General features: G+C 38.3%; 1 protein-coding gene across 4 annotated transcripts; it reads right to left on the bottom strand.

Annotated features, from left to right (window-relative positions):
* Window positions 1-8,264: 8,264 nt before the first annotated feature.
* Window positions 8,265-96,733, bottom strand: LOC139150913 (CUB and sushi domain-containing protein 3-like). 4 transcript variants are annotated; one of them, XM_070723376.1, is made up of 24 exons: window positions 96,175-96,733; window positions 77,487-77,603; window positions 73,352-73,493; window positions 73,021-73,142; window positions 72,231-72,410; window positions 71,629-71,808; window positions 70,396-70,572; window positions 69,778-69,960; window positions 67,785-67,961; window positions 66,706-66,882; window positions 66,037-66,240; window positions 64,972-65,157; window positions 64,188-64,385; window positions 62,362-62,559; window positions 61,485-61,682; window positions 52,846-53,043; window positions 51,451-51,648; window positions 43,970-44,155; window positions 41,833-42,030; window positions 20,286-20,486; window positions 19,905-20,099; window positions 19,181-19,360; window positions 10,983-11,162; window positions 8,265-10,469 (listed from the first exon to the last, which is right to left on the bottom strand). In XM_070723376.1, exons 1-24 carry the CDS (start codon window positions 96,248-96,250, stop codon window positions 10,360-10,362), a joined length of 4,161 nt encoding a protein of 1,386 aa, XP_070579477.1. In that variant the 5' UTR covers window positions 96,251-96,733; the 3' UTR covers window positions 8,265-10,359. The 4 variants fall into 4 exon arrangements, with proteins under 4 accessions (XP_070579477.1, XP_070579478.1, XP_070579479.1 ...); XM_070723377.1 differs by lacking the exon at window positions 61,485-61,682; XM_070723378.1 differs by lacking the exons at window positions 51,451-51,648; window positions 52,846-53,043; window positions 61,485-61,682; window positions 62,362-62,559.
* Between the last annotated feature and the right edge of the window lie 11,080 nt (window positions 96,734-107,813).

Raw genomic sequence — 107,813 nt, 5'->3', positions numbered from 1 at the left:
ATAAAAATATTTGGACACAAAGGTCTTAAAAGCAGTACTAGGTAAAAACATATCTACAGAAATGTCATTACACAGTGTAATAAACCTTGGGATAAAAGCAGATTGTCTAAGATTCAACCTGCAACGTAGAACTTGAAATAAAGACGGGGCCCTGAGGCGTCTGAGTGGTGCATAAAATGGCAATTGATATAAAAGGTAGGGACAAGAAAATTTCCAGAAACTATTCCGTTAAAAAAGTCAGATCTAAAACCTCCCGCCGAAGCGGGAGAGAAGGGAGATTAAAATGCATGCAGGACTGTTTGTAATCACTACTATAGTACCCAATAAACTTCAGACACATATATTTAAGGAAACTTTTTTGGACTTTCTCTACATGATCAATAAAATATTGACAATTTTGAGACCATACCACAGAGCAGTACTCTAATGTGCTTCTTACTAAAGATACATACAAGGATGTCAAAGCTCTCGGAGAAGAAAATGTACTACTGGATCTCGTTATCAAACAGAGAAGTATGAAAGTACGTTTACACAATTCTTCAATATGCCTTATAAATGACAGATCAGAAATTAAGATAACACCTAAGTCTCTGATCTCACACACTCTACAAGCATCGATAGAATAATCGTACAAAATGTGCAACTTTTACAACTGTAATGTGATTCAAAATAAGGACACCCTCAATAAGTTACCCATCAAATTGAAAGCTCTTGGAGCAACAGTAGGCCTATCAGAGAAATCCAAAAGTGAGAATGATAGCTCCCCTCCTCATAATCATTAGGACTTATTACGAATGCAAGGATATTTTCCATCCAGGGGTCAGTTCCGTAGTAAAATATAAAGTGACAGAGGACAGTAGACCACAAGTTAGGCGTCGCTTATTTTGGAGCTAAACACCAAAGAGACATTGTCATTGCTAGGGTAAAAAATGAGCAAAGACAAAACAAGTTGCACAAAGAATTAAAGATACTGCTGCCGGAACATATTACCTTGTTCCTCATTACTGTTATTACTGACATAAGCATAAGCTTACATAAAAAAATGTGGCACCACATTTTGCGCTGAAAATTAAGCATTCACTGCATATTGATATTCAAAATGCTTGAAAGGGACTACAGGTAACCAATGTCCGTTACTTGAGTCCTGGGTCAGACAAACTAGATCCAGAAACGTCCGACCACAGTGTTGTCGATCAAACAATTTGTGACCACGAATTGAACGATTTGAATATGCTACCCCTAACATTTATGTACTATGGAGCATCGCAAAATGATTAATCGAGTCATCCAAAGGAAGTTTTTTTCTATACTATCACAATGCCAGATTGAAATATCCTGCATTTCATATATTTCTGGTGCAGGAGTGGGCATTTGTTTGTCGTAATTAAATTTAAACGTCATTGCAATCGCGAACAAACGAAATATTTGGAAAGAAAGCTTGTATGTTCTGGCGGACAAAAAACATTGACTCTACTGTGGCTGTACTTAAGTTGAGCAAAACGATTTCGTACATTGATTCAATACTCAATAAATCATGGCTTTAAAACGTTTAAAAATATTTCCATTTTTAAAATGCCATAGGTGTGCTGATAGGAGTATGTTAGACTGTCAATCGAGAATTGAAGAATACAGAAATGTATAGAGTCTGTGTGAATGGAAGACTAAAATCCCTGCAGAGAAAATGACAAATGTTTTTTGTGAAAGTCAGATGTCATCTTCTGTGTAAAAATTTCAAATAGCAAATGGTCTCTTTCATTTTTCGAAGAAAATTTGAATAAACGTGCGCCCCATAAGTTCTCTAAGGTAGTGAAGTGTCATTTACTCTGAGTAACAGTCTGATGATGTTGTCAGAGATGTATAACGTCGAAAGCTGTCAAACTGCTGAAGTACAGCAATGGTGGTATAGCTTTGTAATGCCATAGACTCCTGAAAACATATGGAAAGCTAGATCGCCACTTGATTTAGATTACTCTCGTCATTCTTGATACAGATAATGTCGGAAACTAAAGGACTATTGTGGCGTTAAATTGCCATTTTGCGAATAGCAGAACCCTTTCACATCAAAGAGTACAAATCAGATAAGCATACGAAGGTGCACAAAGGAGGCCGTATTTTCAAATTTGGGCCTGAAGAGCATCTAGAATGGGCAACATATGGCGAGACTGCTGTGTCGGAATGTCATTCAAATCGGTTAATAATTTATTTAATCAAGTGGCAAATGATTTCATCTCTTCTTCATTTAGAGACAGAGTGGTTAACTTCTATGGTTACTCGTGAACCCATCTCTAATCTGCATCAGACGGTAGCAATCAGGGTCCGTTCTGACCAGGGTGACTTAGCTTTCATTTGCTTCACAGTCAGGCTTGGTGGTTTGCTGGTCCATGTAAAGCAGTGTGCAACATACAATTATTACTATCTTGAACGATCTGATGAAAATCTTAAACCTCGACGAAGTTGATATTAAATCAAAAGTGTATTAGATTTCACTGTCTTTATAGTTTTATCGAACAAATGCATTGTAACTTTAAATTTGTGAACAAAATCTCCAGCATTTAGCTTACATGATTGAAGAAATTTTTAAGCAAACTTTCGAGTGTTGTTCTCTAATCATGAACGATCAACTATACGAATCAAAACTTTTCGCGCCGCATGTCACCCGCAGCTGCACTATGATGATGTCACTTTGACGTCATAAGCCAAAGTTTTAGCGACCGTACACGAGATAAGTCAACAGTGGCTGCCATCAAGCGTGCACGACCCTTTATAAAAGCCACATTTCTAAGTTAATGTGAGCCGGCATAGGAAGACAGCACGGTATATATTGTCGCCAAAGGAAAATAATTTCCCCTCCTTATTCACAGGAGTTATTGTAATTGTTGGCAGAGACGGAGGAATAGAGTTTTACACAAGCGCTAACCATGCCAAGGCTTCTCGACGTAACTGTTGTAATATTAGTCGTTATGACAGCAAGTGCAATGGGCCAAGAAGATCTGTGTGATGGTCAGTGTATGAATTTACGAGTTTTTTTATTCGATTTTCGTCTATTAATTATTGGACTATTCGATTGCTAGCATTTTGCTTCTATACTACTTTTGCAATTACTTTGTAACTGTGTAAAAGCCTTATCGATATGGCACCATGGTAAAGGCATATTTGTAAAGACAGGCATATGGCGTCCAAGCAGTCTGGGGATTATAGTTTTTGTAATCCAAGGTATGCGCCTCAAGAACAGATATTTCAATTTGGACTCTCAAACTTTTGAAACACTGTTTTGGTCTACAGCCTGTGGGGGTTAAGTTTTGACATGCAGTAACTAAAGTTTTTGGCTATTTTCTTTTGTGAATATAGAAAATTTAATTTTTACCTAGCGAGTTATTTTTATCATACACAGGGATGGCAGCCAATTTATATTTTAAGAGCCGGTCAATTCTGTATAGTTTGTTTCATTCGCACTAAATTGTGCACAGTGACCCCTTATTTTTAGTTTCCTTGAAAGTTGGAGGGGAGAGACGCATCCAATTGTGAGGGTAATCATTAAAATACAATGTAGTTTTGGGCAGCTATTGTACTTTATTGTATTTTAAAAATGGGCAGAATTTTCTGTCTCCTTGCCTTGTTCAGTCGGTCTTTCCTACTTGAACGCTTATAATGTCCGACCCTTCCACGTCACGGTGGACTTGAAATGAATTTTATGTCGCCGTATGATTACTCCAATAAACGAGCTGTGTTCTTGCCAAAATTTGAGTGAAAGTTTAAGTCACTCTATTTCGAGGCGCACACTATGTACGTAAGTAAGTCAAACTGAAAGGGAAGCGAGGATTCTAAAACGAGATGGGTGTTTGCAATCATCGCATTTAAAACACGTTCACACGAGCTAGCATAATTTGGAATTTCTACGTGCGTTCGTTTCTATAAATATCTTGTAAACGCAATGTAACAAATCAACGATCACAGACACCTTTCAAGGTGAGCTGGGGAATAATTGAAAATAATATTTTGTAGATTTTTTCTGTGCACCCCAAAATGTTGAGTGACCCCCTTTCAACTTATAATGTTGTAAAAAATCTCCTCCGGCGCGATATCGTTGTATTTATTGCGCCCTGTGCACTTAAACCTTGCCTATAATGGTCAAGAAATGTTATTGATTTACTTTTAAAGTGCTGTAATTTGACCCAAGTCTTATAAATCTAAGTTTGCCAAAAGTATTGTCAAAATCAAAAACAATCAAAATCTATTTTGGCAAGTGTTTCCTAATATATTCTAGAGGATTGATATGTGTGCTACCATTTTCATTGTCGGGTGATTGCGGCGCCACGGGCTTGGGGTTCAGTGCCGATGGCAGGGAAAACTATTTAAATTTTAATTCTTTCTGGTAGGTAAGCTTATATCAAGATATTTGTTCAATTCCATATTCATAAAGAGCACTCATCAGGCACAAATTTTCACAAAAGTGAAGAGGAAAATTCGCATGAGTTCTAACTAAGCAAGAGCGCTGAAATTTCTTTGAAAGTTCTTGAAAGTACACTTTTTAAGGAATAAGTTAGACTGGCCCCTAGTCGCCTGGCTTTGCTCGGCAGCTGAGTTACTGGCTGGCTAAGCGACTCTACGGGCCAAGGCGTTCACCCCGCGATCTACGTAGCAGCCTTCTGTTGGTTAGTTCTTCAATTTATTGTATGTTTTAACACTTATATGCTAACAAACTTGGAGCAAATCTTTGAATAAGTATAATGATCAATATTATACGACAAAGACTTCTATGTTATTCTTTAATAGCAAGTTATGACAAACTAAATTTACAAGATTTTTGCCATTCAAAATAGAGAACATACAAGACACGGTAATTTCTGTTCCTTTCATCCTTCCATCGCCAGACCAGCAGCTAGGCATCTGCCCCGAGCCGGACGGTTTATTCTCGGACCCAGAGGACTGCAACTCATACTACCACTGTACAGGGGGCGTAGCCGAACACAAGACTTGCGAAAACCCAGTTCACATCTTCGACCCGAGAACCGGAACTTGTAAACACCCTATCCTCGTGCCGCAGTCCATCAAAGATCAGTGTCAGGACTGAGCAGCTCACAAATTAAGCACTTTGGAAGAATCAAAAGGCACATTTAATCTGCATAATATGTAGTTACATCTGGTATTAGTAAACATCAAATGCTGGATATCACCCTCCACGGAACCAGAAGGACGGATACTACAGACATATTTAATTGAATAAAATGTTTGTGCCAGAAAGTGATGATGTACTTCAATATGTCTTATGTATCGAATGAATATTTTCTATTAGCATATTTTTTATAAGTTTCTCTTATTCAACCTATATTATTGGCTTTTTCTCTACTATTTTACTTCAATCTTCAGTACGTTCTCCGATTCGATACGCACGACTTCAACAGCATTTAAATCGCATAACACGGCAACCTTGCCTGCGTTCAACTCAATATTGCAACAGGAAAACCAAGCGACCGGTGCGGCGCGTGCACACCTGTTACCCTACAAGGAATGATGGGCGATCCAATCAAAGGCCAGAATGGTGTATCAAAATATTGCAACCGCTGTGTTGAAGGGGACACACTTCTGCTTTGAAATTGTGTAACCACAGCGTCAGTTTAGGAGAGTTGCCTATGCTATCTCAGCAATGTAAAGAATATCTGACACAACAAAGGAAAGTGCGGCCAGGTAGACCGAGACGACGGTGTTTTCCGACTGGTTCAATTCTCGGGTCTACTTAGAGTTTGGTTCGTGTGCACGTCAATCGCCCGTTTGCTCCAATTCCGCCCTGAGACTGCGCCTACGCGTCACATAGACGTGTGCACATTCACGGAATGGCCCTGTCACACCTTAACGATTTAGCCAGCGTATCCCACAGGGACGCGTTATCTTCGAATGACGAATGTTGGTACTATGATACCGATTTTCGAACATTATGACTCGATCTTTTTCAACATTTGTTTTCCGTGTTGCTTGTTCACAATAACATATCAATTATTAATGAATATTTATATTTCCGTCTGATTATAAAAATAGTATTTTCAAGATTAAGTGCTTTGCCACTGTTCTTATATAAAACACCAAGGGTGGACACAAACCGGACACCTGAAAGAAAACTGCTCTGTACGTCAATCATTTCAAACGGAAACTGTCATTGGACAGGTGGCGCGTGGTTCATCGGAACGCGTACGGTCTGTACGTTACCATGTACGACTCGCGCTCGAACCTTAGTAAAAATCACTGAAATATGAAAAAAATGACCCAAAAGATATTCCACACTTCACATATTGTTAGACAGGCACTAGGTTTAATAAGTTGTACGCATATGTCTTACTTTAATGCCATGAAACAGTCGAAAACTGTGCGAGATCCATACTTCCGGGTTGAAACACTGGGACGTCGTTTGCAATGTTTGTGTTTGCACATACTTACGTCATGGGAAAGCCGGCACTTCATAGCCAATCAGCACTCGAGAAATCTATTGTGACATCGCGACCTGTAATTTGCATACAGAGCAGTTTTCCCTTCGTTCAAGCAGCGAAATTACACTCCGTTTCAAATGACAAACGCACTATTTGGTAATGTTACCGGAAAAATTATTTATTTGACGTAAGAAAGGGCGATAACTATTGGTTTTGTTGGCATATAACCTGTTACAATGTAGATTTTCCCAAACGGTCTAGTTCGGTGTCCACCCTTTGATTTCTTAGAGTAAGAGTGCGTGTACAACTATTCAAAGTACCCAAATTCGCAAGAGGTTGCAGCGTGCGCATGACACAGCTGGGGAAAATAACGCGTCCCTGTGGCGTATCCCAACATATGAAAACTTTGGCGAATACGCTGGGCGTACGTCGCAGTTGAAATGCGTCGAGATAATTGTCCAGCCAAAACGTATTTTTAACCTATGAGTACGTTATGAATACGCTATGTATACGCCCAAAATTTAAAATACATCGTTAGTTCAGCAAGCCAGCGTTTTAGAGAAATTTTGGTAGGTCGGTATGAACCTCTGCAATCAATATTACTCAAATCTCAACTGCACTCGCATATAGCCGCTCGTTTGCTCCAATTCCGCTCTGCGCCTACGCGCTCTGTCACACCTTGCGATTTAGCCAACGTATATATACGCCACAGGGACGCGTTATTTTCCCAGCTGTGTCATGCGCACGCTGCAACCTCTTGCGAATTTGGGTACTTTGAATAGTTGTACACGCACTCTTACTCTAAGAAATCAAAGGGTGGACACCGAACTAGACCGTTTGGGAAAATCTACATTGTAACAGGTTATATGCCAACAAAACCAATAGTTATCGCCCTTTCTTACGTCAAATAAATAATTTTTTCAGGTAACATTACCAAATAGTGCGCTTGTCATTTGAAACGGAGTGTAATTTCGCTGCTTGAACGAAGGGAAAACTGCTCTGTATGCAAATTACAGGTCGCGATGTCACAATAGATTTCTCGAGTGCTGATTGGCTATGAAGTGCCGGCTTTCCCATGACGTAAGTATGTGCAAACACAAACATTGCAAACGACGTCCCAGTGTTTCAACCCGGAAGTATGGATCTCGCACAGTTTTCGACTGTTTCATGGCATTAAAGTAAGACATGCGTACAACTTATTAAACCTAGTGCCTGTCTAACAATATGTGAAGTGTGGAATATCTTTTGGGTCATTTTTTCATATTTCAGTGATTTTTACTAAGGTTCGAGCGCGAGTCGTACATGGTAACGTACAGACCGTACGCGTTCCGATGAACCACGCGCCACCTGTCCAATGACAGTTTCCGTTTGAAATGATTGACGTACAGAGCAGTTTTCTTTCAGGTGTCCGGTTTGTGTCCACCCTTGGTGTTTTATATAAGAACAGTGGCAAAGCACTTAATCTTGAAAATACTATTTTTATAATCAGACGGAAATATAAATATTCATTAATAATTGATATGTTATTGTGAACAAGCAAACACGGAAAACAAATGTTGAAAAAGATCGAGTCATAATGTTCGAAAATGGGTACTCATAGTACCAACATTCGTCATTCGAAAGATAACGCGTCCCTGTGATATACGCTGGCTAAATCGTCAAGGTGTGACAGGGCGCGTAGGGGCGCGTAGGCGCAGAGCGGAATTGGAGCAAACGAGCGACAATGTGCGAGTGCAGTTGAGATCTGAGTAATATTGATTGCAGAGGTTCATCATTCAGTCCTGTTACACTCAGACTAACTCACAGAAGAGGAAGTAGATAAAAAAAACCATGATTCCATAGAACTGCATCATCACTTCTTTTATTCGATAAGGCTAAATAAGAATTGCAAATATCCTACATGTGGCAATATATGAAAAATACAACTGAACAACGATTTATGTAATCATTGGTAATAATTATTTTGAGTTATTGATGTAAAATAAATGTATCAAAATATTTCAAAATGTTTATCGTAAACTTAGCAAATAGCGTAGTTTGGGCCATTAGTCCATATTCACTGATCATGAATTTGAATGTGAACTTTCCGATCGCGATCCAAAATCGTCAATACTGACGTAACTTCAATTCAAATACAAGTATGCTGTTTGTCCAGATCGTATGAGGGCATTTAGTGCAGAGGGCGCTGTGCGATCGTGCTGGTCTTTGATTCATCGATGTCTTGTTCAACCACGTTGAAGGACCGGTAGCTGCGACATTTTTACAGATTTTTCACAACTTTTTTATGCCAATTAGCTGGTTCTTGCTCTACTCCGAAAAGCATGTTGAAACACTTACCAGCTTATTCACACAGCATCTGTACGTGTAGAGTGCGCTGTTATCGATATTCATATTAGAACTCTAGTCAGGACGAGAATTCACTGTCAACAATAGTGCAGTCTACACATGCGCAGAGTGACTCAACAAGCTGAATACTGCTGTGTATCTCAACGCGTCTGGAAGCAGAAACCGAAGTTAATAGTAAAGGAAAAAAATTGCAAAAAGTCATCAACAGTTACAGTTCCTGGCCCTTTAAATGTAACATGCTGAAACAGGAGTGCGAACATCGGTTGTCTGTCATCGTCTATTCATGACAGTATAAAACTACAAATCGATATGCAAGTATGTCTCTTCAAACGTTACATTTTACTTGAAAATTGTCCAAACTCACTTGCGTTTCGTTGACTTGCGATGCTACAACACACGCCTGATATGAATAACAATATTAATAGCAAACTATACTCAACGTGCAGACATGATATATGCAAAACATGTGAAATTACAAAAAGATAAAACACTGGACAAAATAGTTATTGGGTGTTTACAATACACTGGAAGCACCAGGTTTTTACATCAAAAGAAAAAAAAATGAACTTATCTTTATTGATTGCGTCAAAATTAATTTCATAGGTGTAAAATGATAGGTTTTGTCAAGTTACTTTTAATGAATATGTGCAAATTTAGTGTCCAAAACGTTAAAATGCCTAAGTCAATAAAAATGTCCCGAGCTGTCACTAAGGCTGATTTCTAAACAAAAGAAATGGTCAATATTTCGCTTTCCTCTAACAAAAGTATTCAAGTAAAAATATAATGTTATCTATATGTATATCTGTAACCGGCCAAGAATACACTCTAAGCTACAGAAATGGTTTAGGCATAAAAGAAACTGGCTGTTCATTATCGTAGCATTGTATGAAGTATTTCGTGCGTGGACTTACACAGAAATTTGCTTCACAATTGTCTCATCGTCACAACTGTATTTTCAGAACGTCAAAAGCATTATTTCTGACGCGGAAAAAACACGTTCTCTTTCTGACGATAGCGCATTTTTTGACCCGTCAACAAACATTTCAAAACAGTGAACGCTTTTTTCGCCGATTCTGCCACAATATGATAGATTACTCTTCGTTCTTGTACGCATGATAAAATACTTCTGATATATATCATTATTTCTTACAACGGCGTATCCCTTTATTACGAAACTGTTTTTAAGTTCTAGTTCACTGAAAACATTTCGACCGTATCTAGTGTTTACCTATAATCATCGCTTAATATAGGCTTGAACTTATCCAAATACCCAATAAATGCTTTTTCATCAGAAGATAAAACTGATTTATTTTATATGATGGAGAGTCTTAACCAAATAAAGTGATTGAAGTGGAGTTGTTAGTTACAAATATTTAGGGAAAACTACCTAAGATACTTGAATCTTTATTACTCTTATTCGTTGACCTACTTATAATATAAACTGAATCATCTACAAAAAACAAACAAGACACAAATCAGCCGGGAATATTTGTCGGGTACGAAGAAACCTTCAACGATGTGTGGGCATTGTCGAAAGAGAGGAAACACTCATTTGCGCATCTTCAGATCGACGATACCATTCCACGACGGGGGTTTAATCGGATTCGAGACTGATGTCCTTTCTCCGTCGTAAGTGGCGGGGTGAGCAAGGGCGATATCCACACCTATTTGAGCAGCTGTTCTGGGTGCACCGAACTTGAATGCCTAATATGGGTCAAGGAGAGAAAATTATATATGGTAAGGAAGCAGATCTGTTGGTATGTGCAAGCTTATATATTTCAACGCTAACAAAATGCTGTTTATCGGGGTAGATAAAGAGCTAAGAGGGCACACAGTGGACCCTCCAGGACTCTGGTCGGAACAAGCTTTGGCGCATTCTATAAAGGTGCATTCTTAAACCCTTAGTACAATAATTGGCTGTGAAATCAGCGTGTTCTTGCGCAAATCCAGGATCTGTCGACCAATTAAAGAGACACTTGGGGGAAAAAATGAAGTCTCGTGTATGATAATCTCCATTGTCATCGAACAGTAAACAATGCAAATCGTTTTTTATTCACCAATATACATTTATCATGAACGGTGTAAAGTACCTATTTGTGAATGTATGATGCAGACACAAATGAAGAGAGAGAGAGAGAGAGAGAGAGAGAGAGAGAGAGAGAGAGAGAGAGAGATATGTAGGGCAGACCACAGGGCAGACAGACATAATTCACGTACGTCTACAGGTACAAGGTCTACCAGTCCACTGGCCAGATCCACTACATTGTCGGCTGTAGCTTCCCCCGGTGGCATAATATCCGGCGTTACAGTAGTAATCGCATTTGCAGCCATATTTAAAATTGTTAGAGCACACCACCTGTCCGTTATGTGGGGGTGGTAGGGGGTCGCATGTCACTTCTGTTGGTAAAATAATCAAAAGTATAAATTATTAACTTGCAACTCCAGAGATTCGTAAATCTTGTCCAAAGATGTATGTTCAATGTTTACTGTGTTACTATGAAAGGTCGACGAGGTATTGTATAGTTTGAATGCGCCCAGGGGACAGATATTCCGACTCTAAAACTTGTATTCCGACTCTAACACTTTTACAAAACCTTTTTTTCCTCAGTTACATTTGGGAGCTAATTTCAAAGCTTGTAGAACAGTAAAATCTTTCACCGGCTCAATCATAAAGGGACGGCAGCCAAATTACCATGCCCTGCCCGTCGCATTTTGATGGTCGAGCTGAACCACGTGACTGACCACAAATACACAGTAATGTTTGTTTTCATGCCCGTGAATATGAATTTATATAATAAGATTAACAACTCAAGTTTTCGTAACTTTACAGCTCAAACGCAAATCATAATCAATCACTAAATAAAATGGAGCACTTGTGGGCCAAGTTTGAGATACTTTTTTTCTGAAAACATCTCCAAATTTTTAAAGCGCGCGTGCCAGTGCGTCGCGTATTGCTCAGTTCTGGGACCAAGTTGTCGTTCGCTCCTGAAATTTTCGTAAATTTTGACGGTTTTCTTGGGTTCGTTGATAATATAATGGAAATAACAGTCTCCACACTGACCATTAAAGTTTATATATGGGCGCGGGCTCGAGGAAAGCCAAAATTAACGGGCCAGGCTTGATTTTTGGCTTTCCTCTCGCCCTTGCCCCATAAATAAACGTTAATGGTCAGCGCGTCGCCCGTTATTTCTATAGTATTGATATAAATTGGGTAATTTGTTTTTCTATCACCAAATTTTGCACAGTGACCTCTGCTTTTTATCCTTGTTTTTGAGAAGGAATGAGTTGAAGTTTCCTTACGGAAAGTTTGAACCAAAGTTCAAGGTTTTCAATTTCTAGCCAATTTAATAAAATCTGCATAACGCCATCCCCAAGAAGGTGTACTAGCATTTCAAATTTGAAAGTAATTGGATGGGTGGTATCAAAGGAGAACAGGTTCGACAAAGAAGTGAGAAAATGCCCTTAAAGGGCGGGTGTCGTCGGGACTCTGCTCAAAGGCTGCCGGGGACCCCTACGACCGATGTAAACACTGTATACTGAGAGTACGTTGTCGCTTGATGAAAGTTAAAACACGTTTGTTAACAATGACTATGGTAAAACTTGAATGTTGCAGCTATGCTGACGTGATGCATCTAGATATCTTGCATGAAATACATTGTAAACAAGAAAGTTGCACCTGCGCACTTCTGACGACACCCCTCTTTGAACATTTGGATATGCAAATTTCATTATTATTTGCACAAGACTAAGTAAGGTCATCCATTGGAACCACACTAAATTTCATGGATATTATATGAGGCTTCCTAATCTAGAACATTTTCAAAGAAAAATGAACAAAAAGCAAGCAAAATCTCAAGTAAACCAAATGTGAAGGATTTCTGACAAGAGCTTTAAGAAAAGAAGACTGTAAAATTGACAGACGATGGCAACTGGACGACAGGCGATGATGAGCAATCAACATAAACGATAAGCTCTGCATAGTTGAACTAATAAAACTGTCCGACTTCCAGTTTTTGGTGAAGCCTACTTGTTTTACCAAAAAGAAGAAAAGTGTTTGAAAATTAAATGAAAATCAATGCTAGTAATCCCGGTAGGAATAACTAAACCTGTACGACGTGTGCTTTATATTGTTATGTAGGTCATTTACCCCACACTCATCATGACCTGAGTTCAATTAGTCTAGAACATTCTCAAGGTCACTGCCCTTGATGACCTAACAACCTGAATTCAATTAGTCATGTTTGGAATGTTCTGGAAAGTTGATTAGTTGTGTAAGGGAGATAATTTTAGAACAGTAATTAGCATGTCAATAAAAGTTCTAGATTGTTCTTATATGCCTTTATAAAAGGGACGTGCTCAGCTTCCAGTCAGACTTTTGGGATCGTGTCTCTTGTGTGTTACTAAACTCCAGCAGTAGTCATTCTCAAGACTTTTCAAGACCTTCACTGTCAACGCTGGATTTATACTGTGGACTTTATGCAGCTTCAAGCCTGCAAGGACTGTTCATTCATCCGACTGACTGTTACAACTCTGAGACTGGAGCTTTGCCGTCCCAGCTGAGATAAGTAATCTGTACACTTTTAAAGCTTGTACTCTATCCCTGACTTAGCAATTAGTTTTATTTTTGTAATAAATTTTGTTTAAACGTTAACTGCTGAGTTCACCCTTTTGTTCGTTTTCTCTAGCACGTAACAAATTGGGGGCTCGTCCGGGAGACGAATATTTTGAGCCGTTTGACAACATTTGACAGCCTTTTCAAAACTACTGTATACTGTGAACTCAGCGAAATTCAATCATGGCGGAATTCAAGCCAGACGAATTATGGATGACCTTGATCAGGACACATTTAATTCCCTCAGAAAAGACAACCTCATAGCACTGGCAAATTTCCTTAAAGTAGATGTCAAAAGATCTATGCGCAAGCGAGAAATTCAGTTCAAGATTGCAAAACATTTAGTTAATTCTGGCCATTTTGAAGAGTCTGCCTTAAAAGATTATGAGCCTGAGTCTTCCTTCGAACTCAAAAAATTAGAATTAGAAATACAGGCAGATTGGAGCTTAAGAAATTGGAATTAGAAAAGGAAAAATTGCAAATGGAAGAAAGGGAAAGGCAGGAAAAATTACAAATGAAAGACAAAGAATTACAAATGGAAGAAAGACAGAGAGAAAAAGAGAGAGAATTGGAAGAACATCGACTACAGTTAGAAATGAGACGTTTAGAGCTTGGACAGTCAGGAAAATTCTTCCCTTCAGACAAGTTTGACATCACTAAGCATTTCAGGTTAGTTCCCCCTTTCCAAGAAAAGGATGTTGATAAATATTTCCTCCATTTTGAGAAAATTGCTCAGAGTCTGAATTGGCCTAAGGAGTCCTGGTCTATGCTTTTGCAGAGTGCTTTGGTGGGTAAAGCCAGAGAAATTTACATTCAGTTGTCAGTAGAGCAGGCTTCAGATTATGATTCTGTGAAGGAATTAATTCTCAAGGGCTATGAGTTGGTGCCTGAAGCTTACCGTCAGAAATTTAGGGATTGTGAGAAGGTGAAGGATCAAACTTATGTTGAATTTGCTCGAACAAAAGAACAACTGTTTGATCGTTGGTGTTCTTCGGAAAAGGTCAGTCAGAATTATGACAAATTACGACAGCTTGTTTGATTGAGGAATTTAAAAGGTGCATCCGGAGTGACATCAAGACATTTATCAATGAACAAAAGGCAGATACATTGGAGGTTGCTGCACGTTTGGCCGATGATTATTCATTGACCCACAAATCTTCCTTTCTCAGCAAACCATCCCAGTCCTTTTCATACAGAAACAATGCAGGTAAATTTAACTCCTCCTTTTCATCCAAGAATTTCTCAAAGGACAGTAGAAAATCAAATGACAACAGTTCACAAAATTCAAGTAACACTCCCACATCATCAGATCCCAAGTCTCAATCTCCTTCTGACAAACAGTTCGGTACACTTTCTTGTAATTATTGTAGAAAGACGGCCATTTAATGTCAGATTGTTTCAAATTGAAAAGAAAACGTGAAGGTCAAAGTAGTCAAAGTGGATCTAAGCCCACCGGCTTTATTTCTTCATCAACTCAATTAGAGTCTAATAATGTGTGCAACACATTTTCTGAGGTTAAATCCCTCTCATCCCCAATTAGTGAGGTCAAGGTCAATTCTTCTCAAGATAGCATTATGGGTATTTTCGAACCATTTATTCACGATGGTTTTATATCACTTTCTAGTGATTTTTCTTCCGCTACCCCTGTCAAAATTTTAAGAGATACCGGGGCTTCCCAGTCTCTTTTGTTGGCAGATACCCTGCCGTTTTCTGAAAAGTCATTTTCAGGTTCTAAAGTTCTTATTAAGGGGGTAGATTGCAATGACTACATTCCTGTTCCTCTCCATAATGTCTATTTGTCTTCGGACTTTGTTTCTGGACCTGTGACTTTAGGTATTAGGCCTTTTTTGCCTTTTGAAGGGATTCACCTTCTTCTCGGAAACGACCTTGCTGGGGACAAGGTCATTACTAATCCACTTGTGACTGATAATCCTAGTTTAGATCAGGATCCAGAGCCAATTGAACAAGAGATACCCGATTTATTCCTTCATGTGCTATTACTCGAGCCATGTCAAAGAAAACTTCCGAGAATCAAAATACTCTCAAAAATAATGTCACAGATGTTGACTTAAATGACACCTTTCTCAGTCAGGTGTTTGACACGGATCATTCCGTTATCCCTCGTGGATTTGAAACTTCCAGTAAAACTTCTGCTGACCAAAGTCAGACATTTTCTAGATCAAATCTCATTGCAGAACAACACAAAGACCCAGATATTTTGTCTTTGTTTGACAGGGTAGATGATGAAGGTAAAACTTCAGATAGCTCTGTTTCCTATTATACAAAATCTGGTATTCTCATGCGTAAATGGAGACCTCCAGATGTTTTGGTTGATGACGATTGGGCTATAAAACATCAAATTGTGGTTCCAAAGCCTATCGTGCTGAAATATTGCGCCTGGCCCATGAAACCCCTGGGCTGGTCACTTAGGAGTCAGGAAAACTTATCATAAAATTCTCAGTCACTTTTATGGCCTAATCTCAGGCAGGATGTAGCACATTTCTGTAAAACTTGTCACACATGTCAAATGGTAGGAAAGCCAAATCAGACCATTCCAAAGGCCCCTTTACAGCCAATTCCTGCATTTCAAGAACCATTTAGTAGGATACTAATAGACTGTGTTGGGCCCCTACCAAAAACAAGATCAGGAAATGAGTACATGTTGACAATTATGTGTACATCAACTCGGTTCCCCGAAGCCATACCACTGAGAAATATAAAGACAAAGACTATAGTGAGAGCTTTAGTCAAATTTTTCACTTTATTCGGCCTCCCTAAATGTGTCCAGTCCGATCAAGGCTCCAACTTTATGTCTGGAATTTTTCAACAAGTAATGGATCAGCTAGGCATTAAACAGTATAGGTCATCCGCCTATCATCAGAAAGTCAGGGTGCTCTTGAGCGATTTCATCAAACTTTGAAAAACATGATTAGGACCTACTGTTTTGACACAGAGAAGCAGTGGGATGAAGGAATTCATTTTCTGCTCTTTGCTGTTAGAGAGTCAATTCAAGAGTCTCTTGGTTTTAGCCCATTTGAGCTTGTATTTGGACATACAGTCCGTGGCCCACTTAAGCTCGTTAAAGAGAAATTCCTATCAGACGATGATGATTGTCTGAATATTTTGCAATATGTGTCAGATTTTCGTACAAAGCTCTCTAAAGCATGTGAATTAGCCAGAGAAAATCTTGAGTCATCTCAGCAGTCAATGAAACCAAATATGATAAAAACACCTCAAAACGGAAGTTTGAACCAGGTCAAAAGTTCTTGTTCTACTTCCAATTCCTGGCAAACCACTCCATGCTCGTTACTTTGGGCCATACCTAATTGATAAGAAATTGAGTGATTTAAATTACATCATAATAACACCTGACAGGCGAAAACAAAAACAGCTATGTCACATAAATATGCTTAAGCCATATTTGGATAGGGATAATCCTACTAAAACAAAGCCTGTCAGTACCGTCAGTTCTGGCCATTATGAAGATAGTGATACTGAAACTGACTTGAGTGAAAATACTCTAACTCAAAGCTGGGCTCGGTCAAGCTTCAGAACTCAGAAATCCTGGAGAAGCTGGAGTCTACAAAGTTGGCACACCTCCAGCCAGAACAACAACAACAGGTGAAAGAACTGCTCCATGAATATAAACACCTGTTTCAAGATGTTCCAACGAGGACGAACGTCATCTATCACGACGTTGATGTTGGGGACAGTAAGCCTGTAAAACAACATCCATACAGACTGAATCCAACAAAAGCGAAATATCTCCAGGAAGAAGTCAAATACCTGCTGGACAATGACTTTATTGAACCCAGTAAAAGTAACTGGAGTTCGCCGTGCATACTTGTTCCCAAATCAGATCACAGTTATCGTATGTGCACGGACTTTAGGAAGGTCAACACTTTAACAAAGACAGACACTTTCCCAATCCCGAGGATTGATGACTGCATCGACCGAGTGGGAAAAGCCAAGTATGTGACAAAATTTGACCTACTGAAGGGATTTTGGCAAGTCCCTCTGACGGATCGTGCTCGTGAAATATCCGCCTTTGTACACCAGACGGATTGTTTCAGTACAAGGTGATGCCATTCGGAATGAAGAACTCTCCGGCAACGTTCCAACGGATGATCAACGACGTCATATCCGGGCTAGACGGGTGTGCAGCTTACGTTGACGACGTCGTCCTGTATAGTGACACCTGGGAGGAACACATCAAGCTCATGCGGAAGTTCTTTGAGAGACTGAGTAAAGCAATGTTGACTGTCAACCTTGCCAAATCGAGTTTGGTTGGGCGAGGGTAACTTACCTCGGACATACTGTAGGACAGGGTGAGGTAAAACCTGTTGATGCCAAAATCAGTGCCATTTCAAGTTTTCCCATACCAAACTGCAAACGACAACTGATGCGCTTTCTCGGTATGGCTGGTTACTACAGAAAATTCTGTCCAAATTTCTCCACAATTACTGAGCCTTTGACTAACTTACTTAAAAAGAAAGTAAAGTTTGTTGGTCAGAGCAATGCCAACAGGCATTTGATACACTTAAAGCCATACTGCAAAGTGCTTCAGTGTTGTCTGCACCAGATTTCACTTTGCCATTCAAATTAGCTGTGGATGCTAGTGATACGGCTGCTGGTGCTGTTTTATTGCAAGAGGATAGTCATGGTGTAGATCATCCTGTTTGCTATTTTTCACGCAAATTTAACAAATCCCAGAGAAACTACTCTACAATTGAAAAAGAGTGTTTATCTTTGATATTAGCTTTACAGCATTTTGAAGTTTATGTTACTTCTTCAAATCAGCCAATAGTGGTTTATATTGATCACAACCCTCTTGTTTTTCTGCAGAAATTTAAAGGCAAAAATCAGAGATTGCTAAGATGGAGTTTAATGTTACAGGAGTTTAATCTTGATATTAGACATATCAAAGGCAGAGACAATTTAATTGCAGACTGTCTCTCTCGTATTTAGAGTTTATTGTTGTTCACTTTCAAGAAATTTTACTTTAGAGTAAAAAAATTTTGAGTACTTAAATCTTTTTCAAGATTACATTTGTAAAAGAAAGATTTTTCTTTGAAAATTTTCTTTTTTGAAGAGGGGGTGTGTTATGTAGGTCATTTACCCCACACTCATCATGACCTGAGTTCAATTAGTCTAGAACATTCTCAAGGTCACTGCCCTTGATGACCTCACAACCTTGAATTCAATTAGTCATGTTTGGAATGTTCTGGAAAGTTGATTAGTTGTGTAAGGGAGATAATTTTAGAACAGTAATTAGCATGTCAATAAAAGTTCTAGATTGTTCTTATATGCCTTTATAAAAGGGACGTGCTCAGCTTCCAGTCAGACTTTTGGGATCGTGTCTCTTGTGTGTTACTAAACTCCAGCAGTAGTCATTCTCAAGACTTTTCAAGACCTTCACTGTCAACGCTGGATTTATACTGTGGACTTTATGCAGCTTCAAGCCTGCAAGGACTGTTCATTCATCCGACTGACTGTTACAACTCTGAGACTGGAGCTTTGCCGTCCCAGCTGAGATAAGTAATCTGTACACTTTTAAAGCTTGTACTCTATCCCTGACTTAGCAATTAGTTTTATTTTTGTAATAAATTTTGTTTAAACGTTAACTGCTGAGTTCACCCTTTTGTTCGTTTTCTCTAGCACGTAAGATTTATATGAAGAATTTCATACGACCACAAATGAAAAAAAAAATGGCAAAAAATGTATGCTTGAAGCCAGGCGAGTACGCAAGTTCCCCGGACGTACACAATCAAACTTATGACTATTCACTGTATGGAAAGCTTACCTTTGCAAACAACTTCGGCTCCACTCCATTTTCTGTTTGCTTGGCACTCTCTTAGTTTTGTGCCTGACAACATAGTGTATCCCTCAAGGCATCTGTATTGACAGCGATCGCCGACTGACTGTCCCTCGCAGTAGATTTCACCGTTTTCCGGACTACCCAGCTTATTACATCCAGCTTCCTCTGAAAATTCAAGAAGCGGTGGAATCGAGTATACGTACCTGACATGACATCTTTGGTGTTTTTGGAAATTCCAGATAAATTTTTATCCTAATGAAAGCTAACTGCCCCCTTATTTTTGGAAGAAACTGGAAACTTTTATAGAAAAGTAAAGCAGGGGTTACTTATGACAAACCATATATATCCTTATCAATTCCGTACAAACCCATTTCCCAAGTGTGAAGGTGTGGAGTTGATAGCATAATAGCAGTTTTGGCCACGTTTCCGGATCCACGATGGCCATGTTCTTGAATCGTGAAAGACGCCGCTGTTAAAATGCGTTTCCTCCCCGGTTTGGGAGTTGACATGTACAAAACCGTGCCTTTCACTGATGCTCGTGTTAGCTTATTGCTGGAACTGACCAGCCATATATATGCTGCTCTCAAATAAATTTATTCTTCAAATGGCACATTTATGAACTACATACAATGCGGATATAGTGCTGCAATATATTCATCTCATGATAACTGCTACAGATAGACAGTGGAAGGTAGGTTTACTGCCATACCTTCACAAACTGGTTTCGATCCAGTCCAGGTGCTATCCCTTTTACACAGTCGCATATAAGTCCCCTGAAGTTTGTAACCGTTATTGCAGGAGTAGGTACAGACCGAGAAAAGTTTGTTTTCGTCTTTACAAACTACCCTGCCGTTATCCGGGCTCCTCAAACGACTGCAGGGTCGCCCAGTAATATTGGATGGATCTAAGGGAATTAAAGAACGAAACGAAAAGAAAAGTAAATAATTTCAAATGTATTAGCCAACTTCATAACAAAAAACGGCGCTGGCTGACTCCACAACTCCATGCAACGTTGATGTTTTGACCAAACGTATCGTGACCCCTAGTGTTTATGTAATGCAAATATTTTATTGTGATGGATGATACTCACGGCAAGCACCAGCTTCTCCATCCCAAACGCCACCGGATCGACATATCCTGACCGTTTTTGAAGGGCTAGGTCTCACTTCGTAATCGCCGTGGCATCTGTACTCGCACCGAGTGCTTATTGGATAGGCTCCGTGTTTAGCATTTGAGTTGCACATTAGCTCACCATTTGGTACCACTGAATTCAAGGCAACGCACACTTCCTCTGTGAAGGGAAAAAGGGGGAAATATTAAAAACTGTTCAATGACTTTGTTTTAAAGGGTTTGTAAATCGTTGTAATGTTCTCAGTGGCTGCCCTGAACGATAGCTGAACTCAGTTCAATTTGTCTGTGAAACAAATCGGCATGAGATTTCCTGCCTTTTTCATTTGCTTCTTTAAAAACGTTTTCGTTTGCTCTGCTGTTAGTAGATTTCTTATCAGTACTCAACTTCCTTTCGTACAGAGCTCGTCAGAAACTATCGATGGGTAGATTACAAGTCCCAACGGATAACATGATCTGGATTCAAAATTTGGAAATTATTTTTTGCCCAGTTGTATTTATATTAGATTTTTAGTATTATGCACGAATTGAGTGTTTTTGTCATTGTTATGTAGGTCTTTTCCCCCCACACTCATCATGACCTGAGTTCAATTAGTCTAGAACATTCTCAAGGTCACTGCCCTTAATGACCTCACAACCTTGAATTCAATTAGTCATGTTTGGAATGTTCTAGAAAGTTAATTAGTTCTGTAAAAGAGATAATTTTAGAACAGTAATTAGCATGTCAATAAAAGTTCTAGATTGTTCTTATATGCCTTTATGTAAGTATAAAAGGGACGTGCACAGCTTCCAGTCAGACTTTTGGGATCGTGTCTCTTGTGTGTTACCAAACTCCAGCAGTAGTCATTCTCAAGACTTTTCAAGACCTTCACTGCCAACGCTTGATTTATACTGTGGACTTTGCGCAACTTCAAGCCTGCAAGCCAAAGGACTGTTCATTCATCCGACAGACTGTTACAACTCTGAGACTGGAGCTTTGCCGTCCCAGCTGAGATAAGTAGTCTGTACACTTTTAAAGCTTGTACTCTATCCCTGACTTAGCAAGTCGTTTTATTTTCGTAATAAATTTTGTTTAAACGTTAACTGCTGAGTTTACCCTTTTGTTCGTTTTCTCTGCACGTAACAAAATTGGGGCTCGTCCGGGAGACGAATATTTTGAGCCGTTTGACAACATTTTGACAGCCTTTTCAAAACTACAGTATACTGTGAACTCAGCGAAATTTAATCATGGCAGAATTTAAACCAGACGAATTTATGGATGACCTTGATCAGGACGCATTTGATTCCCTCAAAAAAGACAACCTCATTGCACTGGCCAATTTCCTTAAAGTAGATATCAAAAGATCTATGCGCAAGCGGGAAATACAGTACCACATTGCAAAACATTTAATTAATTTAGGCCAATTTGAGGAATCCACCTTGAAAGATTATGAGCCTGAGTCTTTCCTTGAACTAAGAAATTTAGAATTAGAAATACAGGCAGATTTGGAGCTTAAAAAATTGGCATTAGAAAAAGAAAAAATACAAATGCAATTACAAATGGAAGAAAGACAGAGAGAGAAAGATAGGCAGGAAAGATTAGAAATGGAAGAAAGACAGAAAGAGAGGGAATTGGAAATGAAAGCAAAAGAATTGCAAATGGAAGAAAGACAAAGGGAGAAAGAAAGAGAGGAAAAAGAAAAGGAAAGAGAATTAGCAGAACACTGACTGCAGTTAGAAATGAGACGTTTAGAGCTTGGAAAGTCAGGAAAATTCTTCCCTTCAGACAATTTTGACATCACTAAGCATTTCAGGTTAGTTCCCCCTTTCCAAGAAAAGGATGTTGATAAATATTTCCTTCATTTTGAGAAAATTGCTCAGAGTCTGGATTGGCCTAAGGAGTCCTGGTCCATGCTTTTGCAGAGTGCTATGGTGGGTAAAGCCAGAGAAATTTACATTCAGTTGTCAGTAGAGCAGGCTTCAAATTATGATTCTGTGAAGGAATTAATTCTCAAGGGCTATGAGTTGGTGCCTGAAGCTTACCGTCAGAAATTTAGGGATTGTGAGAAGGTGAAGGATCAAACTTATGTTGAATTCGCTCGGACAAAAGAACAACTGTTCGATCGTTGGTGTTCTTCTGAAAAAGTCAGGGTGCTCTTGAGCGATCTCATCAAACTTTGAAAAACATGATTAGCACCTACTGTTTTGACACAGAGAAGCAGTGGGATGAAGGAATTCATTTTCTGCTCTTTGCTGTTAGAGAGTCAATTCAAGAGTCTCTTGGTTTTAGCCCATTTGAGCTTGTATTTGGACATACAGTCCGTGGTCCACTTAAGCTCGTTAAAGAGAAATTCCTATCAGACGATGATGATTGTCTGAATATTTTGCAATATGTGTCAGATTTTCGTAAAAAACTCTCTGAAGCATGTGAATTAGCCAGAGAAAATCTTGAGTCATCTCAGCAGTCAATGAAAAGCAAATACGATAAATACACCTCAAAACGGAAGTTTGAACCAGGTCAAAAAGTTCTTGTTCTACTTCCAATTCCTGGCAAACCACTCCATGCTCGTTACTTTGGGCCATACCTAATTGATAAGAAATTGAGTGATTTAAATTACATCATAATAACACCTGACAGGCGAAAACAAAAACAGCTATGACACATAAATATGCTTAAGCCATATTTGGATAGGGATAATCCTACTAAAACAAAGCCTGTCAGTGCAGTCAGTTCAAACCATTATGAAGATAGTGATACTGAAACTGACTTGAGTGAAAATACTCTAAACTCAAGGCTGGGCTCGGTCAAGCTTCAGAACTCAGAAATCCTGGAGAAGCTGGAGTCTACAAAGTTGGCACACCTCCAGCCAAAACAACAACAACAGGTGAAAGAACTGCTCCACGAATATAAACACCTGTTTCAAGATGTTCCAACGAGGACAAACGTCATCTATCACGACGTTGATGTTTGGGACAGTAAGCCTGTAAAACAACATCCATACAGACTGAATCCAACAAAAGCGAAATATCTCCAGGAAGAAGTCAAATACCTGCTTGACAATGACTTTATTGAACCAGTAAAGGTAACTGGAGTTCGCCGTGCATACTTGTTCCCAAATCAGATCACAGTTATCGTATGTGCACGGACTTTAGGAAAGTCAACACTTTAACAAAGACAGACACTTTCCCAATCCCGAGGATTGATGACTGCATCGACCGAGTGGGAAAAGCCAAGTATGTGACGAAATTTGACCTACTGAAGGGATTTTGGCAAGTCCCCCTGACGGATCGTGCTCGTGAAATCTCCGCCTTTGTTACACCAGACGGATTGTTCCAGTACAAGGTGATGCCATTCGGAATGAAGAACTCTCCGGCAACGTTCCAACGGATGATCAAAGACGTCATATCCGGGCTAGACGGATGTGCAGCTTACGTTGACGACGTCGTCCTGTATAGTGACACCTGGGAGGAACACATCAAGCTCATGCGGAAGTTCTTTGAGAGACTGAGTAAAGCAATGTTGACTGTCAACCTTGCCAAATCTGAGTTTGGTTGGGCGAGGGTGACTTACCTCGGACATACTGTAGGACAGGGTGAGGTAAAACCTGTTGATGCCAAAATCAGTGCCATTTCAAGTTTTCCCATACCAAACTGCAAACGACAACTGATGCGCTTTCTTGGTATGGCTGGTTACTACAGAAAATTCTGTCCAAATTTCTCCACAATTACTGAGCCTTTGACTAACTTACTTAAAAAGAAAGTAAAGTTTGTTTGGTCAGAGCAATGCCAACAGGCATTTGATACACTTAAAGCCATACTGCAAAGTGCTCCAGTATTGTCTGCACCAGATTTCACTTTGCCATTCAAATTAGCTGTAGATGCTAGTGATACGGCTGCTGGTGTTGTTTTATTGCAAGAGGATAGTCATGGTATAGTCTGATCATCCTGTTTGCTATTTTTCACGCAAATTTAACAAATCCCAGAGAAACTACTCTACAATTGAAAAAGAGTGTTTATCTTTGATATTAGCTTTACAGCATTTTGAAGTTTATGTTACTTCTTCAAATCAGCCAATAGTGGTTTGTATTGATCACAACCCTCTTGTTTTTCTGCAGAAATTTAAAGGCAAAAATCAGAGATTGCTAAGATGGAGTTTAATGTTACAGGAGTTTAATCTTGATATTAGACATATCAAAGGCAGAGACAATTTAATTGCAGACTGTTTCTCTCGTATTTAGAGTTTATTGTTGTTCACTTTCAAGAAATTTTACTTTAGAGTAAAAAAAATTTGAGTACTTATATCCTTTTCAAGATTACATTTGCAAAAGAAAGATTTTTCTTTGAAAAAAATTCTTTTTTGAAGAGGGGGTGTGTTATGTAGGTCTTTTCCCCCCACACTCATCATGACCTGAGTTCAATTAGTCTAGAACATTCTCAAGGTCACTGCCCTTAATGACCTCACAACCTTGAATTCAATTAGTCATGTTTGGAATGTTCTAGAAAGTTAATTAGTTGTGTAAGAGAGATAATTTTAGAACAGTAATTAGCATGTCAATAAAAGTTCTAGATTGTTCTTATATGCCTTTATGTAAGCACATGGGTATAAAAGGGACGTGCACAGCTTCCAGTCAGACTTTTGGGATCGTGTCTCTTGTGTGTTACTAAACTCCAGCAGTAGTCATTCTCAAGACTTTTCAAGACCTTCACTGCCAACGCTGGATTTATACTGTGGACTTTGTGCAACTTCAAGCCTGCAAGCCAAAGGACTGTTCATTCATCCGACAGACTGTTACAACTCTGAGACTGGAGCTTTGCCGTCCCAGCTGAGATAAGTAGTCTGTACACTTTTAAAGCTTGTACTCTATCCCTGACTTAGCAAGTCGTTTTATTTTCGTAATAAATTTTGTTTAAACGTTAACTGCTGAGTTCAAACTTTTGTTCGTTTTCTCTGCAAGTAACAGTCATATTACTACAAAATAGTACACTTTTTGTTCTATTTCTGTTTATATACTTCACGCTGCATGTATAATACTGTCTACCGTAGATTGAACTGAATATCTAAATGAACTATAATAATAATAATAATAATAATAATTAATATAAGTATTATATAGAAATAATAATGTGAATATTAATAGGTTCAATTTCCGTGAAAATTTCACCATAAGGGTATTTTGGGTAGAAAAGACCAAATATGATATCGATTTCACTGCCCCATGTTTCCATGGTAACCATTTTAGGGGTTGAAAATTTCAGTTTTTCTAACATCCCATGAAAAGTTACTTTGATTGATATGAAAATTACCTAGTGGGGGAGTTCGGGTCAGAGAACACAAAAATTAGACTTATCTTAATGTTTTGAGTTAACATGGTAACTATTTTGGGATTGAAAATGTTACTTTTTCCCTAATTCCTATTAAAGAACTATTGACTGATGTAAAAATTTGATAATAAGGGTTTTTCTTGTTAGCACACCAAAAATATCACACTCATTTTAATGTGAGATGTTTCCATGGTAACCATTCAGGAGTAAAAATTACCAGTTTTTCAAAGATTCCAACTAAAATCCAGTAACCAACTGAATATGTTATATCAAAGGGATATTTTGGGTTAGAAAGATCAAATATCCAGTGTAAAAATCCAGTAATCAACAGAAATATTATATCAAAGGGTTATTTTGGGTTAGAAAGACAAAACATGATATCCATTTTTACTGCCCTGTTTCCATAGTAACCTATTTGCATTTTAAAATTTCAAAGTTTTTCCAAATTCCATTAAAAGTAATCCCAGTTACTATGCAAATGCTCTCCTAAGTGTATTTATCACAGCATGAACTCCATGTTCATTTTTGTTTCATGTTGCCATGGTAACCATTTAGGTAACCACAGTTTTTTTTATTTAAAACCATGCATATTTTAGATCAGGGGTATCTTTTTTCGTTAACCAGACAAGAAAAGGCTATTTTACGAGATTCTGCCCATGAAAAGAATTTTCTAGTCTTTTGATGTGTATACTTGCACACCTTTAATACCCGAGGAAACAGATATAATGGACGACAGTGGGACTCAAAAGTTTTGTGACGTATTAACAACCCGTTTCACTCTCAGAGTTGTATGCAAATTTTAAATGTCGCCATGACAACCTGAGAACAACATGGCCTTTTCAGCACTGAGACATACTGTAGCAGGGCTAAAAATTGGCCATGGTCCTTCTGTTGGGAGGAGGCATAATTTCTGTATCATTGTGATTGATACCGTACATTATTATCAAAATGCAACGAGAATGCATTTTTATTGACCATCGTTTCCTGTGCCTGTCATTCAAGTACGTCAGTTCAGATATTGAAACTTTGTTGCAAAGTTCCACCCACGGCCGGTCGTCTTTGTAATTTCCAGAACAAAGTCGCATTATGTGCCCAGCTGGGTTTGACTGCATTTATCTACCGCGTCCAAAAGTGACGGACGGATCTTTCAACCTTTCAGCTTGGTGAAAAATGCATTTATTGATTCGCCAAAGGCCTGTGGATTCGCTTATTTTTGCACAAGTGCCACATGGACATAGCAAAAAGTTCGACTCACCCTAGCCCTCTCGATTGTTGAATACAACCACGGTCCATGATGAGAGTTCTCGAATCAAAAACTGTAGCCGTGCTCGAATACTAATGTCTTCTCATTAAATTACGTCATTCTTGATATACAAGAGTTAGCATTCCAAATCTGTCACCCTGTTTTTTTCAAAGTTAGGAGAAGGGCGGCATTTCCATCTGAATGATTGAATGACGTGAAACGCAAAATTCCATCGCATATTATCCGGCAATATGTACACTGTACTGTGTACAGTAGAAATACTGTATTCGCTCCAGGTACGTATAACTGTAAGCTTATAGGCCACAAAATGGCCACAGGCGGCGTGAACTTTCTGAAAGGATTTCCTAAATGTCCTACTTGTTACCTTAGAGACTCACATGTGATGTCCTGAAAAGTATTCTCTGCAGTAATTCCAGTTTCTGTCAACAGCAAAGCTGAACGACATGATTATAGCACGAGACATAGTGTACAGACTACACATTCACGCGCTCGTTCACTCAATTGCGCATGCTCATATTGGCAGACTAAACTGGCAAGTGTGCGCATGCGTAAAGTTATATTTGTAGGACAGATCTCACGGAAACTCATGCCTTTACTCTATTTCCATCCCAAAACTTCCTTGATTGCTTACATTTAATGCACATGAACAAAATAAAACCAACAACGTCAGCATATGGGTTTCGCCACAACTACAAATACGTTTACAAGGCCTATTACACTGGCATAGACTCTCCACAGTCGCTGTGCCTTGTTTTGTGCACGCCCACGACTGCCACGATGGGCCTGCATTCGATGGCTACGCTGGGCAGCTCAGCAGCTGTGAGCACGCGCTGTCAGACACAGCGACTGTCAGTTTTTGCAAGTATATGAATATTCATAAGGGTAGTGATGTCAAAAGGAACACCTAATTGGGCGGAGAGAATATACTTACGACAACCCCTATTGACAAAATTAATATAAACAACACCTCTTTTTCAGAATTCCCACAGCTTCAATGAACTGTTATTAGATTTCTATATAATACTTATAGCCCCTAAACTTGTAATAATAATAATAATAATAATAATAATAATAATAATAATAATAATAATAATAATAATTATTATTATTATTATTATTATTATTATTACAAGTTTAGGGGCTATAAGTATTATATAGAAATGTAATAACACTAGTTCATTGAAGCTCTGGGAATTCTGAAAAAGAGGTGTTGTTTATTTTAATTTTGTCAAAAGGGGTGACTTCTAATTGTTGTACGTGCAGCGCAGAATTATGCATCATACTGTACGGAGAGAGGGATATCATTAGGCCAAGGAGTAATTAATTAGATGCTTGTCGGAAAAGTGACTCTAAGCAGTTTAAAGCGATACCAGCAGGCCCAGACTTTTAACTTGTGTGCGAACTTACGGATACACATTCATTCGGAAGCCACAGAACAGCGCCACAAACGGCAAAAATTAGAGAGGCACCTTTTTCATCATATAGGCAAAAATCAATGTATTATTGCCTTATTTGTATTGTATGGTGATTTTTTTAAAAGCACAATGGCAAATTAACTGTAATGTTATTAAAAATTACTTCAAACCATAACATAAATGATCAAAACAGGCACGTGCATATAGAATAAAACATTTTTTTTATTTCTCAGAAGTGACAAGACTCAAATAAATTACTGTACCGGTAACAAAGTTTCGGGCAAACATCTTTTACAAACTCTCTGAATATCAAAAGTAACTTATCCCACAAAGTTGCATTTAAAAAAAGGGAGAAATAAAGAGCTAAACAAAAAAATATAGGAAACGAAAAGGAAAGGTACACAGAAACTGAAAAAATACAAATGACATTGTTAAAGCAACGTAAGCTTAACATCTGTACCAAGTTTCATGAAATCTGATGCAATATTTCTCGACATATCAGTCTAATTATGAAACTTAGGTAATTGACATGATACTGCTACATGCCGTTCAACAAATCGATGTGCATATGTATGACATAGTCAATGTCCTTATACCAACTTTGAATGATACTGGTGGAAAGATGTCTGAGTTATGGCTCTGTACATGAAAAGATCGTAACAAAATGGCCGCCATGCAGCCATATTTAATCTTACTGTCTAAAAAATCTATATGCATATGTATGACATAAGTCAATGTCCATGTACCAACTTTGAATAAAATCGGTTGAGACTTGCCAGAGTTATGGCTTTCAACATGAAAAAAAAAACATAACAAAATGGCTGCCATGTGGTCATATTGGATCATATCGTGAAACAAATCGACATACATATGTATAACATGAGTCAATGTCCTTGTAACAACTTTGAATAAAATCGGTTGAGATATGATTGAGTAATTGCTCCGTACATGAAAAAATTGTAACAAAATGGTGGCATGGTAGCCATATCGTGTTCATATGTATGACATAGGTCAAAGTCCTTGTACAAAGTTTGAATAAAATCCATTTAGACGGGCCTGAGTTATGGCTAAGGACATGAAAAAATTGTAACAAAATGGCTGCCATGCGGCCATATTGGATCATATCATGAAACAAATTGACATGCATATGTATGACATAGGTCAATGTCCTTGTACCACTTTGAATAAAATCGGTTGAGATATGTCTGAGTTATGGCTCGTACATGACAAAATTGTAATAAGATTGCCGCATGGCAGCCATATTGGATCATGTTGTGAAACAAATTGATGTGCATATGTATGATGAAGGTCAATGTCCTTGTACCAACTTTCAATAAAATCGGTTGAAACATGTCCGAGTTATGGCTCTGTACATAAAAAAATTGTAATAAAATGGCCGCATGGCGGCCACATTGGATCATATCACAAAACAAAGCAACGTGCATATGTATGACATATCAAGTAATCCTTGTACCAAGTTTGAATGAAATCGCTCCATGTATCTCTGAGATATCTGCGTGAACAGACGGATGCATGGACAGACAAACGCACACACTGACACACGCTCGGACATGACCAAACCTATAAGTCCCCCCGGACGGTATCTTGGGGACTAAAAATACAAGCATCAATTTAGTAAAAATATGATTCATAGAAAGAACCAGATTTCAATGTTTTTATTTACATATTGGTTTGTTATTGACTTAATTAATTTGTTCTTTACATGTTTATTTTATCATGATTTATCTTTACTTTTATCACTATGGCCATCATTATTTCACGTTGCTTATTTGGTTCTGTATGAACCCCTTTGTGTTTTTGGCACTTTCACATGACTGGGATTGGTCATCACATGATGCTCCCTTACCATAAGTTCTAATTTCTTTAAACCATTATGGCCAGGTACTTTACTATACCGGTCCATTCCCTTCCTAATCTCATGATGGACACTCTACACCGTTCTGTGAGGAAATCAAAGCCAAACCCCGTGTTTTCAATCTGAGGGATGACATGATCTTCTAACAAATGCATTTTGGGGGTACACTTTCATAAGGAAAAGTGTTCTCTGTAATATGCCATTAAATGTGATATGTTTGAACTGAGAATGCTAATATATTCATCTGACATTCTATTGCTTGTACTCTAAAGATTATGGCAGGCTGCAAATTTTGAAAATATTGGCTTATACAGACCACAAATGTGTGCAGCCTGTTCATTCAGCTATGGGCATATTCTTGCTGTGGTCCTGATGACGCTCTTGCACAACGTTTGAATGTTTTCTTCCTGAAACACAAAAAATAAAAAAAGGATATGATAACTTTCTTTCAAAGAAGCAAACAGAGTTGTTTCACTGAAAGTAGGTCAAAATAATGTAGACGAAATACATCTTCTGTAGTATATATATAACACACAATAAATCTGACACTGAAAGCTTGAAAATCATGACAAGCAGAATACTGAACCTTTTAATGACTTTAGCAACAAAACAGTGTACAGTTGTAAAACACATACTTTACAGCACTTGTTCACATGATTTCTCATGAATGCCTGCCCGTGGTAAGAATGACGTCCAACACCAAATGACTGCAGAGCTTGGTCAATACCGCAGACTACAAAACCACATTTTTTGGCAGTTTCGCTTTTACGTCTGTAGCTTCGGATATCTAAGAAAACAAAGATAAACACTGTGTTGTCTGGAAATGACTGCACTACAAATGTGCACAAGCCAAAATTCTGAAAATGCAGCATAGACATGACTGTGCACTTGAGATTTACAATGTTATTGCTTATCATCACAAAAATGATCTTACTTCTGGTATCAATATGCCATTTTCAAAGATGAAGGAGACCCTCTGAGATCTCAGGTTGCTAGACAGGTTATCTGTGGGTGTTCTCACATGATACAGGAAATTTCACACCATGCTAAACAAACATTACATGTTTATTTAACATGGCAACTATTCCAGTTTGATAAAAAGTTTGACTTGGCTAGCAACTTACTGCCACTGAAATTAATTGTGTCTCACAAGATTTCAAAATTAGCACAAAATCATGTATTTTTATTTTGTTAATGTAGTATGCACTTTCTCCTGGGTTTTTTAACTTTGCCCAAGGTCATTAGTGGCGGTCTGCCATCATCTTCACTGTCGTCATCATCACCATCATCGTCACAGTCATCATCAGCAAGGAGAGCCCTTTTCAACACTATCAGCCAAGGTCTTAGCATCTTCTTGGAGTTCTTTCGCTTCACACTGTAATGTCTCGACTTGTTCAACATGGCCACATATGTGTCAAATCCAGCAGGCTTCAGCACGGGTTCATCAATGTCATCATCTCTCTCCAGAGTCGTGATGATCTTGATATCCAGTACTGCACAGCTAGCTTCCATCATGGTGAAAAACTTGTTAAAACAAGCCAGGACTGATGTGCAACCCTGGGACTGCAACCTGTGATAAAATATAAGGGTTAGCACATGTATCTTTTACTTTAATGTATGACAATATCTTGTAACGTTCATACCTACCTATTTATGAAGAAAACACTACATACAAATATACAACAACTAGATCGATCACAAATGCTGACATGTGCTGGCTTCATTGTCAACTTGTTTCGCATATAGCTTCACTAATAAACTTCTATTTGTGCACACCGTTATGGACATAGTGGCATGCATGCATGTAGATAGGTCACAGTGTGGTCTGTTGAACTGTTCAGAGAAGGCTTACACTAATTTGCGGAATGGAATGAGCGGAACGGGACGGAATAGCCACACCAAATAAAAAATCAGTTTCTCTTAATTAGAGTCCATTTTTCGCCCACTGGATTTTTGAGCGGAAAAGAATGGAATTAAGACAGACATTTTGATTTAAATAAAATAGATCATTTATTCAACTCTACAAGTAAGGCAAATGAAAATTATGTCAAATACCACAGGAAACGAGGTTGTAACTTCAATTTGAAGCTACATCTAAATTTAAATCTAACCCCGAGAATCACGCCTTATAGAGGCCACTACCATAGTATGGAGGGGTGGTCAACCCAAAAGAGGGCGTGTATATGGCCAACATGTAATTGTGCACTCTGTTTTGTTACGTACGATCGCAATGTTTTAAGATATCACTGCCACACAAGCATCTGTATATTTTTTCGAAAAACAAGAGGATTTAGAGTACAGGATCTGAATGTCTTTACTTTCGTAAGTTTGGACAATTTAGATGAATTAATCCAGGAACTCACCATGACGCACTGTCAGTAAAACTTATAAATTGCTGCGGGTGTACCTGGCCCTGCCACTCCGCGCCCTGCCTGTTTGTGGGACTCTCATCACGCTAGTCAGGGGTTGCATCCGCGCCAATGAACACACAGTCAGCAATGCATTTACAATGTATCAGAAGTTAGAATCCGTCACCACCTCCCTTGTTTTTCACCTCCGCGCCAAATGTAATCTGGCGCCATGCCATCGAGGTGAATATTTCATACACAGACTAGACCGCCACCTCACGGTAGCCATAGCATCCTCCAGCAGATGCGATATCCAGGGTGAGGTTTGGATTCAGGTGTAGTTTCAGAGCGTCAGTCCAGTAGTCTTATTCATTCCCAGCAGCAGTCGACGGAGCAGTCTTGCCTGATTATATGTGTGATGTTTGATTTATTGTACTTGCTCTACCAAGCTTCCCAAAGTGTGTTTCTATGGAATAAAATTCTTATTAGTAGTCTTATTCACGATTTTCATCACGGCAAGAAAAACTTCGAAAAACAGATGTATTACTTTAGGCCTAAGGGTTGAAAAAATGATATTTTATTTAAATCCAAATTTCTGTTTTAGATCCGAAATTCCATGCTGTTCCGCTCCAAAATTCGGTGGACGAAAAAAATGGACTCTAATTAAGAGAAACTATTTTTCTTTTTGGTGTGGCTATTCCGTTCCGTTCCGTTCCGTTCCGCTCATTCCGTTCCGCAAATCAGTGTAAGCCTTCAGAGAAAGGTAAAGTGAACTGATTGAAACAGAACAGAGCTATATGTTTAGTTGGTCAATGGAAGCAAACAACATAGTGGATTGAATTGATTAGTACATACTCTGTGCAGTGGTACATTGAAAAGTGGCTTTCTGACACTATTGTAGTGCTGCATGGCATGCCTTAGGTTTCACCAGTTGAAAGAAATTCACTGTGACATTTTCTGATATCATCAAGGGTTCTCTTCTTCATTGATGACATGGTTGTTCTCCTTCGGCAACTGTGCTTGTTCCTTGCTGATCACACAGCATACGCAAAAATATTTCCCTAAAATATTTCAATGTGAGGAAGACAAGGAACAAAACTGACATAATTACTTAAAAACCTTAGTGGGTATAGACATGACTGGTGTGCATGAAGTCAATTTGATGTGCATGTGTGAACTCTTGGAGAGGATGTACCTGTAATATGCAAACTTATCAATTTAAATATTTATTTCAAAGAAATTCATGGTTACTACATTTTGCATTGCCAGTATACATATTAATACTATGTGTAAGAATTAAATTGAGAAATAAACACAAGAATTTCTACCGAGCAAAACAATCATTTGTCAATAGCTTGCAAATACATGTATTTATCAAGATCTGACCCACTGTGTACCCCTTCCTTTAAATTTATCTGACTAATCAATGTTAGCTGTAAATGTCTTAAGTCAACGAAAAACTACAACAAATTATCATAATTGTGTTCTACAGCATATCATACACAATGCATGCTGATTATTAACAGTCGCACATATTGCAAACTGATAGGTCAAGGATGTACACATGTAAATCATAGGTAAAACTGAAGTGTACACAATAAACTGCCTGTCCTGTCAGTGCCTCAACTTTTCTCATGTATAAATCATAGCATGCAAGTATACATTTCATACCATTTGGTCCAGACATTCCATAACTCTCGGCCAGATACTCAAAATCTCCCATCATCCGTGCTAATAGTGTCTTGTCCCTGAAATAAATCAGAGTGGAATGTAAGACAATTGTCCACACCATTCTAAATTAATGCCCATGTTTCTACACATCAATGCATTTTGTACATGCAAGAAAACAACTTTGCCTTTTGTACTTTTTAATGTAGGTATCATATTTATGTTGCATAAGTTTGGTCAGATTTGCACATTGTTTTTCAGATTTTTGGATCAGCAGTATAATGCATGTATTAAACTTGGATAACCAATATGTATGTATCTGAAGTTCCAAATATTGTACCAAAATAGATATATGGTACAATCTGTTCATTGTTTAGTAAAACATAGTATGCATGTTTAGACTTACTTCCACTTTGTGCCATCCAGTTGTCTACCTGACCTCTGTTAACAGCTAAAGCTATTTCTAAATTGTAATAGGAATCAGGTGCTGCAAGTGTTCTCCAAATCACTGTATTATCTGCTACATTTGGATTACTGATGTTAGCAACTTGGTAAACCATTCTCATGGTTCCCTGACCCTTGTCCCCACCTAACTTTATCCAGATTTCACTGGTAGGTATTGTACCATGCCAGGTAAGTTTGCTAGACCTGAAGACAAATATGAACAAGATGCAAAAACAACAGTAACACATATATTCAGTAATATGTGATAACAAGATTACTTATCCACAGTCTTTCTGTACATGATCATAATAGAGTTTGCACACAATCCCAAAAGTCTGACTGCAAGCCTGCTGTCCCAATATTAATACTCATGTGCTTATATAAGAGCATATAAGAACAATCTAGAACTTTTATTGACATGCTAATTACTGTTCTAAAATTCTCTCTCTTACACAACTATTAAATTTCCAGAAAATTCCAAACACGACTTATTAAATTCATGGTTGTGAGGTCAAGAAGGACAGTGACTTTGATGAGTGTGGGGGAAAATGACCTGCATAACATACCTCACTTCCAATATTCACATGCCATGCCTTGAAGTAACGCCGTAATTTCCTCTTGGCAGCCCATGTTGTTCCCATAGCAACTTTCAAGTGAAGGCCAGCACCTGGAGGTATGTCAGGAGTGAGTCCCAAGATCTGGAGGATTTTCCCTCTTGTCCTTTTGTTGGTGTCTCACCTCCTCTCACTCAGCTGCAGCATCACCACCACTGACAATGTCTCTCCTCTGACTTAACTGCAACACCCTCTGACGTCTTGTCCTAGTGCTAGCTTCTGAGGTTGTTTTTCGTGGCTTTGGTGTATATGTTAAACACAATGGCTGAAAAAAATCACACCAAAAATTGAAAAACCAAATTTATCTTTCAAAAGTATATGTGGGTGATAAATTCATGAAATTGGACTAGCTCATTACTTGATGAAATTAATTTGTTGAACCACTACCAGGTCACACATGTACTACAAAACCAAATAAATGTTATTACAAATACAAATTTACAAATTATCATATTCCATGATAGCTTTATCAGAAGAATTTACTCCAAAATCTAACTGTATATTGATATGTGGGTATAGATCAGCAAGAGTAATGCTGGTAAAAAACTCACCTGGCCCTTGGTTTTAACCTTTATCAAACTATCATCACTTCTGTTTGCTTCTATTTTTTTCTTGACAAGTGTTGTTGCCATTTCTTCATACTGTAGCAGCATATGCACCGCTGATACATTCTGCAACACAATTTCTGCGGCCTTCACTGCACATATATTGTTCTGCCTATCCCTTGATGTTTCATCATTTGATGTCTCGGTATTGATTGTGTCAGGAATGGGGACTGGAGTAGGGTGGCTTCTGAAGGGAAATGGGCTCACTGACGAGTAGCAGTGGTCTCCAGCAATGGACTGGTAAACACACCGTTCCGTGTTGTGTTGCAGATCTTGCAGTGGCACAACTGACTTACAACCGACATTCCCATAATCACATGTGACTGTGGCATTTGATAGCATGTTTGCAAAGGCAATGGGGGACTTACAATAGATTCACACATAATAGAAGACGGCACACAGGACAGGATGAAGAAACTTGCAACCACTGACTCAAACATTCAGCACAAAACACATGTGGTCCATCACACAAAAGTTGTATTGGTCCATCTATTATGTCTTTGCAAATGGGACACTCCATTTCTTCAATGAGATCATTGAACCTCTGTCTCTGCAAGGGAATGAATCTTCTCATCTTTTTTCCTGCCCTCTGTTTTACAGCTGCTGTTAGATTTGTACTGCCATGAGTTTCACTCTGTAGTTTCCCCGTCTTTCCTGTCTTCCTTGCCAGTGATACCAGAAATGTCACTGCCTTGGTATTGACTTGGTCTGCCCCGTTTTTACTCTTTCTTTTTCTTTCCTGCCTTACTCAATGACATCACACACCGCAAATCCTCGTACTCTACAGTGTCTGGACCATTTCACTACGTGTGTCCCTGGCCGATAGGTTTTGTTATTGCTTTCTGCCTGCTGCCATGAAGCAATGACTCTCTTACAGAGACAACAAAAATTGGACGGGTGAACATCAGAATGTCTTCACTAAAACTGTACTCTGAAACATTCTTTAACTCCATGATAAAATTGGAGCATGGATAACTTGTGCCATTTATTTTCCGTGCACAAATACGACACCGTTTTTTTAACACACGAGCATGAAATTCGAATGACATTTCACAGTCTAGGCCAACAGACGATTGAAAAAGGCACCAGAAAATATGCCAGTGTGTAAACAAACCCGTTACCAGGGAGACATGCGTGATGGTCCGAAAAACTATGCTCAACTGCAACGCACATATGGACGTAAATAAAAAACCCACACGCATAAAAAATAACCCATGACAAATCACGCCATAAAATGTACAGATTAATCACTGCGGACACGGTTAAATCGGTTTCAATCTTAGTTAAAATTGATTTACTTAAAATCTGAACCTCTTAAATTACACAACACATTAATGAAAATACTTACAGACCGCCATGCTTTATGTTATCGAGTTGTCCGTGCTAAGAAACTTCTCCTGCAAATATCGCGAGGTCAAAGGCAAACTAGCGATAAACATCCAGCTATGCTGAGTATGCCACCTTGTTAATTGAGAACAGCTTTCACTATCACATTTGAATGCATTTTTTAAATGTTATGGGTCAGAATTCGAGGAACAACACGCGCACGGCTGAGCGATCATCTCGGTATGCATACAATACGATGGCCGCCATCACTGAGAGTGCGTTCGGCTGTTCGTTATTTGTTTGCTCAACCTAAGTTGCCAAGTCGGCCGCGCCGGAAGCAAAACACAGGTGACGAATCCAGGTGACGTAGTCTGCCAGTATGAGCATGCGCAATTGAGCCTGCGAGCGTCGAGAATGTGTATAGTACTGTAGAACTGTCTCGTGCTATCATGTCGTTGAGCTATAAAATGTGTGCTTGTTGACAGAAACTGGAATTACTGCAGAGAATACTTTCCAGGACATCACATGTAAGTCTCTAAGATACCAAGGAGGACGTTTAGGAAATCCTTTCAGAAAGTTCACGCCGCCTGTGGCCATTTTGTGGAGTATAAGCTTGTACCGTAAAATACGTGGCTGCAGCGTATACAGTATTTCTACTGTACAGTGCACATATTGGGAACTGGTCAATTGGACCCAACGCCGTATTGGACCCATGATAGAGCACAGTCCCTCTATAGAGGGACTGTGGATAGAGATAGAGATTATTTAATCATTTTCACATTTTGTTTGTCACCTAACGTCCGGTATACCTGATCGGCATTAAAAACACTGTGACTAAGACTTGTATACATAGTTTGTTATTCCAGTCTCAGGTCTTTATATAATTGTGCAACGAAATTCACTTCGACAGCACTTGCACGCGGAGACGGAACCCAGCCCGCCCGCAGCGCTAAACAGTGAAGTACAGTAATATGTACGGTACATTTGCGTGGCGAGCTTTGGGAGCCAAGGCCGGTTCACGGTCGTGAATTGCTAGCGAACTCCAAACATAAAACCATGTATGCTAAATCAAAACGATGCTCGAATAGATTGTATGAGTTCATGATTTGGTAAAACTTCGCGATCAATCACGGGGTCCAATTGACTTGGGTCCAATCGGCATAGGGTCCAATTGACTAGAAACCCACATATTGCCGGATAATATGCGATGGAATTTTGCGTTTCACGTCGTTCAATCATTCAGATGGAAATACCACCCTTCTCCAAACTTTGGAAAAAAAAAGGGTGACAGGTTTGGAATGCTAACTCTTGTATATCAAGAATGACGTAATTTAATGAGAAGACATTTGCATTCGAGCACGGCTACAGTTTTTGATTCGAGAATTCTCATCATGGCGGATTCACTGAAACAGTGAGTATTCAACAACTTTTTCTTATGTCCATGTAGCACTTGTGCAAAATAAGCGAGTCGACAGTCCTTTGGCGAATCAATAAATGCGTTTTTCACCAAGCTGAAAGGTTGAAAGATCAGTCCGTCACTTTGGGACGAAGTAGATAATGCAGTCAAACCAAGCTGGGTACATAATTATCTTGTTCACATTGGCAACCAACTGAAATTTGGGCCGACGCAAAATAATTGTCCTTTTGGGATTAAATTTGGTCTGTGTCCACACCTACCGGTACCAGAATTAGGGCCGACGTAACTTTACCTTCCTTTGTGACCTCTGACCTGTCAAAGTTCAAAATGGCGCATTTGAATAATGGCACGCTGTTTCTACTGTTCATGATTTTCCTGTGTTTTTACGCACAAGAAGGGCAAATATGACTACCACTCACCCTTTTAATCATCGGAGAGATCTTCGCCATTTATTGGATGAGCATATGGTATATATAAGACCGCGATGGAGAAATAGCCAGTGCGCGGCATTTTTGACATGCCTCTCTAGTCTATTACGTGCACTGTGGAATCGAATGACATAGTCTCGTTTGCGGAACAAAGGTTGGTGGGAAGTTCAGCTACATGGGATGATATTAAAATATAAAGACTGGATTGAAAACTTTCGATAGGTGTAAACTTTAGTTTCAAACGTCGTTTGTTTTGTGCGAATAGGGTAACTAGTTCAACTTCGATCCATGGCGGAGGCCTGGTCAACTGGGACCAGGGCCGACGCAACGTGTCCACACTGGCGATTTGCGTCGGACCAAATTTTGCGTCGGCCCTGAACCCCCCCCCCCCCCCCCCCCCTTCTAACCGGGACCAAACTGAGTCGGCCAGGGCCGACTCAGCGTGTCCACATTGGTTTTTTTACGTCGGCCCCGGCCCTGGTCGGGACCTGGGCCGATGCAAAGTCGTCAATCTGAACGTACCAAATGTGACTTTGTTCTGGAAATTACGAAGACGACCTGTCGTGCGGTGGAACTTTGCAACAAAGTTTCAATATCTGAACTGACTACTTGAATGACCGGCACAGGAAACGATGGCCAATAAAACGCATTCTCGTTGCATTTTGATAATAATGTATCAATCACAATGACACAGAAATAATGCCTCCTCCGGCAGAAGGGCCGAGGCCAATTTTTAGCCTTGCTACAGTATGTCTCAGTGCTGAAAAGGCCATGTTGTTGCCAGGTTGTCATGGCGACTTTTAAAATTTGCATACAACTCTGAGAGTGAAACGGGTTGTTAATAGGTCACAAAACTTTTGAGTCCCACTATCGTCCATTATGTTTCCTTGGGTATTAAAGGTGTACAAGTATACACATCAAAAGACTAGAAAATTCACCTTATGGGCAGAATCTCGTAAAATAGCCTTTTCTTGTCTGGTTAACGAAAAAGATACCCCTGGTCTAAAATATGCATGGTTTTAAATAAAAAAACCTGTGGTTACCTAAATGGTTACCATGGCAACATGAAACAAAATGAACATGGAGTTCATGCTGTGATAAATACACTTAGGAGAGTATTTGCATAGTAACTGGGATTACTTTCAATGGAATTTGGAAAAACTTTGAAATAGGTTACTATGGAAACACAGGGCAGTAAAATGGATATCATGTTCTGTGTTTCTAAGCCAAAATAACCCTTTGGTATAATATTTCTGTTGATTACTGGATTTTTACACTGGATATTTGGTCTTTCTAACCCAAAATATCCCTTTGATATAACATATTTTGTTGGTTACTGGATTTTAGGTGTAATCTTTGAAAAACTGGTAATTTTTACTCCTGAATGGTTACCATGGAAACATCTCACATTAAAATGAGTGTGATTTTTTTGGTGTGCTAACAAGAAAAACCCTTATTATCAATTTTTTAACATCAATCAATAGTTCTTTGATAGGAATTAGGGAAAAAGTAACATTTTCAATCCAAAAATGGTTACCATGGCAACTCGAAACATGAAAATAAGTCTGGTTTTTGTGTTCTCTGACCCGAACTCCCCCACTAGGTAATTTTCATATCAATCAAAGTAACTTTTCAGGGATATTAGAAAAACTGAAATTTTGAACCCCTAAAATGGTTACCATTGAAACATAGGGCAGTGAAATCGATATCATATTTGGCCTTTTCGACCCAAAATACCTTTATTGTGAAATTTTCACGGAAATGTAACCTATTATTATTCGCGTTATTATTTCTATATATTACTTATATTATTATTATTATTCCCCCCTAAACATGGTCTGAGCTTTATTAATCTGCTGTTAAATTCAAAATTTATAGGAAAACCAAAATTGTGACCCGCACCACTGTAAATAGCTCTGATGAATTGCGCATTATTGGCTTTAATTCTGATTTGTATTATATCTTATCATTTTATATGATAAGATCTATCATCTTCTAACAGGAAATACAGCAGGAAGAGCATGAGTCATGTGGTGCCAGGTTTTGCCAAAAGATTGTTCGCTAGCTATGGCAAAGAAAAACTGAAAACTGCTGATTTTTTGACCTCATCTACAGTATAAGGTACACCATGGATAAGGATCATCGAATACGACATCAACAAGTTCGTCTAGGCCAATTTTTTAATTTTATGTTTTGTGATTTTCGGCAATGGTACAGAAGATGAAGCTAATTTCAGCATTTCCGCATATTGGGAGAAGTATTTTATCGGTCGGCAAGTGTAACATGAAGGAGAAAGTATTCTCACAGATAACGAAGATACACATTGATTGATATTAAGTAATAATAGGTCTGTGGATTTCACTCATAATAGATTTAAATAATAAGATGACGACAACAACAACAACGTTGATGATGATGATAAATAGCTATTGTTCTCATAACATTGATAATTACTTATTCGTTTTACGCCAACTAAAAACCATGAGACCCCTATGCTCTTTCTTCCAATTAAAATGTGACCACCAATGAAGACACATTTCATGTGACCGACTCATTTAACTTAATTGCGTTTTGGCGTGAGTAGCTTAAAGGTAAACTGTCACCTGTACCAATTTTGCCACTGTCACCATTGAGAGAGAAAATCTAACCAATCACAGATTTTAAGCGGGTGGCTGCTTTTTAAAAACAGCGCCCTCACATGGACATTTTGAAGCCTCTTTGACCATATATAGGCATATTTAGATTACAGGTGACTGTATACCTTTAAAGTGAACATCTCAGGGTACATGACGCGAAGAATTACCTTTGCAAATATGTTTTGCATAGTCTTCGCTCCATCGCCCATTTCTTTCACAAAAAATCCGTTTTGGTCCCATTACATAAAGGTAACCAGGTTTGCACACCAAGTCGCAATAGGTGCCAGGTCCTAGGTCTCTGGTGTTGCATTGTACCACCATATTTGCCACAATTGCCAATGTCGGACAATAGCCTCCTCCGCTATCTGAGAACAGCAAACGAAAAAGTCAATGAATAAACATAATTGGCACTTTCGATAACACTCTTCTGTCTCTCTTTTTTACCTGTATGTATGTATGTATGTATGTATGTATGTATGTATGTATGTATGAATTGATATATGTACATTTATATGTGTAGAGGTGTGCATGTATTATGTATGAACGTATGTATAGACGAATGGTGTAATGTTTGAACGTATGTACATGAATGTCTCTAAGCAAAACACGTGTCTACTGATGGTCTGTTATGTATAGTTGAAGGACCATGACTGGCTGAATTGATATGTATTCAAGCATTATTGATCAGTATACAGCAATGTAATCGATGTGAAGTAAACTATTGCAATGATTTACTGGAGGGCTGTCCATTCTAAAAGTGACCACAGTTAGGTTTGTCATGGTAATTCTTCAGAGTGAGCCATTTTACCATATTCGCAGAGTATTACAGCTCTAGTCTGTTTACCTTATTTAAAGGGCCAGTAATGCTAACTTTTGATGACTTTTCACCGTTTTTGTTTTTAAAATCAACCATAATTTCTCGTTCTACTCCCTAAAGTGTGCTGATATACATTATTCAGTTTGAGAACGCAGCCTGTATATGCGTTAACCACATTGTTATTGTTAACAAGTACATTATGGTCCGAACTAGAACTCAAATGTAAACAATAACAGTGCATTTTACACATATAGACATACTGTTGCCATGCTAGATAGTGAGAGTTCCAAAACTTGATGGGAGCAGAACAAGAACCTGCAATCGATAAACAAAATAAAAATGATGAAATAGTCATCAAAAGTTAGCATTTCTGGCCCTTTAATGTCTGTTTTGATATTCAATAGTAAATGTTAGTCCTTTTTGTAGTAGGCCTACTGATGACAAAAAAACTTTAACCCTGATTTCATTGAGGAGTTTGAGCTACCTTCACTGTACCAGTGTTAGCGTTAGCAGCAGGTAATCAGCGGAGCTTAACATACATTTTCTGCTAAAATGGTGCTAGCTAACGTGCGTTCTATTGTTATATATCGGACGGTCCGACGGGTATCCGTTCAGTCCATATGGTCTGCAGTGGCTAGGGAGCACACTTTTTCACAGAGAAATAGGGTAATTTAATTGTCAATGTTCTTTGAATTCATCATCCTTGCTTCGATATGGAGACAAATATCATTATAAACACAAATGTTTTTTTTCCATTTTATTCTGTTTCTAAAGTCATTTCGCAGTGGTCTCATTTTGCCTTATCAAGTCCAAAATGGCTGGATTCATACTTCAGAAAGCGGTACAGAACTTTGGCAAAGACAGGTTCCTATCATAACTAAAGGTATGGCAAGTCACATGTGTTCAGGAAAACATATTTTTCACCAATTATTATTTTCAATTTTTTGTGTACAACTGAAGGTGAAATATACAGACATGTGCATCAGATACGTGTCAAGCAATGTTCATAAATTTAAGTCAAGTAGACTACACATATGTAAAGCATACTTCATTCATATGTCATTTAACCCTTTGAGTGCTGTAATTTTTCCCATCAAAATTTTACTGCCACATTTTACCAATTTTTATATTTTTTTCTGAAATTGTTTGATAATTTTAGACCAAATTGACATATTTTATTGACTACGGTTTTTTATCAAAATGTTTGCAAAAATCTCAGAAAAATTGACTAGAGTATATTTCATAAAGGCGACAAAAATTGACGTTGGCACTCCAAGGGTTAATGCCTTTTGTCGCCTATCAATTTTGCTTTTTGGACCCTCGGCATCTTCTCTTTCATATGGGTCACTTTCTTCATGAATGGAAAATTATAGTAAGACATACAAGACATCTAAGTAAGACATTAGTACTCGGAATTGTCCAGCCCAGCGTTAGCAATCATAAATAATCGCTCACTCATGGTATCATACTTTAAACAGAATTCTTACATTTGCATGTCAGTTCTCTTCCCGACCAGACCAGCCTGTTTCCTTGTGAGATGCATTCACGACTCCCTAATACTACGATGTCGAAACCTTCGTTGCAGTAGTACGTACACATTGTTCCAAGTTCATTGTTGCCATTGCATCTGATATTAACGTTGTGAAATTCACGCAGGCGCTCACACAATTCTCCTGCATGGCGAAGAGAAAATAGAAAACGTTCAAACTAACAAACAGAAATTTCACAGGGGGAGGTTTCTCGGCGGAGCATGAATCAACATCTCATGGGGGAAGATATGTTTTCAAGGTTTCATTTTCTTGAGAAAAATGTTTCATATCTGGACCTCTTTATCCAAATGAGACAAATAGGCCTACTATATGCACAATACTATATGACAAGCGGGATGATTTTGATTTTCTTTCCATGCATCTGCTTGTCCACCAATTTTTTTAAGTCTCTTATAGAAGATGAATTTCATTATATCATTGACTGAAGTAAATGTGTTGTACATAGAAATGTCCTTTTCTCATCTATGGAGTCACATTTTCAGAATTTTGAACATTTGACTGATAGAGAGAAATTCCTTTATATTATGAATTTTGAAGATAAGGTACCTCTTGTAATATATATTTCAAACACTACCAATAATCCCTAGCAGCGGCAGCCTTACCGATTATGTGTGTAATATTTGATTTTTCTTCCCGAAGTGTGTTGTTACGCAAATTACAGTTATACCAACATTCCATCTGCTCCAGCTTATGATGCATATGTTCCACAACTCCTTAGAAACCGTAGAACATGTAGTTCGTAAGAGGACGTTCGAATATAAGACATACTTCATCGGCGCCTAAGCTGGTGAGGCGGGACTTCTTAGAAAGTAGACTTGTAAGATCGTTTATGTAGGTATGGATTCTTAATTTCAGAATATGACACTCGGTTAGACAAATGATGCGTGTCAGCATCCCTATCTTTGACTTTATAAAGTGATTCAGCAGCTACCATTGATCTTGAAACTTTGGACCATTCTTAACGGGTGTAGCATGCCAGCAGGGTACGCTTACCCATTCCTAACACCTTATACCACCAATCATCAATTTTATTTATGCTTCAAGATGGTCCTTCCATATATTGTAAACGTTTTGGCTGTATAGGGCCTGGTGATTTTATTACCTTGTATCAATTGGATTATTGGTTTTGTTTTGATGCCACAATCATATTCATGTTCACTGTCAAGACGATAGATTTCACAATGTCTCATTGGACGCAGACAAGTTTGAGTAAATCCCTGTATGGTTCAAAATAACCTCAGTACCATAAGACTCTACTAGACTGCAATGGGTATATGTGCTTTTATCGAGGACAAGGCCCTTTGAAATTAAACATAACTCGAATAAAACACAGACAAGGAGAAACAATTTTCTCTTTGTTTGTGGCTAGGCAACTCGCTGCCATATGTTGTGAGTTCGAACCAGATTGAAAACACCGTGTTGTTTATCAGAAAAAATGATATAAGTGACCATAGAGAAGCTGTTACATACACAGGCATTCTTCGAATCCGTCAGAATGAAAACACGTCTGCATCTTTTAAGATTCAATATTCTTGAACCATTTGCTAACATGTACAGAATCAGATATTGTCACCTTTAGTCAAAGCACTGGAAATTTCTTGTGCATTGCTGCTGCGGGCGTCAACGACACACGTGAACAGAGTGCTTCGAGATGTTTAACGCGAGTGAACTCATCGGGTCAGTAGTGCATGAGTACTACTTCCTCATATTCTAGTCAACGCAACTTATTGATTGAAAGAGATTATCTGACGTGCATGTGCGCTCCACCTTTCCGACACCACTCGGGAGGTCGACAATGTTATCAGTATGTTACATGATATGACCATTTCTTCATGAAAGCAAATGTTTATTATTAGACGTGGTTGCAGAAATATATTGAGATTGCTATACAGGTTTCAGCAGTTAGAAAACCAAAGCCAAGCGCTGTCGCACACAGTCCGCCAAACTTGAGATTCACAAACGCTCGATGACAATGCATAGGGCAACCAATAGGTGGGTTAACCATTGTCCAAAATTTATGAACTTGTCTGAATCAGTCGGACAGTAACTAATGACCAAAATCTGTGTTGATGTGCACTCTTTCAAGTTGCGCCCGGAATATGAAAGTCATCTTCTAATGACACTATGCTCCCATTGTGATCACAACCGATGAAGATATGAATGTATCTATATCAAGCATATCAAGTCCCATGCTGGTCAGTATGTTCAACAGAACGTATGTCATCAGGTTAGACAAGTTTTTCAATATCTTTTATAGGCTTTCAAAGTTTAGGACAATGGATATGAAGAAAAATCTTGTCGCAGGTGTTCAAAAAAATATAGACCCCCCTGCATTTTTCGTGAAAAAAAGATGACCCCCCCCCCCCCTTGTCAGACGAAAAAATTTGTTTAGGACAATGATAAATAAAATCATGGTTCTCCCCAAACGTCTAGCGCAATAAATCCCACCAGCAATGACATTGTTAGAGCAACACATGTATCACCAGCAAACAGTGTAAAAAATATTGCATTGTAAAAGTAGTCATCAATTTTCAATTTAGTTCCATGGCTTGAAACTTTCATTTTTTTTCTGACACATTGTCATATCTTAGCCAAGCATTCTATCGTAGACCTTGTGAGGTTAGAGATAAATCAAATAGCATCAGACAAAAATAAAATGTTATTCAGCTTTGTACTTAGGGAGCGTTCAGTTTTTTCGGCCGGGGGGGGGGCGGCAAAATCTTGTCGCAGGTGTTCAAAAAAATATAGACCCCCCTGCATTTTTCGTGAAAAAAGATGACCCCCCCTTTTGTCAGACGAAAAAATTTGATGACACCCCCCCCCCCCCCCCCCCCCCCCCCCGCTGAAAAATAACCAAAACCCATATGTCAAATTTACCCGCATGGTTTGGATTTGAACTACGGTACGCGGCGCACTTTATTCGTGTAGCAGAGATGCCAGTACACAAACTTCTCAGCCACATCCATTGAAACGTCTGTTAATTAGGACGACTGTAAGGCAATTTTTAACTTCATATCCATAGACAACTTATGTCCATGGACATTGTATAAAGTAAACTTTATTGGAGTGGTTCGCCAAAGGCAGCCCTCCGGTTAAGAGGGTCATGGGCCATAACGTAAAGTCAACTTTATTCTAGTGGGCCACCAAAGGTGGCCCGCCGGTAAAGAGGGTCGATCATGGCTATTGCATAAAGTAAACTTTACTGGACAGGGCTGCTGAAGGCGTGCGGCCATTAAGATTGCCATGGGGTATTACATTAAGTCAATTTATTGTAGTGGGCCGCCGCAGGCGGCCCGCCGGTAAAGAGGGTCGATCATGGCCATCGCATGAAGTAAACCTAATTGGAGTGGGCCGCCAAAGGCGTCTGCCCATTAAGAGGGTCATGGGTAATACATAATGTATATTTATTGTAGTGGGCCGCCGAAGGCGGCCCGCCGGTAAAGAGGGTCGATCATGACCATGGCAAAAAGGGAACTTTATTGTTGGTATTATGTTTTTGAAAATGTGGTGACCCCCCTTTCCTACCAGTGAAAAAGCGATGACCCCCCTTTGCGGATTCCAAAATTATGATGACCCCCCTCTGGATTTTGCCGCCCCCCCGGCCGTAAAAACTGAACGGTCCCTTATTGAGCTTACTGTGGATACGCGTTTAATGCTCTGTGTTCACTGCTACTTCTTCCTATGCCCCTCATTAGACAATTGTTAGTTCTGTTTATTTCTTCTATCCACTTCCAGCAAAAAACGAGATGGATGAACAGTCTCATATACATAACGTTTACTTTTTTGTACAAAACATACAAGTTTCTGTAGATAACATCGTAGATAAAAAGAACCGACTCATTTAAGTGCCTGGATAGACCACACAAGGGAATGCTAAATTACTTGTCGTGTTGATTGTAGAGACCAAAGTTAATTAGGACAGGACTATGGCACTCTGACTAACCATAAGACGTACTGATGCCAAGCTGTTTTTATAGACACACAAGAATAAACAGTGGAGTAAAGTGTCACTTCGACGTCTGTCAAGATTGGCATAGTCTAAAACATGGACTGGACTCATGTACTCATGTACTGGACTATGGACTATGGACTATGAACTTTGGACTATGGACTATGGACTTTGGACTGGGTCCATGAACTAACAAGAATTTTTATTTTCCATGTAATAACGTGTATCAGAAATGCATTCTGAAAAGAATTTTAAAAAAGACTCTTTATTCCATATACTACCATTGTTATCCTAGCAATCTCAGGGATCCTACGCATAGTTGAATTAACATATTAAATGAAAGGATAGCACTGTGCACCTTAATTTAGTATTAAAAATCAATAGGGCTGAATAAGTTATCAATTTCACCACGGCAAAATGTCCGCCATTCCATTTCTTCAAATATCCCAAATTTTACTTAATGTAATGTAATGCGTTTATTGCGTTTAAAGGCCTCCGGCCCATATGCAAGTGGAGAACCACACTAACATATATATACAGAGCATTCCTAAATTTTGAGTCGTAAATACTAAAATTACAAAAATATAACAGTAACCATCTCTTACGATAAATTCGCAAGAGTTGCATTTCTCAGTGCCATTGCTTTGTGGACAAATTTGCACAGATTTGTTAGAATTTCTGTATCTGATGAATCCATAACTCTTTTGAATTTATAAAGGTTCGGGACAACATAACTCTCAGATGGTAAATATTCAATCCTCAATCGTGCGTAAAGTGGACATATTAGTAGAAAATGGTATTCATCTTCAATATCTTGTGTTTTACAAATACTGCATCGTCTATGCATGGGGTCAAATCCCAGATGTCGCCCTTCCTCAATTGCTAAAGAATGTCATTAACTTCTAAGTCTAACAAATGACTGAATATATTTACAGTGGCAGCTTAAAAGAAGATATTTCTCTGGTTCTAACAGACTCTTAAAGGTGTTATAAGTGCGTAACTTTGGTTTATTTGTTACGTTGGTAGACCAACTTTGTTTGCAAACATCTGTTACTCTAACTGTAAAATTTGACAGAAACACTTTCTTTATTACTGTCTGTTAGAGATTAGCGGTAGGCGATTAGTTTTGAACGTACATTTCTAATTCTCTTTGAAAAATCTTCACCGATACTGATATCTGTGCCACGTAGTTTATGAGCACTTTTCAGGACTTTACCTTTGTCTTTGAATTTGGACAGCATTGCAATAATTGGCAAGGGTCCTCTGGTAGCACGTGCATTCTTGAGTCGGTGGCATCTTTCAAATTCAATGTCTTCTGTCATATTCAGCTCATTTTCTAGAAGAGATTTTGTCTTTTTTCTGACTCTTCCCATGTCTCGTTTGGACTATCCTGTTTCACTCCGTAGAATACAAGGTTGTTTCTCCGACTCTAATTGTTTTTTAAATCGTCCTTATCTCTGCGAAGTTTCTCATTTTCTCGTTTCAACTGTTTTATGGAGTCTTGAATATCGCCGAGACATTTCTGTTTCTCTTTCAATGAATTTAGTTTGTCCCTGTTCTGGTTTGCAAACTCTTTGAGTTCATGCATTTCGTCCTCAATATTGTTCATTCTAGTTTGCACACAGTCTAGTTTAACATTTATGGCTTGAGTGTCACGGATCAGCAAATTCAATTTTTCCAGAATGCCTGCCACGTCTTCTTTCGTTGCCGCCTCCTGTGTCTCTGAGCGTAGCTTTGGTGGGCCTGGATTCCTTTCAACATTCCCACCTAGCACAAGTAAACTCAATAAGCATAGCCTTACTGTGAGTAACACCTTGCAGTTGAACAATGGAATTCGCAGGGTGGCCATCTTTGGTAACTTCCGTTGGCGGGCTGGGTATATATAAGAACACAAGCTATAAAAAGCAGCAATGTGCGAAAACTGGGAACACATAGACAAGGACGAAACACTAAGCCTGAATGAAATATTTCCACAACAACCGATCATCGCATACAAAAGAAATCCAAACATTAGTGATATACAGGCCAAAGTCCACGGCATTTTTGTATTAGGAACAAGTCAATGAATGAATGAACACATGACCATCCAAACATAAATATTCTGCCTTCATTGCTAGAAGAACAGGAGATCAACAATATCAATGTGACATAAAACAAAAACAGATATACATATATCTTAGGCGACTGAGGAAGAGACCGCTCTGGTTTCGAAACATGGGGATAAAAAAAGAGTCAAGGTTGTCAAAGACACATCTGACTACACCCACGTCTCACCATGGCTTATTTTAAAATTAATGATTCGCTTGTTAATTTTCACACTAACAGCCAAAACATTTCAGACACTAAACACACCAAAGCACATACAAGACGAGATGAGTGATGTGTAAAGCCACTTTCCCTTTATTACACTATAAGCCCTTGAAAGCTGCAAGTACATTAAGTAAAATTTGGGATATTTGAAGAAATGGAATGGCAGACATTTTGCCTTGGTGAGATTGATAACTTATTGAGCCCTATTGATTTTTAATACTAAATTAAGGTGCACAGTGCTATCTTTCATTTAATATGTTAATTCAACTATGCACAGGATCCCTGAGATTGTTAGGATAACAATGTTAGTATATGGAATAAAGAGTCTTTTTAAAATTCTTTTCCCAGATCCCTGAGACACCAGCGTTATTACATGGAAAATAAAAATTCTTGTTAGTTCATGGATCCAGTCCATACTTCAGTTCATGGACCCAGTCCAAAGTCCATAGTCCATAGTCCAAAGTCCATAGTCCATAGTCCATAGTCCAAAGTCCAGTACATGAGTCCAGTCCATGTTTTAGACTATGCCGTCAAGATTTACTTCTTAGAAAATGCATGCCCTTCAACTCAATACATGAAAGCCAATATGTTGTGTGGTATCCATGGCTCGGTGTTTTCATTAAAAGTCTTTTTATTAAAACTTACATATGACAGAATAAAAATCAGTATTCAAAAGACATTTCTGTCTGACATGTGGTAATCGCTGCTTCATTCATTCCTCTCAGAGTCTCGCTATGTATCCATGTGTCTCGCAAAAAATCCTAATCAGCATTTGTCTGCATTCATTGTATCATGTTTCATCTACCTAGAGTGTTGACATAGACCGACATCAAACTGTTCAGATATCATCAACATGATAAGTATTTCGGCACCTCTGTATCATAACACTCAAATGAGTCGGTTCTTTGTATCTACAATGTTATCTACAGAACTTGTGCGGGACGTACAAAAAATTAAACGTTATGTATATGAGACTGTTCATCCATCTCGTTTTTTGCTGTATTTGCTGAATTGGCAAAAGCTTACGAGCACTGTGTCTACCCTATTTATTTTTTTTCTGGAGTTATTAGTTTAATCTATTTTACTTTAGTTATACTATAATTAAGATTTAGTTCTGTCAGATATTTGACCAATGTTCACAGAAATATTCAAATCTTACGTTCACATGTCGGTTCAGAACCCGACCAGCTGAATCTGTTGCCATGGTAACGGCATATACGTTGACTCGTTCCCCCTTCCAGTGTATATCCATCATTGCAGTTGTAAGTACATCTTGTACGATCCTCATTGTAACCAACGCAACGGACATACCCGTTGGCAGGATCTCGAAGCGTGGTGCATCCTCTCCCAGTGTACGCTTTACAAAATGCCAAGCATCAAGACAATACATTTTATCCAGGAATATTTTATGTTCAAGGTAAAGCACTAGTATAATTCCAATGAACAGCTTCCTATTAGTCTTTAAAATGTTCTGTCATTAAAAGAGATTGTACTTTTTATAATTATTCTCGTTTAAGTCGTTATATTACGCACAATAGATATCATGGTTGTTTGTGTCAGCAGTGACGTCTAGAAATATTATTTTTACTGTTGTTGTAGAAAATATGTGATTTCGTGTATTTTGCTTGCCTCTAAAGCCGTCATGACTTGGTGTGAAAACATGCACGCATATTGTTCACATTTCGTTCTCAATGATTAAAATACACTGCTTTTCCAACATTAGTTCAAGTCATTTATCATGATAATGGCCCAATAGTCCTAACAATATTCTACATCTTTAAGAAAGGATATATGCTCACACATAATGGAATTTGGTCATGTGTTTTCAGACACCACTTTCAGTTGACCATATCCCAAAAGAAATGGGAATGTTGCAGACAGCAACTCGACACTAAGTCACTTGTTACAGGAAAACAAGTGTACAAACTTTTGCAGTGAAGTAACGATGGTATATCATCGGCTTAGTTTTTGACTAAAAGAAGAATATTAAAGGGCGGCGGTCGTCGGAACGGCACTCAAAGGTCTCTAGGGACCCCTACGACCGATATAAACACAGTATCCAAGCCTCGTTGGCAATTTAAGAAAGTTAAAACATGTTTATCTTAATGTACATTGTAAAATTTAAATATTACAGCTATTTTGACATGATGCTTCTATATATAGTGTATGAAATGCAATGTCTTTAAACAAGAAAGTTGCACATGCGCAGTTCCGACGACCACTTCCCTTTAATATTTCTCTGACTTGAAACTTTTGTTTTTTCCAGGCAAACATATTACCAATGACCTTGTGGGATAACAAATACACCAAACAGCATTAAATACAAGTTGTTACTGGCCTTTTTACCGTGTACCCAATTTAATGTATATGTTAAAAGTTACTTTGCATAAGTCCTCTATTACAACATTGTTAGCTCTCCCTATTGCTGTCTTCAATGCACTTTGTTGCTGAATGGTTAAAAACTAACGAACACTGTGGGTTTAATGTATTTTACTACAGCTATTTAGTCATGTTAATAATTTAATCAATATTCACAGAAATATTCAAATCTTACGTTCACATGTCGGTTCAGAACCCGACCAGCTGAATCTGTTGCCATGGTAACGGCATGTGCGTTGACTTGTCCCCCCTTCCAGTGTATGTCCATCATCGCAGTGGTAAGTACATCTTGAACCATCCTCATTGTTACCATCGCAACGGACATACCCGTTGGCGGGACCTCGAAGAGGGGTGCATCCTCTCCCAGTGTACACTTTACAAAATGCCAAGCATCAAGACAATAAATTGTATTTCGGAATTATTTGTAAGACAAAGCACTAGAATGTTTCTGATTTATAGCTTTTATAGTTTAACATAATTGTTAAGTTGCTCTTTGTTTTCTTCCATCATACGCCACGCTAAAGACATCATTTCTGCAACCAGCCCGAAAAATACTAGTATTATTCCTATGCAACCTATGCGCAACCAAGAGGAAAAATACTAGTATTATTCCTCTTTGGTTGCGCATAGGTTGCTCGTTGCTGAAGCCGCGATGTCATAAGCTAATTGTTACAAAACCATGAAATCTGAGTAATTACATCAATTACATAAATTGTTTGAATTTTCCGGCTTATTTTTCAGCAATTGTTTATTACTTTAAAGGCTCGGTAGTAGTTTCTAATGATATTCTACGAATTCGCCAAAGGAAACATGCGAATCGAAAACGAGAGTTTTCAAGCATATTTTCCAATGGCCTCTTGTGGTCATTCAGCAAAGGAAATGTGAAAATGTTTTGCAGATACCAATATGCGCAGCGTCAATCATGACAGAAAGTTATTTTACAAATTTTAGCAGTACGATATCATTACTTTAGTTTCGATAGTTTTTCAAATAAAATATGACGTTCATCGTCTTGGGGATGGTTCAGTTATTATCACTATAGGGAAAAAGTGCGTGACTAGAGCGAGAAACTGACGCTTTCTCGCAATCGGTGAGAATCTGTCTTATTCTCACCGCTGTCGGTGAGAAAATTTTAATCTCCACTGGAGATTGGTGAGAAATGCACTCCTTGGCGAGAGTCAAGTGTGAGAATAAATTCTCACCGGTGAAAATGGAAATTCTCACTAAGTACAGTGAGAATTGAAATTCACTGGCGAGAATCATCAAGAGTCACCGTTCATTGGCGAGAATCATAAAGACTCCGAACGGCGAGTCTTGATGATTCTCGCCAGTGATTTTCAATTCTCGCTGTACTTAGTGGGAATTTCCATTCTCACCTGTGAGAATTTGTTATCACACTTGATTCTCGCCAAGGACTGCATTTCTCACCAGTCTCCAGTGGAGATTAAAATTTTCTCACCAACAGCGGTGAGAATAAGAACAGATTCTCACCGATTGCGAGAAAGCGTCAGTTTCTCGCTCTAGTCACGCACTTTTTCCCTATAGTGTATGGCCAGGTTGGGCCGGCAAAATCCAGGGGATCACCTTAAATTTGAAATCTACAAATGGGGGGGGGGGGGCAGGGGGGTAATGTATTTTTCAAATAGCACAGAGGGGGAGGGCTCACTTAATTTTCATAAGTATCAGTCCCGTCAAAAAGCAATTTCCGTGTTCAAAAATATTCTGGGAAATAAAAATGATTCGCTGCATGATTTCATTCTCTGACACCATAAAATGTAAATCTGGATAGCAAGTTATTTCAGGTAAAATATTTAATAGTTACCTGTAGACTACAATGAAAAGTGAAATACTTTTAGGTGAAATTCTAATATCATAATTCTTGTCCACATCTGAACTTTCAAACACCCTATTTGAAGCAAATACATTTGTATAAACTGTCAAACACCTATAAAAGCATAGATTTAGTTAGTTAAGCATTATAAAAAAATGTATTTCTTAGTTTTCTCATAGACTACCATGTATAGTGAATCAACATTTCAGTGAAATTCCAAAATCAAATCTCTTGCACAAACATCTATTTGTACCCACATCAATAATCAGGCGTATATAATACAGAAATTTACCTAGTTTTGTATGGAAAAAATTATTCATAGTTTCCTCATAGTCTACCATGCATAGTGAATCTACATTTTCAGTGAAATTACAAACTCAAATTCCTTGTACAAACTTCCATTTGTAACCACCCTAGTCTAATCAAGTTCATTAACATCAATAATCAAGCGTACATGAATTCACAGATTTAGCTAGTTTTGTATTGAAAAAATCATTCATAGTTTCCTCATTGACTACCATGTATAGTGAATCAACATTTCAATGAAATTCCAAAATCAAATTTCTTGCACACACATCCACTTGCAATCACCCTAGTTTAATCAAGTACATTAAAAATTAATTATCAAACGCCTATAAATTCACAGATTTATCTAGTTTCATAGTTGAAAAAATATTCATAGATTCCTCATAGAGTCTCATGTATAGTGGATGAACTTTTTTGGTGACTTCCAAACTCAAATTTCTTGTAAACATAATATGCACTAGTAACCATCATATTCTATACCAGTACAATCATGTTAATTATGAAACGTCTATATATGCACAAGTAAAGCAAGTTTTTCATTGAAAAAAATTATTCACAGTTTTATCATAGATTCCCATGTATGTTGGATGAATATTCCAAAATCTAATTTTTTGTACAAATAGGATTTGTAACCGCCCTATTCCAATCAAATGCATTTATGTCAATTATCAAACCTATAAATGCATAGATATTGCTAGAATAGAATAGAATAGGATAGGATAGAATAGAATAGAATAGAATAGAATAGAATAGAATAGAATAGAATAGAATAGAATAGAATAGAATAGAAACACACACTGTGCACATGCATAGCATTTAAAGTCCTCCGGCCCATAAGCAAGGGGGTACAGTTCAAGTTCAATGGTTACAATCTACATAACAGAAAACAATCTTACAAATATGAAGTAAGTCTTCATTCTTAGTGTGAAGGCTTTGAAAAAAACCTGGCAAGTTTTAAATATTATTTCTGAATCTGATGTGCTCATGATATTGTTGAACTTACCAAAGTCGGTTCATTAATTGCTTGAGAGGGTAAGTATTCTTTTCATAGCTATAGATATTGCTAGTTTTGTATTGAAAATGTATTACATAGTTTTCTCATAGACTACCATGTATAGTGAAGCAACATTAACTGAAAATGCTCACGTGTTTCATTATATATTGAAGTTATGTGTAAATTTGAACCTTTGCCACATGTTTGCAACTTCATTGAAATTATTATGATCAACATAATGAACAATAATCACTGCCTATTAATTCTAAAAGGTCATGAAGTATACAAATATGTCATTAGCTGAAATAAAAATATTAAAGTTATATGACTGCTCTTATTGTATCACCACTTTATATAGCAAGTGTAATTACCGTTGGCCAAGTCCTTCAAGCCATATATGCCGAGCTGTGAAAGCTCATTAGATATGCAAATTATAAATTAGCTGACATGAAAATGTGAAATGACTTTCGATATTGTTTTAACCTAGTACCTGGTATAATCATCAATGTACATAGCATGTTTTGCCAACTTTGATCAAGTAAATCCCAGTATATATCCCTAATAAGCAAAGTTCATTAAATATGTAAATTAGGAATTGGCGTGAGTAAAAATGCTTAATGATTGTCAATAATGTTGTATCATTGTATCTGCAATATGTGTAGCAAATTTTGTCAACTTTGGTCAAGTCAATTCAGATATATATCTCTAATTAGGAAAGATCATTAAAAATGCAAATTAGGAATTGGCTGAAGAGAAAATGCTTAATGACTTTCAGTAATATTGTATTATAGAGTCTTTAATGTACATAGTAATTTTCATAAATTTTGATCAAGTCAATTCAGATAAATATCCCTAATTATGAAAATTCATTTAATATTCAAATTAGGTTTTGGCTGAAGTAAAAATGTCTTTTGATTTTCAATAATGTTATATCACAGTATCTTTGATGTATATTGCAAGTTTCAACAACTACAATCAAGTTAATTTTGATATAATATCCCTAATTGGGAAAGTTCATTAAATATGCAAATTCGGAATTGGCTCAAGTAAAAATGCTTAATGACTTTCAAAAATGTTGTATCATAGTGGCTTCAATACATGTGTCAAGTTTCATAAACTTTGGTCCAGTCATTTCAAATATATATCCCTAATGAACAAAGTTCATGAAATATGCAAATTAGGAATTGGCTGAAGTTAAAACGCTTAATGACTTTCAATAATGTTAAATCATAGTATCTTTAATATACATACCAAGTTTGGTTAATTTTGATAGAATCAAATCAGACATATATCCCTAGTTAGGAAAGTTCATTAAATATGCAAATTAGCATTTATCTTTCATGTCACCCCTTAATGGTTCCCACTGCTGATATATCTTGGTGTGATCAACATTTGTAGCAAATCTCATCAAATTGTGTGTAGTCGTTTTTAATATATATCCGTTTTTTCTAAAATCATTAATTATGCAAATGAGCAAAAAGTATGCAAGCCACACCCACCAAAAACTAATCAGTTCTTGCCATTCACTTACTGAATATATGTACGAGGTTTGATTCTGATCTGATCAGCTGTTTTTGAGATATTGGACCAACAGACAGACAGACACACACACACACAGATGGACATACAGACAGACAGACAGACAGACAGACAGACAGACATCGCTGCGACATATGCTCACGTGTGTAAACACGCGAGCAAAAAATGTTGGGACATTCTTGAAGTTGACTTTTCTGAAATAATCTTTATGTGTACATTGCAAAGATATGAAAAAAATATGGGGTACCCATGCAAAATTTTTGAAAAAACACATACCAAAATCGACAGACCAGATATGAACTGAAAATGCTCACGTGTTTCATAATATATTGAAGTTATGTGTAAATTTGAACCTTTGCCACATGTTTGTGACTTCATTGAAATTATTACGATCAGCATAATGAACAATAATCACCGCCGATTAATTCTAAAAGGTCATGAAATATACAAATATGTAATTACCTGAAATAAAAATATTAAAGTTATATGACTGCTCTTATTGTATCACCACTTTATATAGCAAGTGTAATTACCGTTGGCAAAGTCCTTCAAGCCATATATGCCGAGCTGTGAGAAGCTCATTAGATATGCAAATTATAAATTAGCTGACATGAAAATGTGAAATGACTTTGGATATTGTTTTAACCTAGTACCTGGTATAATCATCAATGTACATAGCATGTTTTGCCAACTTTGATCAAGGAAATCCCAGTATATATCCCTAATAAGCAAAGTTCATTCATTAAATATGTAAATTAGGAATTGGCTTAAGTAAAAATGCTTAATGATTGTCAATAATGTTGTATCATGGTATCTGCAATATGTGTAGCAAATTTTGTCAACTTTGGTCAAGTCAATTCAGATATATATCTCTAATTAGGAAAGATCATTAAATATGCAAATTAGGAATTGACTGAAGAGAAAATGCTAAACGACTTTCAATAATATTGTATTATAGTGTCTTTAATGTACATAGAAAGTTTCATCAATTTTGATCAAGTCAATTCAGATAAATATCCCTAATTATGAAAATTCATTTAATATTCAAATTAGGTTTTGACTGAAGTAAAATGTCTTTTGACTTTCAATAATGTTATATCACAGTATCTTTGATGTATATAGCAAGTTTCAACAACTACAATCAAGTTAACTTTGATATAATATCCCTAATTGGGAAAGTTCATTAAATATGCAAATTAGGAATTGGCTGAAGTTAAAACGTTTAACGACTTTCAATAATGTTAAATCATAGTATCTTTAATATACATACCAAGTTTGGTTAATTTTGATAGAATCAAATCAGACATATATCCCTAGTTAGGAAAGTTCATTAAATATGCAAATTAGCATTTATCTTTCATGTCACCCCTTAATGGTTCCCACTGCTGATATATCTTGGTGTGATCAACATTTGTAGCAAATCTCATCAAATTGTGTGTAGTCGTTTTTAATATATATCCGTTTTTTTCTAAAATCATTAATTATGCAAATGAGCACAACGTATGCCAGCCACATCCACCAAAAACTAATCAGTTCTTGCCATTCACTAACTGAATATATGTACCAGATTTGATTCTGATCTGATAAGCCGTTTTTGAGATATCGGACCAACAGACAGACAGACAGACAGACAGACGGACAGACAGACAGACGGACAGACGGACAGACAGACAGACAGACAGACAGACAGACATCGCTGCGACATATGCTCACGTGTATAAACACGTGAGCAAAAAACCACTAAATCTCCCATTTTGCGAAATTTGCACTTACCAGCTGAATCTTTATTTTATCGTAAACGATTAACAGATCCCAGTGTGCATATCACATTTTTGCATCCCCAGGACAGCTGAATTAGGACAGTCAACTAAAATATGTGACGTCTTGTCTTGAAAATTAAATATTAGACCCTAAATTTATCATTTAACTGTAAAATTAGTCTTTTTTAAAAATATAAACTTCATATAAATGCACAAAATAATTTTCAAAATGTTAAAAAGTACAGCAATTTCTGTCAAAGAGACAGTGTTCTTTGATTTAGAAGCAAAAAAAGTTGGGGTCACCACGCAAATTTTCTTACTAAACAGCAAAATGTGACGAAAAAAGATGAATTTTGTTAGACCTGAGATTTGACCCTCTAGCTTACTAATATTATGTCAGAGCTACAATTGTTAATTATTCTCTACTGATCTTTCAAAATAAAAATAACTGTCGATTTTTCAGTACAAAAACATAATTTCGGTTCTTTTGATTCATAAAAACTTCTGAAAGAAATATTATAAGGTCACCAGTATGATTTCTTTGCCATTTTGTCCTGTTATTCACGCTCACCAGGTTAGGTAGTCTAAAAGGAACATGTACATCTTCTGGAATAGAATGGTAGCGTACTACCTTAAAACCAAATTTCAAATTTTTGTAAACAAATGCACTTTTTACCTGCCATTGCAAGCAAAGTACACTTATATGAACCTTAAAACATATGTAAGTCTACAGATATAGATGTTTTTTTACGGGAAATCTTAACATAATAATTTGTTCAATACACTCAAATGTATTATTATTTGACATTTCAGGGCGAAGCACATCAGCCACATTTTGCCTGCTAATAGTTGAGAAAAACTGATGGCGCTCCCCAAAAGGCATGCATGAAATTTCATGACCTTTCAAAATGTTTGCGCCAAAAAATTACGAACCACCTGTAATTTCTGTCCAATCTCTTTGAGGGGCATTTCAAAATTATAGCAAGTCAGAAGGGAAGATTAACGTTAACACATTGCGACTTTGTTAGTTGGGTAATTTGAAAAATTCTTAGAATCTTTATTTAGGAGTCTATCTCACCCCCAGAGGTATTTGTGACTCAAGCAATTTTTTATTGGGGGGGGGGGTCATGAAATTTTTGTCATCTTAACAGGGGTCATCAATTTTTTGGTGCAATGGGTAGGGGGTCACTTATTTTGACTGATGCACAGGAAGAATTTGCCGGCCACCCCCGGCCATAATAACTGAACGCTCCCTTATGACTGTGAACTTCTGTTTTCCGAGGAATTGTCCAACCTTAGCAAAGCATATAGTCTTATACCTTATCAGATTACATCTATAATAAATTACCGGTATAAGGTAACATATATCATTGAGCTTTTGGCTAGTACGTGTTCAAATAATTTGTGTTAAATGTTACTTTGTATGAGCACATTATAAGGCAACTGTTAGCTCCTTTTTTCAGTTTTCTATCCACTTTTTACCTTCTTAAGGTGAAGTACTACGAATTACGTCAAAATTAAGTTGTGGTGTCATTTTCTTGAAACTTTGCACAAATATTCTTGGAAGTTGTGCAAGTGCAAAAATGAAATAAAAAATGGGGTCACCACGCTTGTTTCCATGGAAACGGACGTTAAAATGGCGTCGTTAGAAATAAATAAAAATGATATAATTCACTTAAACTAAAGAAAGCAATTATAAAACGCTTAGCAAATGAGTTAATTTTAATAAATACCAAGACTTAAGATCCATATTTATTGAATGTATAGTTTTCATGATGTTTGTGAAGAAATTTTAACATAAGTATCGATTACAAAATGACGATATCGAAATAATATCACTATATATTTTTCGAACTTTCTTCCTGTCGCTTTGAATGGTGTCATTTTGACCAAACTTGGCGAATAAACTCCTGACACAATACCATTTAGTTTACACTTTTAATAAAAGGGTGTCACCACGCTACTTTTTACAATATCTCCAGGTGAATGGGTAATTTGCGCCATATAAATGGGAGAAATGTTAATTTTTCGCTCATATTGAATAAAAACCAGCTTCCTAGGGGGTCAAAATATGACAAGGTTATAGGTCACATGCATTTCTAAGACACTGGGTCAAAAAATTAGGTAAACGCGCAATTTCAACAATGACAGGTGATGTTAAATACATGCGCTACAAAATAACCCATTTGCGGCAGGCTGGAGTTATATCTGCGCAGAAACGTTCTAAAGCGTGTGCGCGTCCGAATTCGTCGTCCTTCACCTTAACTTATTTAGTTTCTCTACTGTTTTTATTGGTTTAATGTGTTTTATTACAGCTACTGCCTTATTAGAATTTAGTCACGTTAATAATGTAATTAATGTTCTCAGAAATATTCACGGCTTACGTTCACATATAGGTTCGGAACCTGACCATCTGAATCTGTTGCCACGGTAACGGCATGTACGTTGACTTGTTCCCCCTTCCAGTGTATATCCATCATCGCATTGGTAAGTACATCTTGCGCCATCCTCATTGTTACCATCGCAACGGACATATCCGTTAGCAGGATCGCGAAGCGAGCTGCATTTCCTCCCAGTCAACGCTTTATAAATTCCAAGCATCAAGACAATAAGTTGTATCTGAGAACATTTTATGTTCAAGGTAAGCACTAATATTTTTCTCAAGAACAGCTTCCTTATATATTTTTTTAAAGTTCTCTTTCAATCCATCAAAGTAACTGTTACTTGAATGGATGTTAAAATTCATCAATGATAATATGATAATGTAGAAATATCTTGCAGAGGGCGACGCACGTACCTACTGAGGTACCTCTAACCAAAATAAGTTTTTTTTTCTGCTCAAAAAATAATTACTTCTCTTTTGAAATAAAGCAAACTATTCACTATTTCATGATCTGGAACTTTTTGTCTGAGAAATCGTCCAATCACAGATTTAAGCGGGTGACCGCTTTTAAAAAAACAGCGCCCACACATGGGCATTTTGAATACCAAGGAACGCCCCTTTAACCATATATGGGCATATTTAGATAACATGTGACTGTATACCTTAAAATGTTGCTTCGCATGAGCTCTTCATGGGGCAGTTGTTAGATTCTTATTTCTGACTCCTATCCATTAGTACTTTTTGCTTAATACTTTGTTTCACCATGTTTAGTTTCTCTACAGCACTTTATTAGTTTAAAGTATTTAACTATGTTTACTACATTAGAAGATTTAGTCATATTAATATGACCAATATTCACAGAAATATTCAAATCTTACGTTCACATGTCGGTTCAGAACCCAACCAGCTGAATGTGTTGTCACGGTAACGGCATGTGCGTTGACTCGTTCCCCCTTTCAATGTATATCCATCATCGCAGCGGTAAGTACATCTTGCGCCATCGTCATTGTTACCATCGCAACGGACATATCCGTCGGCGGGATCTCGAAGAGGGGTGCATCCTCTCCCAGTGTACACTTTACAAAATGCCAAGCATCAAGACAATAAATTGTATGTAGGAATATTTTATGTGTAAAGCAAAGCACTGGTGTTTCTTTCTGAGTTATATCTTTGTTTTATATTTTTAAATATTCTGCTTTCAAAACAGATTGTATATATTTAAAGTAGCTCTAGTTTTATTCCATTCTATCGTGCGCTACGGACATCACCGTCGTTCGTTGCTGAACTGACATAAAAAATACTAGCTGTATGTGTTGTTACTCACAGTTTGCTTACCTCAAAAGCCGCCGTAAATGCTGTAAAAACGTGCAGGCATATTGCATATTGAGGTTATTTATGGTTCGATTTCTGAAGTCATCGTGAATTAATTTATCTTAAAACCATGCGAGCACAGGTGGTTACATCCCGTTCCTCTAATCATTAAACTACATTGCCTTTTTCCGTACAAGGTAAGGCATCATTATGTGAGATAGAACGCGGACGGGCGGACGGGACAGATACTCTAAATTTTTTACCATACTTTTTCTGATTTACTTCTTATGTGGGCTGATTTTAATGCTCTTGGAGTAAATAACATTTTCGCTGGCGTATATTCCGTGAAAATCATAAATGTATTTTCCCCTTACATTTAACACAGGATATCGGCCATCTTGAATTTTGAATATTGGTAAATTTACGGTAATTTGTTACTGTAGTGCCAACATTTGCACACTGACCCCTAACTCTTCTTCCCGATTTTGAAAGAGAACGGTTGCAAGTTTTCTGGAGGAAAGTTCGGGCAGTTTTTCTAAGTTTAATATGTTTTACTTCAGTTATAGTTCTGTCAGATATTTGACCAATATTTACAGAAATATTCAAACCTTACGTTCACATGTCGGTTGAGAACCTTACCAGGTGAATTTGTTGCCATTTATAATTTTCACATTTCGTTCTTAATGATTAATTTATTGCTTTTCTTACATTATTTTAAGGCATCTAACTATCATGCTAGTAGCCCTAATCATTTTCCTAATCATATTTAACATCTTCAAGGTAGGAAATATGCTCGTAGGAGATGGAATTTGGCCATGTGTTTTCAAACACCACTTTCAGTCAACCAAATCCCAAATGAAATGGTAATGTTAAAAAAAACATTTTGCAGACAGCAACACATACACTGAGTCACTTGTTACAGGAAAATAAGTGTACAGATTTTTGCAGTGAAGTAATGATGGTATATCGTCGGCTTAGTTTTTGACTGGAAGAAAAAAAATAACATTTCTCTTACTGGAAACCGTCATTTTTTCCAGGCAAACTATCCCATTTTAGCTAAAAGCATATTATCATTGGCCTCGTGGGACTAGAAATACAACAAACAGCATTAGATATAAGTTGTTACTGAGCTGTTTACCGTGTGCACATTCTAATGTATATGTTAAAAGTTACTTTGCATAAGTCCTCATTTAAAACATTGTTAGCTCTCCCTATTGCTGTCTTCTGTCCACTTCTTGTTGAATGGTTAAAGGCTATCGAACACCCTATTTTACCATATTTAGTTTCTCTACAGTTTCTTGTGGGTTTATGTATTTTACTATAGCTACTGCCTTAGTAGAATTTAGTCTTGTTAATAATTTAATCAATATTCACAGAAATATTTAAATCTTACGTTCACATATCGGTTCGGAACCTGACCAGCTGAATCTGTTGCCATGGTAACGGCATGTGCGTTGACTTGTTCCCCCTTCCAGTGTATATCCATCATTGCAGTGGTAAGTACATCTTGAACCATCCTCATTGTTACCATCGCAACGGATGCGACCGTTGGCGGGAGTTCTAAGAGGAGTACATCCTCCCCCGCCATTCACTTTACAAGACGTAAGTATGAAAGAAATCATATGTCCAGTAATTTATGCAAAACAAGGGTTTGCTCTATTGCTGACTGATAGCAGTTACGTTTTCTTTTCCATATATCTAAAGTAACCTTTGAGTATTTAAGTTTTCTTTCTAAGTGTCAGTATCTATTTCGGTTGTGTCAGACTATAGATATCGTTACAACAAGGAATTGGATGACGAAAACATTCGCTAGAGAGCATAAATTTGTTATCACGTGAGAAAAATAATTTTCTGAAATTCACGAGAGAAAAGAAAATAATCTAATCTATACTTACTGGTATTCTACATATACATGTAATAGTAACGTGCAGTCTGTACATGTACTAGTGTTCTAACTGGTGTGTACATGCACTACCTGTACGGTGTACCAGTGTTCTAACAGGTCTATATAGGCACTACAAGTGCTCTAACCAGTCTATAGGCCTACATGTAATTTCACGGGAAAGATCAACTACATGAGGGTTTAAATTTTTCGTGAAACACTGACCCGACTCGAATAATCACATGGAATTAAATTAATGATGTACTTATTGTTGCAGGAATTAAACAAGTCTTACTTGTACATCTTGGCTCATGACCTGACCAGCTCAGACCGTTGCCATTGCGACGACATCTGCGTTGACTTGATCCTTCCAGGGTGTATCCTCGGTTACAGTGGTACGTACATCTGGTGCCCTCTTCCAAACGACCATCACAATCGACATAACCGTTGTCGGGGTCGGTTAGCGGTGTGCATTGCCTCACTGTGGCCCGCAAGAAAAAATGTTCACAAGATTATTTATTTCTGAATCGTTATGGGGAAATTACGTTGTTTTCAATCGGGTTCGAACTCACAACCTAAGGTATCTAGTCACCTAGGAGAGAAGCATATTTTCGCACGAACACTCTATCCTGTACTTTTGCTTATGTTCGAAAAGATGATCAAACGTTGATTGACGACTTGCCCCTGCATTCCATAAACCTGAAAAGTTAAATTTATGATACGATCCAAGTAATTAAAAATCATGAATTGTGACAGTTCTCTTCTCTGCAAAGGAGAATATAATAAGAGATATAATCAGTGATTTAGGAAATGTAACGCAATGCAGAAAAAACGGGCATCCTAGTCACTTTCTTACTATATTTGAATTACACGTGTTTCTGCTGTTACGGATGGAAAAGGCCTAGTACGAAACTGCAGTGTATATATCCCATACTAATCGATATCTTACATGTCAAAATGAGGATCGAGTAATCCTCCAACCTTTTTTGGAAAACACCGCACCGTTTGTAAGGGAAGGAAAAAACGATTTTTGATAAATTATGCAAATTGACTGTCACCTGATCCCTATGTAACCAATGACTGAATAATACAAATCACAACATTCACCAATATCTAGGCTTTCATAAGATATACACTTTGATGGGATTACAAGCTCGGGTGTTGCAGCGAATTCATTGTTTGGAAGGGCCCAATACTTGTCTTGGAAGCTTAACGGCAATGAAATAAATCAGGTTAGCCATTGATCGACGCACATCTAAAGGTAATGCAAGACGACGATATGGTGGAGTCGACAGCACATATTCTTGAATTGACTTTTTTATCTCTAGAAGCATAATATTACTATAAGTAGATGTCTTACTTTGACACTGGGGTTCCTGTCCCGACCAACTGGGTCTTCTGTCATAGCCTGATCTGCTAGATGATTGACACTCTCGATGTTGGGACCCTGTGCTAATCGAGAAACCCTCATCACAGTAGTAAGTGCAAGTTGTGCCGACTTCGTTATTACCTTGACAACGGATATAACCATGGAGTGGTTCTAGGAGCGGTGAGCAGCTGTTCACTTGTAAAGGAAGAAAACATTGTATTGTTATGACACGCTGCCTCAAAAATGTGTCCGAGTATAGTTCTGTCCCAGCAACGTACCATGACGTACTAACTATGTCAGGCCAAAAAAAATGTTTCTGGTCCTTGACATTCAGCAAAAGTGATACGGCGAGGCAGTTTTCTTTTTTGTCTTTCTCTTTTTATTCCTAACAACGCTGGTTTGGCACAAAAGGTGCAACAATTTGTGTCTTTTATCACTTGCTGCATAATACTTCCGTTCAGCATTTTCGGAAATGCAAACAGGGATATCAAGGATAGCTGTACTGATGAGTATGTATTAACCCCAAAAAAGCCATAACGCGCAGGTTCTGAAATGACGCACTCGGTGACCAGAAACGATCTTTTTTATTGTCCTTATAAGACGGTTATTTATGTATTGTTAAACTGTGCTTTTCAAAGGCTGTTTCTTGTGATGACTTACTGACACAGGTGACTTCAGAACCTGACCAACGGCCAGTGGATTCGCAAGTTCTTGTCGCAGAACCACTTCCAATTGAATAACCCCTGTTGCATTGGTATCGACAACGAGAACCATATGAGGTGCCATCACAATCAACGTAGCCATTGTGCGGCGAATGCAGAATCGGACACACAGAACCTGTGAGAGCAAAAAGAAAAAGGCGTTCAAGCCGCTGATAGAAGGCAGCAGTGCTGCAAACCTTCAGACAAGCATGCATCATACAAGTCAGCAGCACTCAGATCTTAAAGGCAAACAGGCGTAGGAACTGCGCCTGTGCGAGTTTCTTGTTGACAAACAATGTATTTCGTGCACGATAATTAGATGCACCTCATCATAATAGCTGCAACATTTAAATTATACGATGTAGATTATGACAGACATGTTTTAACTTTCATCAATCACCATCGTACCTTGGATATAGTGTTTACAATGGTCGTACGGGTCTCGTACGACCTTTCAGCGCAGTTCCGACGACTGTATCCCTTTAAAGTTGCATTCCATCTAAGGGCAGACAGGCAGACGATTTCGAGGTTTTCGATGTGAATGTATTGATATTGAGTGCTTTGATAAAATCGAAACTTTAGATGGGCAAGTGACAGCTGTTCATATCTAGCCGTCCCCCTCCCCCCCCCCCGCCACGATTTAAATCGTTTCCCTCGCGCACACAAGTTTCCCCTCACATCATTCCCAACAAGAACAACTTCCCTCTGTCCTTATCCTAATCACTACTGCCCCTTCCTCTCTGTTATAGCAGTAATCCTCCCGGTGACAATCCTACAATGTGCTGTTTATCACTTTCAGCCAACTAGATTGGTCCCCGATCCTATCTGATCAGCTGATCCCCAAGAAACTTTTCCGAACATGTTTTTTCCGCAGAGGGCGTTGTTCACTGCCCCAGATTTTTTATGATGAAGCTGGTAGCCAATCAAACAACGGCTCTCAAGATTCGACCTCTTCTTCCTCCCGCTGTGCAAATACAGCTTGCATGTCCATCGCAAGCAATTACACATATTCTACTTGCTTCTCTAAGAGCTACTCACGCGAGCAGACGGCTTCTGTCCCCGACCAGTCTCCTGACTGCTGGCAGGTACGATATTCCGATCCTCGTTCGATGCTGTATCCGGTATTACATGAGTAGTGACACCTTGACCCCGGCGTGTGGGCGTCGCAGGAAACACGACCGTTGGCAGGAGAGCGCAAAATTGAGCAAGATTTAGCTGAGAATAGGAATTGACAATTATTAGTGTATGTAAGCTTAATTAAGCATGCGACAGTAAATATTTGTGACAAATTTAAATACCAACATGGCGCAATACGTTAGATAAGGGTAACTATTAAAAATAGGCAAAATAACCATTTCTCAAATTCATTTTATTTCGATAGTCAACTTGTAAAACGTCTGCAAAATGTCCTTGGCCTGCTTGGAGGTAAATAGTGCGCAATACGTTGCCATTCTTTGCTGGCTGCACTCTGATAGTTCAATGAATGATAATTCAATTCACGGTGCTTTGAGTTTGAAATTAGCGAAAGTGCAATGGTTTCCTGCTGGTTGCGGAATATATTTGTGTAGAAGTCTACGCACTGATAACAAACAAGGACACAAATATGCCCCCAGTAAAGTGTAAATCTTATAAATGTGCTCTGAGAGAGACTTACAATATAATTATGTTTAACGTTGACCTCGTTGTCGTACATCAATCGAAATTACACAAGTTCACAGTATTTACTGTGCTATAACTTTTCCTTGTCTTGTGTGATTTGTTTTTAATCTTTCAGGTTCGGTTTCAGCATCATTGGGAAATATGGGTTGCCCTTGCAATGACTGTGAAAGTCTTAAACAATAATACATAGGGAAAGTTTGTCATTTTATCAGTGTGGTCAATACCAACAATGCCGATGGATGGTAACGAAACTCATGAAAATTTCTCCTTCAGATTTATTTCATATGATGACAGTGAAAACTATTTCTGGATTATTTAAAATGTATAAAAAACAGGAAAAATATCTTTTTAAGGTGGTTGGAAAGGCTAGAGCGTCAGTTATAAATTTAAACAAAACTATTAAAATATAAAAGTAGTCAACATTCTCTGTGGAATAAAAAAAACTAGACATTTGGGCACAAAGGCATTGCAGAGTTATAGCCTGTTGAAACTTCTGAAAAACTGACCAAATAAGAAGAAGTTGGGGAGTCCTTAGTGTATTAACTATGGTAGAGGTCCCCTAGCTTTTAATAAAATGCTTGAAAAGGGAAAGTCATTATTTGCTGTTTTTCAGGAAAGTTTGACAAGGCGGTGCTGGCATTCAGAGTGAGTGACTGCTATTGTAAATGCATTTTTAGATTCTTTGAGTGTCAAAGAGGTGTCAAAAGTGAGATTAACAAAAAAAAATGCTCTATGACTTCAAAAGAGGGGTGCAAATATGGCTTGTTTTCAACATTTTTGACAGAATAACAGTTTTCCTACATACTTGTATACCAATTTAATCCAACTTTGAAATGAGATATGGACATGGAATTTTTTACAGCCTATTAACAAGGTTACAGATAAGATTTGTACGGCACAATTTTCCTGTATTTGAAGTACTTTTTGAAAAATCACAATTTGAAATTTGAAAGAATTTTTAATAATTTTTTGATATATAAACCCATGTAAAATCATAAAAACAAATTTTATTTACAATTCCTGCCGTACAAATCTTGCAATAAATAGTGTCAACATATTTATAACTAATTTGGTAATATTAATACTATCCAATTATTATTAAATTCAAATATGTAAAAAAAATATGAAAAATTAAATTTTAATATTTACTGGTGTCATATTTCAAAATCATGGCTGCAAATATACAGTTTTTATATTCTATGGAGAGAATATTAACTAAGGGAGTTATCCTGAAAATTTGAACTAAATATCTTGATTCTAACACTTGAAACTTGACATTAACTCTGAGAAAAGAATTGGCGCAAAAATAGCCTTTCCAACCACCTTAAATTAATTGAGGGGGGGGGGAATTATTTGGAACCTTTCTACTCACGATAGCACGCTGGCTCTGTTCCGGTCCATCGTCCACGCTCTTCGCAGACACGAGTTACAGCTCCTTCTAGAATGTAGCCGTGATTACACGAATATTGGCACCAGGTGCCTGGCTGGTTGTTTCCCGTACAAGAGATGCGGCCATACTGTGGGGGCGGCAAGGGGGAGCAGCCGTCATCCTTTCCTGTGTAAATCGTAAAGAAGCTAAGTCTGATCAAAGGTGCATACTACCAAGTGATACAGTGTGAATATGTCGAACTGTCATTCCTACCACATATTTTGAGCAAGTCGATTGATACACACAGTTTTCCATAGCAGGTTAGCTTGGGCTTGTCAATGGTCTATGGAGGGAGGAGAAATCAATGTCTGTATACAGACTTTTTCCAGGGGATGTTTTAAAATACGCGTTTTCTTTTTTGTACTTGGAAGTCTTTCTAGTTTATACTCTTTGGCATTAATCCGCTGGCGGTACGCTGGCGATTTCCATCTCAATGAAGAGACCTTGTCCCCGTCAACGCAAAGTGAAAAGTCGACGACAGAGGGCGTTCTGTATCTCCGGCACATTGTACAGGAAGACTGATAAACAGAGATGTATTTGATTACCTCCGCTCATACTTACTGAGGCATATCGGGGACAGACCAGTCCATTCTCCCATGGTACTACATGTGCGAGTAGTTGATCCAACATCGATGTGGTAACCAGTGTCGCAGCGGAAATGGCAGACTGACCGAGGTTTTCTTCCAGTGCAGCTTACGTAGCCGTTGGCTGGGGCTGTTAATTGTGCACACTGTCTTGCTGCAATGGTTACATGGAGAAAAAAAAAACAAATTTTTTCTCAGGCTTCTGAGCGTCAAGACTAATAGCTGACGCGTAATTATCACTTCATTAAATAGATTAGGAGCTATGTTCGTTGACGACAATGGTATTCTGAATGACATAATCTTGCTGTTCGCATCGAATTTGAAGCCGCTTGGTCATCTAGGGGAAATTTTGAATTACATGTGAGTTAAATGAAATACAACGAGAAATACCAAAATGAAAACTTGTCATCTTTATACAGCAGGACCATCTTTGAACGACAATGACAAGCATACTCTAGTTAGCCACACCGGCAAAGTTGACCAAAATGCAAAAATTTGCGGTCCAAAATTTGAGAGAAACAAGTTACCCAACATTTATCGACTTTTGATATTCAAAATTGCCTTCATCGTTGTGTTAAATATATTGGAGGAATTGAATTTTTGATTTTCACAAAAATAAACCATAGTTAACTTATCCATAAGCTTCAAAATGGGCCCAACAACTGGTAAACCAATTTAGTATTTAAAAAGTTTTGAGATATGTGTCCCCGAGGTGCGTTCTGTATAATTCGGGAATACAATATAGACGGTTTGCAATATTTACTTTCCTGAATATAATTACAGTAACTTCATTTCTCGTGACGATGTCCACACGAGTATCCGAGTATAAATAAACCCCTAATCAGTGTGTGCAATAGTGCATCACTGTTTTTACAGAAATAGCCAGCAATTAGGTGTGATAACTATTTCTTCATATCCACCAGAACCATTTGCGTGCATTGGACAGTTTAGATTCCTGTTCGTTGTGTTGTTGTGTACACAATTGCATGCTGAAATTTGTGAGTGGAACCGTACCCATTTTTATTGGTTTGCAAGACACGTAGTAATTTTTTTTTTTAAATTTTCACTGTCCAAATTTTGACCAATACCACTCTTTTTCAAGAACTTTGTCAAGACAAAATTCTTCAATAACTCAAACTAAGGGAATTTGAAAGATCGGATCGGGTACCAAGATGTCAGCTTCTTGACTATTCCTACCATTGATACTCACGTTCACAGCGGGCTTCTACTCCTGACCAATGGCCATCAGCCTTACATCTCCTCGTTTCGGTTCCGGATGCGATGTAGTAGCCAGAGCTGCAGCGGTACGTACAAGTCGACCCGGGAATATCACCCCCTCGACAGCTGAGTCTCCCGTTCACTGGAGACATTAGGACTTCACAACGACGAACTGCAATGGAAATGAAATTTTGCATTGATATTTTTTTCTTTGAGTGACAAATGAAAATCCTCTACATATGAACATATTTCAATTCAGTCTCGTTTTCGACAATTTAGAAAGATATTGAAGCAGTCAGTAAACAAGCAGTGCTTTCACCGTCTTGTCTTCATAAGAATCAATGGTTCATTTTCTTTGAATGTACAATATCGGCGTCTTATTATGTACACTCAAAAATAAACACATACATACATACATACATACATACATACATACATACATACATACGTCTATGCATGCATATATGCCATGAGAGAGAGAGAGAGAGAGAGAGAGAGAGAGAGAGAGAGAGAGCTGTGTAATTGAAGTTTTCCTGGTTGATTCGCCATTGTGGATACACATTTCAACTTGAAGGCAATGTAGTCAATACTCACGTGTACAAGTAGCCTCCGTACCAGACCATTTGCCGTCCGCACCACAAACGCGCTGCTTCGAGCCTTCCGTTATGGAGTAGTGCGAATCACAATAGTACTCGCACACCGATCCTTGGCGATTTTCGTTGCTGCAGGTGATACGAGAGTAAGGGGTCGCCAGAAGCTTTGTGCATGTAATGGCTGCAGAAACAACGAGGAATGAAGTGATATCAGGTTTACACCACACATTGAGTCAGTTGATTACCATTTCGTCGAACATACGATAGATCACATTTCTACTAACATGTACGGAAAAAGTCAACACTCATAAAGTCTTCCAGCGAAATGTTTCATGTTCGAGTGTGTACAGTCCATGATCTGTATAATTTTAGAAAGATTTTCTGCCATCCATTTAGTCTGAGTTCAAGTCCGGATTTGTGAACATATGAGCGGGGTGAACGCGATGAATTGTGTTCGTTTTTCATATGGACCGTGTAACTGGGGTGGACGCGATGAAGAGGACTTTCACCAGAAATACAGCAAACCGGCAGAAACTAAGTACCGCATTCGACCAAAGGAAAGCATGACCTCGGCTGCCAAATTTTAAATAGCTTTGTATGAAATAGAACGCAATAGAGACTGTTGCAAATGATTTTATATTTTTAATTCATCGACTTGGACCAAGTCTACCATTCATGTTCTCTTTAACTTTGAGAGATTTACGTACACAAAACACACAGAGAGACATGCGTAAAGATTTCTGAAACGAAAGTAAATACGGAAAATGTAACCTTATGATTTCAATACTCACCGTGAATAGTAATCGTAAATTGACAATTAGCCGTGTTGCCTGCGAAATCAGTCGCAACATATGAGACTATGTGTGTTCCTTCACGGAAGTCTGTACAGGGTCGTGGCCCCTGACGTGACGGCCTGCGGAGTAAAAGTGAAAGATGGTTGTTTCACAATTATGGTCTCATTCCATAACAGTCTTTTGATTATAAAGGTTCGTATCAGGAGATAATAGCGGTACATGTGGTGTACCTCTTGATAAAAACTCGATTTTAGCGCATTTTAACGACAGTAAAACATAAAATATTATTTTCCTTGCAAGATTATAACGAATGGGTAATTATTCTTACTTTATATGTAGGGGTGCTCTGTTGTCAACTGCGGAGGGTTCTCGCCAACACACTGACACTGTCTCACGACCAGCTGGAATTGTTCGCTGCATGTTGACAGGGCAGCCACGGAAAACCGGTGGTACGTTGTCCAGAGGCACAACTGAGATTTTAGGACATAATTAGAAATATTAAGAGATTGTTTAGCACTACATATAAATGCAATAAAACAAATTTACCAGCAAACATGACCATTAACAAAAACTGAATACAGAAGTTGCTGAAGAAAGTTAACATAGGAAATCTGTCTGTGCGGGTATCTTTGGCACTGAGTAGGAATTTGAAGGCGCTCGTAAAGAGCCTTCAAAAATAAACGATGCAGCCTCTACTCCAGCCTTTTCGATAAATTCGGCCAGGTCGAGTAACATGCTAAAACTTCTCTTTTAGACAGGAGTCAAATTATTATTTCGAGATATGAAAGAACGGGAGAACAAAGGTTCCAGTAAATCTAACGTCCGATGGGTCAGCTTTCAATTTCGTTTCCATCTATAGCCTCGTGTTTATCTAACACTAAAAGCAATGCTCAAGCTTGAACCACGCGAAAGGTAAGAGTACAAATAAAGTGCTTTACAAATCTTAGAAATTGAAATTTTCTGCTCTAATAGCGAGGGAAAAAATCGAATAAAAATTTACCGAATTTGATAGTTAAGAAAATGAAGTTTCGTCCCATATCTAAGTCCCGTTTGACCGATACGTTATGCCGACCTTGTTCCCGTCCAACTTTTACAGACGTAGCTCCGTCAGAACATGTATTTACCAAGCTATTGGGTTCTCAGGGAAATGGCAAAATATTTGTTTTCCAAAAAGTAACTAAGTGTGACTCAATAAGTTCAGTGATTCAGAACGATTGTGAAATACGATTGCAGCTTTCAGCCACTTGGAATTCATGACGGGATGTTATGTCGACTTGATCAGAAACTGACAACTTGCATGAAGTTTCCATTATAAAGTGATCGAGCTCGTCTCAGCGTTGCTGGGATAACCTGTCGGTGACAGAAGGCAGACAGGTTGAGGTCAAAGGCCAAGCCCACATTGGTGAAAAACCACTATCAAAGTGTCAGAAAGCCGATATACAAATGTACCAGGATTCAAGGCTCGGCCTTTGGCCTCGTCAATGACCTCCTGCCCCTGACCGCTAATTACAGCAATCTACGAGTGCTCGTGGTCAAGTTTACCGTTACATATCAAAGAAAGGAGAGGTGCTTCGTGATGTAGAAAATAAGTCATCGTTGATGACACAGTCCCCACTTGTTAATGGGTATTTTGATACAGGTCCTCAGAGAGGATAGAGTCCTCTTCATTAGGTCTGTGATAAAAATACTTTTGAATAAATTCACTTGATACATGTCTGAGTTATGGTTAAGGACATGAAAAAAATCGTAACAAAATGGTCGCACAGTGGCCATAAAGGATCGCATCACAAAACAAATTGATGTGCATAGCTATGACATTGGTCGATGTCCTTGTACCAACTTTGAATAAAATTGGTCGAAACATGCAAATATGCCTGAGAAATGGCTCTGTACATGAAAAAATCGTAATAAAATGGCCGCCTGGCGGCCATATTGGATCATATCACAAAACAGATTGACTTGCATATGTATGACATAGGTCAATGTCCTTGTACCAACTTTGAATAAAATCGGTTGAAACGTGCCTGAGTAATGGCTCTGTACATGAAAAAATCCTAATAAAATGGCCGCACAGCGGCCATTTTGGATCGTATCACAAAACAAATTGCCGTGCACAGCTATGACATTTGTCAATAAGCTTGTACCAACTTTGAATAAAATCGGTTGAAACGTGCCTGAGTAATGGCTCTGTACATGAAAAAATCGTAATAAAATGGCCGCCTGGCAGCCATTTTGGATCGTATCACAAACAAATTGACGTGCATATCTATGACATTGGTCAATGTCCTTGTACCAACTCTGAATAAAATCGGTCGAAACATGCCTGAGTAATGGCTCTGTACGTGAAAAAATCGTAATAAAATGGCCGCCTGGCAGCCATATTGGATCGTATCACAAAACAAATTGACGTGCATATCTATGACATTGGTCAATGTCCTTGTACCAACTTTGAATAAAATCGGTTGGAACATGCCTGAGTTATGGCTCTGTACATGAAAAAATCGTAATAAAATGGCCGCCTGGCGGCCATATTGGATCGTATCAAAAAACAAATTGACGTGCATCTGTATGACATATGAAGTAATCCTTGTATCAAGTTTGAATGAAATCGCTCCAGGCATCTCAGAGATATCTGCGTGAACGGACGGACGGACGGACGCACAGACGCACGCACGCACGCACGCACGGACACACGCACGCACACACGCACGGACATGACCAAACCTATAAGTCCCCCCGGACGGTGTCCGTGGGGACTTAGAAAATAAGCGGTTCCAGTGGTAAAGAAAAGGGGTCATACGTGTAGTGTAGTATGATGAAATATAGAACTAAAGATGGAGCATTATACACGTTTGAAAAACAATTCTTGTTGTGTTAACATCGAAGCCCGTCGCCTACTGGAAATAGAGTAATCTGTCACGAAGTGAGACGAAATTCCCCGAGGGTCAACAAACTCTGGATGATCGTACATATCTCAGGCTACATCATATAAATATTTATATGTTCTGTCTGCATGTATTAACCAAGCTCTTTCCCTTCGTCATATCATCTGCGCATTTTTTGACACTTAGCGCCATAGGATGATTTTTGGGCGTGCTTTAGTTGTAAAGCTGCCAAGTGAATTAACTTTGTTGGCTATCGCAATGTCCGACTTCAACACGACGGATGTCTTTCTAGTACAGCCGTTCTTAAACAGAAATCTGTTACATCGTTCACGTTGCTGCCCACAATGCATGTGGTGTTTTACTATTACTACTTCAAGTTGGTTGGTAAGAGACTTGGGCACACGTAACAACGAGGACATGGGGTTTTATGGGCTTTCTTTGCGGATGCCCCCTGTAATTTGCTATAAATCTATTCCTTATTTGTGAGACCACCTTCTCTTTCATATTTAGTCACATCTGTTGTGTTTGTTTTATACTAAATATCTTGATATAGCAATCTAGGAGTTTGGTTTGGCTACGAACAAAGTCTCAAAGACGATAAAGCGACAACTACAATAGCTGTAATTGTTTGAATATACCGTCATTATTTTCGTGAACAAACAAGATCATTTTTTTCTTTAATCTCCCAGCAGTATATTGAAATATGCGGTAAGTAATGAATTTTTGTCCGGAGTAAAATTCGGGTGTCAATAGGAGACATTTCACACATACTGAGTAAACTACTAGACATTTGAGTATGGCTTTTTCTTTGACCATAAAACTTCAAAAATTTGTAAAAACCCACTTTTACGAATTATATCATCATAATACTGGTGTATTTGAATTTTTGAGAGTCTTTCGTTACACCCTTGCCACTGCGTTCGTTGTTGACTTTTTCCAAAGTTAATCCGCTGACAATCTGGTGACTGCGTCAACAGATTAGTAACTTGCACTTCCTTGCTTGGGCGCATTATGTCTAACGCATCAGATAATAGACTCAACATAGTGATAAAAACTTCGCGTAAGTTGACAATGGACAAAATACATGCCATAGTGAAGGAGAAAGAGAAATCTTTACAAAACCGGTGCAAACATAAGAACAAGACACCAAAGGCTGGCAGTATAAATCTTTATTGGCAATACATATCATAGACAAACATATTCAATAAAATAAAACACGGTTACTCTAAACCCCACGGTGGGCTAGAGTAATTACCGTGATTAAACAATAGCAACACGAAACCTGTGCTGAGACCAAAACACGTCTAACCCTACCCCCACCCTTTGGGACGGACATTTCAGCAGCCCCCTATGATATTAAACTGTCGATTATATGCGATATGTGGCGATATGTACATAGTTGTGAGAACCGCAACACTTTTAGCTATTTCATAGTTAGAACCAACATGTTCTTTTCAATGGCTAGAAAATCTCCATTTTCGAATCTTTTTCATCAATTTTGCTGATCGGTGTTCACATGAGGAGTAAAATAAGACATTGTTTAGAATCCATCAGAGACTTTCGGGAAAAATGTCTTACCTGGTTGCGGTTGCGGTTGCGGTAGCGGGCATTGTATACACGGTGGCTCGTCACAAAAACACGGAGGTGGTTCTAGAACGGGACAGTCACAGCATCCACCAGGGCACCAGTCGGCATCTGTATTAGCAAAAAATCATCATTTTGTTAGAAATAGTTGGAAGGATAATAACTATAGAAAACAAGTCGACAGAGAAACTTTTGCAGTTAAGGTAGTACGCGCTAAAACTACTTTTTCTCAAACTTCCTAGAGGAAACTTTCACGATTCGATCTCTTTTAAAATCGAGAATGAAAATCGGAGGTCACCGAGCGAATCTGTTATTTGTTTCTCATGTACCAAATTTTGTACTGTGACTCCTGATTTTCGCTCTGTATAATTGTTTTCGAAATGGAACAGGTCAAAGTTTCTTATGGAAAGTTTGAACAAAAGTTTATGTCTTTCGTACTAAGGCTTTTCAACGGACAATAAGCTTAATCTGCAACTCTTGCCGCCGAATACATGTTTGCCGCCAAAAATGACACCTGACACATGTGTATCAGAATCTCAATCCGCCGCTTTCGACTCATTTCGACCGCGGAAAGTTCAGTTACAGCATAGACGCTGGAGAAAAATAAGAATATATGGTTCTGCGGCAAATTCCCGGAAGACATCATCCAGATGTATTTTCACAGCTCAAGGTGACTCAAAAGAAGATGCGCATGCTCGCGTAAAACGGACAAAAGTCTCCTGTATGCGAAAACATTCTTGTCAAAAGTTTCGCTGTCGAAATGGTAACTGGCAGCGCAAATTCTTCATTCGCTGACCTGGCTTGCTCTGAACAAATTTATACGTCACGTTGATTATTTATTGAACGGAGTAAATGGTTATGATTGATATTGCGCAGTCGCACTGGGGTTTATTATCGTTAGGTCTGTGGATTCTGAGTTAACATAGATATGCTTCGCTGTTCCTCGACCTGTGGGTCACATTAGTCGGTTGAATTACAACGTTTCATAATATTCGCCGAGTAAACGAACCACACCTGACAAGTGTCACTGAACTTACATACTGCGACGACAATAAACCCAGTGCAGGCCAAAGTGCATGTGTGTAACAACCTTGGTATTTCTACATTATAAAATAACTAATAAAATGCAATTTATCTAAAGATGATGGACCTTTGGCTTGATCGGACCTTGAAGCAGCGCCCGCTACGGCGAACACTCGCTTAATTACTGACACATGAGTCTTTTATTCTAAAACATGCATAGGGGATCCGGAGAGTAGCACAATGATTCGGTAAACTCTAAGCAACGACGACAGTGTTTTGTGATGTGAGGTCATCACAAGACACTTTTGAGAGTAAAAAGACAAGAGTTAAGGCAATGGTGAGCACATCAAAAGTTACGGTTATAGGTCGAGGTCACTTTGGAAAACGACCCAAAGAACAATTATAGTGGCAACCTCTTTTCTTCAATCAAATAAACAATACCAAGGGCAATAATCTACGGGTGTACAATATATTATTTGTCTGCGTTATTTTAATTGTGACTCTGCAACATTGAAACTACCAATTTTTTTCTGTTCAAAGATATCTGTGAACATATCTTCTGGTCACTACAAAAAAATCGCCAAACATAAATTGAAATTGCATGCCCGCTGGGTTTTTAAGGATCTCCCTTTTCATGCGCATGCTTCACTTTTAGCACCACTTTCATCTGAGAAATCAGTGTGTAATACCTCATTCAGTATATGGAGACTGTCACTGCTAGTTTCATTACTTTAATCACCACTGCCATTATAGATACCGCTACTGTCACTGTTAGTTTCATTACTTTAATCACCACTGCCATTATAGATACCGCTACTGTCACTGTTAGTTTCAACAAAGAAAATAGTCCATTGTGTTTATCATACTCAATATTATAACTGTCGACAAAGGATTTTGGAGTATGATCCAAAACGTAACTCTTTGCTCTCTGTACTAGTAGACAGGCATTTTCAGCTCAAGTGTTCAAAGATGTGAGCTAATATCGTAGTGGTCTGTCTGTCTGTCTGTCTATTTACACGATATCTCACGAACGCCTGAACGGATTCAAGTCAGATTTCTTTGACAGGTAACATATGCTAATGGCAAGAACTGAATAGATTTTGGTTAGTATGGCTTGCACATTTCATGCTCATTTGCATAAGTAGTGAATTTAGCAATAAACAGACGTACAATGAGAACGGATGCACAGAATTGGATGAGATTTGCTACACATGTTGACCACACAAGGTTTTATCCCCATGAAAGACATATAGGTGTGACATGAAAGTTAAGTGCTACTTTGCATATTTGATGAAGTTTCCTAATTAGGGATATATCTGAATTGACTCGATCAAAATTCATGAAACTTTGTACGTATGTGAAAGATACTATGATTTAACATTACTGAACATGATGGCGAATTTTTACTTCAGACAATTCCTAATTTGCATATTTAATGAAGTTTCCTAATTAGGGTAATATATCTTTACTGACTCGACCAAAGTTGATTAAACTTGCTACGTACATGGCAGATATTACAATGCAACATTATTGAAAGTCATTAAGAATTTTTACTTCACCCAATTGATAATTTGCATATTTAATGAACTTTTCTAATTGGGGATATATACCTGAATTAACTTGATCAAAATTGACAAAACTTGCTCTGTGCATTGAAGAAACTATAAGCTTAATGACCAAAAATTGGTTTACTTAATTACTAATATGCATATTCAACGAACTTTCCCATAAACATATATATTCCGATATATATATATATATATATATATATATATATATATATATATATATATATATATATATATATATTAACTTATTGACGCAAAATGTGCTACGTACATCGAAGATATTACGATATAATATTACTGAAGTCATATAGCATTTTTATTTTAGCTAATTACTAATTTGTGAATTTAACGAACGTTCCTAATAAGGGATGTATATCTGGATTGACTTGACCATAGTTGAGAAACATGCTATGTATATTGCAGACACCATGATATAATATTAATAACAGTCAGTTTTGATTTTGTAGAATATCTAATTACTATTTTGCATATTTAACTAACTTGACCAAAGCCAATAGACTTGACCAAAGACCAAAGGCAATTACACTTGCTGTATAAAGTGGTGATACAATGACAGCAGTCAATGAAATTTAGTATTTTTTTTAGCCACTCCAATTACATATTTATATACTTAATGACCTTTGGAATTAATCTTTGGTGAATATTGTTCATGATTTTGATCATAACACTTTCAATGAAGTTGCAAACATGTCGCAAAAATTTAAATTCAAAGACAAGTGCAATATATACTGAAACATGTGAGCATTTTCAGTTCATATCTGTTCTTCTATTAGGTACACTATATGCTGAAGTAAGGCGACCCAGTAAGGCCACTTTATATCTTTCGATATCCGGGCAAACCTTGTTCAATTTTTTTATTATTACAATATTCTCCGTTTCGTCTTCTCACTCTCATTAGTTTTAATCCATCTCTTTTAACGTCTCTCATTTTTGCCTGAAAAATTTCAAGATTGCCGTCAATATCCAAAGCTCAACTTTTCTGTGAAAAAGTTGCAAGCGTAAATTTTAATCTTTCACTGGTTGTCTCTTATGTTACCATTTTACGTCACCCTATATTTCTGCCAACTTGTCGATTTTGCCGGACATGTTTCCTCTGTCTTCCATTTTGAGTGAAGAGCAGTTGCTTATATTTTCAAAACATTGCAATATTGCTTTGGCTGCACGGATAACTATGCCATGGTCAGCTATCCACTTTTGCCCATGTGCATATATCTGTATTGCTTCGAAGCATGAATGGATTCACCGTATGAAATATTGCCGAGTGTGGGAGTGACTTTTGCTTGGGTGACTTACAGTGAGAATGTAACTTTGACAAACTTTTTAACTTAACAAATACCCCGTCCCATTCCATTAAAAGTAGCCAGTCCGTGCACGTAGGAAGTTCACAAATACAGGTCAAGGCAGCGACCGCCCTTGCAGGGGCAAATGTGCGATGTGAAAAATGACAGTGTAGCCGTGCCGAGATTCCTCCCCGTCTCGTCCTACGTGCTTCCCCGTTCAGTAGGCCTGCTGTTGAAAAACGGCTTGTTACTGATATAGCTAAATTAGAAACGTATCTTTGAAGACGGTTGTAGCCCGGATACTCGTACAAATGACCAAATAGTGCAAGGTACACGTTCCTTAAGGGACGTTCCATAATCACTTTGGAAACACAAATAGAATGGAGATCAGTCAAGCAGACTTCACGAGCCGGGAAGACAGAGACATTCCTCGAGGCCACAAATCAGGCGTGACAAATTTGACGTCCTCGGTATTGCAAGACATGCGACACTAACCGTATGGAATTGGCAAATGAGTGCAAACTATGTCAAACGGTGTTTTATGAATCAGATATAAAATAGCGACTCGGGTGGAGTATCGATTAGGACTGAGTCACTGCTTAAAAATACATAACTGAAATAGACACGAGACCGTGCTCTATTCTATTTCTATTGCCACAAATGTGATGTAAATGCTATATTAACAATCAAGCAATAAAAATATAATTATTATTATTATTATTATTATCTCCAGGCTATTACTCCACTTTTCTTCAGACTATAGTCAGTGTCTATAGTAGGTTCTACAAATTATAAGGAACGGAAATCGCAACTTAGAGCCCATTCGTGATTTTTGCCTGTTTGCCTCCTACTGCCAATTGTTGTGACTGGGGTTATTTTTATCTTCGCACTCTGACATCAAAAACTTAAGCAATGATGGAATTCAAACAATCTTTTTACATCGGAGACGAACACACGCTCTCGCCTCCGAGGCATAATGTGACCGTGATCAATTCATTATACTGCAGTAGTCGCGAACCAGAAACGGGATCAGAAACGTTACTGTAACGAACGGATTAAACGTAGCACAGCAGTACCACCGCTGGACATTTAGAATTGGTTCAAACTTAACTGCCCCCATGACATAAAAGAAGAGCTGTAGAGTGATCGCTTTCCACGGACAATGTATGACCCTTTCAGCGTCAAAGTCAATTTTTGTTGCACCCCAGTCAATTTTTTCAGATTTTTGCCAAAATTTTGATTAACAATTGTAGTCAGTAAAACGTGATATCCATTTGGTCCAAAATTATAAAAAAAACACAGAAAAATTTATAAAAATTGGCTAAATGTTGCACTAAAATTTTGGTGGTAAAAGTTACAGCACTCAAAGGGTTGAAAGTTCATGAAACGTCCACCAATGCTGGAGGAAATATTGTTTATTATTGGCCCCAGTTACATATACTAGTATACTCTCTGTGTTGACAACATCAGTTGACAACATCAGTGGATAAGAACCTCCATGAACGTATTTTCCATCTGTAGTTTGTCTATAAAGAAGAATTATAAAAAAGTTCTTCAGTTCTTACCGTGTCGTCATCATCTTCGAAAGGGTATATAACTCACCGTCTGAGTGATGTGGGGAAAAACATGAACCCCCTTTGCAGTTTGTCAATTTACTATTACCGTCCCGTGGATAATGCCGTCCTACTCTAGCCATAATAACTGAATGCTTTTTTATGAAAACAAACAAACGGAAAAAATCGCTCTCATTCTCGATGCCTGCTTCCTAACTAAATTTCGGATGAAAGGATGCGGAAACTACTCACAATATTTATTTCACCCTTTGCCTGTCGTATGAAGGTAAAAGATCATCTTCGCTCTGCTTATAGGCCCCCCAAAATTGAAGTACATTACTACTTTCTGCTGTGTTGGCGTCAAGTTTTCGTGGCGATGTTTTTTTTTTCTAGTGAAGGAAATCGGTGTTCAGCCACAACTCATGCGGTATAGAACACCGTACATCAAATCATTGGGGTCCATCGAATACTAAAATCGGATCACGACCTATGACCCCTGATCCCCGGCTGTCTAGGTTGACAAAGACTCTACAGCAGACGCCAGGTACTCAGAAGACTCCTTTGAACCGTGCGAACTTATATACTAGGAAAGATTGTGCCCGTTCTTTTACCGCGTCAATCATTGTCAATATCACGTAGTTGTTGCAAATATCCAGTAAAACTATGATGCCCGATTGGAATTTGCACCAGTGACTACAATGAGGGCTTTTGAGAAGACAGTACTTCTCAAAATCGATGGATCGCATATAACCTTACATGTTTACATTCCCGTTGCTGGTAGTTTAGGCAACACGTGCTACGCAACATCAATTTTTGGCACGCTTTCCATAAATCAAAGCCGATGGGGAAAATTGCACTGTCGGGTTTTATGAAGGAAGCTAAGTTTCATGGCGACAGAGTAAGCTGATGCCTGATTGACATATTCCAATCTTCCTGCCTCTAATTCCTCCAGGAAAGGGTTTATGCCAGCAGTGGGGACACGACGATGGTGGATATGAGATATGCATGCACTTACTCTATGTAATTTTGTTCACGTCATAGAGAGCACTTTTAATACTTAAAGTACACGCTACGAACATTTTGAAAAACATTACGTCACCAGACAAGAATCACAACATAAGTATGCACAACCCCCCCCCCCAAGTCCATCAAATCACCGGGGTCCAAAGAGTATTTCTCCCCAACCTTCTGCATACTTCCGTTAACTGTACGCAGCTCATAACATCAGTTATCGTGTACACACTGCTGCAAACTTAACATAGCTATATGGAAGCGTTAAATTAGGAGATAGACAATGCGTGCCAATGACCAGCATGGGCACAGCGTAACCTCGGTATCCGCAACTAAATGGTTCTGCCTTCCGTGTTTTTGTGTTGTCCGTGAGTGAAAAAAGGTTCATGTTTACAATGAAACAACCACTGAGTGAGATGTTCCTTATTCACGTTTGGCAAGTTTTCAAAAACATTGTAAATTTGGACAAAAAGGGACAAACCTCCGACCCTATACGTGGATAGCATGGCATGTTGGCTATGTATATTATCGGCAGTCTCGGGTTCTCTTGGGTCTACTGGGAGGACAGAAAACGAATCAACCGGGATGAAGCAAGATGCATGATAGCATACCTTAAAGACAATTAGAACAGACTATGCAGCTGGGTCATACGAAACAGTATGACGAATGACAGTTACATGATATAAATACTTTATGATTTCTATAAAGAGAATTTCTAAAATTAAATGTTATGACATAACATGTTGCTGTATTTATATAATAAATTGACGATCAGGCGACGTTCTATTACTGGCCGGCAAATCCTTGCCATCGTCAAAATCAGCGAATCTCTTCACTCTCAAAAAAGTCTGCACCTGATAATTTACCATCAACTCACTCTGACAATGCAGAGAGTATATGATAAAAGGCCAATCTCAGTAGTTAGTAGCTCAATACTCGGGGGAGGGGTAGGCCTATAGCCTATAACTGTTACTGAAACATTGTGTAAAAACTTGCATCTATCAGTCTATCTATCTATCTGTCTATCTATCTATCTATCTATCTATCTATCCATCTTTTTATATATCCATCTCTCTCTCTCCTTAACTACTTAATCCAGTTACATATATTATTACTTTGTACTTGAAGTAATTAATGATTATGGTACGGCCTATACAACAGCATATAATGTATTTAATATCCCTTTAAACGGTTTACAAAACGGAAACATAGTTACATTATTTATGTATTTTCCATTAATCACACTAATAATGGTTGACAAGTTGACGATGAAAAACTAGTTCCAATAAAGCATTTCTCATTTTTATTTCTCGGTTTCTACGATAAGTTTTGTGCGTCTATTTCTCGAATAGCAGTTACAGTGCAGCTTTCCCACCAGCACAAGATGAACTTTCAAACAGATTCTAGATCTTTGTTGAACATTAAGATTGCACCTATGGTTAGCCTAACTTGAGCAAAAGCACGCCACCAGGAACCTATCATTTTCATCCTACTTGTGAAAGCTATGCTAAGACAAATCTCTGCATAGACTTGCCGAGACAAACTGTCAATAAGACTTAAGTGTGTATGTATACTTATTTCAGACCAAGCTGTATTTCACTGACTTACAGAGAATGAAAACATGCGGACAGTCACCTTTATTTCCCGGCATATGTATGTAAACACTGAAACAAGGCTTTTTTGACAATGTGGATATTTTTCAACAATCAAGTGACCCGCTTCTGTGCTGTATGAAAACATGAACCCTTTGCAGAATTCCGATTTCAAATCCCCTCAACCCCAATTTTCCAGGCCCACCCTGGCTATAACAACTAAATACTCATAGACATGCAATATTCAATTGTGTATGGGTATAGGCGTACACAACTGAATCTTTGCAGATCATTCAATGGACAATTAATTTTACTATTCAGTATGTCCTGTCGATCTACTGCAATCCCAACGACAACATTAAGCATTCCCATCATACTGAACACTGTCTACCTCCAGCTCTTTGTAATATTACAAAGGGTCAGTGCACTTTTTGGTTGAACAACAAAATGTCAGTCTGTTGCTATCGTCCTTCTTCTTATCTTGCTTTATCGTGCTGCTTCTTTACCGAAACGATAACAAATCCCTCTCCCTTATTAGCACTAGACTTATGACTGTATGCGAAAATTCTTCAGATTCTCGTGTAAAATACCAGTCCGTAGGCTATACACTTATCCATTACACCGTGGAGTATTCTTCGCCAAGGTCGATTTCATTCGGTTTCCTCAAAACAGTTTTCCTTTCTGTGAGTGTAGGCAAAACAACTCTGCGGGCGGCCTGCTTGGCATTGAGTCCAGGGAATAGCGGTGCCAATATCCGAACACCAATGCTCTCCCACTTTGACCCGAAGATACGTTCATGGTTGTTACAAGCATGGAGGTCACGGTAGAAGCGAGGCTTCAGTGCAACAATCAATCACTGTAGTGAAGGCCCTGAGGCTTAATTTACATCGACCATACGAAGTCGAAATACATGCAATCTACAGTAAATGTTTAGTATGTAAGAAAATCTTCACAAAGTCGAACTGAATTGTGAGTTTTCATTATTTATATGGTTCTTCACAAAGCAATTCTCGCACATTAGCATCTTCTGTACAATCATCTTCCCAAGATGGCTGATTCAAGTTGGATGCCATCTGACAGAAAACTTGTACTGTAACAGTGTAAGGGAGATCATGAACCGATAAGAATGATGCGTAATTTAAAACAACATGTATATTTTTCGGGTCTTTAAAAACGTATTCTGTCGAGAAATTATGTCCTAAAATGCACTCATTCCGAGATAATAAGCCAAATGTCAATACCAATTAAATTTAATGCAGCCGTCTCGGTCATAGCTCAATTCACTGTGTCTCTGAGTATCATAAAAATGGACATTCAAATTTGTGAGAAACTTTCAGTTCAAATATTAGTGGAAGATATCTTAGTTTCTAAGTATAAATCAACAAAAATCACCAAAATTATCAAAAACGAACTTATGAAGAGTGTAGCCTTACTTTTCAAAATTACACTGGTGTATAATTAGTTTGATGTGTTTCAAAATTTATCGATATATCATTAGTATAACACGTATGGATCACAGGCGTATGGAACGTTTCGTAGATCGTCGTCGGATGGGAAGTGACTGACACTGTGAGGCCGAAGGCCGAACCTCGGTACTGTATAATATTATACAGTACCGAGGTTCGGCCTTCGGCCTCACAGTGTCAGTCACTTCCCATCCGACGACGATCTACGAAACGTTCCGTACGCCTGTGGTATGGATGGGTGGATAGGCGGATAAATAAATGGGTTAAGGGAAGGATGAGTGGTGGATGGATGGACCGGTGAGATGGAGGGCTGGATAGGGAATGCATGAGTGGATGAAAAATGGAAAGATGGATGAAAGCACGAGTGGATAGTTAAACCGATATATAAATGGAAAGACGGACGGTTGGATGGATAAATGGTTGAATGGATATTTGTGGGAGGACGGTAAGTGGGTTGGTGGGTGGGTGGGTGGGTGGGTGTATTAATGGGTGGATGGATTTAGGGATGGATATATGGATGATGGATGGACAAGTGTTAAAGTGGGTAGATGGATGTATGGATATGTGTGCACGTGTATGGATATTTTGGTGGGTGGATAAATAAATTCGCGGAAGGATGGACGAATAATAGATACATTTAGGTAGATGGGTTGGATGGTTGACTTGATTGAGTATGGACGGGTGGAAGGGTAGGTGATAGGATTCATTAAGGGGTGCGTGAGCTGGTGGGTAGATGTATGGATGGCCGAATTGGTTGGATTGATTGATTGATTAATGGACGAACGATGGGTGATGGATAATTAATGGGCTAATGGGCGGAAGGTTTTTTCTGGATAGATGGATAATTTGTGAATCGATGGATGGATTGATTGATTGATTGATGACTGCATGCTTGGTTGGGTGGATAGTTTCATTTAAGGATGGATAAACTGATGGAAGAATGATAAGATTGATGGTAGATGGATGTGCGGGTGTGATGGAAGAAGGGTTAGGTGCTGGGTAGGTAGCTGGATGGATGACTGAATCGGTTTGAGGAATTGATGGACCGATGTTTTGATGGATGGGTGAATGGATGGATGGATGGATGGATGAATGGATGGACGGACGTTTGGATGGATGGATGGGTGGGTGGACGGGGACAGATGGATAATGGATTGGTTAGAAGGTTGATGTATGGATGGATTGATAAGATGGATTGATAAACGGATAGGCGGGTTTATTGATGGAGGGACTGATGCTAGGGTGGATGAAGGGACGGGTGAGTTGCTGGGTGGATAGATGGGTTGGCGGGTATGATGGATGGATAGATGAATCGGTGAAGGATAGAATGGATGGATGGTAAATGGGTGGATGAGTGGGGGCAAGGATGGATTGAAGGATGAATGAATGAACCGACAACGGGTGGGTGGATGGATGGATTGATGGCTATTAAGTTACTGTAGTTTACTTTTTTTCTGAGAAAGTGACATTTTTCAGTCACCGTTAAAAGATCTGTCTAGAAAGCTTCCTTGAGAAAGCAAGGCTTGATGATATAAATTCGCTGTTACTTAGAATGTGAAGAAAAACAAGTTTTATTTTTGACGAGCATTGGCGCTAGCCACGCCCACCTAGACCGATCTTGCCATCGAGGATAAGTGGGAGGTGTGTGTGTGTGTGTGTGTGTGTGTGTGTGTGTGTGTGTGTGTGTTTGTTGTATATGTGTGTGTAATACGTAAATAACACGTACATGTACACAGAATGCAATGAGTGTTCAAAGTAAGGATTTCTTCATCTACATACGATAACCACTAAGTTACAAACCGTAGTTCAACAAAAACCAAACAATAAACACACTTTTCGGTGATCACCTTCTTCTAATCTATATCTTTTACAGATTTGAATGATTACTTCCTTGCATGAGGAAAGTCGATACTGTTATCCCTTTGAAAGGAGTCTGTTGTTATACTTTAAATTCTCAGTACTTCAGAGAATCTCTTTAGTGTATCGACGACTTCCTGTTCGAAGTTAATGCCTATATACTTATTTCATAACATATGTTTTCTTTATAAGTGTCTGGACATCCGGTCTAGCAAAGGATGCATTCGTAACATATGCAGTTATCGTTTTTTTACATAAAGAATACAGCAAATTCAAATGAAGTTAGCCAACATTTTGAGGGCTCCAGTCATTTATAATCATGTCACACAAACGGTTTATCAATTCAATGAAAAAGCATGACAGGAAATCGTCATTTGCTATGTATTGGCGACAAGCCAAACACAACTAGCGGTAAGTGTTATTACATATGAGGTTAGTATTACATATTGGATTAAACGTTATTACATATCGGGTTAGTTTTTAATATTGGATTATTATTACATATTGGGTTAATTATTACATACTGGGGTGATACATCACCGAGAATACGAAATCGCTACGCATAAAGTTAAACTGGAGACGCATTGTTGCATGTAAATTGATGACAATGTAACCAATATTTTACTGATAATTGATAATTGTGTCGCTATACCAATGTGTGAAGTACAAATACTTTTCATTGCAGTTACCAACGCATTCTTCAGTAGCAGAAAAATATTTAATGAATTGGTCCAATTACGATCCATTTGTTACGATTTTCCATCTTTCACATCCTCGCCACCGGCAAAACTGGTGTTAAGTGGTGACTCGACTTTGTATTGCCGTTTAAAATGAATCAATTTATGTAACCGGACCGACTGGAGTAAACATAATATGCTAAAATAGCAATGTTGCCGTGTTACTCGTGGAATTCGGTAATATCTGTGAGGCCGACAATAACGTGTGATCCATTTAATGTTAAGTCTATCAAGCTCAGACTGGCTTGATTGTTTCTTACGTTGACCAAATGTTGTAAAATCAAATCTTGTTACATCGATCGCGTTAGTCGATCACTACAGTACACAATAAAGGCCCTTTGATTTTTACACTTGCCGCGGCATCTTTACAGGGCAAATAGTTGTCACCTTTGAAAAATTGTCCACTACTTTGTTGAGATACACAGTATTCAGCCTCGCAACAAAGCCTGTAAATATCTATACTGCATTGTCGTCGACAAGTAAATTCTGGTCCGGACTAAATTAAAATGTAAACAATAATAGTGCGTTTATACGTATAGATGCAGTGTTAGCAAGCTAAATCATAGTGGGTAGTTCAACATGTTTTGGTGAGTAGAACAATGAAGTGCAGTGGACATTAAAAACAAAATAGTGATAAAAAATCACCATTTAAGTTAAAACTACTGGCCCTGTATTATTGAATACAACCGATTAACATTTAAAGATGTTCCAGTAGTAACAGAAGGCATCCCGATGTTTGGTCCGTCAAATGACATAATGCACTAAATAGAGAAGTCTTCAAATTGCTGATTACTAACGTCGCTTGCATGTTGGAAATATTAGGGGATACCATTGTAGGATTGACCACAGGCGGCCCAGACACTTTTAATAAGCTTATTATTGAGTTTTTCTCAGTTTTCTTTATCAGTTCCTCTCCTTTTCTTCATGCTCTGACTGATCGGAGTAAATAAAATAAACGGTTATATAACCTAACCTAGCCTGTTGACTCTTTATTCATTTTACCCCCATTACAAGGACGTTTATCTCTCATATACACATCTTGTAATTAATTAGTCAACACAACTAATTATGCTAATCCGTGGACTTATCAAGGGTTGGTCAACATTGAAAGATAGAGATGTAAATGCCCGTTTTAGTAACCTTTCCTATCTTTCGCGATGTTGACCAACCCATAAAATCCCTGGGGGCGTTATAAACGAACTAACAGCCAATTACGAATCGATAAAATAATCCTGGGGGCGTTATAATCGGGCGGGGTTTTAGAATCGGAGGAATACGGTATATGAGAGATAAACGTCCTTGTAATGGGATGTAAAATAAATAAAGAGTCAAGAGGCTAGGTTAGGCTATATAATAGTCATTCATTTTATTTACTACAATCAGTCAGAGCATGAAGAAAAGGAGAGGAACTGATAGAGAAAACCGTGACTGAGAAAAACTCAATAATAAGCTTATTAAAAGTATCTGGGCCGCCTGTGGTTAGGAGTGTGACAACAGTGTGGGATCGAATCACATACTCTATTATCGCGTGAGTGAAATATAGTCGTTTGACGAATGCTCATTGGCCATACGCTAAGTCTGCGCCATCGCGTGCGATTATTTGACGAATGAGGGGTCGCGTACTGTAAAATCGGCATTACAGCACGGGCAGACGACAAACTTGAAAGTGAACGGGTTTTGTTTACTCCGTATCAGTGACCAATGTATATGTATTAACACCGACACAAAGCACAATCTGACCGGTTATTTTGAATGTTTAGATATCGCAAAATACTTGTTACGCGATATTGTTAGAGATACAGCAGTGAGAAAAAAACATTTGGTAATGTAGGCCTAATCATGTTTCGTACACCATTTGATGTGGATGAGAGCGGACTACATTTTTTGAAGGAGAATGACATAAAAAAGTCATCGGTGACAACGGTATTTTCTAAAATAAAATTCAATTACTGCAATTTTTTGTTATTATTGATGAGGCGTTAGAAAAGTAATCCCATGCTCCAATGGGATTAGATGGTGTTTCTCACGCTTGTCTTGGCTGCTATTCCATCTAAGCCCCCCGCATTGGATTGACCGATAGGTTGTCGTATAAGGTAAAACCGGAAATGCATCGGGAGCAGGCGGCTGCCCTGAAAAGTGAATGGGTTGTGTGAATTCTGCCTGCTCTGATCAATGTTTGCAATGAATGCAATCAGATTTCACATATTTACCTCGTAGACGACGAAGTCAGGCCCGTAGGAATGTAAAACGTGAAACTGTGATAATACATAAACCTTCTATTGAACATGTTTCGCTTAAGGTAGTATGCATCTCGGGTGTGAAAGACTTGAAATTTTGCACAAACTTTCCTCAGGGAAGCTTTCAACCATTCCCTTACCAAATTTTAATATGCAATATAAATCAGATATCACCGTGTAAAGTTTGGTACTAGAAAACTAACTAATTAGCATTTACCGATCTTTGAAATTCAAAATGGCAGCCATTCCTGTGATAATTATAAGGGGAAAATGCAATTGTGGATTTTCAAAGACAAACACGGTAAAAAATTTTCTTTTACCAAAAGCTTTAAATGAGTCCCCACAAGTGGTTTGATAGAAAAAAAATCGTAAAAATTTGAGAGTCCGAATATCTGCCCCCGCGGCGCAGCGCATGAAGCCTGTGAATTAGAATATAAGGATCGGAATTGATATTTTTCTGCATGGCATGACACAAATCAACGAAAAGTCCACCGTGCTAGTGTTGGTTTGTTTCAGTGTGTCGTATTAAGCTACAATTTTTGTAAGTTTTGAAAGAATGCGAGTAAAAAGAACCTGCTCCCCCATCGAAATGGCTTGAGATGGAATGTCTCTGTCGAGTTCGTGAATTTTCGTCCAACACGAGATGGAGAGAGGGTTCCCTATTTATATGAGACAGGCTCTGATTTCGGCCCATTACCGTGCACTATCAATCTGTCACGGTTATAAGTTTATCAATTAGGCAACCCAAAATAAGCCTTACGACCCCTTTCTCACAATTTACGACCTTCACGGCGACCCAGGATGATGGCACACACAGATAGCATTATTGTACTGCTTACAACATGTCCTTGTACCTGCGTCAGGTGTCACTGCACTACAATGAATGGTGTCGAGGTACACATCCATCAAGAGTCTGCTCTGTTCCTTTTAATGGCGAAACAATCCCCCTACAGTCACAGTCTTATCCTATAGCAAAGTCCCTCAATTACACCTATGAAATCGTGCGACCACGACCACGTCTGGGCAGTTTTAATGATATGAATATGAAGTTTTAACGATATGAAGCCTTTGTTTTCTTTGTTTGGTTGTACATGCTTGGACGTGAATTTCGCCCAGCTCGTTGGAGCTTGGCTCGACGCTTATCTTTTACACAGGAAACAAGTTATCAGACAATCATACCACTTGACTGTTCTTTTTGGCCTACTTTTGCGATATATATCCCCGCAGTTCACTTAGTCAAAGGGTAATACCCATATCTACTGGCGATAAAGTATAGGGGAAACAGAGAGGGGTCGCTCTTTTGTTCTTAAAAAACAACGTGTTTGTAATTTGTTGTCAAATTTTAAGCCAAAGATTAGAATAATCACGTGGGTAAAGGGACTGTGGAATAACCCAGCATGTACAAACAAGACCTGCCCTTCCGTCTTACAAACCAAATGCTAAAAATGGATTTGATAATGAGAACGCAGATCTTTCTTTAAGATTAATCATTACAACCGCTTCTGTCTTTTTTCCGCGGTGTCATTCTTCAATCCACATCGAAGGCTTCTTGTTCGGCTTTTTTTTTCACAGAAAGGACAGAACATTGGCATCGTTGAAACGTTGATTATTAAAGTTTCTTTCTAAAATGAAAGTTAGAAGTAGGGCCGCCTGGCATTTTTCGCCAATTTCCATGTGATTACTTCGGCTGGATATGGCGTCAAACAAAGGCCGTGAAAAAGTACTTTGAACGACGTTCAAGCTAACTTCAAGTAAATGTCCTACCGTAAAATGGCGGACAAGAATAACCCCTCAGACCGATCAAACGTGATCAATTTACAAATTACTAGTGTCTATTTATTCAACTTTACCTTCGGAGTAAACTGACTGCACGTAAAATGTGGTGTTCTTCTGGACAGTGTGGATCATATGTGTTTACACTGCACGCCAATTATACCGACTCATTTCTTTCAAGTCGAAGTCCCATGATTCAATGCACTGGGCTGATAAAACTAAACATATAACAATATAAAGTTTCTTCGATTAATGAGAAATGTGGATTTTAAATACACTCAAAAACACTGACTTGTAATATATTCTCGGCGTTGAGAATATTTTTCAAAACACTATGGTAAATACCACTAAATGGCAAGCGAATAAGATGACTCGATGCACTGGTTTTTACAACTTGAATTGTCGGTGGTGGCAAATAAAGGTTGCGCCGCAATTAATTTTACCGACAATTTTAAAAGCGTTAAGTTGTAACTTTAAAAATATGATCGTAATAAATAAATGTTGATAAAAGTGTAACATCTAATTGACAGTTGAGTCTAACTGAATGGGGAAATTTACGATCGCATTTCTGCGATAAAATGGCATGACAATGCGATACTTCTGTACTGTACGGAAATGCGCTATCACTGTGGTCATATCGATGACCTGTCTGTGGCCGGGCAAGTTTAAAGTTGCTTATTGCGGTTCATTCAAGCGTATAAGATAAACATATCAGCGGAAGCGTAATGATAAGAGGCGATAAATTCAGAGATAAGATCTTGTCAGTACGTGCCAAGTGCTATTCTGGTCAGTTGAAAGCACACTCCCTGATTGACTGTGGCATTGCCAGACCAGTGATATGGAAAAAAGAACAAGAGATGCCACACAATAGAGAATACAGATACCTAATTTTTATAAAAATGATCTGAGAAATGCTTCTCCGTTGAAAGATGAAGTACCCTTTATGAACGATTACCGTATTTACTAGAAGGTGAGAGAGTTATGTTAGTGATCATAAAAGAAGACTCACAACCTTTATGTGAAATGATCACTGGTAAAATTCAAGCAATTGAATACCTCATAATCGATCAAAATTAATAGAAAAATAAGTAATCGAAACAAATCGATACATTAGATCAATTTGAGGCGCGTGAGAGAAGCACTATAATCTTTGAAGGACTATTTTGTAATATTTTGTAATATCTTACCGAAAAATAAGGAAAATGCAAATATGAAATATTTCAGTTAAACAGAGTATGTCCACAGCATATATCTCATTGTAGTGCTCTCTTTCTGGTTTTCAATCTCGTCAAAGGAAAGGTTAAAATCTTTGAATTATGACAAAAGTTAGCCAGATAGTTGGCATAATCACAGCTCGCCCTGTTTTGAATGCTAACACCTACCACAGTGACTTCGCTTATCTTTTAATGAGGATGTTTACAGCTCACAGGAAGACCTTTGTTACCAAGTGACATACTTTATTTTGGTCTTTCATAGTGTGCATTGATAAACAAGAACAAAGGGTAATCGTGTGTGCCCAGACCGAGGCTGTAGTGGATGAAGCTGAGAAAAAGAGTCGTGCAAAGAATAGCAAGTATAGCACAGTATTTCAAACTTTGGCGTGGAGGAATGAAATGATAGAGATGAGAAGATTGCAGGGTCTATTTTTCAGACAAATCGCGGAACTGCATGTGTTCGATTGAAACTCTTATTCCCTGACCGCGGTCCGTGGGACGGGATCACCTAAACTTCGTCTCTTGCTCACTATAATGATAGCAATTTAGTCGTTCATGGCTCAAGACTGTTTTGTTCTGCGCTCTATAACCCAACCGTTCCATCACAAGCGAGAAGGGCATGTTTTGTAAACACAAGCATTGATAGAAATCCGCCTCTTTAGTTAAGAACAAGATAATTTGAAAGGGAACCCGTTAAACGTTCGACTTCAGAAGGGTGCGCGTTCTGAAACGAGTCCGATTCACAATTGAAGCCAGTAATTTTATACCGCGGAATTTCGATCAGCGTCCAACGAATACGGTAGCCCTCTGACCGAAGCTTAATCCGAAATACTACCCGAAAAATCCAGGCGTCTTTCACGAGAAATCAGAACCAGCAACTCACAATGATACTTAAAGCGCCTTTTTGGGCCAGTTTGCTTCTCTTTTGTTTTCTTTCAGAACAGCTGGCACGAAATATATAGGCACAAGCAGCGAAATTGTAGTGCCATTCACTTACGAGGATACGGGTTGACCGGAGATGACCTTATGCCCCATTCAGAATGAACATCGTGCGCCAGTGCGCAGCAGTGCAGAGTAAATCCACTTAACTGTTTTAAAGCTACAGTTTTGATACAACTTTTTAGGAAAGGTGTGCTACCAAAATAGAAACACTATCTTTAAAGAAATGTTGTTTTACCAGATTGTTTTTATAGTCGAAGCTCAGCAGAGTTGTCTGTGTAGACTGTATTCATGCTTTAAAATCTACTGGAGTGACCTCGGCATTGTGTCAGGCATGCATTCCAACGACACCAAGGCTATTACGCTCAATCACCCTGAATGCTTCTTTGCCGTGTGAGAGTTTATACCTACCAGATCTCCATGGTAATACGCCAGCCAGCAGTGTCAACACTGTAAACACCTTTATTGTGGACAGGTACATGTTCATCGGCGTAGAGCTCCAGCACACTGTCTCAACAGTTGCACTCCGCTTTTAACCGCGTATACCTATGGGAGCACACGATCCCGAAGACCGATACTGTCTGACAAATCAATAAACCCACCGCCGTATTTATCGCCGGAAGAACTGGTGTAGGGGATCTCGAAAAGCCGCGATGAGGGCGCGTAAACCCTTTCAGAGAAAAGGTGCTGGTTTCAGCCTATTGGGGAAGAGACTGAGACTGGTCTGTGATTTACTGACTGCCTCCATAAACCATCTTTTGCCCTTGCTTCGACGCTGTTATTTACGGTGTCACGCAGTTTAGACGGGTCTGCAACCGATATCCAAACTGCACATTTCAGCTCACAGTGACTATGAAGTTTCCTGATTTCGACTAGGATATATTGCTGAGACCTGAACCGAGACGTCAACAGACTACAGAGTACAGTCGGCAAGTTTCCACACTGACTCTTTTATCTTGAGTGAACTTTTGAGGACAGGGCATGCGTCATGTAGCTTCGACTGATAAATAAACTGAAGCATGACGTTTCGGTGACACGGGTTCAGCCATATTACTGCAAGGGGTTATCGTTTCATTGAGCTACATGCCTTGGCTTTACGATTATAGGGAGAATTTGCTCAAAACAATGCGACGCGGAAAAGACTATTAAAAACTGGTGGCGGCGGTAGGCATGGTTGTATCGATGGTACAACGCAAAAAGTTTCATAATAGGCTAATTGTAAACACGATTGGAACTAATTTGAGATAATTGGATTTTCATATTTTGCAAATATCTCAAAAGTTTTAGGTGCCATATAGCTAAATTTTGCAATATCGCAAATTACTAAAAAAACAAGTGTGCAGTGTAAAAAGAAAAGCAGATGAGATAACATTTGTAGATTAAATCGTCATTACTTCACCATCCAATTATCCCAAGTTAGTTCCAATCGTGTTTTTAAGGGATACAGTATTCAGAACTGTGCTCAAATGTCGTATGGGACCCATACGACCAATGTAAACACTGTATCCAAGGTACGACGGTGATTGATGAAAGTTAAAACATGTCTGTCATAATCGACATCGCATAATTTAAATGTTGCAGCCATGATGATGAGGTGCACCTAGATATCGTGCACGAAATACGTTGTTTGTAAACAAGAAACTCGCACAGGCGCAGTTCCGACGACTGTATAAGTGTTGAAGTAAGCTACTTGACTGAAAAAATGTCGCACCTTCTGGTAAGACAGAATATGAAAGTTAGATTCCCGGTTTCCTCACAACGGGACACGACACCCCTGTGTCGCGCTCGGGAGAGGGAGATATAGCCAGATTGATATTGCAAAACTTCCATAGTTTCTAATTCCAAACAAAACGATTAATTTTCGGCCAGTTCCAACATGTATTTGACAAAAAATACCCCTATGGCTTATCCAATCCCTAATCTAGGCTGTGTAATGTTTCAAATAAATCTAAGTCGCTGCAAATACTATCTGCTGCAGACTGAAAACGAAGACCCTATACGATGTGTACAGTACATTTGGTTTATCTGAGTAATAAATTAACCATCGCTTTAGTTTAGATTGTTCAGATTCTTTTCCATTTTACACTGTTAGACCAAGAAAAAGGAAAAGATTGTTTCTCATCCTCGCGCCCGTCAATTCAGACCCGCAGGGTCAACCTTGTTTTTCTTCTCATGAGGAAATAAAATCAATTCAAACAAGGCAGTATTGCTGAAGGCAATGAGTACTTGGGCCGTGATAGAGTAATTTTGAGGACAATATATACTACTATTCAAATATGGTCTTGAATTTCCTCCTGTCAATTAGGCATTTGATTAACTGGTTATTAAACGAAGCAATGGCATGACAACGGCAAAATATGTCTAGCAACTTTTGTGGAGTTTGAGGCAGGGGTTCTTTATTTATAGTGAAAATTACTTAAACTCCTTAAATATTCAAATTATAGCAAATTTCTTTTGTTCTCGATGGTAGATGTCTAATATTTAGATGGGCATATTTAGATTTCTACCCTATAGTTATCCCTATATACCAAAAATCGGACATCCAGCTCTATTGGCTTGCTCAGAATTAGATATGCACATAATTAATGAGGTACAATATGTGGTGTCATAAGGTGTCCCATCATACCAAATATGAAGGGTGTAGCACTTGTGGTTACTGAGTTGTGGACAAATATATCTATTTGAGGTCAAAGGTCATTGAGGTCACGTGACATTTTGTCAAAATAATTGTATTGCTAAGTTATTCCTATATACCAAAAATCAGACCTCTAGCTCTATTGGCTCGCTCGCTTGAAAACAATCTCATAAACCTGGCCATATGGGCAACTGTGTATGGGCAGCTGGATACTTGACTTCCCGGAGAAGGCGAGCTGTCACGTTCAAGCTCAGGATTATTTGTCGATCAAATTTCAGTAAATTTACCTTACCTAGATGAAATTTTGTCTATAGGCTGAAATTTCGCCGAATTTTGACGAAATTGCATCGATTTTTCAGGTTCATATCCGACATTTTTGAGTTTTGAGTGCAGACAGAAATAAGTTTTGAGGCAACATGGCTGCGACCCCATGTTGACCCCGGTATCTGCTAAAGTGCGGGTTGCGGGCTGCGGGTTTTTAGAATTATGGCTAGATTTCTAATATATGTAATATGGCATTTAGTATATAAGAAATAAAACCTTTAGAAGGTGTCTATTATCAATAATCATGATCAGGTCTATCGTACAGTATCCCTTTTCCTGCCAAGTCCACATTTCACCATCAGGTCAAGATGGTTAAAATTAATGAAACACTACTATATGGTGTATTTTAACGTAATACTGTATATTTGAAGGCTGTAGAAAACATCAATGCTGTAAACTTGATTTTTTGGACTAAAGATGCTATAACAGACCAAACCAAATGGGTGAAAATACGTCATGTTTCTGAAAAAATCAAAATCTGCTAAACTAAAAGCGGCGATTCCGAGGACCAATTTATTTATTCCGAGCTGCCTGGCCATTACAAATAATTAGGGATCTGAATCACTTTTCTTTCTGCCATGGATGTGAGTGAGAAATATACGTAATACCAGACTGACAAAAAAAAATCGCGCCTCGGAAATGTCGCCACTTATCGCGGAATGAAAATTGTTACATTTCTAGTATCAGGCCATAGGAAGTATTAAAATTCTTGTAATGCATCAATTCACAATTCGGTTCCAGGGCAACTCATACAGAAAATTAAACAATGCCTAGTTAAATGCAATGCATAAGGAAAGATTTGACTTAAAAAAGCGTAGAAGTGATGTGTATTGTAAATGCCGTGTATTTTTCATGAAATCTTTAAAAAGAAAAAGACGTACAACAAAGGACTTAGTTTACTTTGCCGTTTCGGTTCAAGCGAGGTCGCGACCTCAGAGAACGACATTCTGCTAACATTTTACGCGAGAATTTCAGTGGGAAAAACACGCCGGTGCGTTGCCTTATTTTCAGGAATCGATCTAATAGGAATATTTTTGGATGAGTTTGTGTTCTGCAGCTCTCAATAATTTATCTCCTAATATCATGAACGTATGACTTGCACCTGCAGTATGATAGTCGCTCCATGCCGGTATGCCCCCTTCAAGCATTTGATCCAGCGTGACTTTGAAAAGTTTCCTAGGACTATAATCGTGTTCACCACAATAAAATTATTTGAAACGGCGTTGAAAACGATTTTGAAAATTGTGCTTTTATCGGCGGTTGAACTAATCTGAAGTGTGAGAAGGGCGAAAATGATATCAAAAAACACACATTTTTTCATGCCCGCAACCCGCAGCCCGCAACCCGCAAAATAGCGCATCCGGTTGACCCCTAGCCCTGCGTACGATGCTATGTGCTACAGCTAACACACAGCATCGTACTCAGGGCTAGCGAGATAGAGTTGCCGACATCGACGGTTATTTACGAGAAGTGAATAAAAGACTATCATTTTTGGAAGCGATCGAGTAGCTGAGGTAGGCTGTGATACGACTTGGGCCCAAGAACGCTGAATTTCGGCAGTAATTTGGCTTTTTACGTCAAGTCCCAAAATGGATTTGAAATCACCGATCCTACGTACGGGTCTTTGCAGGGCTGTGGTGAGCGGGGCTATTAGCTGTAGCGGAACACACAGCATCGTACGCAGGGCTAGTTGACCCCAAGTGAAAATGTGTTCGCGATCAAATCTTCCTATATTTTTTCAGAATTTTCGACAAAATCATTGCTTCTTAAATCTTTTGTAAAATATAAAATACTAAAATAAAAATGCGATGTGCCATGTCTCCAGATTTCTAAAACATCGTTCGTTGACCGTTCGACGGAATACTCATTTCGCAAACTTGTGACGCAGTTTAATTCAATACTGACCGCCAAATAATCTTAATGAGACGAGATCATTCTAGACCCCGGTTCTAGACATCCTCCAAATTATCCAACCATTCGCGTTAGAGTTCAGCTCGCTTAGAATATCATAACATTCTTGTGTTATGTAGGTCATTTACCCCACACTCATCATGACCTGAGTTCAATTAGTCTAGAACATTCTCAAGGTCACTGCCCTTGATGACCTCACAACCTTGAATTCAATTAGTCATGTTTGGAATGTTCTGGAAAGTTGATTAGTTGTGTAAGGGAGATAATTTTAGAACAGTAATTAGCATGTCAATAAAAGTTCTAAAGTTCTAGATTGTTCTTATATGCCTTTATAAAAGGGACGTGCACAGCTTCCAGTCAGACTTTGGGATCGTGTCTCTTGTGTGTTACTAAACTCCAGCAGTAGTCATTCTCAAGACTTTTCAAGACCTTCACTGCCAACGCTGGATTTATACTGTGGACTTTGTGCAGCTTCAAGCCTGCAAGGACTGTTCATTCATCCAACTGACTGTTACAACTCTGAGACTGGAGCTTTGCCGTCCCAGCTGAGATAAGTAGTCTGTACACTTTTAAAGCTTGTATTTTATCCCTGACTTAGCAATTAGTTTTATTTTGTAATAAATTTTGTTTAAACGTTAACTGCTGAGTTCACCCTTTTGTTCGTTTTCTCTGCACGTAACAAAATTGGGGGCTCGTCCGGGAGACGAATATTTTGAGCCGTTTGACAACATTTTGACAGCCTTTTCAAAACTACTGTATACTGTGAACTCAGCGAAATTTAATCATGGCGGAATTTAAACCAGAGGAAATGGATGACCTTGATCAGGACACATTTGATTCCCTCAGAAAAGACGACCTCATAACACTGGCCAATTTCTTAAGGTAGAAGTCAAACGATCTATGCGCAAGCGGAAATACAATTCAAGATTGCAAAACATTTAGTTAATTCTGGCCATTTTGAGGAGTCTGCCTTAAATGATTATGAGCCTGAGTCTTCCTCTGAACTCAGAAAATTAGAGTTAGAAATACAGGCAGATTTGGCACGTGAAAAGTTAGCAATGGAAGAAAGACAGAAAGAAAAAGAATTGCGATTAGAAGAACAGCGATTGCAAGTAGAAATAAAACGTTTAGAGCTTGGACAGTCAGGAAAATTCTTCCCTTTAGACAAGTTTGACATCACTAAGCATTTTAGGCTAGTTCCCCCTTTCCAAGAAAAGGATGTTGATAAATATTTCCTTCATTTTGAGAAAATTGCTCAGAGTCTGGATTGGCCTAAGGAGTCCTGGTCTATGCTTTTGCAGAGTGCTTTGGTGGGTAAAGCCCAGAGAAATTTACATCAGTTGTCAGTAGAGCAGGCTTCAAATTATGATTCTGTGAAGGAATTAATTCTCAAGGGCTATGAGTTGGTGCCTGAAGCTTACCGTCAGAAATTTAGGGATTGTGAGAAGGTGAAGGATCAAACTTATGTTGAATTTGCTCGAACAAAAGAACAACTGTTTGATCGTTGGTGTTCTTCTGAAAAGGTCAGTCAGAATTATGACAGATTACGACAACTTGTTTTGATTGAGGAATTTAAAAGGTGCATCCGGAGTGACATCAAGACATTATCAATGAACAAAAGGCAGATACATTGGAGGTCGCTGCACGTTTGGCCGATGATTATTCATTGACCCACAAATCATTTCTCAGCAAACCATCCCAGTCCTTTTCATACAGAAACAATGCAGGTAAATTTAACTCCTCCTTTTCATCCAAGAATTTCTCAAAGGAAAGTAGGAAATCAAATGACAACAGTTCACAAAATTTAAGTAACACTCACACATCATCAGATCCCAAGTCTCAATCTCCTTCTGACAAACAGTTCGGTACACTTTCTTGTAATTATTGTAAGAAAGACGGCCATTTAATGTCAGATTGTTTCAAATTGAAAAGAAAACGTGAAGGTCAAAGTGGATCTAAGCCAACCGGCTTTATTTCTTCATCAACTCAATTAGAGTCTAATAATGTGTGCAACACATTTTCTGAGGTTAAACCCCTCTCATCCCCAATTAATGAGGTCAAGGTCAATTCTTCTCAAGATAGCATTATGGGTATTTTCGAACCATTTATTCATGATGGTTTTATATCACTTTCTAGTGATTTTTCTTCCGCTACCCCTGTCAAAATTTTAAGAGATACCGGGGCTTCCCAGTCTCTTTTGTTGGCAGATACCCTGCCGTTTTCTGAAAAAGTCATTTTCAGGTTCTAAAGTTCTTATTAAGGGGTAGATTGTAATGACTACATTCCTGTTCCTCTCCATAATGTCTATTTGTCTTCGGACTTTGTTTTTGGACCTGTGACTTTAGGTATTAGGCCTTTTTTGCCTTTTGAAGGGATTCACCTTCTCCTTGGAAACGACCTTGCTGGGGATAAGGTCATTTCTAATCCACTTGTGACTGATAATCCTAGTTTAGATCAGGATCCAGAGCCAATTGAACAAGAGATACCCGATTTATTTCCTTCATGTGCCATTACTCGAGCCATGTCAAAGAAAACTTCCGAGAATCAAAATACTCTCAAAAATAATGTCACAGATGTTGACTTAAATGACACTTTCTCAGTCAGGTGTTTGACACGGATCATTCCGTTATCCCTCGTGGATTTGCAACTTCCAGTAAAACTGCTGACCAAAGTCAGACATTTTCTAGATCAAATCTCATTGCAGAACAACACAAAGACCCAGATATTTTGTCTTTGTTTGACAGGGTAGATGATGAAGGTAAAACTTCAGATAGCTCTGTTTCCTATATACAAAATCTGGTATTCTCATGCGTAAATGGAGACCTCCAGATGTTTTGGTTGATGACGATTGGGCTATAAAACATCAAATTGTGGTTCCAAAGCCCTACCATGCTGAAATATTGCGCCTGGCCCATGAAACCCCCTGGGCTGGTCACTTAGGAGTCAGGAAAACTTATCATAAAATTCTCAGTCACTTTTATTGGCCTAATCTCAGGCAGGATGTAGCACATTTCTGTAAAACTTGTCACACATGTCAAATGGTAGGAAAGCCAAATCAGACCATTCCAAAGGCCCCTTTACAGCCAATTCCTGCATTTCAAGAACCATTTAGTAGGATACTAATAGACTGTGTTGGGCCCCTACCAAAAACAAGATCAGGAAATGAGTACATGCTGACAATAATGTGTACATCAACTCGGTTCCCAGAAGCCATACCACTGAGAAATATAAAGACAAAGACTATAGTGAAAGCTTTAGTCAAATTTTCACTTTATTTGGCCTCCCTAAATGTGTCCAGTCCGATCAAGGCTCCAACTTTATGTCTGGAATTTTTCAACAAGTAATGGATCAGCTAGGCATTAAACAGTATAGGTCATCCGCCTATCATCCAGAAAGTCAGGGTGCTCTTGAGCGATTTCATCAAACTTTGAAAAACATGATTAGGACCTACTGTTTTGACACAGAGAAGCAGTGGGATGAAGGAATTCATTTTCTGCTCTTTGCTGTTAGAGAGTCAATTCAAGAGTCTCTTGGTTTTAGCCCATTTGAGCTTGTATTTGGACATACAGTCCGTGGCCCACTTAAGCTCGTTAAAGAGAAATTCCTGTCTGACGACGATGATTGTCTGAAATTTTGCAATATGTGTCAGATTTTCGTACAAAACTCTCTAAAGCATGTGAATTAGCCAGAGATAATCTTGAGTCATCTCAGCAGTCAATGAAAACCAAATATGATAAAAGCACCTCAAACGGAAGTTTGAACCAGGTCAAAAGTTCTTGTTCTACTTCCAATTCCTGGCAAACCACTCCATGCTCGTTACTTTGGGCCATATCTAATTGATAAGAAATGAGGTGATTTAAATTACATCATAATAACACCTGACAGGCGAAAACAAAAACAGCTATGTCACATAAATATGCTTAAGCCATATTTGGATAGGGATAATCCTACTATAACTCAGCCTGTCAGTGCAGTCAGTTCAAACCATTATGAAGATAGTGATACTGAAACTGACTTGAGTGAAAATACTCTAAACTCAAAGCTGGGCTCGGTCAAGCTTCAGAACTCAGAAATCCTGGAGAAGCTGGAGTCTACAAAGTTGGCACACCTCCAGCCAGAACAACAACAACAGGTGAAAGAACTGCTCCACGAATATAAACACCTGTTTCAAGATGTTCCAACGAGGACAAACGTCACCCATCACAACAAGATGTCTGCGACAGTAATCCAGTGGAACAACATCCAGACGGACTGAATCCTGCAAAAGCGGAATATCTCCAGGAGGAAGCCAAGTATTTGCCGAACAATGACTTTATCGAACTCAATAAAAATAACTGGACTTTACAATGCATACTTTTGCCAAATTCAGTGCCATTTCGAGTTTTCCGATATCAAATTTCAAGAGGATAGTCATGGGACCGATCATCCTGTTTGCTATTTTTAACAAATTTTGCAAATTTACAAATCCCAGAGAAACTACTCTACAATTGAAAAAGAGTGTTTATCTTTGATATTAGCTTTACAGCATTTTGAAGTTTATGTTCTTCTTCAAATCAGCCAATAGTGGTTTATATTGATCACAACCCTCTTGTTTTTCTGCAGAAATTTAAAGGCAAAAATCAGAGATTGCTAAGATGGAGTTTAATGTTACAGGAGTTTAATCTTGACATTAGACATATCAAAGGCAGAGACAATTTAATTGCAGACTGTCTCTCTCGTATTTAGAAATTATTGTTGTTCACTTTCAAGAAATTTATTGTTGTTCACTTTCAAGAAATTTTACTTTAGAGTAAAACAAAATTTGAGTACTTAAATCCTTTTCAAGATTACATTTGTAAAAGAAAGATTTTTCTTTGAAAAATTTTCTTTTTTTGAAGAGGGGGTGTGTTATGTAGGTCATTTACCCCACACTCATCATGACCTGAGTTCAATTAGTCTAGAACATTCTCAAGGTCACTGCCTTGATGACCTCACAACCTTGAATTCAATTAGTCATGTTTGGAATGTTCTGGAAAGTTGATTAGTTGTGTAAGGGAGATAATTTTAGAACAGTAATTAGCATGTCAATAAAAGTTCTAGATTGTTCTTATATGCCTTTATAAAAGGGACGTGCACAGCTTCCAGTCAGACTTTTGGGATCGTGTCTCTTGTGTGTTACTAAACTCCAGCAGTAGTCATTCTCAAGACTTTTCAAGACCTTCACTGCCAACGCTGGATTTATACTGTGGACTTTGTGCAGCTTCAAGCCTGCAAGGACTGTTCATTCATCCAACTGACTGTTACAACTCTGAGACTGGAGCTTTGCCGTCCCAGCTGAGATAAGTAGTCTGTACACTTTTAAAGCTTGTATTTTATCCCTGACTTAGCAATTAGTTTTATTTTTGTAATAAATTTTGTTTAAACGTAAACTGCTGAGTTCACCCTTTTGTTCGTATCCTCTGCACGTAACACTTGGCCTTCGTTAGATCGACCCTAATCTCTCCCATTTAGGAAATAAATACACAAGCTACCTCGACAAAACTTCGTGCACCATCCAGGACCAAACGCACTACAAATCTGTCTTGACGTCATCATCTCCTTACATGGTAATCGGCATACCGTATTTTTTAGCAAAGGAGACACAGAATACGTCGGAGTATTCAGTTTCAAAACGTATTACATTGTGTGATGTTGTCAAAAAAAGGTAATGTTACTGCAGTGGTATAAATTACAAAACACAAAAGTTCAAATCAGTTTATTTTGGACTGGCTTTACCCTACATTTCATATTGTTTCTTATGCCAGATTTGACCACGTGCTTGCTGGCGACCCCTTTACATGCAAATTTTGTGTCAAATGGTGTGTTCTCCTGGAAAAACAAACGTACGATTTCTATATGAAGGAGGCGAAATTTGCCCTCAAAACTCGAAACCACCCATGGGGTGTACCTAGCTATTTTGAACAAGCTTCTCGAATCTGCAGCTCTATTTCGAAATGATGGTCTGGTTTTCTCAGCTCAAGGATAAGTGTTCTCCATCGCTGTGGGCATTACTATTCTCAACTGGGGGTACAGTTTCCAGTCGTAATGTTTTTCATTGTGTCCGGGATATAAAACCTTTCCTTTTCAAACTTTCACTTTGATTAACACTAGTCCACATCTTGTCAGCGATTAAACATGTTTCAAGTTTAAATGTTAAATTCTGGTCTCGAGCCCTCTTGTTCGACCAAACTGAAATTACCCCTCCCACTTTGGCTCGTCCAGTGGGTGTAGCAAGGGTCGTGCCATCGCCTAGGAAACGGAGGGTGCATTAATTGTTGCATTTCGATGCACATTTTGATTATATTCAGAAGATTTTGTGGCAAAAACTCAGATAGAGAAGCATTTATATTCACATCTCACTTATTCATGACTGGCTGAGAGCAGCACTTCCATTAAGTTAGCATCATTACGCCATTTATTATGCCAAGAAAGATGAAGCCAAGACATTTTGCCCTCCCTGGTCTCAGCCAGAAATGGTTATACCTTACAGAGTTTTTTCCCACGGAATGAAAACAAATGTACTTGGGCTGAGGCCCAAGTACAATAAACGCAAAAATACACGACGAAGTGCATAATGCAGTGCTTTATAATACAGAACCGACAACAAATTAAATGACACTATCATTCCATTCAGAACTGTACACATATATCACTATTATGTTACGCTGTAAAAACTGTGCATGGCTGCACTGAAGTCAAACCGCAGAACTGTTGCTATACAAAAATGATAAACCAACACTGCTCTGCATTTGTCTCTGCGTGCATTCCTATGTTGTGTTCATGTTTTTTCCCGCGTTCTTGTTGATTGAAGAAAAAAATGAGAGTAAAAAACCCGCGTCACCGCATCATTTTTGAAATATATCTAGGATGAGAAAAAAGCTTTTTATTTTTCTTGGTCTTAGCGCTGTTTTCTACTTGAGAATTAAGGCATGTTTGCTTTGCTAATATTGATAAAGTTCATCACTAACTCATACCATTGTCGAATGACGTTAGGAAACGTTCAGCAGTCATTCTGGTATAGTGTGGACAGGAAAAAAAATAGCGGCAAGGGGGTCATCTTGAAATGAGAACGCTACAAGTCAGTCATCCGTTTTCACAGGGATATCACTTATTTCTTCGAAGAGATCCGCCCAGTCAAAGCTGTTTGTCTCAATTTCCAAAA

Source organism: Ptychodera flava, chromosome 15 (assembly GCF_041260155.1).
Source record: "Ptychodera flava strain L36383 chromosome 15, AS_Pfla_20210202, whole genome shotgun sequence".
Lineage (NCBI taxonomy): Eukaryota > Metazoa > Hemichordata > Enteropneusta > Ptychoderidae > Ptychodera > Ptychodera flava.
The sequence above is the reverse complement of the archived record's forward strand: the minus strand, read 5'-3'. Positions and strand labels throughout refer to the sequence as shown.

What these genes read in the sequence shown, in the direction of transcription:
- LOC139150913 (XM_070723376.1), bottom strand. Translation starts at nt 96,250, where the DNA reads ATGAACATGTACCTGTCCACAATAAAGGTGTTTACAGTGTTGACACTG. An exon ending in AGCCGAAGTTGTTTGCAAAG is followed by an intron (nt 11,163 to 19,180) that starts GTAAGCTTTCCA and finishes TTTTACCAACAG; the next exon opens with AAGTGACATGCGACCCCCTA. An exon ending in TAGACCTTGTACCTGTAGAC is followed by an intron (nt 10,470 to 10,982) that starts GTACGTGAATTA and finishes GACCCATATTAG; the next exon opens with GCATTCAAGTTCGGTGCACC.